Source organism: Phasianus colchicus, chromosome 1, assembly GCF_987193195.1.
Source record: "Phasianus colchicus chromosome 1, bPhaCol1.hap1.1, whole genome shotgun sequence".
In the NCBI taxonomy this organism is placed as follows: Eukaryota; Metazoa; Chordata; class Aves; order Galliformes; family Phasianidae; genus Phasianus; species Phasianus colchicus.
In genome coordinates, this window is record NC_143436.1 from 127915820 (window position 1) to 128059998 (window position 144179).

Genomic DNA, 144179 nt, shown 5'->3' on the forward strand with positions numbered 1-144179 from the left:
TCCTTCACTGGAAAATAGAACAACAAGTTTTTTTTTTTATAAACTGAGCAAAGCTGTATATTCCCTTTGTATCACTTGCATAAGATGCATTATCCTTTAATTAATTGCTAATACCTAAGGACATCCTTTTCTACGTACCACCAAAGTATAAAACTAATCTGTGATCCTGCTTCATCTGACAGCTAAACTGTTCCTGATCCTTAAAACAGCATATATCTAACAAGTTTGAGTTTGTTTGTGTTAAACTAAGTGCCAAATGCAGAAGACATAGCCCTATGTTACAGAGGAGATGTGATCCAGACAAGAGTTTAAAATCAGAAGTGAATGCATTAGCACAAATTTGAGGAAAGGGACAAGGAATGAAATTCTTAGCAGGAGGCTTCAGTGTGTGTTACAACATCAGGCCTCTTGTTCCTATCCAATCATAGAATCACAGAATCATAGAATCATAGAATGGTTTGGGTTGGAAGGGACCTTTAAGATCATCTTGTTCCAACCTTCCTGCTATAGGCAGGGATATCTCCCTCTAGACCAGATTGCTCAAAGCTCCATCCAGCCTGTATTTTTGAGGGTTATGCTTAAGCCTTAATGTTTTAGTCTGGATTCTGTCTGCATTTTTAAGGACTACAGCCTACATTTTCATTTAAGTAAATCCTTGGAATTAAAAAAAAAATCTATCATATACTGGTATTCAGTGATAGGTTCTCTGAAGAAGTGGGCTGGAGAACAACCAGATCAAGAAGCCAATCTGAGAAGCACTGGGAAATCTGAGCACTTCATCAGTATAAAGAAAATTCTATGCACTATACAGGTAACTAGTTTAGAAGTCTCCATCAACATCAGCAGCCAAAGATGACAATGGTAGTGAAATCTAGGAGGCTTACATGGTGATCTATATTTCATTAGACATCTATATGACTATACCTTTGAATTTCATAGACTTACATACTGACTTTTGCATTGGTAACTGTTGTAGATTCATTACTTGTTAATATTCTATGAACATACACGATCTTAGAATCATAATAGATTGAATACTATCTAACAGTCATCTAACACTTGTCATTCCCTCTTTCTGTTATGCCACTAAGAAATATACTATTATTTAAGAAGATAATAGATTTTCTCTGACAAAGAAATATTAGAGTCAAAACAGCCAAAATCTAGACAAAGATCTAGTAGACAAGAGGAGTAATTATATTGATTATGCAGATAGGAAGGAGAAGGGATAGTCAGCAAATTTTCTGCCAATATTTTATGTTTATTTTTCATTATGAAAGGATGAGACAGCTCAAGGAAGAACTAGAATCTTTAATACATAATATACACTCAAACTTAGTTGTCATGATGAAAATTAATGGAGAGACTTTCCTTGTTTTGTTTTGGGAATAAATTAATTTTCCAATCATTTAAATTTGGTAACAGCTATAAATGAGATAGCTCTATGGGGCCAGTAGACATGATGTCAGACCTACGCTGTCATTTTTAGGTAGTAGATGAAGGTCATCAGGTTAGGACACCAGAAATAATATCAGACTGATTGTTTATGTTTCAGTAGTTGAATTCTGCATCAGGTGGCAGTTAGTAATGCTCATACTCTTATGCCTTTATAATGCAGCTATTGATACAAGATTAAGTAACATATAAAAAGAGAAAGAGAAACATCAGTTTTTTGATTTATACAAGTCATTCATGCTCACTGGGGACTGAAGCTATTCAGCTAACAAAAATATCTTTTTTTTTTGTTTTTTTTTTTTTTGTTATTTTTTTATTTTGTTATTTTTGGGATGGCACGTAGACATAACTACATTGTGTATTTGTGGTTCACAATGCATTAATGAACATATTGAAAAGTGTAATGGAGATTAAAATAAGATTAGTGTTAATGTCACTGTGGAGAAATTTTGAAAATTTGAAAGTAACTTGCATTTGAACTATAGAATCATATGATGCTTTTTATTAAGGGATTTAAAGGTCATATTTTTCCAACTGCACAACCATGGGCAAGGATAAATTCTGCTAAATCAGGTTGTAGAAAATTACAATGTAACAATGGAAATACATTTCTGTACACTCAGAAGAGTCATGAGAAGTAAAGAGTCATAGATGGGAAGACTAAGATTTTATAGAAAATTGGCAATTTCTTCACAAAACAATATTAAGGTAACAAAGAATTATAGGGAAGAGGAATAACTGGAAATGCAGTGAAATCAACTGGAGTAAGAGATAGGCTCTGGCTGACATTAAACTCAGAAAATTCCCAGAAAGTAAATAGTAGATGGTGTTATTAAAGACTAAATGAATAAAAATGCTAAATAATGAAGTAAGGATAGGAATTAATAGTTGAATCTATTAGGGCAGAATAAAAAAGAGTTAGACACAAAATGAGGTATCTCATAGATTCTGTTAGTGTATTAGAAGAAGAAAATCAGCAAAACAGTCATCTTGTTACACTGTAAAGAGGCAAAGATATTGGTGGTTATTACACAAAAAGGCTGAAATGTTGAATGAGTTCTTATTTGTCTTGAGAATACTTCTGACTTTGATCAGATAGTTAAAAAGATAGGTGCTCTGAACTATATGTACAAAAAATTAAGGCAGTGCCGTTAGAGAATCTGATTAATTCACTACAAGGTGCCTCATAGATCTACATAAATAAAATAGTTTCAGTTGTCAGTGAGAACTCAATAAAAGAAAAAAAATAACACAGAAAAAAAAAAAGTGTATTTTAGAAAATAAAGGACAGTTAATAATAACTTGAACAATACCAAACAAGTAATGTAATGATTACCTTCTTTCTAAAAAAACAAACAAACAACAACAACAACAACAAAAAGAAAAACCTAACGTATAACAGGATTTGGGGGAAATTAAGAAGAACATACTTTATTTTTTAAGCTTATTGGAATTCTGACAGTGTTTCCCATGCATGATGTAAGATACATGAAATTTACAAATACATATTTTGGATGAAAATGTTCTGGGTAAATACTCAGAGCAGTTATTTCTGAAATCTAATAGTATCCTTTCTAATTGAAAAGTATCAGAGATTACAATAATTTCTAGCATTAGAAGTACCACGCTTTTATGAAGAAGTAAACATGTTGATAACATATGCATGTATAAATACGGTCATCATTGTGAAATATACACTTTCAAGACTGAATGAAATTCTCTGAGAAAGACAGTGACTTTAATTTGAAAATGTCTGCAGGAAGACAGAAGGAATGATTGTTGGAAATTTAGAAAACAAAAGATCAAAATAACACCTAGGAAATTTTAAATACAGGCTGTAAAAGTTGGGGGAATAAATTATTTTCCATGGTCAAAGAAGACAGAAGTTGTTACTAAACTCAATCACTCCGATGGATATCTAGTTTTGATTCTTAAGTAAAGTGTACTAATCTAAAGTATAGTTAATCAGTAAATTAGATTTTCCAGGGATGTTGCAGAATATCTTCCAGGAGATATATACATGCATAATAAACTGAATGGACATATATCTGCAAAGAATAGTTCAGATTTAGTCAGTGTACAATCAGGTGTTCATCTCGTACCTCAGAATCTTTCATGCTTTGTTCTCTATTCGTTGTTTATGCAGAGAAGATATGTGTCTCAGCTTACCTCAAATAATTGAGCAAGCAAGATTTACAGGAGCAATGTTAGAGATGAATTGTATGTTAGCAAACTTGATGCCTCAGATGAAAACTGCTGTGTAAGGGCAAAATATTATATTGTATTACTAATGCCATGTATCATAGCTTTTTGGGATGAAAGCGAACTGTAAACAAGGTCATCAGACCAATAATCGTTACAGACCTTTCTCCTCTCTGTCAACCTTATTTAGAATACGCTGAGTGCATTTGAAACTGCTGAGTTCTAAGAAAATTTTAAGATAATCTTAGTGCTCCACAAGAGGCATTTGTTGCACTGTAATGTTTCTTAGACATGATAGAAGGAAAGGAGAAAGATTTGTCTATTTGAGTGTCAGATTGTCCAAGGAAGATTATCAGCTACCAAAAATAGACTAAAATAGAATCAAAAATAGTGTCATTAGAATAAAAATAAAGTTATCTTTTATAATTTCTAAGCTGATCAGACTCAGAAAACAATATTTATTCACCAGAAGCCTGTTAGATAATTTGATATTTGATAATTAGATATTGAAACAAATTTTACTAGAGGATAGTCTGATGGAAAATATTTACCTATATGTTCTTTCTATGGGATCTTATAGAAAGACTGAATACTATTTGCAATGCTTTTGCTTTCTGGCCATTCATTAGTATGTATTAAATGTAAACAATAGCAGATGGAGGAAAAAGTTGCTATGTCCTCTGAGAAGAAATTAATCTTGTAGTAAAGAAATAAAGAAATAAGATGCTTTTTGTGTAATCTGTCTTCTAACCTTCTGTCCAAAATATACAGATACCATCATTCTTTAGAAACAGCTCTGAAGATAGCATTCTTTATCAGAGGAGAAATGTCGCTAGCTGAGTTCTATACAAAAAGTGAACTTTTCCTTACATTTTCCTTATATAAATATTATAGCTGTCTTATTCAACAAGTTCTTTCATACAATTTGTCAGCTATTCTCACCAAGAATTGTAATTTTCTTCTCTTTATCTGATTCTGTGAGACACATCATCCCATCAGAGTTGCATTATACATGGTGAAAAGTGCTTTTTTTCCTTCAGCTTTTTTTTTTACTGAAGAATGAGAATGACACTTGCTGTTTTTCACTTCTAAATGACAGAAAAAAGTGGTGGTGTATAAGTTGATACAAATATAGAATTGTAACTAAACGTTCCAGTGCTTCCTTTTACTGACTTACTGTCAAAATATTAATAAAAACTGGATTCCTGGAAATGTACCTTAAATTTTTTCATGGAGTCATAGAATCTTTTGCATTAAAAGGTATACTTAAAGGTCACCTAGTGCAAACCACTGCAATGAAAAGGGACATCTATATCTAGATCAGGTTGCTCAGAGCAACCAGGGATGGAGTATCCAATGCTGCATTAACCTTGTCATAAAAAACTTTCTCCTTATACCTAATCTAAATCTCCCTCCTTTTAGTTTGAAATCACTTTGTCTTGTCCTATCACAACAAACCCTGCAAAAGAGTCTGTCTCTTTCTTTCTTATAGCCCCCCTTGAGATACTAAAAGTCCATTATCAGGTCTCCCCGGAGTCATTTCTTCTCCAGGCTGAAAGCCTAATTTCTCTAAGCCTCTCATAGGAGAGATGCTCTATCCCTTGAATAATTTCTCTGGCTTTCCTCTGGATGCACTCCAACAGATCCACGTCTCTCCTGTTCTGAGGTCTCCACATCTGCACATGATCCTCCAGGTGAAATCTCACCAGCATGGAGTAGAGAGGCAGGATCACTTCCCTTGACCTGCTGACCATGTTTCTTTTGATACAGCCCAGTATATGGTTGGCTTTCTGAGCTGTGAGAGAACTATACTAGTTCCTGTCCAGCTTGCCATCCACAAGTTCTATCAGATCCTTTACAGCACAGCTGTATTCCATCCTTGCATCCCCCAGCTTGTATTGGTAGTGGGGGTTGCCACAACTCAGGTGCAAGACGTGGCACTTGGATTGGTTGAACTCATTAGCTTAATATGGGTCCACTACTTAAGCCTATCTAGGCTCCTCTGGACAGCATCCCATCCCTGAGGCATGTCAACCACACAGCACAGCTTGATGTCATCTGCAAATTTGCTGAGGTTGCACTCAATCCCACTTCTGATGCTATTAATCAAAGTATTAAAGAGCATCTGTCCCAGTACTGACTCCTGATAGACACAGCTTGCCACTGATCTGGACATTCAGACACTGACCACCACTCTCTGGGTATGATCTTGCAACAATTCCTTGTCTACAGAACAGTCAAACCCTTATATTTCCGATTTGGAAAGAAGGATGTTATGGGAGACTGTGTTAAAGAAATTTCTGTAGTCCAGATAGGTTACATCAGAGATTCACCAACTGATACATCAGTTTCATCAACAGACTCCACTTGATCAGGCAACCTGTACTGGATATTAACAAGGTTCCCTTTGTTGCCTTAGTCTCTGACTATCACCCATAAATTTTTGACTTGCTCATGGCCATTCTTCAGGGCCAGCTCCTCAAACTCTATTCCTTCCTTGATGTAGAGTGCAATGACTCCTCCTCTCTTACTTCACCTGTCCCGTTTGAACAACTTGTAACCACCAAAAGCTACACTCCAGTTGTGGGAATCATCCTACCAGGTTTCAGTAACAGCAAATTTTGTCATGATTTTCTAGTAGCATGATGTTTTCCAACTTCTCCCGTTCGCCTCCCAACATGCATGTGTTGGCATGAAGACACTTTTTCTGGGCAGATGGCCTTGTTCTTTATACCTTTGAAGTACTTTCCTTGAGTTTCCCTGTTGCCTCCCCTATTGTCTCAGTGGTTCCTGGCTCATTTCGTTGGAGTTTCCTTTGGCTCTTTTTAAAAACCTAATATTTTCAGCTGTACACGAGCCAACAGTTTTCCCTTGTAGCCAAAAAGGCCAGTGGCATCCTGTCTTACATCAGAAATAGGATAGCAAGCAAAGAGCTGATTGTCCTCCTGTATTCAGCTCTAGTGAGACTGTACTTTGAGTAATGTATTCATCTTTAGGAAAGACATTGAGGCCCTGGAGCTTGTTCTGAGAACGACAATGAAGCTGTGAGGGATCTGGAACACAAATCTTATGGGAGTGACTGAGAGAATTGGAATTGTTTAATCTGAAGTGGAAGCTCGGGGTAGATCTTATAGCTCTCTATAACTATCTGAAAGGAGGTTGTTGCAAGGTAGAGGCTGGCCTTTTCTGTCACATAACTAGCAATAGGATAAGAGGTAATTGCCTCAAATTGAGCCATAGGAGGTTCAGGGTGGATATTAAGAAAAGTTTTTTCTTCATGAGAGTGGTCAGCTGCTTGAAGGGATTGCCCAGGGAGGTGGTAAAGTCAACATCCTTGGACATGTTCAAGAAACATTCAGACATTGCACTAAGGGACATGGTTTAGTGGGGAAATACTGGTGGTAGGCAGATGGTTGGAGTAGAAATTATCTCAGAGGTCTTTTCCATCCTTGGTGATTCTATCATTCTATGTGAAGAAAAGAGACAGTTCTTATTCAGTAACTTGTTAACACAATTCTTTGGGCTTTTTTTAGGTCTCTTAGTGCCTGATTTTTTGAAGTTGCTGGAAAACATAAAATAATTGCTGCAAATGTCAGGGTAATGCATTCGGCAGTTTCTGGTATGTAGTCTGTCACGGTTTTATGATTTTTGGTTATTGGTATTCCACATCATGACATCATGTAGTGCACTGGGAGTTTAAGAGTTAATACTCCAGGTCTGGGTACCTGACCCAGAAGAGAAGAACTACTGCATTCCCCAGAGGACTGTTCACTGCTCTGTTTTCATTTCTGCTCAGAGGGAGAAGATAAAAGGCCTTCATAAGTAACCTGACGTCCTTTTTCCCTTTTGATCTTGGCAGCGTGTGAGCTCTCCAGATCATCTCGCCTCAGCATTAAAGTAGGGCCTTTGGCTTTCGGACCCTCTCACTCATTATATTTGATTTATTAGCTTCAATTCAAATTATATTGTATTATATTGTGTTATAGCATATTATCTTACATTCCGATATCTTATTTAGTAAATTAGTTTGTTTCTCCTCAGATTGTTGATGCCATTTTGTTTCTAGTCCCATCTCTCTATCCTTTTCTCCTTTTTTCCCTTTTTTCCCTTTCCTAGGAAATCCTAGTCATGGAACCGGGCCAAGCCAGCCTGTAAACCATTGACACAGTCTCATAAATTTGGTACTGGCTTCTTTATAGGAAAGTGTAGTGGTAATCTCAGGGTAAATGTTTAGTGATTATAACGTACAAATACGTTCCATCCTCAACTCCCATGAGAGTAAATAAATAAATAATTAAATAAATAAACATATTTGACTTTTCACCCTTGAAGATGATTCCATCCCCTATACTTGCCCTCTGAGAAAAGCTCATTTTCTACCAAACAAGAAATATTTTGATCATCACTGAGTCTCTGTCTTGTTTTCACACTTGCCAGAAGCCTTACTATAATACAAATTTATCATACAAAACAGTTTCCATGCAGGACATTTTTTTGAATGATATTTTCTCTTCAAACCCTCAAAAACTGCTTTCAAAGACAAGGAGCAAATTGTGGCATATTTTTGTGTTCAATGAATTTTCTTTTTTGATGTCTTATTGCAATGTTCATGGGTTTTAGAAGTACTTGGGTATAAGCCTGTTTTGTGATTACCTGCTTTGCTCTGGTGAAGTCATCCATAAAAGCCATTTACTGCCTTATAAATTATTTTATAATAAATAGTTCTCAGAATCTGGGGCAACTAAGTGTAGCCTAAAGGCCAAGAGTGCAGGGTCTGAGTCATACTACAGAGACTTTGTACTATTTACAGATTTATAAAATCAGTTTCTTGTTAGAGAAAACTTGAACAGGGAAGTGAGTATTGATATATATATATAGGCTCTGGCATAGCACATTTTATTTGGGGATTTTAGAAACTATTTTGTTCTGACTTCTGACGCGATGCTGAGGTCATCTTTGAGACTAAAATTGTTGCTATTCTGCAATACTGATACTGCAAAATCTTAACATCAAATAATCTCACAATTCCTTTATTTGTCCTATGTATATGTAATCTATATTTAAGAATTTTGCTTGGGGATTTTATGTACGTGTCTTACAATTAACCTTGTGTTACCAGTTGGGAGATGCAAACAATGTTCCTAAGCCCTATATTTTTTAAAGTTATCCAGGGTTATCTTTTCAGCCATAATGTGCTTATTACCTCATACACAGATTGAACGCCATAGAATCAAATTTGCACAATCTCTACTAATAGTATTTTGCAATTTCTCAACTTTATATTCTAGTCTTAATGCTCTTAAAATTGGGATGAAGAAAAGTTACATTACTTCAAATTATAAAACCTCTGAGTACGTTTTTTTGGTTTTACCTCACTGTGAACTTCTGAGACATAAAAATCTACAATAAAATATTTTCCCCCTCTTTAATATATTAAGATTTTGTATTGGAGTTACAAACCCCTGAAGCTTGCAAATAGAGCTCTTAATAGAACTAATTTGCATAACAACAATAATGTAAAATTTGATTTGTTTCAAAAAAGGAATTACTGAAACTTCTATCTAATTTTAGATGTGAAACATTTTATAGTGTTAGATTTAATACATCTCTTTACACCAGCCGTGACTGATAGAGAGCAGAGAGTGTTTTAAATCTCTCAGGCTTGTCTCAAGATCTTGTATTCTGTTTTGGTAAGTACTGTAAATAATGTAATAGTTCTGTTTGCAATCATAATAGTACACTGCAGTGTAAGGTCAACTTGGATTTCAAAAATTTAATACTGAGTGTAAGAAAACTTTTGTTTGCTTAGAGTTCTTTGTACATAGTTTTTAATTTATTTGGAAGAGGTGAGAATACATATATTTTAAAGCTTTGGAAGAATGGGTTTGTTTCAACTTGCATATAAAATAAACACTTTTTTTACCCACCATGTGTGGCTGTTCTGTGATATTCAGCTAAGGTAGATGATGCAAAAGCATTCTTCTTCTAAGTCATACATAAATGAAATGTGAATATATCTTTTCATTTGGAAAATAAAATTATTTTGAATGAAATAGGCTATAGATATTCTTACCAGTATTTTATTCTTCTCAAAACAAAGGTTTTGACTGGAACTACTAGAAATACTGAGATCTTAAACAATAATCTTCAATTTTTTTTTTTGTTTGTTTGTTTGCTTGTTCATTATATCTGAAATCTAAAACAGTGGTGTCACAAGCTGTTCCCTGACATACACAGGCTACATTGTCTAAAAGGCAGAAGAGTAGTCATATATATATTATCAAAGTTTAGACAGAATAGTTTGTTCATTATTAAGGACAAAGACTTCCAGAGGTTTTTCAAAGAAAGTTTTAGACAATCATTCCAATGGAAAAGGCACAATGACACCAAACTGGGAATAAACAATAAAGACATGTGAAAGAGAAGTGAGCAGGAAAACAATAGGCAAGTGAAGGATAATATATAAGAAAGGAAAAAAGACACATGAGCTGCATGTTGAAATTTAAATGTAGCTTGCATTTAATGTATAAGATATAAAAAATTATAAAACTAGTGATGTGTTCAGATTAAGAAGTTTGAAAGAAGTGGAATTTGGATAAGTTTGAGGAGTCAGAATTGAAAAGAGGAATGGTAGTTCATCATAACTTTCATACGTTAGTAACGTAGAGTTCTGCATCTGAAATTGTGTACAGGTGGGATTAAAACTTGATCAATTAACTTTTAGGTAGGAATTCTTATACATTAACAAATAGAATTTTAGTCCCCAGAATTTATAAATCATATAACTAATTAAATTTTTGTGGACTGTTTTCTTCATCTTCCCGTGAAAAAATTGAGTATAACAGCTATGCCAGTTTACAGTAATGAAAGGCATGGGCCTTTCCATTTGAAATTGTAACTTTCTTATAATTATTATCTGTCATCCGTCACTTCTTTCATTTCTACACTATTCTATATCCATAAGCAATTTTCATGTTGTTTAGTAGTTATAAATTTGACTTTTCTCTAACAGTCTCTACTTTTCAAGTTCTAATATTCTTGTCAGCATCAACACTTCTGCAATATTTTCAACTTCTATGCCTTTTATATTTATGCTTTCTGTTATCTTTCTAGCTGCATGTAGATATCAGAGTTATAACAGAGCTTTAGCAATTACATAAGACAAATCTCTACCCCTGGACAGACTTGGGGAAATCAACATGAATTCATGATATTGCTGCATGTTCCAGTAATTTGAGACCATACGCACTCTGGAATGCTCATAACTGTATACTTTCTCACTTTGAGAGGAATTCAAGTCAACACTAATGTATGTAGATTCAGCTTTTACATTTAAATGAAGTACCTATGCTCCTATAACAATCAATGAAAACCTGGGAAAAAGTTCAGTCTTTTCAGAATTTTCACGTGTCCCTCCTCATCAACAGGTGCTTCTCCAAATGGTGCAGAACCTCTGTAAGTCTTGTAGTATACCTGTCAGCCAGCTATTTCAGATTCTTGTACAGATATCTTAGACACCCAAGAGCTTTTCAAGTGGCAACCAATCCCATCCTTTAATAAATGAAGGCAATGGAAATGAGAGAGTAAGTCACCATAGGTTGAAGCAAACATTTTTGGCTCAGTGCTACTGCTCATAAATGTTTCTAGAGCTGTGCTTTACAGTATGTAGGACAGGAGTGCCAGATAGGACACAAAACAGGTGAGAGACATGCTATTTTGAGGAAGCAAGTGGAGAGTTAGAAGAATAACATAGGCAATGCAGATTTGTATGTTTGGACACTTGTTTATTATACGTGGGCAACTGATCTGAGTTTCTAATGATGGAATCATGCTCTGAACATAATAAAGAACATTTCTTAGATCCTTTGGATTTGGTAGGCATTTAAACATACTGATAGGTAAGCATCCAAACTTAGATGTGCTTTATCTTCCACTGAATGTTTAGACTTTCTGCCAATAACTCAGTACTGCCACAGAACATAAAATTTCTGACCTATATCTCAGCAAACAATATATTGTTTGCAGACGGTTGGACTAGATAATCTTACAGGTCATTTCCAACCTTGTGATTCTATGATTCTATGATTTTCATATGCTCTTGTAGTGAAATTCCAAGGTCACAGCCTGAACCAATATATGAGCTATGTGAGCATGTGAGCACCTGGAGCAGGGGGAATGGGGGGTTGGGGGGCTAGAGCCACCCTTTCTGTCTCAATGATGCTTCCAGGAGCGTGTGTGTAATCTGAGTTTGTGCGGGTTCCCCTTCCCCCTCGCCCTTTTCTCCTGGAGAAGGCTGCATTCCTCAGCTCATCCCTTTCTCCAAACTGTTACTGGGAGGGGTGAGTTAATTCCTCTTTGATATCTTTTCCTGCAGCCTATTTCCTCAAATAAAGGCTCTGTCATCGCCTTTGTTTGCTCTACAACTCTTTAAAAGAGTTCTTTAAAAGAAGCACCAAAACTGGCTGCTATAGGAAAAAAAATAACCTGTTTTTCCATTGTTGTTTCCAATTTTATTCACTGATCTTTCAGTGTAGAAGTGAAGAATTAGCCTCTTTACAATTTTGCATCTTGTTTGGAAAGTGTGTGTTATGTAATGAGAACATATCTAAATTTTCAGGATTCTCCCATGGACAAAATAACATTTACCTGTCTAGTTTTTTTTTCAGGGATTAGCTTTTTGCTTATGTACTATAACAATGCAGTGACGTCTTTAGAATGCTGTTTTTCTTTAAGCCAATATCCTCAATGACAAGACTGGCAGCTTCATAATCTCCACAGAGAGAAGAACAGGAGCTTATTGAAAAACAGTTTCTAGAAGGCAGAAGGGAATATTTTCAATCACTGGAGCTGCTCAGAGTTCTAATTTAAATACAAATGCATATTTATTTATATATCTTCACTGAAATAAATGACCAGCAAATGCTAATAATTGTGATTTATTTTTCTCCCTACTTCCCTTTCCTCCTTGCAGAATTGCAGGGCTGTATTGCGCTAAACTAGTTTCCATATTCTTATTCTTCTGGGACCTAATCAAACAGAGTCTATGTCTCCAGGCTCAAAAAATTGAATCTTCGCTGCTTTTGCGGGAGTGTTGTCTTCCTCATCAGTCAGACTCATGTCTTTAAAAGCACAAGATGCTCTGAACACAGCCAGGCTGCAGAGAGCTTTTCTGATGATGAACCTACAGCACTACCAGAAGGGAAAAATGCCATCTGTATGCACCTCAGTGGAACTAGTAGGATGATAGGCTTTGGATTTTAAGAAAGAATAGGGAGTTAACAAGAATGGAACCCTTTTTCCTTCTCAGAAACACAGGTAATTGACTGTTAGAACCAACTCTGTTGCTGGTATTGATCTGTGACAGTTAGAGACGTTCTTTACAATCACTCCTCCTGTGAGGCCTAATTAACAAAGGCTGGCTTGCTGAATTAGATAAAACTCAATGTCCACTGAAATTAGTGTGATGCTGTCTAAGTGTCCTTCAACTATTAAGGGAAAATCAAGTTTAAGAGGAAGAAACGAGGGAAGTCCTGTTAAGACCTAAAACAATTGTGACTCGAAAAGTAGATTAAGACAACACTTTGGCAAGGACAATGCAGAAATATACAGACGGTTTCTTAAAAAAGAAAAGGTTCTTTTTTTTTTTTTCTGATATTTTAACTATGTTTATTCTATCTACTAACAAATATATATATATATATATTGCTTTATTTTTGTCATAATTTCTTTTTTTTTTCTTTTTTCCCCATGGGAATCATTGTACTGTAGAAAAAGCATTGATTGAAAAACTAGAGCTTTAAAAATGAAAATATTTCTTGGCAATTCTTTACTATCCAGCATCACCTTCTGACACGAGTTTGTGCAACAGTTTAGACATTGCCCAGGAAGCCTAATACTCAGCAAGGTATTAGGTCCTGTGCTGTACACAGATTCTTAAATCAGATTCTCAAAGGAGACTAACCAGACCAGCTAATTATGGTCAACATAATTTTCAATTACATAGTTAAGAAATGTACTTAATAACAGTAAAACAATGTTTATGTAGCATTGCAGTACAAGATATAAAAATCATTAAAGAATTTGGATGTGATTCTCTCTGAGCTATTCATTTCTTTAATGTAGTAACCCAATGATTCTGTGGGCTATTCAGCAATGTGTGTTTTTTACAAAATATCCCATTTACTGTGTGGCTCACCACCTTTCAAATAACCAAGTAACCTTGCATATTTTCTAGAATAACCTATTTACCTGTGAATTAGATTATTTCCTCAGATATACATTTACGTTTTTTTTAAAACATGAGTACCATCAAATGGTTTTTCAAATGTTGTTTAAGATAACTTCTATATATATTCAGTCACACATATGTTCTTTTTCATTCCCATATTTCTCAGGGTCCTTGGGAACTGACATCAGATAACAACTTAATGCACATAAAATACCCTTCTAAATACTTCTCTGTAACATCTTAACATCTCTCGACTTGTGTTATCTTTAAAGATTTTTTTTCCACTTAAATTTACTTGATTTTCACCAGGCTATAACACCTAGTCAGATCAGAAACAGTTTCCATGAGCAATGAGACTCCTTAGATGTTGTAAATTGCGCTGTAAAGTTCTACTCTAGAGCCATATGCCTTGAACTTCTGTTGGTAATTTATCCTGTAGTCAAGAGTAAGTCCAAAGGTGCATTGCTTAAGGAGAATAGAAGTACACACTTATATTAATCTACAATATCTATAAGATTATTTAGGAGAAGTAAGATTTAGATTAGTGTAAATACTGAAATATGAAATATAGAGACCTGTAAATTAAGGATGAAGGAAATGGTGATATAAGTATGCTCTGGTTTTGGAGCAGATTTTGAATGTTCAGTGACTGTAGTTGAAGTTTTTATTGTACTTGTCTCCAGGGGAGACTATTTGACAGAATGTCATTTTCAAGGCATACACTGGGTAGTCCGAAAGTCTATCAGTTCCAGACTAGACTCTCCTTTCTCTTTTCCTTTTATTCAGGGGACAGCTAATCAAATCTGAAATGTTTTGAATGGTGCTTCATCTGCCAATTTACAGTAATTGCTTGCCATCAGCAAGAAACTTTGAGAGAGGAAGGAAAGAATATCTCCTCATTTTTAGGATACAAAAAAATTAAAAGTAATGTAACTTGGAAATAGAAATCTGTCAAAATTAACCACTATCAATACCTTTTTATCCTGGCTGTAATCATTGTGCACTCATGTGTAAAAATTCTCAAAGCTTATATTGCTGGAAATTATCTTCCTTTTTGACAGGATACTAGAAATTGCAGAGCTGAGATTTTTGGTTTCTTTACTCTTCCTATCTCTTTTTGAAAGAAGTATCTCAGCAATGGAAAAAAATCAGTTTTGAACTGCAAAAATCACTCCACTAGATTTCTACTGTTCAGAGTTAACAGTAGAAACTGTAAGGTTATATATATTAATTCAAATAAGTTTGGTTAATATCTGTGGACATTCAGAAGCTAGTCTTTTAAACACTTTGAAAAATGATCTACTCTTTTTATTAAGTAGGGGAATAATATAGATACTAGTTATCAAATGACAGCAATTTACACATACTCTCTTTTCATATTGTCATTTGTCAGAATCAAGTTTTTGTTATATAGAAAGAGGTTTAGATCAATAGCTAGAAATCAGTTAACGTTACATTGATTTGTTAAGCAGATTATGGATGAGGAGTACAAAGTGTTATGGCCGATGTAGATCAATCTCTATGTAATGAATGTTACATCTTTCAATCAATTCTGTGAACATAATGAAGTATCAGAAGTTCTTAAGTATTTTTTTTATATTCAGTGATGAAAACAATAGAATCTGTGGAGCTTAAAGTAGAAAAACTGGCATGAGAATATAGCTTTTTATCCTCTAATTATAATTTAGCAAAGGTAAAGCAAAATGGGTACAGAGCAGACTTGTAACTTAGTTTCATATTTGTAAAAGTGACTAAACAACATATAAAGAAATGAAATCAGGAAAGAAATCAGCAAGGAAAGAGTTGATGTCTTCTGGGAAATGTATATTAAATGAATTTGCATTTTAACTAGCGCTTCATTTGTGATGTAGTGTTCATGACCCATTCATTCATATCATTTAATTCATTAAAAAAATCTGTGTCTGTTTTTAGTTAACAACAGTTGAAAAATCGGTATAATCTAAAATAAAGAATGTGTTTGTTTATTATTATTATTATTATTATTATTATTATGCTTGTCTTTTTATTGCCATGAATTTCTTATCCTCCCCTGATCACCTTCCACTTGGTAATATCTGAATTGAATATTTTCCTGAAGTATAGTTTTTTGTCTTTTTAAATACTGGGTTACTTTTATAAAGTTTTGTTAATATCATGATGTATGAGCATACTAGAATATCCCAGATGATTTTGGGTATGGTCTCTATGCAATTCCGCAATGTACAAACTATTCAGAAGAGGGACTGCATCTTTAATCTGGTCAGGAATATGAAGGATACCATAAAAAATGATGATACTTGTGGGAAACAAAGAAATAGGTAAACAAACAAAAGGAATGAGCTCCTCATAATTTTTGAATGTGCATAAAATAAAATGAAATAAAAATAATAATTGGAAAAAAAAACTCTCAAAGGTATCAATGAACAGCAAAATTTTTATGGTAATTCGAGTTTAAGTGGCATTTATATTCCTTATGTTAGAGAATATAATCAAGTAGCCTCTGTTCTCAACCTGTTTTGTCTAACCATAATTAGAAGAAAATTTCTTATACTTCCTTCTTGATACATACTAGATTACAGTACTGGATAACAAGGGAAAAAAAAAAAACAAATAGAATTTCAGAATCATATGGTTAACACTCATGAGTTCTTTTTATGTATGTATACACGTATTTAATCTACAAATAGTCAAATCCATATTTCTTCATATACATCCATTCGCTATAGATGGAGTGAGTTTATTTGCTTTCATTTGCTTCTTCTGTAGATATGTGATGGATTTAATTTCCTTGTAGGCTTGCCTTGATTTGGGAGAAGAAGACTATATGTGTGAAGACTGATCTTGTCCCACTCTTCTGCAAAGGGTGTATTTCACTGATGGGTGGAATGAGCTACGGCACCACTGCCACACACAGAATTTCATCTTGTTTCACCTGATACAAGCAAGGTTTTAGTTCATAAGTATATATCAAACAAGTATTTATTAACTATGGCTAAGATTAGGTCAAATATGGAATAAATAACAAGTTCATATAGACTTATTATTATGCTGTATTCTGAATCTGAAATTTAAGTGCAGTTTTAGAGACAGAGTGCAGAATTGAATAGGTGATATATAAGTTTTGGCATTGCCTCTAGACTTAAATATTCCCCTTGCAGTTCTTTTAAAGTTTCATTTAAGATAGTGAAAGAAAGGTGTGTTTTTAGTTCAAATGAAATACTGGTTAAATTTTGTTAAGAACCAGACTGAAAGCCAGCAGCAGAATATGGTGCTGAGCTGAATGTACATGACTAGATGTAAATATAGTCTGTCCTATTCACTTTTGTTTCACCTTTTTCTAAAGAGCAGTTCAGTTCAGAAAATGCTTCAGTTAAGAAAGCTCAGAAAATATTTCTGGTGTACCTCTTCAACATTTAAGTAGAGCAAAACTGTTTCAAAATTCTTGATAAAGATTCATAGCATCAGATAGTTAAATGGAACATTTAACGAAATTAAAAAGTTAGAAGCCTTTAAATCCCAGTGAGAATTGTTTTATCTTAATATTTATGCAAACAATTTTCACGCAGACAATTTTCTGCAAAGTTTCCAAATGTTTTGTTATTTTGCATTATATTGATGCATTATTCCATAATTGCAAGGTCCTCAGGCATTCACTGCAAGGTCCTCAGTTATTCATTACTGTACCAGTTCTGAAAAACCAAAGGGATATGAGTCCTAATGAATTTAAGTTACAAAATTTTTTTTTGTTAGAGTAGTTCTTCCACTTTTTTATATTTTGATTTACAAGCTCAGTGAGCAGGACGTTATAACACTGCGGCATTTTATGCTTACATATATATATACACACACATCTATTTCATAGATATCTAACAAGAAGTTTACCATTTTTCTACTTAAGAGGAAAAAATGAATGAAATGAATGTCTGATTTTCTTACCATTTATTTTAATGAATTTTAAATAGTATGATCTAGAAGTAAAATACCTTTCTGTACAATAGCAAATAACTTTAAATGTATGACGAATTTTTGTTATTCTCAAGAGCTGTTGTAATATTAAGGCTTCAGAATAGGAGTATCACTTGGACATATCTGTGCCTCAAAGTTACTTTTTTCAACACGCAAAAACAAAAATGCAATCTCTTTGAATTTTCAAATGAAGTTACCATTCTCACCTACATTCCAAGACTGCATCAAAATTTTATATATATACTCATAAAGCAACAAACAACCTTTCAGTTCAAGTAGTTTACTATTTATACTCACTATTAAGAGTTGTACAGAATTACAGTGTAAAGTTATAATTAATTTAGTTACAATGACTGTATGTAGTGAAATAAAGGAAAGAGGGGAGGGAGCAGGATAACAATGACAAATGAAATAGTATAGAATAGGATAGGGTAGAAAGATAATAAAATAGAGAAGAAAAGAAAACCTAAATATGATGAATGGTAAGAAGCATGTCTATTAAAGAGCTTGAACAGACATTTTATTTTCAATAAAGCAATCTCCAGCAAAAACTACAAAACTATAATCTTCTACAAGAGCTTTCCCTAATATAACATGTATTATTTTTGTTTATTTTTAGTTCAATTTATTGAAAGTCAATTGCCTTTGGAAGTCCTTGAAAAGCAAAATATTTCAAAACCTTATATAACAGCCTTGTGTAGCTTTTTTTTCAAAGTACAGATTGGATCTTTGCCACTTTTATGCTTCTCTTTCCATAAATTTGGAATTAATGAGTGATAATATTAGCATCTCTAGTAGGATCCTCTGACACATGCAAAACTGACTTTCATGTAAAGAGCTAAAATAATAAAGAACATGTTCCACAATCACTGTATGGATGAACATAGAGATTGTAGGAAAACTAAAGTAGCAAGGTAACTCAGGAGTTCTCAAGTTCAACATAACCCAAACAAATCTGGGCTAGAAGTTGTTCAGAATTGTTCACTTTCAGTACATCCATGATGACTAAATCATATCTCCATGAATCAAGTCAAGGAGCTGGAGTTTCCCAGGGATGAGTGATGTCTTCATTTCCATGGGTTGATCTTTGGCTCTTTTTGGTGGTTGATGAAGCAAATATTCTTCTCCAGTCTTCAATCACTCACCTCAGTCTCCATCAGCATATGGCAAGTATTTTTGAGAGGCAGGCTAAAAGTGCAACTTAAATTTTAGTGTTCATATTCTTCTTAACATTCTTATTGCATTTGCTAGCTGTTTATGCCCATTCTTATAGGATAAAAGGTAAAAGTAATCTCTCTAGATTATATGCATACTTACAGACACAATGACATTCATTTTTTCAGACATATGTACTTGATAATAGTACTCATTCATGAAAAAAAAAAAAAAAAAAAAAACAGCAACAACAAAAAACAAGGCAACAAAACAACAAAAATTAAGCTTTAGGACTCCTAGCATAACAAAAGATATTAAAGCATATCCAGAAGAGCATCATGGAATGATCAGAGGAACTCTAGCACTTCTCATGAGAGAGTCAGGGGTTATTCATCCAGGAGAAGAGAAGCAAATTTTAAATATAAATTCAAATTTAAAGGCAGGAAATTATCATGTGAAAAGAGCCTTTTATTTTATGAATGTGTATACAAAAATGCATTTAAACTGAATTTGAAATATTTAAAGTATTGCATCTTGAGGAAGTGAAAAATCTTTTGAATATGTTGAGTGAATTATACTTACAAAGTTGAAAATCAGAGAAACTTGTTCTGGTAGCTGATTAGTGAGAACAACAACATATAATTGACTGATCTATGTAGGGTCCAAGGACTAAAGTAATTTATTTGCGCTACGATTTCAGCCTCTTCAAGAATATTGCCATTACTATTACCAATTTCATAAAAAAACAAAAAACAAAACAAAACAAAAAAAAAACCTAATAATTTTATCTAAAAATGATTTAGAAAGTCATTAATATCTTTTTAGTTTATCTAGGAAAATCCACTCACTGCCTCTCCCACAAGAATTTTATTGGTTGTTCTTTTAGATCTTTGAGACCTGTGAGTTTCTAGCCATGGATTAAATCTCCACAGTATATTCAAGACTACGCTGGATGGTGCTTTGAACAATTTGGTGTAGTGAAAGGTGACACTGCCCACAGCAGGGAAATGGGAACTAAATGGAACAGGTTCTTTAAAGTCCCCTCTAACTCAAACCATTCTGTGATTCAATGATTGATATAACACTAACACTTATTTATTCCTATTTCTAGCTCATGTCAATTTCTTCTGCTACACCTATGATTATTATAGCATCCCTCTCTGATTTCTTTTTGTAACTGTCTGAAGAATCAGCCATTTTATTCTTTAAAAAGGTAAAATATACAAAATCCATTATTTCCAAGTTCACTGTCATGTAATTTTCATGTTGATGTACATTTAAGTATTGTTCCCAAAAAGACTACAGAAATGATAAAATTTAACTGCATTTAAGCTCAAGGCTCAATGATGGCACTGCATTTCAATTAAGTGATTAAAAAGGAATGTGTAAAGTACAGATTTGTCTTGTTTGCCCTTTATTTTTTTCTAGCTAAATATGCTAGAGCAAAGAATGATATTGCAATAGAATGAAAGTCAAGAGCCATAAAATTATTCAGCTGTGGAGGGTAATTCAAATACTCCAAAGAGTATTAAGTGACCATTTTACTCACAGAAGCAGTAATATATCTATAAGTTAACTTCATGAATAGAAATAAAATTCAGTGATTAGATACTAACTGAAGGGGTGGGCTCTTGATTTCAATTCCCCCATATCAGATAGACTGTATTCCTTATTCCATGAAAGTAAGTAATGGCAAAGTTCAGTATTCCTAGACGCAGGAGCACTGATCAGTTGTCCAAACATTATGCTACTTGAGACATTTCAGAGATGCCTGAGACATTCACAGGACTCTAGAAGGAAAGATGGGAAATCTTTGTTGTCCTGAGGAGCAGCTGAATGTAAGAGGTTATTAAAATACATTTAAAACAGTGGTATCTGTCTTCATGCCTGGAGAATAAACACCTACTTCAAGCTACATCAAGGGTTGAGTTCAGTTTCTCATATACTGTCAGCCAGTGTCGCATAAGATACTCTGCCTCACTCTACTCACTGCTAATGTGACTGAGAAGTTGGTAGTCAATCTGCTCTGAAGAGCTGAGTCACCATTTACCCATGCTTCTCAGGTTCTCTGAACTTGGATGGAGCCTAAATTACTAAGTGAAAAGTAGTATGGGGATTGCTACTAAAGTAATATCTCCTATTTTATTTTGTTGAATTATGACATCAGAGGTAGAGGTTGATGGTATGGCAGTAGAGATTAAATCTTTCTGCCAATATTCTATTACATTTTGTTGCCTTCTGACAGACAACAGTCTGACAAAATGACGTCTGACAGATTCATAAAAGTTTCTAAGGTCATCATTGCCACATATTGAAAATTCTTTGGGAGTTTATCTTCGTATCATTCTACGGTGCAAAATATTGCATTGAAATACTAGGAAAAAGAAAATACAGTGATACACATCTCACATGCCTTTATTCATATAAAAAGTTAAGTATGTAGGTATTCCAAAAATAATGCCTCCTATTTATTTCCATGGAAATTACAGCAGATGTAAAGAACACAATAACTTCATTTGATAGTTCAAATTCTCAACTACAAAACACTAATTTTCAAAATAGTCACCACAATAGGCTATGCATTTTCACTGCTCAGTGATGAACAAATCCTGCATGCCACATTTGTAAAAATCTGTACGATCAGAGGCAACCCACTGGTTCACAGCTGCTATGATAATGTTGCTGAAGTGCATCACCCATCACCTCACTATGCTCAGCAAATGTTGATGAATTTCAGTGTGTCATTTTTTCCTCACAGAGGAATTCAGTTCCATGCATGTATTTCGTATGCACTTCCATGTCAGACTGCCTCTCTGCTACCATCTGACACATGGCAACAAAATGTAATGGAGTACTGCCAGGAAGCTTCAATCTCTACTGCTTTGTAACCAATATCTGATTTGACATCATAAACCAACATGCTGATGATACAAAGCCGGAAGGAGTGGCTGACACACCAAAAGGCTGAGCTACCATTCAACAAAATGGAAAGGCTGGAGATCTAGGCAGGAAAGAACCTGATGAGGTTTAACAAGAGCAAGTATAAAGTTTTGCAATGGGGAGGAACAAGCACATGCATCAGTACAGGTTAGGGAATGACCTGCTGGAGAGGATCTCTGTGGAGAAGGACATGGCTGTGGACAGCAGGTTGGCCATCAGCCAGTAGTTTGGTCTTGTGTTCAAGAAGGCCAGTGGTATCTTGGGTGCATTAGAAAGTGTGTGGACAGCAGGTTGAAGGAGGTGACTCTCCCCTTCTACTCTGCCTTGGTGACACCACATTTAGGATACTGTGTCCTGCTCTGGGTTCACCAGTACAAAAAAGACAGGAAAGTCCTGGAAGGACTCCAGTAGAGGGACATAAAGATGATTAAGGGCCTGGAGCATCTCTGATACAAGGAAAAACTGAGAAACTGGGTACTGTTCAGGCTGGGGAAAAGAAGACTGAGAGGGGATCTGATTGATGTTTATAAATATCTAAAGGGAAGAGGGACGTAAAAAGGTGAGGCCAGGCTCTTCTTGGTGATATGTACTGAATAGGACAAGGAGTAATGACCTTGAACATAGGAAGTTCCATATAAACACACAGAAGAACTTAGTCTCGGTAAGGGTAATGGAGCACTGGAATAGGTTGCCCAGAAAGGTTATGAAATCTCCTTCAATGGAGATGTTCAAGATTCATCTGAACACCTATCTATGCGACCTGTTATTGTAGGGTACCTGTTTTAGTAGGGAGGTTGGACTCCATGATCTCTTCAGAACCTTTCCAACCCCTACAGTTCTGTGATTCTGTGATTATAAAATAGGAGGCATTAGTTTTATGTATTTTTCATGTAACCTTGCTCAGAATATCACTTAAAGAATAGAAATATGTGAAGCCATTCACACTGCTCAAAGAAACTAGAGTACTTTTATGATGAAGTGGTACTTGGTCACAAGAATTACAAGTGCAAATGACGGGATTTTTGTATTGGCAGTGCATATGTTTTCTCTCTCTTCTCCAAAATGTGATTGATTGCAGCACATCTAATAATTGATCCCTAAAGTATAATTTACTGTTCCAGATATTTTCTGTTTGAAATTATGATTTCCCTTCTCACAATTTGACTGTCTGGAGAATAAAAGCTCTCTAACTTTCAGAATAAAAGCTCTCTAACTTTCAGTTGATGTAAAGACATCTTTATTTTTTAATAGTATTGACTACAGAGAAGTTAGGTACTGATAATATTGAGACAATAATTTAGCCAAAGAAATAAACATACTATTAAAGTTATATGAAAAAAAGTAGGCTTAGAAGAATAAAATGTACAAAAAAAACTGTAGATAGTGAAGACTACCGTATCTGACAGTTTTATTAACTAATGGTGTCGTCCTCTCTGTGATGATCAGAAACAGAAGACTGTTAGATACAAACAGTGCAAACTGAAATCGGCATTCTTTAACAATGGAAATTGTTAGCAAGAGTGCAACACATGTCTAGCTTGAAATTCAGACTTATTTAGCTGCCTAGAAATGTTAGTCCACTCTGCAAATGAGAATGCGAACATCAGATTTATGTGTTTTTTTGGTGGATTTCATCTTTTATAACTTTAAATATTCACATTGTAATTAGCTACATCTGATTTTATGTGCAGTGATTTCATGTAGGCTATTCAACTAAGTAAATCATGTCGCTGTATGGTGGACACTAAAGATAAGCAAAACGAGACACATTTTTAAATATTTTGTTCCAGGTGCTTGAAAACAGGCATCTGACTAGGCACAAGAACAAAGGGAAAAGGATGACGAAAGCAGCTGTCACACACAGGCAAGGTATCAAACAAAAGGCAGTTCTACCCAGTTTTATATGGTGGTGTTTTCATCCTGGGAATCTCTTAGTTATGCTCTTTAATGGCACTTTAGTTTGCACCACAGCATGCTTCCAGGTAATGAGCAAGCAGTCACTTGCAGATGAAGTTAATCCAAGGGTTGTGCTCCAGGAGTGTACCTAGAACTCATCAACTGTTAATGTGCGTTTTCCCCAAAGTACTAGCCTAAAGACAGTGTGAAGTATATCCATAGAAATACATACTGCGTGCATGTCAAGTCTGTGACATTAACCATTTGTTGTAAAGACCTACTCAATATTATACCATAATTGATACACTGTAAACTTAACCTTTAAGTTCTAGATCTAGTATAATGTGTAAGACAGTTGGTGCAAAGTGCTGTAAAACACAGAATTTACTTTATGCTTCTTTTTGTCTTCTCAAGGAAATTTTTCTCTTCAGTTTTTCTTCTGAAATCATTTTTCCATTCTGTTTCCTCATTACAGGAATGTGATCACACAGAGAAACAAACAGGTATGTGTTTATGCATTTATTTGAGTAATTCATGACTAGCTCATTTCTGTCTTTTATAGAGCAAAATAATAGTTTTATTCTCTTTTATAGAATATACATTATTGAAAGAAATTCCTTGACTGGACTGCTTGGAGTTCTACCATGAATTGCTCATCAGTACATTGCTGCACCTTGAAAGTGTGATGAGAGAGGAGATATCTGCAGAGATATATGTATGGTTAAAATAACAGATACATAATTTGTGATACACGATAGAAAAAAGATAAATTTAAGCTTTCTTAACTGTTTAAGTGGATTTTTTTTTTTCTCCTTATTTCCATTAATTCTAATCATGCCCTCTATTTACTCTCTAAATCTCTATTCCCAGTCAAGCATCTCATGTATTACAGACATGGGAAGTAAATAAAAGCAGTGAATGAAAGCAGAAGAGAGGGTAAATTATGAAAAGCTTGTATGCAAATACTCCTAGGTTTTATACAGCAGCTGCTTAAGACAGACTTTTAAAAATGGGATGTAGAAGAGAGGTGTTTGCTGAGATGCAGATCTCATTCTCAGATTCCACATATGTAATAAAATTAAATACATATATAAAATATATATTTCTGATATATATAAAATATATATTTCTTATATATATGAGATTGCTGTTACTAGCATAGAATAGAGTTTAAAAACAACTGTGTAGTAACCACTTAAGGAAATAGTCCTCCTCTGTTATGTCTGTGCCAGATAGAGTATGCTGGTTAGTTTATTCCATTACTACCTATTTGCAGTTTTGGTTGTTGTGTAGGAGATTGGGTTTTTTTTGGTTGGTTGGTTGGTTGTTTTCTCTCCTTGAGAGTTTAAATCCTTTCATGAAGCAATGAAAGCAAACCAGATACGGTGATTTTCCTCAGCCTCTTTTCACAAGTTAGGTGCTCTAGCCCTCCTGGCCCTTCTGTGGACACTGTCCAACAGCTCCACATCCTTCTTTGTGATGGGGGTCCCATGCCTGGACACAATACTTCAGATAGGGCCTTACAAGTGCAGACTACAGGGGGGATGATCAACTCCCTGTTCTTCCTCTTTGCAAGACTAAAAATCCTAGACTAAATGAAAGGCAAGAATCAATAATTTAATATGAAGTGAAGAAAAAAATGACAAAACCCAGTAACTACAAATGTAAACTACTTAATTTTTGTTTTCACACACACACACACACACACACACACACACACACACACAAAAAAAAAAAAAAAAAAAAAAAAAAAAAAACAATAGGAGGAACTTAACTTTCAGTGCCTTTTTTGTTTGCTTGGTTCTATTTTCCAAACAAAATTTGGAAACTTTAAAAGCAGAAGAATTGGTTTGTTAAGCTCCAAAAATGATAGCTTTAGGGTAAAAAAAAAAGTAAGGAATTATCAAAATGATTTTTGAGGTTTATGTATGAGAATGAGCAGTGTCCTCCAAAGGACTTTCTTGGGACCGGTGCTCTTTAACATCTTTATCAGTGACATTGATGACATAATTGAATGTACACTCAGCAAATTTGCTGGTGACACCAAGTTGAGTCGTGTGGTTGACATGAAGGAAGGAAGGGATATATTTCCAGCATCAATCCTGGTCAACCAGAGACTTGCTAATCTGACTTGCATCTACAAGAAAAAATGCAAGAAGGATCTGGGGAACTGCAAGTCTGTCAGCCTGATCAAGGAATCATAGAATCACAGAATGGCCAGGGTTGGAAGAGACCTTAAGGATCATCAAGCTCCAACTGCTCTGTAACACGCAGGGCCACCATCCTCCACATTTAATACTAGACCAGGCTGTCCAGGACCCCATCCAGCTTGGCTTTGAACACCTCCAGGAATGGGGCATCCACAATCTCTCTGGACAGCCTGTTCCAGCACCTCAGCACTCTCATAATAAAGAACTTCACCCTGACATCCAACCTAAATCTTCCCTACCTCAACTTAAAAGCATTTCCCTTTGTCCTGCATTTATCTACCCTTCCAAAGATTTAATTCCCCTCCTGTTTGTAAGCTCCCTTTAGGTACTGAAAGGCTGCAATGAGGTCACCCTTCAGCCTTCTCTTTTTCAGGATGAACAAGCCCAGCTCCCTCAGCCTGTCTTCGTAGGGGAGGTGCTCCAGCCCTCTGATCATCTCTGTGGCCCTCCTCTGGACCCTCTCCAACAGCTCCTTGTCTTTCTTGTACTGGGGGCCCCAGACCTGGACACAATACTCCAGATGGGGCCTCACAAGGCAGAGCAGAGAGGGACAATCACCTCCCTGTCCCTGCTGGCCACCCCTCTTCTGATGGAAGATGATCTTGATGTTAAGAAAGGTTATGGAACAGATCATCTTGAGTGAGATCATATAATCATAGAGTGGTTTGGGTTGGAAAGGACCTTTAAGATCATTTAGTTCCAACCCCAAGGAGGGGGTTCTATATGTCAATATAGCATAATTGAATATGAAACACAATTTTTTAAAAAAGGCATGATAACCATCATGACTTCTGTTCCTGTGGGTTTTAAGACACCTAATCTAATAAAACTAAAGCAATTAAATGACAAATGGTAACATGCTTAACTAAATTTCAAAACATTTAAGAAAGAAAAATCATCACTCTTGAATGAAAAACTAAATATTTAATGGAAAAATAATCCTACTTTTTAATCATTAGCAATGTGTTGCAAACAATGAACATGTTGTGTTTTAAATATTTCAAAAAAAATTGCCTGATTTCTTGAGACTGGGATATGATTTCACAAATAATTTTCTGTAAAAAGATGATTACAATTTTTTTTTTCTTTTGTAATTTGTACACTGTTATAGGGTTATAGCACTACAACAAGACGCTTCACCTTTGAAAAAGTTTTAGCACACATTTTGTACTTAATGGGAAAATGGATTGGATCATTCAAGCAACTCCTGAGTTTATGGTATATATTGATTTAATAATTCTGTAGTACAGGAAAAACATCTAATTAATTGCAGTTTATTGCTTCATTAGTAAATTAAAACTACTAATATTTTTAGACTGTCTTGAGGTAAAAAAAAAAAGCCCTGCATAATAAGTTCCCTTTCCTACAGTTTATTTTCATTCTTGATCATTAATCTTGTCCATATTCCTTTCTAAATCTGAAGGATTGCATTTCTCAAAAAGAATATATGAAAAGATACAGTACAGGAGAGTCAGCAGTCAGCTAACATTTATGTTATAAAATGTTAGCTATATAACATAATATTCAGCAAAAAGTAATCATCCATCAGCAGCAACTCTGAGTAGACTTTTAACATTTCTCTGTATAAGGTGTTTGGGCTATGATGTATTTTCTAATGTGTTTATTTTAATAACATAAATGTCAAAGCATTTTTTTTTTTCTACTTGGGTGTAAAGAACAAATAGAGAAAGTAATATGAATTCAATATGCGTTGAGAACACTGGGCTATTTATTCATTTTCCTTTCTAGGAAAATGCAAATAATTCAGCTAGAATTTGGATTTCTTCTATACATCTAACCTCATGATTTTGTTCCTTAAGTTTATATTTATGATGACTTTATGTATGATATTAATTCTAAAATATACCACTGATTTTGTATTGGTTTCTATTGTCTCTGAGTGCCCTTCCTCCCTTTTAAATGTCTGGCAGTTCATCATGCTTGAAGAATCTCAAGGTCTCAGGGGACCAAGCCCAGAGATTTTAGAATATACAAAGGAAGCTGCTGCCTTCAGCTCTGACCCAAACATATCTTGTTACAGGGCAAACCCTGAACTATCATCAAAATAAATATGGGCTCAAAATAAATGAATGGATTTAGAATGACTTGACTGATTGAGGTATTTTCCTCATTTTTCTTTTTATTTTTTAATTTTTTTAATTTTTTTTTCTTTTTCTTTTAAGCATATAATCATCCCTTTTGAGTTTGCTGGCCTGTGTAGAGCAGGTTATAGCTAATAGTAACAACCTAACATTCCGAGATTACTGCTGTTATTCCTGTGACATAGAGACATCAAAAGCAGTATAAAAACATTCAGAGTGACAGGTGGCATTTGCTTTTTTTCTTTGCTTTTGCACATGCCTGTGACGTCTCTTCATAGACACAGTAAGGCTTTGATTCCTCGTTGTTTTGTATTCATGTACTTTCACAGTGCTGCTATGGATATACAGTATGCTAGGAATTGTAGAAATTCAAAGCATGCATGTAAAAGAATAAATGATAAATTGTTGATAAATTGTTTTTGGGGAAAAAAAATAGCTGTCATCAAATATGGGAAATGATCCATGAGAGATTTGTATTCCAGAAAGACTATAAAATCCCATGGGAACATAAATGATCATATTGTTTGTCCTACAATTTTTAACCATTTCAGAGAAGTATTCTACTAATTCTAGTATTAAAAATAGATGGTAGTTTGCACAGGCCACAAATGCACCCTCTCATAGCTGGGTAATATATTTTAATCCTGTAAATGTCATTGTGCCATTCTGGTTCAATGTTGGTTTCCCAATTTAGTATTCAGAGAGCTAATTCATTTTGTTGCTGGCAGCAGTGCATTAATGATCAAGCTACGACAATGAACACTGTCTGCATAACAAATGCGTCTTTCTCGAGCTGCAGTAAATACAAAATGATTAACATGAAATAACTGCTCTTACAAACTGCTTCTCTGCTTTTAAATAGGTACTGGTGTTTTTATTTAACCCTACATTTGTTAGATATGTCTTGAATGAGCTTGTTTGCATTTATATTTTGGTTGAGTTAAAAACAAGCGGGGACTTGCTACCCTTGGAGCTCTACATTACAGAGTACATTCTCTTGGAGAACTGCCTTTAGCATATTTGTTGTAAATGATTATTAATACTCTGTTCCCTTCCTCTGGCATTTACTAGGGCAGAAGAATCAAAGAGAACTAAATCACACCATACTCCTCAAGCTAGCCTAATCCTGCCGACCTATCTAAGCTAATGAAAATAAGGTCTGAGCAGGTTAAAGTTGCAGTTGTTAATAACTTTTAAATCTAACAGAGTAGTGTTGGTTTGCCTCCTGAGTCAGATGAGAAGGTATGATTTAGGAAGTTGATCAAACAAAGAACAAAGAATCAAACTGAAGTTCAGATGAACTCACAGCTTCATCTCCATTTTTAATTCTTTCATAATGAGGGACCTCATCAGTATTACTGTATTATGAAAAGATGGGGTTACTCCCTGTTCTTGGGAGGAGTAAAATAGTGGCAGGTACCCGGACGTTTGATGTCCCTTACCCTCAATACTCATGCCATTCAATCCTTGTTGGGCGAATCCCTGTCCAAAATGTAACAGACAGAGAGGAAAAGTATAGCATAAAACATTTTGAAATGCTTTTCTTGTCACACAGGCAGGGCTCTAAACCTGTGCTGTTTATGTTTCTACTGTCATCTCACTTCATCTCATTATAAGGTGCCAGCAGCATAGGCTTTCTAATTTGGAATAGTCTTTTAAAGATGCTTTATTGTTTTATTGGAAGATGTCATAAACTGGAGCTAAAATTTTTATTTGGTGGTGGTATTGGTTTTTTTTTGTTTGCTTGTTTGGCTGTTGGTTTTTTTTGTTTCTGCTAAGGCACTGCTGTAAAGAAATGCTGTCAGTATTTAATGTTTGTATGTACTTTTAAGGACTGTTTTTTTTTTTTTTTTTTTAATTTAAATAATATTTGAAACACTTGTCACATATTGAAAATTGAGTTACAGAACTTGAATGTGTATGTCTAGTGAAAAAATATTAGTAAAGACAATTTACAGGTATATATCTCTGAAAAATATACATGATTGTGCCAAGGGAGAACAGTATCACAAGGAAGAGAAAAAGAAGATAGGAAAGATAAATTTGTTTTCCTCACGAAGAATCAAAGAAGCATTAACTATATGTTTTTTTTTGGGGGGGGAACATACTGACCCACTCATCAAGGTATTATCTAAAATTTAAAGGCGGAAGAAGCAAGATTATAGTAATGTCTTTGGGATACAGATGAAATTGTTACTACAATATACCAAAGGCCACATGGAGAAGAGAAGAGAATGGCAAAACAACTTTCCTCAATCAGAGCCTCAAATGCAGTCAAGTTTAAATACAAGATCAATGGAGCTGTGCTGATTCATAGGCAAAGATTCCCATAACAGTATACCTCATCTTTCAGTTTTGTAAATCATGATGGTTTGAAGAAAGTGGCATCCAGATAATATGTATATGAAGTGTACCTGCTGTGCTCAATAGAAAAAAGATCTGCAATACTTAAAAGACTCACTAGCATTATTACTTTTTTTTTTTTTTTTTTGGTAGCACATTAGGTGTGCAGTGTAAGCTGTAAGCACATCCTTCCTGTCACTTCGCTTCCCTTTTTCATTATTTTTGTTAAAGTTAATGGTGTGGTACTCTATGCAAACTCTTGCATGTATCAGAGCCAGATTCAGAAAGTCTGAGAAAACAAATATATCTGGCTCATGAGTCAACTTTGTCCAAACTCTTTTAAAATTATGAATGTTGATGTTTTAAAAGATAATTAGGCTGATGAAATCAAATTCACATTAGGGCCATCCCGATAAGATTACACTGAATATTTCTTTTGTTAAAATGGGATTATATGCCAGGCTTTAAATTGAAGAGTACTGATGGAAATTTTATAACTAATGAACCATAAACTTTTGAAGAAAATAAAATAACTGACTCTATGACAAACTGAATTAATGGACAAAGGAGAATTTAAAAAAACATAAGAGAAATTATGTTTATCAGCTGTCATGCTAATATGAAGATATCAGGACAATATCAATTTTTAGGGAAAGTTGTTTAATTAGCAATAAATATCTGTGGACTTAGCAATCATTGTAACTGCTGATTTATTTTTATATTTTTAATTTTGATATTATTGTTAATTTTATATTTATATTTTGACTTTTTGATTTTTATTTGCTTTATATTTTTATATTTTTTTTATTATACTGCAGTAAGTCCATAAACTCCCATCAAATCAAGGAAAATTTATTGAACACAGTGTACAAAAGCATACATAAAAGAAGATCTCTATTGCTTTATGAAGTCCAATTCAATTTTACATTGATAAAATAATCTACATCCTTTGCCAATATTATTTAGATAGTTCGATATATGATCAGAAAACCAACAGGTCTATGCTATCTCTTGCATTGAGAAGTAATTTCAAGAACATAAGTAAACCTGCATGCTATGGATCTTAGAAGCAGTCCTTTGATCTTAATTTCTGATAATATCTTTAAAACAATTATGATCATGGGATTTTTTAAGAGAAATTTTCTCTAAGTCTCCATTTTGAATCTTCATATCTTTATGCTGACTTCCTACTGGATGAAAGTTAAAACATAAAAGTTTTGCTTTTCACATACTTTATTGCTACTCAAGCAGGAAAAACCTTATCAGAGCCAAGGTAAAAACTTTTATTTGCTTTGAATTTAACCATTTTTAATTATTTTTGTCTTCTCTAATGGTTTCATTCTAGTAGCTATTTATTTATTCCTATTTATTTTCACATGTTCACACAAAATATGCAGTGCAAATAGAAAACATCAAACAGATCAAACTTCAATAAATAGTTTTGGCCTTGCATTAGCAGTAATAGCATACTTTATTCAGCCAATTAATTTTATCCTTCTTAATGCAAATTTCTGTCTAATTCAGGTTCTTTCTTTTGCAGTTACCTTCCTAATTATTTATGCTTTTCAATGCATGGATTTTTTTTTCCCCAATTTCCTTTCAAACATACATGTTCTGAAATTTATTTTGTCATATTTATTGTCTGGATTTTATTAGTTAATGCTTGCATTATTCATCACTAAAAAGTGTTAAAACTTACATGCAATAAATCTTATGCCATATAAAACTACAGTGTTTAACCTGAAGGAATTACGCTGACAGTATGTCAAATTGTGCTTTGCTTATACAACCTCCACTGAAGTTTCATGGTATATGGTAAGCTGAATAACACCGGAGGGTAACAGATTTTTTGAACAGCTTTGACAACCACTCTGAAACACTGATAAGAAGCATTAAGGAAAAAAGAGGAGAGGAACACCACATGGAGTTTGCATTAGTAGAACTGTGATAAATTGACAGTTTACTGGTTGCTCATTTATTCGTGCGCTATCACTAGGGAGCGTCAAGCCACTGAAGTAAACATAATGGATGGAGAAATGCACAGAGCACACTGCGCTGCTACAAGGAAGGAATGATTTGGGAATTTATCAGCATGTTTTTAGTGATTTTTATCTTCCCTAGTGCCAGGAAATTCCTTGCCCAAATAGACAGGTTTTTATTATCTTGTTTGTGTTTCTTACAGGCAAAATATAAAAATAGAGAATTCTACAATAATATTATGTCTTTACTAATGTGAAATTACAATATTACAATAAGTTATCATTTTATACGATGTATCAAAGGAAGAATATGGACCTTCATGGAACATTTTACACTAAAAGTCTAATTTAACCTCTAAGATCAGGGACAGAGGCTCTGCAGATGAGAATGTACTATGAAAATTGTTTTCTAAATGGTCCACATTTTCCAGTATCCTTCTCTATGAAAGATATGTATTTATTTCAGTAGCTAAATAAATATTTATACTGAATCCTGAGCAGAGAACAGCTTATGATATGTAAAAGGGATTTTTAAGCAGCAAAAATACACTGAAATGTTTACATCTTTTAAATCTTCCCAGTGTACATCTAGATTGTCTCTAAACACGATGCATATTATCAACAGTTGGACTAAGAAACAAACAAAAAAACAAAAAAATGCAACTCCTTCCTCTCCTCAGTGAATTCTACAGTCCATGTTTTTGTTTTATTCTGTGGGATTTTTATTGTCTGTATGGATTCACAAGAGTTGGAGGAAATGAGTCTCCTGACAATCTGTTTGATACCGCTTGGCACTGAAGTGAAGAGTAGCTCTTGGATTCCTACTGGTTATCCCTGTGGATTAATGAAGGGTGAGACAGAAACTGCAGAGGTGCCATGGAAAATGACCTTAACTGATAAGACTGTTCTGCCTTCACTGCAGTAGGTGAGAAAGGCAAATTGTATGCAGCAGGCTGATCTTTTCTACATCTTAATGAGAAAAATTGACCTGTTTATCCACCAGATATCTTCTTTGGTTTTGATTCAAGCCATTTTTTAGAAAAGCTTTTCTGTTTTTAAATTTGATCAGAGTCATCCAAAATGATTTATTGTTGGCAAAATCTAGTGACTTTCTACAAACTATAGAAAAGTACTTGCCAATATATTCATTTGTAAGACTATGACAATCATAGATTACTTCAAGACACATAGTATTACTGACTTAATTTATATGAATTAGGAAGTAATATATGAGTGAACATATGCTCCTTTTTCCCACCTACCAAATGGTTTTCAGTAACGATAGATAGATAGATAGATAGATAGATAGATAGATAGATAGATAGATAGATAGATAGATTTTTTATTTTTTATTTTTTTGGTTAAGCTAAGTTCAGCTTTTTATTTCTCTATTGTATCTTTAGGCTATTATTTGTTGAAAAAGTAGATATAAAGAATATAAAGGTCTCCAAATTACAGCTTTCTTCATGCAGGAAATGCTCATTTTGATAAAAATCACTTTCCTTAACTTTAATTTCATAATGAAAGCTAGATCTGTGTATCAGATTGAACGAACCTCTAAAACATCTTTTAAGCTTACTGAATAAAACTTTCAAGAATTAGGAAAAAAAGAAAAAAATGTGGAATGAAAAAATGTTAGAATTAAGGTAGAGTGAGACATTATGTATTCCGCTACTTGTTTTGTGTCTTTCACAGTTCTTGAATTCAGTATCTTTGTGTACTTCAAATTTCCCCCAAATGTTTATCTCAGCACCTTATTCCTCATTCAGCCATTAAATTTCTGCTTGTTTTCACCATAGAAACATAGCAGCTCTCCTCTTACCCAATTTGGTATCTTACTTAAATTTGTACTGTACCTATCATCTAGGTTAACAATAAATACATCATTCCTGTAGCTCAGATTGCTCAAAGCCCCCATCCAACCTGGTCTTGAACACTTCCAGAGATGGGGCATCCACAGGTTCTGAGCCACACGTTCCAGTGCCTTGCCAACTTCCAAGTAAATAATTTATTCTTAATAAATTATCTAAAGCTATCCTTTTTTAGTTTAAAAACTAAACCTTATTACTACATTCCTAGATAAAGACTCCTTCCTCATCTTTCCTGTAGGCTCCTTATAAGCACTGGAAGGTCACTATAAAGTCTCCAGAGTCTTCTTTTATCTACTATACTACCCCAACTCTTGTAATCTGTTTTTCTGAGGTGTTCCAGCCCTCTGATCATACTCATGACTCTCCTTAACCCCACTCAAAAATGTTCATGTCCTTCCTATGCTTTCTTACACCCCAGAGCTGAACACAGTGCTTTAGGTGGGGTCTTAAAGTGTGGAGTAGACAAAGAGAATCACTTTGCACGACCCACTGGCCATTCTTTAGATATAGCCCAGGATGCAATTGCCTTTCGCTGCAAGCTCACATGACTGGCTCATGTTCAGTTTCTTTTCCTCCAGAAGTTCCACATACTTCTCCACAGGGTTGCTCTCTATACCCTCATCATCCAATCTATATTCATGTTTGGGATTATCCCAACCCAAATACAAGACATTATACTTGGCCTTGTTGAATTGAATGACTTTACATGAGCCCATATCTCAAGCTTGTCAAGATCCCCGTGGATGGTAACCATTCCCTCCAATGTGTGAACTGCACCACTCAGCTTGGTCATCAACAAGCTTGCTGAGGATACGCTTAATCTCACTATCTGAAAAATATGTTAAATGCCTTTTCCTCTTTCACATTAGTAGAAATTACAGTTGCACTTAAAGTGTTTTTTCAAGACAGAACTGGAATAAGTATTATAGAATTCTGTATGACAGGCTTTTTATTATCTAAAAGAATTTATACAAATTAAATCTTTTATAAAATATTTGTAGAATATTGATATGTTGTCAAATGGAAGGCAGCAATGTATTCTCTTACTGTAGCTTAACATAGGGAGGATTTAGTACTGTCTATTAAAACAAAAAGTACTATCTTCTATAGATTATTTAATATTGTCCTGTGGCTTCATTAGGAAGAAGGTATGCGTACAAAAATGTATTGCTTTTCCAGCTGGCTCTATATGCAATATTCATAGTGCTGCTAATGAAGTAAATAAAAGAAAAACAAATCCCTGCTGGATCCTAGTTTGTTCACTGATATGAAATGTCTCATTACATGAATGGCTATAGTGCACATGTATTCCACAATAATTTGGATATTAACACTAAAGTAAGAAGTGAAGTTGGGAACATATAACATTTTCTAATGTTATCCTGCTATCAGAATTATCTTAGTCTAAAATAAAATTTGAAACATAATTATTATGCACAAAATTAACATTTCTTGCTTTCCATAGCAATTTTGTAATTAAGGATTTATTTCAAGTAAACAATGCTAACATCGCTATTTAATATTTGATTGGGAATATTGCTGTTGTATTGTTTTGCAAACCATGTCATTTTTTTAAACAGCAATTATGTAATACATAGTTCTTGCATATCATCTGAAAGCTTTTGAGAGCATTATTATATATTGTACAACTGAGAAACACAGATATCAACTTTCCCTACTAAGTGTAAATAGGTCATGTCAATTTCCTTGTTATTACATGGCTAAAGACATTTCTAAAATGGTTTTAATGGATGTATATCAGTGTAGAAGTGAAACACTGTTCCAGACTGCTTTGCTCAAGGGACTGCATAATATTTAGGAAGCTATTATAACACAAAAGTCATTGAATGTATTAACTCTAATTTCATTTTGAGAGACAGAGAGGAAAAGAAAGTTAATATTTTGCTTTTAGATACTTAATCATTATTATCTAAAATATATAGTCTGCAAATAGTCTCAAAAAGAGAATAATTGTTAATTTTTAAAATGGTAAGAAAATTGGATATAGAGAAAAAATACATGTAAGTAATTCTGCCAAAAGTACTCTAACTGTATACAAGTAGTAAGTACTCCTAATGTTAACATTCCCTCTAGCAGTGTCCTCCATAGAAGACCAAACATTTCTGATAAAGCAGGATCTTGGACAAAAAAATATAGGTCAACTCTTATAAATGAAGTAAATGCAGCTTACATGAGAGAGAGTGAATAAAATATAGATCAGTGAAGCATCATTTCGCCTTTACTATCAAACTATATTGTCTACATTGCCACACCTCACCATATGGTCATTCAGTTCCCTTATACAGACTGGGGCTGTTGCCTTCTCAAAAGCAACTTTTAATCCAGTGGCCAATATTCTATTGAGAACTACATCCTGAGAATCAGGATAAAGAACTTCTGACTAAGAGTTAAAAATCACCTTTTCCCTTATATTGATGCCTCAAGTGTCTGACAACACTTGTACTCACGGATTTTTCAGTCTGTTGCTGCACTTCACACTTCACGCTACTGTGTAGGAACCAGATTAACTACAGCATATATAGTGATGTATTTGGCTTATGTATTGACTTTACTCTGATTGTCACCTTGTGATTGTTTACTTTTTTGCCATCATAGATTTATGTAGTATGTGCTTGAAATTACATGAATTAAGTTCCATAGGAATTCCTCAGTTTAAAAAAAAAAATAAAAATGCTTCACACTCATTTTATATCACTTATGATGGTTTGGGTTTTTTTTTAATTTTTTTTTTTTTTTTAAATGAGAGATTTTCTCTCTCTCTCTTTTATTTTTATTTTATTTATTATTATTTTTTTTTTGGCCAAACTTACTGTTTTCAATAATTCCTTTTTTTAAAATGCATCAGAATAAAAGAGATTGTTAGGTCATTTAATTGCAAATCCATTGCATTTAGTTTTTCTGACATTAAAATGAAATTCAAAAGGTCTTTCTGAGTTTCTTAAAAATAGTTATCCTGCCACAGCTTCTTTAATGCAGTAATCCAGTCAATTTGTAACTGAATCTTAAACTAATCCCTCATTTGCTGCGTAGAAAATATAGCTTGTTTGAAATTGTAACTTCTGTTCTGGTCCTAAAGGAAGACTAGAAAATTGCCTGCACAAAAAGAAACAGCATCTTCAGTTTAATATGCATTTTAAAATTTTCAGGGAATTTTGATCAGCCTGGTATATAGAACATACATTCTCACGCAAATTGCTTCTGTTAACAACAAAGTTAAATACTGAGTGTTAAGTGTACAGACACTAGCACTACTGTGGAAAAAACACATAAGAGAACATTAAATGTGCAAGCAACTAAATACTGTGCAAACAATCCTCATTTAAGGAATGAAACTGCTAAATACCTTATGCCTGCTTAGTTATGATTGCACTTTGTATGTACCAGCTGTTTTCTGGTTTTCTTTCTAATGACATTTATGTGTTATGAGGCAAAGAAAGATAAACAGAGGAAAATTTTTACTTTTCAAGTCTGTTTTGCTCATCTGTCATACTTCCATAATCTTTCCAAAGAGATAGAAAGACTTGAATTCAAGATATTTCTTTTTTTGAGATTTAATGGCTTTATGTCATGTTTTCTACTATATATATATATATTAAGTTTTTATTTAACTAAACTATTGATGAGCAGGCTGTTTTCTAAATAAATTCTTAACTACTGGAAGGGTCTGAGTAGTTAATTATAAAAACATGACTAGTGAAAGAATTTTTACTCAATCTTCTACTAAAATTATTTATTTATTGGAAAACTTTTCAGAGGATTTTTTGAAGTGAATTATGTAGAAAGTGAAGAAAAGAGAAGGAAAGAGTGAGATCTTAAAAAGTGAGGGAAAGTACAAAGAGTTTCTTTTAATATTTTCTTTTGGATGAATCAGTCTACCTATGGCAGTGTTTAGAACTAAGAAAGGCTAAAGGATGATTTTCCAAGAAATGCAGAAAAACAAACAAAAAGTACAAATTAGATATTGTACTTGAGGAGCAGGGTATATGCACTCTCAACATGAACTGCAACACGTACTGTAATACTTATAAACCCTTTAATAGTATCCATAAAACAGTGAAATCCTTTAGCAGTCAAGCACTTAAGCTTCTGTCAGCGCATGAATAGCAAACATTTAAGAAAAACTCTCCCATTTCATTTTCCTTCTCTTGCTGTGTGCTTTTTTTTTTTTTTTTTTTTTTCCTATTTCAGTTGATCTCACACTATTATGTCACTCCCCCTATACTTGTCAGGAAGTTGTATGGTAATTTAACAGCATGCCTCTGGTACAAGTTGCTTACTGCAGTGGATTCAAGAGGAACTTCTTCCAGTGCATAGTTCACAACTGCACTATGTTTTATTTTAATTTCAGGATCCTAAGTATTTTCTACGGTGGAGAAAAAAGAGCATTGAAGAAACATGTAGGCGAAGAGGGACTCCGGACAAAAGTGCTAACTGTTCATGACAAAGATTTTAACAACATTTATCTCAAATGAAGGTTACTTGGGAGTTACTTGAAATGTCTCCATGTGGGAAAAAGAAGCAGAAATAAAATAGAAAGAAGGACAAATTACCACTCTGTGGCTGTACAAGAAAACTATACAAGGCAATCCCTTTCCGTGAAGAAAATTAAATTCTGTTTCACCTCCCTCAGGGCCCAAATCTTTTCCTTGGTATCACAATCTGCTGTTGACTTCCAAACATTTTCAGAACATATTTTTGGTGCTGGAATTTCTGATATCTCAGGATCTTTGCTGGAGTAGGTGTTGAAGATGGCCTAAGGAAAACCGGTAATCTTCAGTTTTTCAGATGTGATGATGGTGCATAAATAATTACTTCAGTGAACAGATTTGCAAGGAAAAATGTGTTTGAGTTTGTATTTTCATTTTCAGAAATGCCATTCTGATTTCCTCAGAATGTCCAGACAAGGCTGGCAAGACTTTTATCTGAGTATTTTCTATATATCTCCAACACAGATAAAGTGAAGATGAAGCAGGCAGTGGACACCTGTCTTACTAGCATTATTCTGCCAGAATTTCCATTAGGGAGCCAGCAAAATTTTCCAGCTGGCCCAACACCTGACTTTCATTAATTACTACACAGTAGCAAAAGAGTTATTCTTAGCCTGCAGATAATGCTATATCTGCTCCTGATTTGGCTGTATCCGTGAAAAAGGCACACATTCTAGGAACCACATAGACAATGATAGTACTTTTTCCAGACTTTCTTGGTGGTAGATTCTGTATGTGATCCAGCCTATGTGTCACGGGGTACTGTGAGAGAGGTGGGGGATATGTCATAGCACACAGGCCAGCCTAGACTCATAGTGAATGATTTGAACGATAAGTATCCAAACGAATATCCATAGCACACACATGACATGGATTAACTTTAACTGATAAATTGAGCTAAAACTTAGCCTAGATATGAGAGAGTTCCCTGTGAGTTGCGTTAGTCTGTTCCTAGCTCTTCGGGAAAATATAACAATTTAGATTAAAGGGGATGTCAGAAATTCACTTAGTCCAAGTTTCTAAACAGGGCTAAATCCAAAGTTAAATTATTTTCCTCAGTGCCATAATCATTCAAGTTTTAAATATGTCTGAGGATGGAGGTTCCCCAACTTCCCCATGCTAACTGTTCCAGTCGTTAACAAAGTTCTTGGTGACATCTCCCATGGCCAACTTTATTTTCAGTCACAATTTTATTTTTTTCAGCTTGTCACTAATGCCTTGATACTACAGAAGTTACCCTTCTTTAAATTCAACACATCACCTGCTATGTGAAAAAGTTCATTTTTCTCTTTCATTTCAGCATGCTTCTCAGCATCATTCTTAAAACTACTAAAATTTTTTTGATAGAAGAGTCCTCCGAAATCTCTTTTTCATTCAAAGTCTCCAAGTACCTCATTTTGCAGCAAGAAGTCTGCTTATAATGGAGGAGATTATAATGTTAGAGCCACTTGATTTTATTATCACTGAATAAAGTAACTGAGGAAATACAGTATTAGCTAACTCCTCAACTTCAAAACAGTCTGTAGGGATAAGGGATGAAATACATTCCTAAAAAAAAGCCATTATCATATGCTGAAGTGTTATGTATAATGAAATGATATATAAAATACACCTGAGATGAATAAAATGGTATTGTACACCAAGCTACATCTTCACTTTAAAATACGTAGTGTTTGTAATTAAAGGAGAAACAAAGGTAAATTAAAGTGCAGCTCAGTTGTTATTTTTATTCCTGAGACCCACCAGTTTCTGGAAAGTCCTATAGCTCCTTCCTAGAAGCATGTTGTTAAAGGTTGTTCCTAGCACAGATTAATTGAATTTGAACTCATGTTACTTTACCAAAATAGATGGAAGACTACTTATAAAAAAAAAGTACTTGATACCTCTAGCAGAAAATATTTCATTCCACTGTTCTTATTGCTATGGGTTTGTTGTTGTTGTTTGTATATTCTGTGCATTTTTGGCATGAGAATAAAGATATTTCTTCATATAATGATTAAGGATGAATCTGTAATACACTCACTAGCATTTATATTTTACATATTTCTACATTTTTAGCAGATTACATATTTTTTCCTTATCTTCTTCATAATAATGGGTTAAATAAACAACAACAGCAACACTACCTAAAAATTGTATGCATCATTATTGATTTATATTTTTACGTCAATGAAAACATTAAGAAAATGGAAAGTAATCTACGGGCCAAAACTGATTCACAATTATTTTTGGTATTATAATGGTATGTTACATACAATTTTTTCCTAATTTATATGTTCGAAACATAGGTATCACAAATAAAATTAACCAGAAATTTTGACTTATACTGGTGAGTTGCTGCTTAAAAATGCTAACTTCATATTTACATGTAATTCATGACCTTTAATAAGGTTTAATGGAACTTTATTTAGCTTATTTAGCTAAAATTAGCTATGCTAATTTTATATGCTATGAATATCTTGAAAAGTTCTAGTTATAGAAATTATAATGCAATCTAATTATTAAATATATAGCTAACAGATGATTTGTTCAGAAGAGCTAGTTGGAGCCTAAGAAGTAGAAACGCTTAAATCTAAACCTAAGGGTTTAGGGAAGATCTCCTTGACAGCACTGTGGAGAAGGGCTTGAGGGTCTTGGTGGATGAGAAGCTGGACATGAGCCAGCAATGTGCGCTTGCAGCCTGGAAGGCCAACTGTGTTCTGGGCTGCATTAAAAAAGGGGTGGCCAGAGGGAGAGGGAGGTGATTGTTCCCCTTTACTCAGCTCTTGTGAGGCTGCATCTGGAGTACTGCGTCCAGGCCTGGGGTCCCCAGTACGGGAAGGACGTGGAGCTCTTGGAGTGGGTCCAGAGGAGGACCACTGAGATGATCAGAGAGCTGGAGCACCTCTTCTACGAGGAAAGGTTGAGGGAACTGAGATTGTTTAGCTCGGAAAAGAGAAGGCTGCAGGGAGACCTCATTGTGGCCTTCCAGTACTTGAAGGGAGCATATAAACAGGAGGGGGAACAGCTTGTTTATGAGGGTGGATAGTGATAGGACAAGGGGGAATGGTTTTAAACTGAGACAGGGGAATGGTTTAGGTTAGATATTAGGAGGAAGTTTTTCACACAGAGGGTGATGAAACACTAGAACAGGTTGCCCAAGGAGGCTGTGGATGCCCCATCCCTGGGGGCATTCAAGACCAGGCTGGATGTGGCTCTGGGCAGCCTGGTCTGGTGGTTAGTTGACCCTGCACATAGCAGGGGGGTTGAAACTAGATGATCATTGTGGTCCTTTTCAACCCAGGCCTTTAAAGACTACCTCTAGTGCTCTTCATCATTTTACTTTGAGCTTTTCACTAAGAATAATGCATACTTACTGTATTATTAGACCATGTACATTTTCTATCATAAATGTCTGTATACTCGTCACAATCTTACTCAGTTCTTAAAAAATGGGTTAATCATATTCAGTATAACCAGCTTTTTTGAAAGCAAACAGTGAGCCATATCTTATCTTGACTTTGTGTATTTGTATAAAAAGCAGCTGGAAAAACAAACAAACTTTAATTACATATTAAGTCTTAATTTGTCTTACTTTCTTCCAATTGCAGTCTTTTTTCTATAGTGAATCTAAACACCAGCTCATCACAGTTTCATTTGCTTTCTCTGTGAGAGATGGTTCTGCATGGCTATGGATGATGGTTATTGATATTCCCAATTTGCAATGATTGGCAAATTATAGGTATTCAGTTACTGAAGAATGATTTGAAATACATCTTTTTTGCTATATTTTGCCATATTTTACCAACTATCTCAATACTCACCTCTCCAGAATAGAATCCTAGAAGACTAACACTGTTTCCACACAAGCCTGCACAGACTCATCAGAATACTGCTAAGGCAAATTCCAAATCTATAAGGAAGACTTTAGGATAAACCATTAATTGGAATATTCCAACTTACATAGGGGAAAGAGAGATTAGGAAACTCAGTTTTATGATTACATAGATACACAAAATTTTTGTCATATGAAATAATCATGACAGATTATTTTGAAAATCTACTACAATAAAAATCTTTCTTCCTGAAGTATCTTTTCAAGACTTCTAGAAAAACAGTATTTAATACAGTGTGTTTGACACTGAAGCATGGAAGAAATTCTGGAAAATGTTTTACTTACATTTCTTTTCAGAGAATGCTGTCCTTTGAAGAATTGCTGCTAATCATAATTTTATTAACCATAATGAACTGCATTTTTCCATCCCTAGATCTCCATTCACAATGACAGTTTCTTTTCTTTCTCTATTATTTTAGTAATATTCCTTCAAAGGCTACCAAAGTGGGATACCATATACCAATTATATTTTTGTTTCCATGATTTTCCTTGGTATATTACTCTTTCCTCAAAGAATCATAGAATCATGGAATATCTTGTGTTGGAAGAGACCCCCCAAGGGTCATCAAGTTCCAACCTTCCTGCAACAGGCTGGGCCTCATACTTTCAGATCTGGTAATAGACCATGTTGCCCAGGACCTCATCATCTTGCTTGCTTCTTTTTTGCAAGCTGTTTGTGTATCCAACTGTATGTAGCATTCTTACAAAAGTAACAAAGTTAATATGAGTTTAATATGAATGTGTTTTATTTCACAATCCTTTTTTGATTGTTTTATAATATGTTATCCCAAAACCTAAATTCTTTGTTTTTCTCCCCTGTACAAAAAATATTACTCCTTCAGTCTCTCACCTCCCACATTCAGTGTTCATTTTCAATGTAAATAAAGCTCCTAAAGAGTATTTGAGTTATTATCTTTCTGTAGTTAATTATTATCATGGCAGTCAAAATTTCATCTTATGTTCCTACTGAAAAACTGTAGTTGAGTTTTCTCTCTGTTATTAGGGAAAATAGCAGTGCTAACCCATTCTCAGCACTAACTGGAGATTCTGGCAAAGCAAGTTTACATAAAATCAGAGACTCACAAAACGGCTGAAGTTAGAAGGGAACTCTGGCGGTCATCTGGACCAGCCCTCTGCTCAAGTAGGTACACCAGGATCAAATTGCCCAGACCATGGCAGGTTGTTTTTTTTAAGACCTCCAAGATCTTTCTGTGTAGACTGTTTGCGATTTTCAACTATTTCAGCTTAGAACTTTTCACTTTATTTTTCTCAGTTTTAGTTTTCAAATCTTTCTCAGTGTGGACAAAAACAGTGTCACCCCCATCCCACACCCAAACCCACAGTTTAAATGTATATTGCCTTTAGTCAATCAATGCTTCTTCTAAAATCTGAAAATAAGTACTGCATTTCTCCTATTTTATTCAGATGCACCAAGAATATACTTGTAATAAAAATCTTTTGTACTATAAGTGACAGACTGATAATCTTATCACTTATCACTTATATCACTTATCACTGATTATCTTTCACTTACTAGAAAAGTAACAAAAATGTAAGAAGAAATGCAAATGAAAATGTTAGAAAGATGCAAACTATTCTGATAAGCTGCAAAGCAAACTATGTAATTTCCTCATCTGTCAGTATATTTATTGAATTTAGCTCATGTGATTCTTAATATAAAGCTTTAGCCAGTAAAATACCTGAACATGGAGGAGGAGAGAAGTATTTTAAACACCACTAGAATATTGAATTCTTTATGATCCCCATCAGTTATTTCATTGCATCTCACTAGACAACAGTTACTAAAGGTATTATTGCTTAGTGGTAAAGTTGATGTTTACTACCTTCAGAAGACTTTAATTTCTGGGTAAGCTCAGTTTCACATAATGTCTTTACAGCAGAATTTTTTTTTTGGTGACTGTATTTTGACTAATAAATTTGGAACAAGGTGTTTCAAGGTGAGTTAAAATTAATACCTGTTGCAATTGGAGCTAATACAAAACTTCTTCATAGTGGAGAAGTTGTACATTCATTTATCATCATCATATGATTTTACTTCAGCAGTTATCATTTCAAAATTGTGTACAGTATAGAGGTTATTCACTTTAAAAATTAGTCCTTGTATTTTGGAACTTAAAACAATCCCTCAAAAGCACTGCTTCTATCATGATTCCCATGTTGCACAATGCTTGGAAACTGCTGGGACTTTACAGTTATGTTCCTTCAGTGAGCTTCTGTGTTCTTAAATACTTTAGAGCAATTTTCAGGAGATATGCAGATGCCTTGGCACATAGTCATTACAGAATTCACCCCGTGTTTTTTTCCTACATAATTTTCTCTGTGATTGAGTTCTTTTCAGGCAGATAGGAAAGTGTATTTTCAGTGATCTTCCCAATCATGCTCAGTGTTTCTGTGGTCTCTGGCAAATTTTTCTAAGGAGTAAACCACTGTCACCAGTTACATCCTCGGGGTCAACCAACATAAACCATGATCAGTTAATTTAACTGAGACTATATGGTATAATATTTATTTCCATGGTAGTTGGTATAGAACACCTACTTTTTGTTTCATAAAGTTTCTTTTTCTTCCCCCCCTCCATATTGACATATCCTACACCATTGTAAGTCTCTTCAATTTATCAATGACTATACTCAAAATTGTCTTTAGCAAAGGCTCAGTGCTTTTCTGTTTTGGATTACAGAATTCACACTTAATCCAAATTCCTGTTATCTTTCTAAGCAATCTGTATCTGTAGTGTTGGATATCTTCCTTCTCTCTCATTTCTGTCTTAAAAGCTAGTGTTCTGCACATACAGATTACAGCCCTCTTGATACAGCCTGAAAAGGTGGAAAAATGACTGTGCAGCATTTTCTGGAACAATTGTTGTGGAAAGTAGGTGTAACAACTGTAATGATTTGTGTTAATCAGACTCCTCTGATTATTAATTCTGGGGTTTTGATGAATACTACCAGAATAATGTGAAATACAGATATATACATATATATATATCTTCTTACAAAACAAGTCAGCAACAGTTTTCTCAAATTTCTTCTGTAGATTTACAACATATATACTGGGGCTTAAAAAACAACTCCACTTTTATTGCATTTCCTTTACTAGACATGGAAAGAAAATAATACCATCTGTGTTAAGTTCATGCTGTCCTCACTATCTCCTCTCCCAGGGTGCAGTCCTTCAATAGTGATGCTGAACATACCTCCATAACCACAAATCCTCTTCTCTGTTTCCATGCTCTAAATCTTCTTTCAGCTTTAACAGTCAACTGGCTGCGTAAAAACAGTAGGTTGCATTTATGATGTTGCGTGAAAATAATCATTTTCTAGAGCAGAAGATACTTTGGGTGTCACTGTTTCCAGATGCAAAGAGTACTTCCTTGTAGTTTTACAGCTCTGCTTAATTCTATGGATGACCCTAAAACATCTGACTCACCTGTGTATTACGCCTTTCTCAGGTACTCAGCAAATTTTCTTGAGACAATTATGTATCTACAGCTTTATTATTTTGTTTGTTTTACTTAACCTTAGTTTTTACTGGGCAACACTGGGTCATATGGGATGATATATATTAGCAATGCTGGCAAGAAAATGAGGAGATTTTGTTAACCTTTACACTTAAAATATAGATTCACTCTTGAATCTTAATTTCACACTATTAAAATCTTGTCTGAAAGTGCATTTAAAAATTGTTTTATTCTTTTAATGTTGCTTAATAATATTAAAATAAGCTTTATATACAGATATAGTATATTTAATTTAAATGGAAGTGATAGGAAATTGCCTTCTCATTATCATGACCAGTAAATAAAGTCCTATTTTCTTTTGTATGTCACCTGCCTTTTACTGTTTGTTTCTAGTTTTACTCTTCGTTGTACCATTCTTTCTGTTAATGAGAGTCTGAACAGCAATAAGATGTTTTTACAATAGGGCATTTCTACTTTCCACTCTTTCTTTTCCTACTCAAGATCTTATTCTAAACTCCAGTTCTTTTCTATCAGTCCCACACATTTTTCTAGTCTTTTGTTTTTTTTACAGCTTCTGCTGCCACAGTCTTCTTAACTTACCAAATCAGGAACAACTGTGATTAGACAAAGCTGTCCAGCAGGGAAAAAGAAAGCATAATTGCTGCATATGTAAGTGAGAACATGACTAGAAAGATTAGAAAAAGTGGAAAGACTGAGTTACCTTACATGTTGATTGAACAGGGATAAAAATAAACTAAATAAACTGCTAACTTTGACCTTAAAAACAGAAAAAAAAATTAACAAATTAACAAAATTAACAAAATTAAGCAAATTAATGGTAACTACCTTAGCCCTTCCAATAAACATTTGCCTAGAACATAAATAGTTTATTCTTTAAAAGTTTTGAAACACTTTTCTCTCAATATTCTTCCATAGCACTAAAGGAAAGTCCAGTTATGATGAAAGTAATCAAAGGAGAAAACACATTTGTAATGATTACTGTGATTAATCCAACCCATCGAACTCAAAGTCACAGAATTATTGTGGTACACTGCATTTCCTCCTTTATTAAATCGAGTTATGTAGATGTAGCAGACATACTGTTATCTTCTCATTATTGTAGGTGACAGAAAAGTCATTAATACTAAAATAAATGAGTAATCGTTTCATGATACCTTTATCTTTAGAGACTTCTGAATGCTTAGAAACAGAGATCAGAGATCAGTAAAACCACCCTTTACTAAGAAATGTTGATGTTGACAGAAGGGAAAAATAACCACATCTTATTCAATTTCATAACAGACAAAAGAAAATATGAAATACTATCTTTCTAAAAATCTGTTACGTATCTGGATGAAGCAATTAAAATAATATCTAGCAAGGATAGGAACATGTAATGTAGTCATCTACTAGTAAAGATGTTTCCTAGAGATACAAGCATTCTGAGTACTTGCCCTACTCCCTTACTTTCTTACAAATTTTCTTCAGCACTTTTATATGTGAAATAAATAAGCAACTATATAGATCAGCCAACTAATCTCTATTCCCTTTCCACATAAATACTTAGTAAAAAATACAGCAGAAAAGAAGTGGTTTTTATGTTTTCTATCTCTGAAGGAATCTTATATTCTTCTGTGTGAAATTTCAGATGGAGTAATATTTTTTCCTTCTAGCAGTGAACATTCCCCAAACCCGATAGCCTACTGGTTAGCTTGCCCACCAGGAAATAGGAGAAATCTAAATTTCCTCAGGCAGAACAAGAACTTTGATCTCCCATATTCCCAGTGGATGATTTGACATTATTCTAGACAATAAAAAGATTATATTGGAGAAACTGGATGAAAGTCTGTTTGTGGATCAATTTGAGGGTATTTTGCTCCAGGAACAGAAACCAAGGGCTACTCCACCAACAAGATTTCACTGTAACAGGCATAAAAAGAACTATCATCTGGGGCTTTCAAAATACCATCGATAACACCTTACTGTGTATCAGAAACAAAGCAGCTGTTTAGTACAAAAGCTTTCTCAGATTCTCAGTAACTTCTCTCATAATAAGGAGAATTGCATGAAAAATTGAATCTGAGATCATTTGAAGGCTATTTCTAAGTCTAGTGTCTTGCATCATTTTAACTCTTTCTTCAAAGAGATGTCTAAAATCTCTGTATAGTAGAAAAGATGCAGACACAGACAATCAAGACATATTGCTGATTTGTTCAAGTTCACAGTTCCATCTGTGATTGGATAGAGATACAGGTGCAGCTCGTTTGCTGTGCATACCAGACAAACAATGAGGAGAAGAGCTTCTAGTCAAGGAGTAATCAAGTGTTGACTATAAACTGATTGAACTAAATACCATGGCATTTTTAAATGCCTTGTTGCTGCTCTGTACCTCAGTCCCACTCAGGAAAGCTGACTAAAGGGTAAAGTCATTAACTGTCGTCTTCAGAATGGACGGAATAGTTTTTTTTTTTACTATAATGACTGTATTTGTATTAACTGTGAAAGAACCTTAGAGACCTAGTTCACATAAGACTCTAATAGAAAAGTTAGGATAATTTGAACCTGACTGGATAATAAGAAAAAAATATTTTCAGAGAGAATGCTAATAGATTGGAACAGGATGCCCAAGAATTGCTGTCCCTGGAGGTTTTCAAGAAAAGAGTATATGTGGTATTTAGAAACATGGTTTAGTGGGCATAGTGATGGTTAATGTTTGGACTAGATGATCTTGGAGGTCTTTTCCAACCTTAATGATTCTATGATTCTGATTCAATTATTATAGTCAGAGAAAAGACAAAAGAATGTGAAGGCCTTGAGAAAGAGAATAATAAATATTTTAAAGATATCACATAAATGTATAGAGATAATTGTAACCAAAGGATCTTCCCTGGCACAGAGGTGAGGCTAACAGATTGGTGGATTCCTGGATAGTCCTTTCTACCCTTGTTAAAAATGAGTGCAAATATTCCTTTTTTCCAGTCACCAAGGACTTCACCTGACAAGATTTTTCAAATACCATTGAGAATGTCTTGGCAATTACACCAGTCAACTCCCTTAGGACTCTGGTATGCAATGGAAATGGAACTATATTCTTTCTTAGGAATTACTTCAGTTTGGAACATGTCCTGACTCATTTAGATATGCACTGTCCTTCAGAGAGAGAGCCTTTCTATCCATATCTGTGCAAACAGCCCCTACAAGGTCTCCAGTCATCTTCATGTACCATAGAATACTAGATTCCTAGAGATTGGAATATGTCATCAAGATCATAAAGTCCAACCATACATCTGACATGACTAGTCAAGTGCTAAATCATGCCCCTAACATCTCTTAAATACTTCCAGGAAGGACAAATTCATAATTTCCTTGGGCAGCCTGTCTGAATACTTCATTATCCGCTCCATGAGGAAATTCTCCTAATATCCAATCTAAACCCCCATGGAGCAACTTAAAGTTGTTGCCTTGTGTCCTACCACTTGTTACTTAAAAAAAGAGTCTGATGACATAAAATAACTGTGTAGGTTAGGGACTGACATGCTGGAAAGGAGTTCTGCAGAGAAAGAACTAGATGACACGGTGGACAACAAGCTGACCCTGAGACAGCGGTGTGTACTTGTTGCCAGGAAGGCCAGTGATGTCTTGGGGTGAACTAAAAAGGGCATGATCAACATGTCAGAGGAAGTGATTCTCTACCTCTAATCATATAGGAGAAATGATTCCTGTGACTACGATGTTTATCTGAATCCCCCCCCAAAAAAAATTCAAATAGTTTTAAATGCTTATATTCTTTGATCCTTCAGAGCCAAGACTTACACACACTCCCATGATACCAGTGTACAGTCTTAGTCCATATATAGTCTAAATATTTTACAAAACATTCTGATCTCTTTAGCATACCTGGATATACTTGTGAGCAGTTCAGAGAATCTTAGTGTCTAGAAATAAATCATAGCTCCAAATGTTATGATACAGCTGGGAAATTTCAAAATACTTCTTCTTTACATGGATATGAGAACAGTATTAGGCAGGATTATTCATATTACTAGTCTCTGTAGCATCCTATAGAAGTGTGTGGCAATCATTATTTTATTTCTTGAGTGCTAATATATGGATATCACAAGAAGATCTTTTTTTTATCCATTACGTGAAACAAATAGATGAGTGTCTGAATCACAGACTTAGTGCCTAAGAATTTAAAAACAGTTCACAGGGCCTGATGCTAACACAGCTGTAGGTATTTACTGTGAATCCTTACCATGTAGACATATTCTGAGTACAGCTGTGGAGCACAGATAAATAGAATATTGTAGAATAGAATATTCTATAGACAAATAGAATATTGTGTCTACAACTAAGAACGTGTCAGAGTTTTGTTGTTGTTGTTGTTGTTTGTTTTTACTGTTTTCTGATAAAGATAAGAAGTTTGCTGAACAAGTTTTGATTTCACTAAGGTTTTCTGATTTTCATTTACCTACAACTCACACTGTTTTGTGTCACATTTACAATAAATTTCCTGATGTACTGACCTTTATACTTTTGTCTATTGTTTTAGAGAAACAAGATTTTCAACAATTTATGCAGCATGATCCTAAAGTCAAAGCCTGAAGCCCTTCTCGGTTCAGTTTGAGTCAGCCACTAAAAAGAGTATGCTAATGATGCAACCATAAAACTTGCATAAAACTATGCTTTCCAGGATGAGAGCCTACTACCTGCATCAGTAAATGTTTTCTTTCTTTTTTTAGTAGTCTAAAAAAAATCATGTTAAACTAATTTTTATTTTCTCTCTCAACCATTCTAAAAATCTTTTTACTAACCTCAGATGATGTGTATTGTAGTTTGACCTGACAAGCAAATAGGAGCCACAGAGCCATTTTCTCTCTCCTCCAACAGAAGATCTGGGTAGAGAATTGGAAAAAGGAAAAACAAATGGTTTGAGATAAAAGTTTGATAGGACAGAAAAGGAAGAGAAAACAACAACAGCAATAATAATAGAATACAAAATAAAGTGCTGCACATGTGTCTTGCTCCAAGGAGGGGGAGGAGGTTCTTTGATACATGTATACCCTGCGTGAGATTGAGAAACAACAGTTCAAATGTTTGTCTGACCAGTTTATTACAAATCCTAATCAGGGAGATAGGGAAGAGGAAGATGGACACTATTATGTATTAGGATGATGGGGGAAGGGAAGGAGGGCGATAGAAAAGATAGAAAAGAAGCAAGAATTGCGTAAAGCAGGGATAGTCACCACAGGATCCAGCAGCGGTCCCATTGCATGCTGTTTCAGAAGGTCCGAGGCAAAAGTGCAGGGGGAGAGCAGCAGCAGTGTGGCCAGCCTTGGGCAGCAAGAACGTAGCAGGAAGAAGCTGCAGGATAAGTCTGGGAGGGAGCAGCTGAACTCAGGTAGCAGGACCAGGAGAGTCTGTCAGCATGCAGGCATTCCATATGGGAGATCTGATGGCAGACACCTTTGTTCTTCTTTAGCATGCAGGCATCATGTTGTGAGGAATCTGTTGTCAGAAAACCTTTGGGGGAGAGCAGCAGCAGTGTGGCCAGCCTTATGCAGCAAGAAGGTGCAGCAACAGTGTAGGGGCAGGACGTGAGGCTTCTTATGCCCGAAAAACCCCCTTCTTCTTCATAAGGAATCTGTTGCCAGAAAAACTAATCTCATGGTTGTAGGTCCCCTTTTTATCCTTCTTCTTCTGACAGTGTGGCATTCCTGGCACTTGGGTAAGAATCATGTGCAGCACCCCCTGAGATGGCCATCTTCCTCAAGATAAGCCAACAAAAGACTGCTTCATGACCATTAAGCTGGGGCTTATCTCTTACCTCTCACTAGTTGCCCCTAGCCTTGTAGATCTGTGTCCCTCAGACAAAGGATTTTGCAACCCTTGCCCAAAACCTGTCCATCCAGACAAAGAATTTTTCAACCCTACTCAAGGACTTGCTTGGACTTTTTCATCTGTATCCCCAGCATGCTTAGAGGCAATGGCATAAAAGAATGATCTCTTACAACATGTCGGTTGCTTACCATCAGCTGATCAATGTCCAGTCAGTCTCTGAGCAGTGGCAGGTCTCCCAGAAAACTCTGAGTTTTATTGTTCAATATGATGCCATAAGATATGGGTATACATTTGTCCAATTTAAATCAACTGTCTTGGTTGTTGCCGCCCCCAGTGCACCCTCAGCTCATTTCTGGCAGACCATTTCTCTGTGAGAAGAACTTGAGTTAGAGTAAGCACTCTTCAACAACAACTAAAGCATCAGTGTTTTAACAAAATTGTTTTTTCTCCTAAATCCAGAACACAGCATCATTATAGTCGCTATGAAAATTATCTTGTTTGTGCTAATCTTTTATACATATCTGGACACATCTTTTGTTATACGAAGTTTACGCGCCTGGAAGTGATTAACTTAGAATTGCAGTGTAATTGAAGATGCCTCATTTAGATTACTGCTCACTCTTTTTTTTTTTTTTTTTTTCAGACAAGTGCTTTATGTAGTAGAGTACAAAAGAATAAATGGAAAACTCAGTACTCACGTCTTTGTCTTTCATTTCTATTTCTGACATACTAATCTTTGTATTAAAAAAAGAAACACATCTAGAAATAGATGTCTGTCTTCTGAGACTGTGCCTTCTGACTATCAATTTTCTGTTTAATAAGGCATGTAATGCTTTTTCTCAGGAGGGGCTTATGTCAGTCTAGGCTGACCTCTTTTTTCATTTGTCAATAACTTGCCAATAGTTTAGCATGCACCTGCTAAATGAGTTTCCTTTCACAAAAGTTTGAAGGGGAATGATGTTGCCAGATGGCCATTTAACATGTCTCTAACTGAGGCCAAAAACAACTCAAAAAACAAAGAGAAGATTTTTCCACACTGAATTCACAAGCAGATGCAGGACAAGCACAAGAACTCTTTCCAAAAGGAAAACACACAAGTCAGAAATGAGAAAAAATAGAAATAGAATTATTAATACAATATAAGAATGGGACCTGTAGTGTTGACTCTGTTGGAAGTGACAGTCTCTATTCCCTGTGTTGTATGACTACTGCACTATCTTCTCTTTCTTATTTAAACTTTAAATTATAGGAGATCAAATCTTAATACATACATTTTTTAGCCATCTAATCATACATAATGTTTGGACAAACAAATAGGACTGTAAACCTGGGTTTTTAGAGGTCTTAAAGTTTATAAATGCGCAGAGTACCAGGAAGATGAGACTTTCTGCAACATAATACAGTTATATATGCCTGTTCTTCAAATCAGTTAACATTCCTAGTTTAATAGGAAAGATTCAGTGAACAGTGTTCAAGTAAGTACCCTTGGTGCTAAGGTTCTTGTATGTTCTTTTTTGCTCAAATAAACACAGAAGTTTAACAAATGTGAAAACTTGAAGTATTCTACCTGAGGTTGAGGATCTACTTGAAACAAAGTTCCAGTGTATTCACATATCTTATGAACACTGAGAAAACTATCCTCCTAATTAATAAACGGATATTAATTTTATTTCAAAGAAGTGTATGTTTTCTCCCTCCATTTTCCTACATTTTTGTAACCTGAAGGCCTAATCTCAAAAATCTCAAAACTCCCTCTAGGAGAAGGTTCCAAGATCATAGGCAAGTCCTGTGGTATGGCTGTTTGTACCTGTCTTGAAGATTTCTGAACAAGATTACAAGATTTCCATATAAATAATCTCTGGGACATAGGTGAAAATAATTATCAACAACAGTGTCAGTTATATGCTTATCTGATAGTATAAGGAGATGTTTTATAGGTTGCTCCGGTAACCACACTTCCACATGAGCCACTAGCATACTTCTCACTTTACAAAAAGTAATAAAATCCTCAGAGTTCATTGTATATTACAAAAGATTCACACATTCGCAGAAACCTTTTATCTTCCATAGATCACAGTTTTACAACAATATAGGCCTCCTCCTTCTGCAGAGTAGTTAGTTACTGGGAGGAACAAAATTGTCACCACCACCAATACTCTTAGCTTAGCTTTTGTGTGGGAGAGAAAAATCCATTTAAGCTATTTTCATTAACAGAGAAAATGATAGGAAGATAAAAAAAAAATTCTGAAGGCAGTACTTTTCCTGATTGTTTTTGTCTCAGTTCTGTCAAACATTTTGAATACAAATATAAAAGAATTATGAAGAAAAATGATGAATTATTTCAAAATAAATAGCAAGAATATTTCTTTCTTTCTTTTTTAAAATGTAGAAAGACTACTTAAAATATTAATAATACTTTGATGTACCAGTAATTATCTACAATTTTATATATATTGTGCAATCAGCCATAGATTGGTCAAGAAATAATGAAAACAGAATCATCAATGATATCACAGATTACTCAAGAAAGAGTGAAAATATTATCAGTTATATAAATTAAAATAAAACAAGTCCAACTTTCATTCAAATTAAAATTTTTCAAAACATTTTTCTTAATGTTCTACATCCCTTAAATAAAGTACTACAAAAGGTATCTTTTGAAATACGAACCACTAAATCATTCTCACAGAATTTTGAATTTTGATAAGCTCTGAATTCATTTCTCCATGATGAATCAAGAAGCACAGCAGCAACCCACATAGGCTATTTGGAACTGAAGTAATTCAAATAACATGCAGAACAGCTCATCACTTTGTATAATCACTTGCATCTCACGTGTTTCAAACTATACTGGAGAAAGTAGTGATATAACTGTAGCTGTGAAGAGAGAAAATGAAGGGGATGACTTATCTAGTTCTTCCAAATATGCAGTCCCCATAACTTTCGCAGAATCCTTCCTAAAAAGATTTTTGGTCCTGTTTCATTTCCTCAAAATCTTGGGAATATTAAAACTCATTTAATAATAGGCAAAGAAAGCGTTAGGCTCCAATTCAACTCCTTGCAGAGAAGTCTTTTCACCAGCTAGTGAATCCATGTGTAAAGTTAGTTTTTTAGTTCCTTTTCCTCTGAAGAATCCCAGGGAGTTACCTCACATACGCTTCCACTATATTGTTAGATATAGTTCAAAGAATCTGTGAAACACTGTGGGTGATACCTGCAGCCTATGTTGGTTGCCAAAAGAATTTGAATTTTAATGTCAAGTTGCCCTTTTTTAAAGACAATTATATCACCCTTAGAAAGGGTGATTTTGTCCTTAAAACTGAGCTATTCTGTCACTCAAGTGGAAGGATTGTTTGCCACAAAAACCAAAGGGAGACAAAGTGCACCTTGAACAGTAAAGAGGACATTCAACCAGATTTTCTTAAGCTGCTACAATGATCTCCCATCTCTCCCAGAAGTATAGACGTGTTCTCCTGCTGATAAGTGTAGATCTGCACTTAAAAGAGGAAAAAATAAAGACAAAAAAAGGAGCGAGTTCAAAGATATGTCTACATGGAAAGAAAATCTTAGACTTCCTCTTTGTTTGTCAGCTCCACAACTGGTAACTCAGAGAATGACAACTGTACATTTTAGATCTGCAGGATATCCTTTCTGTGAAGGGTGATTATTACATTTTTGGAGGTGTTTCTGAGTTACTAGTCTTTCTCTGAAGTGAAAGATATAATCATTACACTTCATTGAAAATAATTTATTTGTTCTTTGAGAAATGATTTCTTCACAAAAGCTCAGATTTAAAGACTGAGTTAGAAAGGACATTATTTTCAGCCAGTCAGCTTTTATTTATACATAATTTGCTCCAAAATTAATGCCTCCTATTTATTTCCTTGGAAATTGCAACAGATACAAAAACACAATAACATTGTTTGATAGAGCAGACTCTCATCTATAAAACAAAACAAAACAAAACAAAAAAACACTGTTTTTCAACATAGTCACCACCATTAGTTATGCATTTTCTTCAGCAGTGAACAAGGGTCTGCACGCTGCACTTGCAAAAACCTGCACCAGTGGAGATGACCCCCTGGTTCACAGCTGCTAGGGTGGTATCATTGCTGAAACAATTTTAGTTACCATTTCAGTGTGCTAATATCTGCTGTTTGGTATCCACAAACATTCAGCATATATCAATGAGTGTCAAGGGCTACCGTTTTTTCTGCGTGGAGGAATTCAAGAGCACACCTTTGCTTCACCTGCACTTCTGTGTCAGATGCCATTTTGTCACGCTGCCCCTCTGCTGTCAGCTGTCACACAGCAGCAACATGTGATCAGGTACTGTTTGGAAGGTTCAGTCTCTACTGCCATACCACCAACATCCATATGTGATGTCGTGGTCCTACATTATAAAATAAGAGGCATTACTTTCAGAGCAGCCCTCATATTTGCAAACACTAGGAGGGAGTCCTAACCCTTATGCCCCTCGTGGAAGTGGGCTGAGATCTCTGGAAGGAGGAATAGATATGGACAAGGTTTTGAAGCTCAAACTTTTCCATTAGTTACAAGTGTCAAAAACATTGAATGCTTCTTCAGATCATGAATAGTAATCATTTTTTGAGAAATTTTCAAATACATTGGCCTTTTCTCCATGCCTTAGAGAAATTAGTTTCCATTTCAAATTTGCATATTAATGTTATTTGATTTCTGTGACTGTTATGAAAAGTGGTGTTTTTTTTTTTTAATTAAACACGATTTTTCAGACTTCCTGTGTTTTTGGTTTTTTTGTTTGTTTGTTTTTTGACAACTGACCTTGTAAAAGACAGTGTATAGCCATAATTTAACTTCTTGACACCCACTCAAGTGCACAGTAATTTTGTAAATAACATTACTAAGACGTGTTATGTGCATTGTTAAAAGTGGCGGAATTGTACCATTATATTAAGTTCTGCATGGTATTACTCTGTAGTTCTGAAGTATTACTGGTAGTGAATGCTCTATTAATGTATTAGCATGCTGAGTATCATGTTGTCCCTGGCTCAAAAAAGACTGTACTTGTGTGTTTCTAATTTAAAAATGGATGAAAGCTGTGAAATTCAGAGTAAGCTTTCAAGAATTTAATCCTTCAAAGGGGAATGGTAATGCTATGTATCATGGAGTGCATATACTATTTGCTTTGAGAATTTTACTGTTTATACATGAGATAGAATTGTGTTAACTTTACTGAATTTAGAATCTATTTTCCCCAGCACTCAATTCTAGTATTCACTTTGCCAGTATTAACTGGATTGTATCACATTTCTATCCTTATTTTATGTAGTCATTTACTGTTTTAAACATTTAACAACACTCAGTGCACTTAGAGAGAAAATTATGTTTTCAAGATCTGAAAATTTCATCATGCACCCACATTCATAAAACTGAAAATGCAGGCACCATTTCAATATATTTGTAATCTGAGCCTTCTCAGGTTAGGCTTGGCAATTTGTTCTGATGATATCTGCATACTGCAAACCACCATTTTGTTTCACAAGTTCCATTTGTAATTATTAATAAACTATATCAATATATTAAAGTTATGGTAGAGCTCTCTCTATTCAGCATTTAGAAAGCAGTAAAGAGTACTGAATATATTCATAGCAACTTCACAGCTGCTGAAATGTTTCTGAGATGTCCACTTGTAGCCCTGGTTGGATTGCTTTACCTGTCCAAAAGACAGGCAATAAAGTTAGTTCCAGAGGTACTTAGGGACTTCCTATCTGCACATAATGGTATGTGGTTTTTTCCAACAGTTACTCCAGTGCTTCTGAAATACCCAAGGAAGGTCCTGCCAGTCATCATTCACATTTGCTTTTATCCAAGTAAAGCAACAATTGAGCTCCAAGTAGAAGTCCTTTGAACCTACAGTCTGCAGAATGATTCTATTACAAAGAGAACACTTGAAACCTGAACATCTAGGAGGCAGTTGGACTATCAAAATCCCTTGCTTTATAAGAAAAGTGCAAGTTTAAGACCCCCTGATGAGATAGAATGTGAATAGAATATGTGATAGAATATGGAGCCTGATAACATTCATCCTAGAGTCCTGAATAATGGTGTAGTTGTCAAGTCACTCTCACGAAATCATAGAATCACAGAAAGGCCCAGGTTGGAAGGGACCTCAAGGATCATCAAGCTCCAACTGCCCTGCCACATGCAGGGCCACCAACATCCCCATTTAATAGTAGACTAGGTTGCCCAGGGCCCTATGCAGCCTGGCTTTGAACACCTCCAGGTATGGGGCATCCACAACCTCTCTGGGCAGCCTGTTCCAGCTCCTCACCACTCTCATAGTAAAAAACTTCCCCCTGACATCCAACCTAAATCTTCCCTCCCTCAACTTCAAACCATTTCCCCTTGTCCTGTTGTTATCTAGCCTTTCAAAGAGTTGATTCCTCTCCTCTTTGTAGGCTCCCTTTAGGTACTGAAAGGCTGCAATTAGGTCACCCTACAGCCTTCTCTTTTTCAGGATGAACAAGCCCAGCTCAGCCTGTCTTCGTAGGGGAGGTATTCCAGTCCCTGATCATCTTCATGGCTCTCCGCTGGACCGTCTCGAACAGCTCTCTGTCTTTCTTTTTCTGGGATCTCAGACCTGGACACAGTACTCCAGATGGGGCCTCACAAGAGCAGAGTAGAGGGGGACAATCACCTCCCTGCCCCTGCTGGCCACCCTTCTTCTGATGGAGCCCAGGATACCATTTGCTTTTTGAGCTGCAAGAGCACACTGCTGGCTCATGTTAAGCTTTTCGTCCATCAGGACCCCCAGGTCCTTCTCCACGGGGCTGCTCTCAAGAACCACTCCTTCCAGTCTGTATGAATGCCTGGGATTCCTCCAGCCCAAGTGCAAAACTCTGCACTTTGCTATGTTGAACCTCATCAGGTTCAACCAGGCCCACCTTTCTAGTCCGTTATGGTCCCTCTGAATGGCATCCCTTCCTTCCACCATGTTAACCGAAGCACTCAGCTTGGTGTCATCAGCAAACTTGCTGATGGTGCACTCGGTTCTGTCATCAGTGTCATTGATAAAGATGTTGAAGAGCACCGGTCCCAGGACAGACCCCTGGGGGATGCTGCTTGCTACCAGCCTGCACCTGGACATGGAACTATTAATCACCACCCTCTGTCTGCAGCCTTTCAACCAATTTCTATTCCATTGAATGGTTCACCCATCAAATCCACATCCCTCCAATTTGGAGATAAGGATGTGTTGGGGGACCATGTCAGAGGACCTCACAGATGAATTCCCAGGTGAAAAAGGGAAACAGCTCTCCCATTTTTAAGAAGGGTAGAAAGGAAAACCCACAGAACTAAAGACCAGTAAGTGTTACTTCTGTACTTGGGGAGATCATGGAAAAGATTCTTCTGGAGGCTATGTTAAAGCACATGCAAGATGAGGAGGTGATATAAGACAGCCAGCATGGCTTCACCAAGGGCAGGTCATGCCTGAGTATTCTGAGGCCTTCTACAATGAAGTAACAAATTATATCCTCTATCAGAAATTCTGCAAAGCTTTTCATAGGGTCCCATATTGCATTCTTATCTCTAAATTTGAGAGTTTTGGATTTGAGGAGTTGACTGTTCAGTGGATGAAGAATTGGTTAGATAATCACAAAGGGTTATGGCCAATGTCTCTGTATTACCTGCTTGCCAGATTAAATCACATCACCAAGTCTATTCCAAAACTAAGTTTGCATTTAATTTTCATACTAAAGAGAAATACAGCCTCAAGTGGCTAGTATAATAATGTTGCTATGAAATTGCCCACCATCTAAATTGATTTATTTATTAGTGAAGAAATGACACAATTGTGCATGCATAGTTATCTGAGAGTGTCTAGGCAACATCAAAGTATATAAATCCATGGGCCCTAATAGGATGCAACCATGTGTGCTGAGGGAGCAGCAGAGGTGATTGCTGAACCACTCTCTTTTATCTTTTAGAGGTCTTGGAGAATGGGAGAGGTGCCTGAAGACTGGAGGATAGCCAATGTCACTCTAGTCTTAAAAAAGGGCAGGAAGGAGAATCCAGGAAACTACGGGGCCAGCCAGCCTCATCTCCATCCTTGGAAAGGACATGGAACAATTTGTTCTGGATGGCATCTCCAGGCAATTGGAAGAGAAGAAGGTTATCAGGTGTAGTCATGAACCCAGGTAGCATGGGTTCACCAGGAGGAGGTCATGATTGATCAACATGGTAGCCTTCTATGATGTCATTACTGGCTGGGTGAATGGGGGGAGAGCAATGGATGTAGCCTACCTTGATATAGTCTACCTAGACTTCAGCATAGCCTTTGACATGGTCTCTCACAGTGTTCTCCTGTGGAAACTGGTTACCCGTGGCCTGGACAGGTATACTCTTCTTTGGGTAAGGAATTGGCTAGAGGGCTGTGCCCAGCAGGTAGTGGTTAATGGAGCAAAGTCCAGCTGGCGACCCATTACAAGTGGTGTCCCCCAGGGGTTGGTACTGGGGCTCATCTTGTTTAATATCTTTACTGATGACCTAGATGAAGGGATTGAGCGTACCTTCAGTAAGTTTGCAAATGACACAAGGTTGGGAGGTGGTGTCAATCTGCCTAAGGCTAGGGAGACCCTTCAGAGGGATCTAGATAAGTTGCATCACTGGTCTGAGGTGAATGGGATGAGATTCAACAAGGCCAAGTGTCGGGTCCAGCACTTTGGCCACAATAACCCCATGCAGCACTATAGGTTCGGGAATGAATGGCTGAATGACTTTGAAGAGGAAAGGGACCTGGGGGTGTTGGCTGATGCTTGACTGAACATGAGCCAACAGTGTGCCCAGGTGGCCAAGAGAGCCAGCGGCACCCTGGCCTGCATTAGAAATAGTGTGGCCAGCAGGAGCAGGGAGATAATCATCCCTCTGTACTCAGCACTGGTGAGGCCGCAGCTTGTGTACTGTGTTCAGTTTTGGGTACTCACTACAAGAAAGATATTGAGTCCCTGGAACGTGTCCAGAGAAAGGCAATGAAACTGGTGAGAGGTCTGGAACTCAAATCTTACGAGGAGTGGCTGAGGGAGCTGAGATTGTTTTGCCTGGAGAAGAGAAGGCTCAGGGGAGACCTCATTGCTGAAAGGAGGTTGTTATGAGGAGGGGTTTAGCCTCCTCTCCCAGGCAACAAACAGGACCCAAGGAAATGTCCACAAGTTTTACCCGAGGAGCTTAGTTTAGACGTAAGGAAAAACTTTTTCTCTCGGAGAGTGGTCAGACACTGGAATGGCCTGCCCAATGGAGGTGGTGGAGTCTCCATCCTTGGCAGTGTTCAAGAGGCATCTGGATGAAAAGCTACAAGATAGGGTTTAGAGGCTTGTGGTAGCAATGGTAATGGGAGGATGGTTTGACAAGATGATCTTGCAGGTCATTTCCAACCTTGAGATTCTATGATTCTATGATTTCAGCAAGGCATTTGATACTGTCTCCCACAGCACGAAGCTGAGGAAGTGTGAAATAGATGACTGGATGGTGAGGTGGGTTGAGAACTGGCTGACTGTCAAAGCTCAGAGGGTTGGGATTGGCAGCACAGAGTCCAGTTGGAGGCCTATGTTTAGTGATGTTCCTCAGAGATCGGTGCTGGGTTTGTTCTTGTTCAACATCTTCCTCAATGACCTTGATGAGGGAATAGTTTTCACCCTCATTAAGTTTGCTGATGATATGAAGCCAGGAGGAATGGCTGACACACCAGAAGGCTGTGCTGTTATTCAGCTAGATCTGGACAGGATGCAGAGGTGGGCAGAGAGGAACCAGATGAGGTTTAACAAAAATAAGTGTAGAATCTTGCACATAGGTAGGAATAACCATGTGCACCAGTAAAGGTTGGGGGGTGACCTGCTGGAAAAAAGTTCTTCAGAGAGGAACTTGGGGTTCCTGGTGTACAATAGGTTGGCCATGAACCAGTAGTGTGCCCTGGTGGCCAAGAAGGCCAACGCAATCCTGGGCTGCATTAAAAGGAGCATGGCCAGCAGGTCAAGGGAGCTGATTCTCCCCCTCTACTCTGCCCTGGTCAGGCCTCACCTGCAGTACTGTATCCAGTTCTGGGTTCCCCAGTGCAAGAAAGACAGGGATCTCATGGAGAGAGTCCAGCAGAGGTCCACAAAGAGGCCTGGAGCATCTCCCCTGTGAAGAAAGACTGAGTGACCTGGGTCTGTTCAGCCCTGAGAAAAGTAACTCCATTTCTAGCTTTCATCTTAACACTGCAGCAATCAAGTTACCGTTCATTTCCCTGGTACCTTTCACATAGTCTGCATTTGCATGCTCTTAAATTTCCAGAAACTTCAATCTGGGCAAGTATGATCTACTGCCTTTTCATAAAAGCAATATTAAAGGAGTGGCCTACATTGTAAGTCACAGAGGAATTTTTTTACAGATGTTAAGAACTTAAACTAGGTGAATAAAACCTTAATGAGAAGGTTCACATGGGCAGTTATTGCTTAATTTTGACAGTGAAAGAAACTAACCATTTATTTTAAGAGGCTTCACATCCAGAATGTAGTCATTAACAAAATATTCTCTTATTAAAAGATACATTAAATTAGGGTAAGAGGAAATAGTTTATAAAAATCCTGGAGATTTTGAACCTAGTGACTTTTTAGAAATAATTAATTAAAATTAATATTTTTTGTTAACTTCACATTTGTATTCTTTATATATATATATATAGGTAAGTACTACAAATCATCAACTGAAAAAACATATATTCTGTATGGTCTCTGTATTTTCAAGGGATATAGAAATCTTATTCATTCTAGGTCAGCACTAGGATATGAGACATACACATTCAAATTCCTGGCTACTATTCAAATTTTCCTTAATACATAGAATATGGAAATAAATATTTCTTATTCTCATGAAGAGCTGCAAAGTTTTACAGTGATGTTAAGAAAGCATTGTAACATCTTTGTAACATCAAATAACTAAAACAGACTCAGCTTCTTAAGAAAACTCAAATACACAGTGAAGCTCAAACCTTCTGACACCTACCCACTGTTCTTTAGGAAGTCTGAAAATTTAATTGCTGGAGAAAACAGGGATCATAAACTCCAAAAGTCTTCCCTTGGTTTAAGGAACTTAAATTTCCTCATGCAAATTATGCAGGCTAGATAGCTGTGGTTCAAAGAACTTGAAAGTTTTAACCACTTTTGACCGAATGTAATAAGTCAAGAAGATATATAGTTTAAACAGCTTAAAGCTTTATGGGAAACTACAGAGTTTTCAAGGACCTACAGGTGAAGAAATGTAACCATAGCTTCGTCTTCGGAAATATTCAGTGGCAACATTTTGTCACAGTTCCTTGATGCTTGCCTTCTCACTCCCACACTGTTTTGCAACACCTCCCAGTTGCGCCAAGGCAACTGCTTTTCATTTCACCCTGAGTCAGGCAAGACCTGATACATTATAAACAGAGCTTTTCCTATCCCACCCCTGTTCCTATCAATTGTTTATTACACCAATTACTTATTTCATTCCTTAAATATTGGTGCTGGCATGACTGAGAAGTGGCACTCCTTTACAGTAAGAGAATGAAGAGCCAAGGAATGATGGGAGGTGGAAACCCGTTGCATTACAACTGTCATAAGCACTACTTATATATTCGGAGGCCAAGACCAAAGATTTACTTTTTTAAAACCAAGACCAATCTAGCTGAAGGCAAAACTAACTGCCTTTCAAACCACAAACTAATACATAAAGGCTTCTGAAAGTTGTCACTCCGATTTCCTCAGATCTTGAAAAAATACTTTTTTTTTTTTTTTTTTTTTTTTCCCAGTTCTTAATTATTTTTAATTATTTTTAATGGTGGTGAAATCTAGTCATGAGACATACCTAAGACTAGTCTGCAAACGTTTCTTCTCCACCAGGCACTTGTAAGTGTGAATGAGTTGCTGAGGAGCAAATCAAAGGAAGGTTGTGTCCCTGCTCTTCAATAGCTTCTCCAGGGCTGTGTAAAATCTTACTACCATGGTGTGAGTATTCTGTTTATTCTACTGTCTTTATTTTATAAGGACCCCTACCTTGTCTTAATTAGTGAGGAAGAGTTCTAACTAAATGATACTCATTTGATACACTTGGGCAAAACATACAGTGAAGAACAAGTTATTTTGCTATTAGTCGAACACATTTTAGCATAATTGCCTTCTCAAAGCTACAGATTTCTTTCATGTTAACTACTCTTGTCAAGCACCATTGTTTTCAATTCAAACTGGAGAAGCTGATCAGGAACCTGCTTTAAGAAAATAAATAAATAAAATGAAAATGCATAATGACAACAAAGAAAGGAGGACTACATGGAGAATGGTAAAAGCAGTAATACAAGAAGGATTTGGAAGTCATAGAGTTAGCTCTAATGTTAAGAAAATTTCCAGGCAGCCATTGCTATAACTAACTTCATAGAAGAATAGTCAGGATATAGCTGAAAATAAAATATTTTTGTGTTTAGTAGTTTAGATATACCTTCAGCTACGTATATATCTGACCATCTAGGTTTTGGTTCATTGATTTCAGTCTTTCAAGAAAACAGCAAATACATTACTAAAGAAATAAAAGTCTCTTTTATTAATAAACATTAAACATGTGCTATGCTCAGGCAACAGATTGTTTTTAAAATAAGAGTCATTTTCAAGCCCAAAGCATAGAACAGCTTTTGGTTGCTGTTCTGTTTTTAATAAAGATTTCAAGTAAAAATTGTGCAAGAAACCAATCTTGCATTATCTTTGGAATCATTCTTCCTAAACTTTCATACCTGTGATCCCAGACAATATCATAGAATCATAGAACGCTTAGAGTTGGAAGAGACCTCTGAAGGCCATCTAGTCCAAATCCCCTGCATTGAACAGGGACACTACAGATAGATCAGGTTGCCCAGGGCCTTTCAAGGACCTTGCCTTGAAAGTCTCCAGGGATGAGGTATCAACCACATCACTAGGGAACATGTTCCAGAGCCTCATCAACCTCACTGTAAAATATTTTTTTCTTATATTTAAGGTAAATACACCCTATTTGAGCTTGAATATTAAGTAATTACTGATGTTGAGACCAGTTCTGGCTTTCTAGAACGATTCTCTTATCTTTACTAACATTTCTGGCACACTTACCTGAAAATGTATAGGAATTGGATCACTTGTAGGAACTAATTTTCCTTTAATAGATAGTATGTTGAATTCTAAATGTTGTCACAACAAGAAGCTTCTTTCCATATTCTATTATTATAAAACAAGTTATTAGAAAGAGAAATGTTATCACTTATTATATAAGTAAAATGCAAACTGGTTGTCAGGGCAGTTAAAATATAAATAGAACAGGAAATGAATTTTTAAAAATCAGTGAAAGGAAAATAGGAATTTTAGGAACTTAAAATTTATTTCTGATATTAAACATGCATGATAACAATGTCACGTAACACATTTCCTATAACAGCACATCTGATTCTTTGTCATAGTGTACTAAGAATTATGTTCTTAGTGTAGGATTTCAGGGTGAGACATTCAATTGTTGATGTTTTTGAAATCTGAGGAAGGAGATGAATAATAAATTAAGTGCTGACTTTCAAAAAATGTTTAAATTAATTGATTTTCTGAAACCCTAAATAAAAGAATTTTTAGCAGAAATGTAAGATAGATAGAAATTAGGACACAACTTTAAGATAGCTTGCATATGTTACCTTTATCTCTAATTTACACTTAATTGCATGCATACGTCCTCTATGTAACTTTGCCTAAATTTACTTCCCTATTCTGTAGCTAGTAAGATGTAGAGTGTAAAAAATGATAATGCATTAAACACTGAAGAACAGACCTGATAATTTAGGCCTATGCGCAGAGGGCATTTTCTTCTACTTGCACTTCAAACATACAGTAAGAAAGCTAAAGACCATTTCTACAGATCATGGGTCCACACACAGAAGGCAGATCAAATTCAGGCTGGGGATAAAACTTCCATCTCACAGAGCCAAGTAATAAGTTCACAGCACATTTCCCATCCCCAGCTGTAAAAGATTTAACACACAAACAAATAAAAACAACAACAACAAAACAGTACTCTACCATTCAGTTGCTCTTGACTAGTCAAGAATAAAACCTTGATGCTTGTTCAGCTCCAGGTACAGCCACCAACCAGGAGAGTATGTCACTGCCACCAGAGCTGGGCCATTCTCAAGCAGTTGACAGGCTGAGAATTGCTTATCGAAGTTTATGAATGAATGAATCATGAAGCTAATTAATATAGAATTTGCATGAAATAAAGCAGCAAATGACAGTCATCAGTTGAGGCAGATGAGTAAGAGTAACTGCAGGAAGTAGTCATCATAAAGTGGGATCAAGGAAATTCTGTAAGTATATTAATGTTTCAGGAAAACAATTGAAACTCATTTCCAGCCCCAAGGAGCTCAAATTCTCATAGCAAATGTAGTTCAGCATCACATGCATTTCAGAAAAGAGATCAGTAGTGAAACAATACAGATTCTTTTTCAGTTGAGAAAATTATTCAATTGAATTTGTTGGATGAAACTACGAAATCACTCCCTAGAAACTGTTTACAAGAGTTTACAAGAAAATAGAAGGACTGGATTTCTTTTGGCTAGCATGTATGGTTTTTCAAAGAAATTACTGTTAGAGTCGAGATGGAAGAATAAGTGAATGGCCACTATATTATATTGTTTATATAAATGTTTCCGCAGCCTGTGTGGTAGAAGTGTGTGGGTAGATAACTTGTTCCATAGATAACTCATAAGAAAATAAACTTGTGGCAGTATGTAAGAAATCTCAGGAATCAAAACTCCTTAGTCAGGAAAAGAAATATGCTTTAGTGCTTGGTCTGGATTTATAGCTGTAAAATTCACTCCGTTATCTTTAGACGTATTTAATGTCTTATATGGATAAAAGAAATAAAGATTTGTGAAGGTGATTCCAATTTACTTAGTAAAATTATGCTTTCAGTATATATATATATCCTAAGTTATAAGTTTAGGTATATATTTATGTTGCCCAAGGAAGTGTTTAAGGAAAGGGTAGATGGACCAATTGGACAAGATGATCTCAGAGGTCTTTTCCAGCTTTAATGATTCGGTGATTCTATATCATAGTCATAATATTTTTCTTTGCAGTGTAGTAACAGAATGTGTCGTGTACTTAAAATACACACATACATTACTAAATTACATATTTACCTGCAAACAGCATTATTACACATCTTCACTGCTTTAAAGCATGTCTTCATTTTCAGTCTAATCCACTTCAGGGAAAAAAAAAAAAAAAAAAATTGAACATCTCAGCATTTGAGATTATTATTAAAGAAATAAACCAGTTAGAGTTCTCAGAACTTACAGGTGTTTTACTTGAGTAGCTACACCCTAGCTTCTAAAAAGCTTTCATAACATTTCCATCCCATCATTTTGTGAGAGAAGTCTAGTAATAATAATCACACTTCATAATAGAATTTAGTGGCTGCCTAACTGTGCTTTGACTTCTTAGGATTAGCAGTTATTGCTGTAATTGTTATTTCTTTTGATTGCAAGTGGCACAGCACTTAACCAGTCAATTGGTTCCTATTTCACATGCTGTACCTTTTTTTGAGACTGATTTACAGATAATGAAGTAATCTATATTTAGATATTTTTCTGAAGATGGTTCTTTTGGTAATTTTTGTTGGAATTTAAATATGCAATTTCCAGGTACTAAATGTATAATGCTGCTAATATGCATGAAGTTATGGGATTGCTTTTAAGCTGAGATTTGAAGTACAAGTATTTTTAAACTGTATTAGAGTACAGAAAATAGACTTACATCTCTGTGTTTTATTTAGTTGAAAAATTCAGTCTTTCAACACTTACATTGTTAGAAAGAGTAGATCATCTGTAAGATTCTAAAAATAGAATATTTCAACAGTGAATAGATGCTGAATTCATATTTACCCATGGCAAACAAACCAAATAATTTCATTTCTCGTCTTTTGCAGCAGCTACATTTGACTTTCACTGAAGTATGAACGAGAAGGTAAAGACTGCCATTACTAATGTTTCCAGCTTTAGTCTGAGGTTGTCTTTTCTATAAAACAAGTTCAAGCACTACCCTGCTTCACTTTTATAACAAATAGCACCATCTCTCAGCCTCTCAACAGTTAGAAACAAACTCTCATTCAACTCCTATGAAGATAATATTTTACTAGTAAGATTGAATAGAAAATATAAATTATTAAATTTGATTTCAATTTATGCATTTATCCAATTTATAATAAGATGTATTATTTTAATTCTATTTAATTCTACTATTAATTTGGACCACTTAGCATGGCATTGCCTAATCAAATTTTGAAAGCTTCCAAGGAAGGAAGTTTCATAGCACCTCCAGTTCTGCAGAGCTCACAGTTAATTTTCTTTCCAGACACTTGACCCTCTGAAGCTGCAGTCTGCACCTTTTGATCCTTCTTTATTGTCTTTTGCACTAAACAGAAAGGTTTGAATCCATGCCTTAGCAATTGCCCTCAGATAACCAGTTTGTGTTAGACTGCAGTTTAGCCTCCTCCTTGCTAAACTAAGCAAGCCCAGCTTACTTGGTGTCACACCTAAGATGATGCCAGCTGGATTGTGAACACCCTGGTAATCTTTCCTCTGGGGATCTACATTTTTTGTTTTACTTGAAAAGGAGGACCCCGAACTGGACACAATCTGCAGGTGTAGGCTCACCAGTGCCCAGTAGAGGGAGATAAAAACTTCTCTTGATTTGGTGGACGCAATCTTGACATAGCATATGTGGTTTCCAATTTTATCTACCAAACTCAGAAATTTAGAATGTGAATATCTACATCTGAGCTCATGCCATTTATTTTTCAATAATCAGTAAGGGGAAAAAATGAGCTTAATATTTCATCCTTTTTCCCTGTTATGTTTTTCCTCATAGGGAAGAATGCCTATATCTAATCTTTGACAGTAAATAGACTCTAGGATTATATCTAGTCTTCTGCAAGATATCCTGAGGTTTCTAAGTCATCTTCACAGGCTGGCACAGGGAGATTTGATGGGATACTACTACATTTAGGTACCTGTTTCCATGCTAGATCCAACCTTAATGTAAAAAGTTGAAAGAGAATTATCTCATCCCAGACGTCAGTACATTTTAGAAGCAATGTTAAAATAATGATCCTGGAAGAGATTCTCTCAAAGTGATGATGGAGTTACTGAAGATACACAAGCCATGTGTGTAGTCTTTTCTCAAAGACAGGGAAGCTGAAGTTCCAGTTGGATTTCATTTGGGGTAAATATGTTCTATATGTACAAAATCTCTACAATATTTGCACCAACCATCCCTTTCCTATTAGATAACACTGAAATAAATAGGGCCTGTTATACTCCATTTACATTTCAGTTCTGGGTTAGCTGCTTTTGATTTACTTTATCACGCTTCCAACAATATGAAAAATAGACAGCAACAAAAGCTTTTTGTTATCTGGAATAAATGTCAAAGGATTCCTGTATTAATAAAAAGAAACCTCATACCCTCTGCCTTTTGATTACGTATCCAAGAATAAAAAGTTATGACTTTGAATTTCTTACATATCAAATAATCGTATCCAAAATCTTTTGATTACTTCTTACTTGATGAGTACTTCTTACATTTGTGGAAATCCATGAAATTACAAAGAGAACAAAACATAGGGCTAGAGAATTCCTTTTTCTGAGTTGTTTTTGTATATTTTAAGACATGATGCTTTCTAAGGCTATTATATCTCCTAAGATATAAGCCCTGAGATAAACAATTTCACAGTAACCTATAATGGATCAGTTATAGGAAAGCTCTTCTGCTATGGCTACAAAAACAGCTCACCCCTGTGTAATGATTACAGGAAGGATATTTTTTAATACTAGGGGATTGCCTAATGGGCATCTTTATTTTTTGTTGATTTTGAATGGGATGATAGTGAATGGAATAGGATGACCTTTTCAAAAGGCAAGTATAAAGCCTATGGACATTTAGGTTCCATTTCAGTGCTCAAGGCAGAATCAAATGGGAAGTAAATGGTCTTCTTATGGACTCAAGGTAAATTCTACTGTGATTAAATAGACCATAGCACCTCAGAGAGAGTCACTGGTTAACAGTAGTGAGGATGAAAAAAACTGTTCAAGTGATAATGTCTTCTTTAAAGTATTCTTTTACTTCAGAGATTGTAAAATTAAGCCTGAAGAATTTAGGACTTTGATTATAGCCTCCACAGTGAAGAACTTGCAGAAATGCAAATTGCTTTCAGGTACACTGGTATTTAAGTGCTATCACTTAATTTCACAGAATGCATATGTTTGTCCTAAATCTTTCCAAGCCTCTCAGCTGGCCTGTGTTTTTACATGCTGTTGCTTTCTCTGTCACCTATTAATCCACTTGAGGCTACTTTCTGTTCTGTCTCCCACAGAGCTTGAATATCATACTCCCGAGTATTTGACTAAAAGCTCTAACTCCTTGTATTCTAATGGAAATTTTGAATTAATGAGTAAAATAAATCATTTTAAGAATAAAAAAAGAGAAATAAAATAACCTCCAAAATGAAGAAATTTTTTCTCCTTTGCTGATGTATTCATTTTTCAAAATATTTTTTAAATTTATGCCTTTCTGTTACAAAATAACTAAAATATTATATTGCCACTATATATATAACAGGTTCAGAACACAGTCAGAGTTTATCATGTACTTTTTCTAGATATATTTGACCAAGTGGGGAATGAAATATAGGATTATTTTGTGGATAATCCAATTGTTTCTTCTAAATGATATGTCCAGTTTATTTTAAAAATATATACATTTAATAATTAGTTTAAAAATGATTATGCGAACCGAACGGGAAGATTTTTATAAGTGGCCCTTTTTGACATTTATATAATGAGGTTTTCGCTTAGGCTGGGGCCAAAAAAAAAAAAATCTCTGTATTATCTACACATTAGAAGATCAGTATTTTTTCATCTTTTATTTTTCCATCCTTTATTTAAAGTAAAGTTATGTATCTGGGTTTTTTTACACACTAAGTTAGCAGAGTTCTGTGGTCTATATCTGATTTTTTATTAACTCATGATCTTCCAGCCTTTCCTGTCCTTTCCCAAGACAACAGACACAGATTCTACCTGTTTCTACTTATTAGTGGTGTGGAATTCAAGTCCTTTTACCTTCAAGATCTCAGTGAAGCTCAGGTCATGTTCATTTCTGTCAACACACATCCTCCTCACCTCCAATTGCATCTTTTTTCTTTTGCAAATCTGGGGTTCCCCAAGGGTACATATCCTGCAGATGAAGAGCCCCTCTGCCTCAGCAAGAGTCAGTGGGGACCACACAGCCCTGACCTACAGAAGTTGGTGTTGTTCTAGGCTCTGCCATCTCAGGGGAGTTGCTACAGTGCCAATGATGACAACTGTGTCTTCTGGTGCTTCTGCACAAGCTAATGCCTCTTCTAACTGTGCTCTCAGCTTAGTACCTCCATGCACTGATGGAAATGATATTTGACTCTTACTAATCAGTTGAAATAAAAGTTCAAGGCATGCTTTGATCAGGAACAGCTGATGAGGTTTAAATGTGCATTGTCTATCTCACTAAGCATCCCTTTCAAGAGTACAAGGGGCTGCAAGTTTCCACTCAGCCTGGGAAAGATTGAATGTTTTCATCTCTAATAGTTGGCAGAAAAAGGCATCACTGTTTTCTCCTGGCATACTTGAGGATGTAATCTCCACTTGCAAACATTTTCTTTCACTATCCAATTTTAGCCAAAAATGACATGTAACTACAACTTCAGGGACACAAATTTCAAGAGAATATAAGTGAGCCACTAAAACTCTGTGTAAGACACTGCAACCTGAGAGCTAAGGTGTCTGTTTCAATTGAGATACTGAGGTGCCTCTTTTCCCTCCAAATATCAAACTAGATCTTTCAGAAGTGACAAGCACGATATATTTGGTTCTACAGATCATAATATTGAATACTGTAAATTACTGCACTAGATAGACATGTGAAAACATGCACTGTAAGAATTTTTCGATTATGTGTAGTTGACATCAGCCAACTATAGCTGGCCTATGACTCTTTAGAGAGCTTTATTTTTCAGGGACTAACAACACAGACATTTGAGGTGGTGTTTTTATTTAAAAGAGAATTATTATTGACTTTATTAAGTTTAGATATGAAAAAGAAACATTGCTGAAAGAATATGAAGGATTTATTTTGTAGATTGTTTTGAATAGAACAGAACAGAATAGAGTAGAATAGAATGGAACAAAAGGGAACTGTTTCTTACTAAGGACCTAAGCATCTATTCAACATTTTAAATGTGTGCCATTTCCTATCAAAGCCTTAGTGTATGAAATATCTCCATTTTAGTGAATGTCTGAAACATTTCAGTTTCAGTAAATGTAAACTAATTAAACATATAACTACTGTGGTTCAGAGAGCCAGACCTAAAGAGATGCAAACTTCTACGTAGCATTAAGGTAACAAAAAAAGGTAGCAGCAATATTAAAAGATACATTTTATTTGGTCAGAGATATTTGCTATGTAAGGAAAAAAATAATTGCCTTGCTCAGTTCAGAAGTTGATTGAATTTGTCACTTAATTATGCAGACTATCTATTTATCAGTAGAATAAAAATAGGAAGGTAAACGAAACTCAAGATTTTAATCATGAAAACTTAGGCAGATAAACAATTCTTGTTAGCAGACCAACTTTAACTGTCACATTGAGTTATTTAATATTTTGGTTCACAGATTTTATAATAAAGCTTGCCATTTTCCCTGTGTATAATCCACTACATAAAAACTACATAAAAACGAATGCCAAAAATGCTCCTTTACTTCATAACTGGCAAATATACAGAGATTATATGTTTCTACCAATAATAAACATACCTGTATTTAAAATGAGTAGGGTTAGGATGGGAACTATTTAATCTACTATTTAGAATCTGATGGAGCTTGTATACCGTTTATATACTACAATTTTTTATTGATTAGCAGAAAAATTAAAAAATATATATTTGATGAATATCTTGTTATTCGTTTTATCATTATAAAATATGGGCACAAATGTATCAGAACAGATGCAGAACTATATTGGTTTGATAATATCTCCTGCAGGAAGCTTTCCTGAATCCAAGACAGGTAGGGGAGACAGAATTATGGAATTACATCAGTGTGGGAAATTGCCTGATATTTAAAATATTTACTTGAGATGGTAGAGTTGATTCTAACTTTACTTAGCAAATATAGACTATGATTCTATGGACAGACACAATCTCTTTTCTTCTAGCCTGCCCACTGCAGAAATAAATTAGAAAATCTAATCCCTGGTCAGATAGAAAGGGACTGCATATTGCGTGTCTCTTTTAATCCAGCCACTGCATTTAAAGTATTATGGATTAGATCTTTTATTTCCTTTTCTTTCCTTTTCTTTCTTTCTTTCTTTTTTTTTTTTTCTCTCCTCTCCTCTCCTCTCCTCTCCTCTCCTCTCCTCTCCTCTCCTCTCCTCTCCTCTCCTCTCCTCTCCTCTCCTCTCCTCTCCTCTCCTCTCCTCTCCTCTCCTCTCCTCTCCTCTCCTCTCCTCTCCTCTCCTCTCCTCTCCTCTCCTCTCCTCTCCTCTCCTCTCCTCTCCTCTCCTCTCCTCTCCTCTTCTCTTCTCGTGTGTGTGTATTTTTATTATTATTATTATTTCATAAAAGAAAGAAGCAAAAAGGTCATAATCTCATCCCAGTAAATCCTTTAATACAGGTCAGTATTTCACAGCTTTTATATTTGTGTAAGGTAATGAAATAAATGTAACTCTGGAAAGTCTGAGTTTAATGTAAATGGAAACTGGCACTGCCCAAAGTTTGACCTTCCTGTTTTACAACAATTTTTTTTTTTTTTTAATTAATTGACTTTTATTATACTAATAGACTAACTCACTGCTAATTATTTACTGTGGAGGTACTGTTTTGTCAAATTATATGACTGCAGAGGACCCAGCAGCAATGCATGGAAATTTTCCTTGCCCTTCCTCTTGATGATGCAGGAGGACCTCTCTGGCTGAATGCATCTGAGAGCATAGCCTGAAATGGATAAATAGCAGAAGTAAAGCATAATGGCACTCTCTGAAGAGCATGGGAAAAACACAATATCTCCAAAGAGAACCTGATAAGGAGTCAGGTGGGTAGTGCTGAGATGACTGAAGCTAGGGCAGAGCAAAACAGTGTGGAGAAAGAAATTTAAAAAAATGCAACAAATTTAAAGAGAGAATCCATCTGGGATGGTGGCTAGAATAAAAATCTCATGAAATCTATGAAAAGTAAAGATACTGAGTCCCAGAATGTGTACATAAGGATACGGTTTTTTTGAAGTCCATTAGCATTTTTCATATGTTTTGTTTTCAGATTCCTTAAAGTCTGCCTGAAGCACCACTTATCAAAATCTTTATGCTGGAATTTAGGAGTTTTACTTCACTTTCTTAATTGGTCTCTTTCTTGTGACTTTCATACTACACAGCATTTGAAACTTTTTCTATTTCTTCATGGTTTGTGGAAATATTTTTTATTTGACAAGTGAACACTATTAGTGATAGCACTGTTTTCTTAATCCTACATTATTGTTCTGTTCCTATTTCAAAATCTAAGCCAGGTATGTTCAAACTGCAATCTATGGGCCACATGTGGTCTGGCCCTGCATATCCTGTGTCCATCCCTACTCCACACCATCTTGATGGCAGGTCTTCCCAGCTGAGTTGCATGGCCTGCCTCCGGGCACATACCCATTGCTCACAATAACTAAACAATGGTGTGCAAGGGGCAATTTCTGGACTGAAATCAGGGCACAAGGAGGACACAGTGCAATGCTAAGTTAACTTGTAGCAAATAATTGCATACATTGCCTTAACACAGTAAACAGGAAAAACATGCAGTTGTGTTTTCTGTTTTGATAAAGGAATTTAAGAACTAGTCTGAAAGTTGCCAAACATACCAAAACTTTTATTTTTTATACATATAAATATATCCTTGTTTCCATTTCCAGTAGAAATAAATAACCTGTGAATTTTCAAACAGAATGTAGGGCATCATAATTAGATATTCAATTCAAAATTTCATCATGTCTTCTCTTTACTGGACATTGATAAGACCTGTCTTATCAGTGTGAAAATAACCTTCACTTCACTATCATACCTTGTTCAGGTCATTGCTTTTTAGCAGTACATTTGTGAACAGCTGTTTTCAAGGATGAAGCACTGGAAGAGTAAAATTTCATCAAAAATCTCTGATGAACACCTTGAGAATTCACTAAAAATTGTAGCAATGAACCAATCTGATGCATTAGTTTCACAAAAATAAAGTCAACTATCCCACTAATTTTATGTCTTTATTACTTTTTTTAATATATGTTTTAATAAAAACATTTTTTTTAAGTTTACTTATGCCTGTATACATTATAAGTTATGTACATACATTAACTATTTTATTTATTTGATATGTGGCCCCAAACATTTCTTCTATGCTCAGTGTGGCCTAGGCAAGCCAAACTTTTGGATAACCATGATGTGAGGCATAAGTAATTTCCAAATCTTCTTCCAACAAACTTCAGAAAACCCCACAGATAGAAGTAACAATATACTGGTATGTATGCTATATTATTTTTTTGCAACAGTTAACTATTTTTTCATATTTATGGAAGAATAAATGCTACAGAGAAAACATTACAGGCTGAACAGTTTGGAAACTTTTGTACAAAGCAAAGCTGCAGGAGGTGGGAAATACAGACAATTGCTCCGGGGAGGCTGGATTCCAGGATCGTGCTGTGAGGGAAAAAGGGAAATACTTAAGACAGAGGGAAATGTACATTCTTATAATCTTTTTGTTAGATTTGGTTGTTTTAATGTAAGACAGTTTTCAGCTTGTAACAAGTGGCAGGCTTAGGATACTTTAATGTTTAGAAGAAGTGGAAGGTGAAATTAACAAGAAAATAGTGACATCGTTAAAGATTGGAAAATAAAAATATTGGTGAAATTGCACATATTTAATATGAATATATGAATATTTTTCAATGAATATTTTTTAAAAACTCCTGAAAACTGCTGATTCCGTAAATGTCTGGGTGCTGGTAAGTCAGATGTTTGATATGAGGGCACATTTAGTAGTGGTACAGCCCCTGTTTCATCCATTTATGCTCTTAACTGGATGTCCAGCACAAACTCAGATCTCTCACAGATCACGCTTCCACCACATCCTTTCAAAGAATTATCTAATTATCCAACACATTATATAAATGTGTACATTAAATACTTGCATGTAGGTTGAACAAATGGCTTTCTTTTTGTTACTTTTTCCTCAAATTGACAGGAGTTTGTAAGATTTTATCCTGTTTTGTAAAAGAGGTTGGGTTGTCTGTTTTTGGTGGGTTTTTTTGTTTGTTTGGTTGGTTGGTTGGTTGTTTTTTTTTTTGAAACATTACTCATCAGTGTTCTTGAAAACCTATGGCGTTCTTTACTTTTCAAATTAAAAATCAAAGAACATTTTGTTCTTCCTTGAATTTTCTCTTAGGCTGCTTGAGAGTGAACCAGGTGTTTAAGAGAGGATTGGTAGAAAAATGTTCTGAATCTCCAGTCAGAATACTCCTGTAAACTTTCTTGAAGAACTTATCAGATGTAGCTGTATTACATAAAACAACTAAACCAACAAAAGTTTCCATTACATTTCTAACAGTAATCACGTTTGACTTATGTTGTTCCAGTAAAGCTCTTGATTGCTTGAATATATATTACATATATACTATATGACATTTATAAGGCAGTGTAGCTGTTTTTTAAATTGGTTTTATCTTTGTTGATTTACAGCAGCAAAAGATTTATCACTGATTTTCTTTCTAAAATTTGAGAGTTCTATTGAATTAACTGTAAATTCACAATTGTTGTGATTTGTGTGAAACTATCAGTATACTTAATGCCAACCAAAAAGAAAAGTAATCCCAGATTTTCTCTGTTTATGGAATGTTAGCTAGTTGATTTTCTTTTACATACACTGAAAAAAAAGTTTCTTTTCATAGGTAAAGCAGGATGAATCAGACTGCATATGACTACTCTCCTTTGTGACAAATGGGCTTGTGAAGTATTACTACAGAGCATAATGGTAATTTGTCTACTCAGTGGCTGTAACAAGTGTATTATATTTTTGTTTAACAGTTATAATTCATCACTTTGATACACAAATTATACTTGCACATACATTCAATACACAAAAATACATGCAGATACTTTATATCTCAATGGGAGATAAACTGGATATCAACAATAAAGTTACATTTGTTTTCCAAAAGCAATATCAGAAATTCATTTTTGTTTCTCCACATAAATAGCAGCTAGACTGTAACCATGGGACTGTTTTTAAAAACAGTCAGAAATTATACTGGAGAATGAACCATGCTCCGTGATTGCCCCATGCTCAATTGAGTGCTTGTATAACTATGTAGAACTGTCATTTATTTTTAATTCTATTTGAGAAAGAAGTTGTGACTACTTTATCTAAATTGCTTGAGTATATATTTACTTAGATATCTTAATATCCAAGAAAATTCAAATGATTATATTACACCTCATGTAACTGCATAGAAACTATTGCTTGCTCATGTAAAAAATCTGTAACTTCAGTAGAGCTTTTATAATACAACAGTTTAACTAGAGAGCAAAAAAAATGTATCCATAGTGTGTGTGAAATGTGACAGCAAGTGTCAATAGCAATATTCTTTGAATTGGTAATTAGAGGTTGCAGAATTCTGAAGAGGATTTCTTCGAGATAAGAATTAAGAGTTAGGCGAAGTATTTCTTTAGATAAAGTTCATGCATTTAATTTTAAAAGCAGAAATTTAGATTTTCCTCATTCATATACCAATAGCAAACTGTATAAAAATGATCTATTAAATAATAAATGAACAAAATCCCAAATTCCTTTTTTTTTCTTTTTTATATTTTCACACATAAATGTAAAATTATTATTTCTCCATAGATTACTTTTTACATTAATAAAATTCAGCTCTATTTATAAAGAAATGGAGGCTTTTTAAGATGGGTAAGTATTTTAGCCTGAAGATCTGTTCCTAATATGCTGATCCATCCTAATATTGACTAGTTCATACAAAGCAAAAGGGACTTTATTACCTTATTATTAGCCACGTTTTAAAGTTATATAAATATAAAAATAATACATAAAACAGTATGATTGTGAGAATAAATATGAATTTAGCTTCATAGCAAGAATGTCATTGTTCAATTTTGTAAGAATTATTTTCTAGACCTTCCAGTACTGAATTAAAGATGTTATAAGAGCATAATGCAAAATGTTTGTCTAATATAAATGTATTCTTCTGATTCATTATACTGTCATGCTTTACGAAAATGCAAATATTATTTTTTCATGACTTTTTAACTTTATACCAAATCAGGGAACTGAATTAAAAACAACAACAAGAGACACAATACAAAACAAAAGATTTTATTTTGGGAAAAAAAAAAAAAAAAAAAAAAAAGGAATAAAAATTCAAAACAAAAAGTACTGGAAATAAATGTGTACAGTGAAATAGATGTTATCTGTTGATCAGCAAAACTTTTTGCCAGATTTAATGCAATGCAATGCAATGCAGAATGCAATCAATATTCGAAATTTCTTACTCATCAACTATATATCATTAACTAAAACATGACTAGAAAAAATATATGATATCTTATCTTGAATCCATGATCAACCATGGATTTGGGGACAACAGTTTAGAAATCTCTAATTTATATTTAAGCACTTCTAGGAATTAAACAGAGGAATAGATTTTTATGCTGTAAATGAGGTTCACTTACGATAACAAAACAGATTTTATATGTCATTTGCTATATTTTTAATTTATTTTTGAAGAGAATTGGAATAAGGTTTTAGGAAACAAAGATATTTTTCTTGTTTCTTGCCTAGGTGTCTGAGTTCTCTAGCTCCTTAATTAACAATATTCACAAATATATTTTTCTCTCAAACCCATGCGCAGAATTATATTGCAAAGTAGCCCCAGCAGGCAAGGTCTTATAAGCAGTAGTGCTGCAGCTTCTTAAGGGTGTCACAATATATAATTAAAAATGAAAAATATAAATCAGGATGTGGAGACCAGTTTTTAAAGTTGTATCTTACAGTATTTCATGGGAAAAAATAATTTTCTTGTCTCTGCAAAGTGAGAGAGTGCATAATGTTGTTATCAATATAGTAAGATAACATCACTGATACTTGAATTTATGATCAGACAGAAAACAATGAGTAGACATGGGTGCACAGAAGGAACGTGCTTGGGTTTGTTTGTTTTTTTTCCTTTTTGTATAAGGAATAGTATAGTCTTTAGATGCACAATAGCATTATTCCTAAGACACAAAAAAAAGCCATCTATGAGATATATAGGTCAATCCACATGAATACATGCAATTCACTATACCATGGGTGACTTTTGCATGGGTCTGTTGCCAATTATTCTTTGTGTATGTAATGTCGCCTCTGGAAGCACTTAAGGGTTGTTTTACTTGTGCATATTGCCTAGAACTTTAATTATAAAAAGATCAAGTGCAGATTATTAAAAAAATTTACATGAAGATCCAGAAATTAAATGGCTTCTACAAATTTTCTTTTTAGTAAAAAAAAAAAGGAAAAAAAAAAGTCATATACCTCAGGATTGAGGTCTATGAATCTCCTCAGTCACGTATTGAAGATTTGAAAGGTCATGGAATCATATGCCTGAAAAGTTACATTTCTAAACATAGGAAAGTTGTCTGGCACAGAACAGTACTTTTGTTACCTAAAGCAACACAGTATGATGTTTAGCATAAACTGTCACTGAAAGGCAGAGAAAAGCTACCTAGCAGAATCACAAAAAGCCAAAAGACTTTTCTGTAAACATTCTGAGTCTTGAATCAGCTAATAAAATATGAGTGGGAATCTGATAAATATGATTATCCAAAACTCTGTTATTCCTACATTTTATATTAATTGAACATTTTACAGGTCATTGAATTTCTATACAACTAGTGAAGTCATTAGAAGATAATCTTTGTTCACCTCCTTCTTTCTGCTTGTCCTGGGATTTGCCAGCCTATATGGAGAGTAGTACATTTGCTAGTTTCCTATCCTCTCTGTTCAGTGTCAATGAATACAATACTATCAAATGTGATCCAAAAGAGCCAGCATGCTAAAAACAATAGTTTATAAGTAGCCAGTGGGCTAGATAACTGACATAGAATCCTAGTATGGTTTGGATTGGAAGGGACCTTTTGATCAGCTAGTTCCAACCCACCTGCTATAGGCAAGGACACCTCCCTCTAGACCAGTTTCTCAAAGTGCCTTCCAGCCTGGCCTTGAATGATTCTAGGGAGGGTCATTCACAACCGTGACAACATTCACAGCGTTCAAGGAGAGGTGGGATGGGGCCCTGGGCAACCTGGTTTAGTGGAAGTTGTCCCTACCCATGGCACAAGACTTGAAACTAATCGATCTTTTAAGGTTCCTTCAAATCCAAGCCATTGTATGATTCTTTGATTCAAAGAAAGTAACTTCCTTTCTATGTTTATTCTAATGAATTATAAATTCCTCTTTTTGAGACTGCATAATTATGTCATCTTCTATCTTCTCTCTAATGTTTTATACTTTGTAATACCAATACCTGCTACATATATAGAGACATACATATATATATATACTACAGGCACATACATATAACCTGTATATAAACATGATTAATGAGAACAAAGAAAAATATATAAATAAAAATATGTTCTTCAAGAATCAGTTGCTTTATGTTCTCCCTGATATTTGAAAACACATTTATATTTAATAACTCAGCATTTAAAGATGTGCCATGGAACTAAAGACTTTCTTCTGAATATAAGGAAGCTAATGAATAATTCTGATAGTGGAAATATAAAACACTGAAATATTGCTTGGGGAAACTAAGGAACCTTAATAAACAAATTTAGAGAAATGATACACTTGGTAGCTTGAGAATGTGAAAATGCTTCAAGGAGACCCATTTTGAAAGGAAAGTTAGGATTTGGGGTTTGTTTCTTTCTTTCTTCAGACAGTAGTGGCAATACAAAATTATTCTTCTTTTAATTAAATATGTATATACATATGATTTGGGTTGTGTCTAATTTTAATGGCTATATTTCCATGTGTATTTGTGGATATATTTATATTAGACTGTCATCTTTACAATGGATGTTTGTTCATGACTTGCTCAAAACACCTTTTAATCCTACACCGAATTAATTTATGAAAGCATTAAAGAGAATTAAAATGGAGCCCTGGGGAACCCCACTTATGACTGACTACCAGATAGATATAACCCCTTTTACTAAAAACTTTTGGGAAAAAAACCTCTTAGATTACCTAATACCTTATATGTGACTTTTCAACAATGTTGGGGAACAGAATACTTATTTTCCTAAGCATATTTCAACAAGATTAAAGAAATTCAGTATTTTTTCTTCCCTTACTTTATGTTATATGTATATATGTACTCTACTACTTCAAACTCAGAAAACTCTATCAGACAGTATATGCAGATAGTTTTTAAATAGCTTTTGTAAAATACAAATAAAATAAATACAAAACAAAATAAGTATGGAAAAAATACAATGAAAAGTGCATTATTTTTGAGGAAACCTTCTTTCACATAAATGTTATATAGTATTTTGATAAATACTTGGAATAATATTTGTACGAATTCACAGTCACACGAAGTTAATATTTTTGGAAGGATCATTTTCTTTATTATATAAATTTCTGTGTTAATAGACATTACAGTTATGTACAGTCAATTCTAGTTTAAAAGGGAAAGGTTTAAATCCCTCTGGCAGAGAAGGATCTTCAGTTTCAAGTATTAGATGAATACACTAAGCACAAGATTATTGTTAAAGGATCTGGATTAAGAAAGTTGTGGCTGACAAACTGTAAAGCTTTTTTATCTTCACATATGTGATTTTTCCGCTATTATGAAATAGCTTCAGTATATTTCTCAAGAAAGCCAATATCCTATTTTGTATAAGTGAAAATGCAAGTAAGAAGATTTCAACAAAAACTGAAATTATATATATATGTATATATATACACACATATATAGTCTGAATATAGAGTGCATTCTCATCATTTGTTTGGAAAAATAAATAATGTCACAACTTTTTTTCATTTTTTAAAGTAGATAAATCTGAATACTGGTTTGGAGTATTTTTTATTCCTGAGTTTTTCTCCAGCAGACTTAGTCTCCTTGAATTAATAAGAATAAAATATGATTTTAAAAACTTGACAGGATAAACTAGATTTGATTAAGAGATAAAGAATCTTTATAATAGATGTTTTTTCCATTGTTGTTTGTCAGAACTATAAATTATGTATCACTGCTTTAGAAGTCTGTATAGCAATTCAACTTAAAATCATTTTCTTCAGGGGACAAGACAGCCTGTAAGCTATTTTTAAATGGGCTATAGAGAAAAGAAGATAGAGAAGGAAATACCTGAAGGGAATTTAAGTTTATTTCCCATAAAACTTGAAGTGGTTAGTATTCACAAGGTTTCTTCTTTTCTTAGAATTGAGAAATCCTTCTTTTCAATAACCCTGTTTTCTCTTTTTTCATTTATATATCGAATTTAAAATCTGAAGGTACATCAATTCAAAACAGAATTTTTCATGTTTGGAAAGTAAGATACTAAAACTAAACCAAAATGAAGTGCTCTGACAGCTGCCGTTGTGTATAAGGGTGGTGATCCTCTATTCCCTTCCTACCCTACTCTGGAAAGCAGTAATTTTAATGGCAAGTGCCCACCAGCTTGAGTACACCAGTGAAGAGAGGAGGAGAAGACTAAATTTTCATTTCTTCTGAGGCTGACTTATTGGAATGAAAGCAGAAATATATTAATTTTTCAATGAAAAAATATAATTCCTACTTAAATATATCATGAGACAAATGGTACTTAAAATATATTTATGGAGCAGAAAAGGAGGTAAAGAAACAAATAGTTACCTGAGGTATAAATATGTTTTTGAAAAACACATAGATAGAACAAGGGAATGCAGGATGTCTCTGTATGAGAATGTCTGTCTACAAGCAGTTTTATTATTTCAGATTTCTATTTAAAAGACATTTAAATTATCTATTACAAGACCTCCATATCCTAAAAACATATCCTGCGATAACTATTTGTTAAACAGCAAATGTTAAATTCTAAGCATTTTTGATACATTGACTTTTGTTTTCATGAATTCAACCACGCACAATTAAATTCTACTTCTTGGCAGATCAGTGATGGTTATAATTCTGTTTACTTAGTGTTATATCTGTATGTTTTTAATTATGCCATAGTTAGTTCCAAGTCCAAATGCTAAAAAATAATACTCTTCATTTATATTTGAATGATTAATTTGTATTAGTCAAATCTTTAGGTACTGATGGCTTGACATTAGCAGTGTCATGGTTTTCCATAGATTATTCCATACCATTACATCATGCAATGAATAGACAGAACTGTGAAGGGTGCTAAGGGACTCCAGTTCCCAGAGTATTCCTGCCCTTCTCATCTGATTTCCAGGAAGGAAGTGATGTAGTGACCTGAGGTCATTCCTTTTGTTCTTCTCCACCCCTAGCTTGCAGCACAGTTAGAATATATTCTCTTTTTTTTTTTTTTCTCATTTATTTGATTTATTACTTTTGATTCCTTTTATACTGCATTATATCACATGTCTTTACCATTTTTAATAAAAGAGTTTCCTTTTATCTAAGTCAAGTAGCTCCTCCTTCTTACTTTTCCGTCACTTTCCATAGGGGTGGGATGCAATGGATCTAGGTTTCCCTGTCTCAGACAAAGAACCTCTACCCACAACAAGTCACACCACATTTGTACTTGTTAAAGTACATTAAAGTGAATTCTTGATTTTGAATAGTTTTTTGTTGTTTTCTAGTTACTTTAGTATTTCTGTAATTTGGAATTACAGCATTTGTTTCAAGTGTTACTTATTACATTTTTGGAATGACATTACTAAAATTTATGGTCAAAATTCATATCAGACTTTGTAACCCTAGTCATATTATCATTGGTGTGCAGACCCTTCCCAGGTGAAAATTAACAGGAACTCTTGCAATTGCATTAATTTAAAACAGAGTAAGTCATCGGAGGTCAGCTGGGGAAGTATTATTAGCAGAGTAATCAAAGCAATTCTTGAGCAGCCAGCAAAGAACTTTTCTGTACAGAGGCTCAAACTATTGCAAATGTTTTCTACCCAGAACTGTTTTCATACTTGTATAAGAATAATTATGCTATACCCTATGAAAAAAACAAAAACAAAAAACAAAAACAAAAACAAAAAAAAAACACATTAGTTGTAAAAATAACATTTTTTTACTTAAATAAATTTGTTTTTGTTCTATACCTGTTTACTGTATACTTTTTGTTTGTGTTTCTTTTCTTCTCTGGACGTGATTAAGAAATAGAGGAAAACTACCAAGGATACTGAGAATGCCAAAACAAATAACAATGAAAAAATGGACAGATAAGAAGATAATAATAAATGTTTCTTGGACTGTAATGAACACAGTATTGCAATCAGGTCCAGGTCCAGCTAGTAGAACTTCCATGGAGCTTTTGAAGACTGTGTCAATCACTACCGCCTATTGTAAACATTCTTGCTTCAATCTACAAAGGAGGAAAAAATATTTTTTGGCAGACCACACTATTTCAAACTCCATTAAAATATATTCAGCTTTTAGCAGAGTTCTTGACTTCACTTCTTCAGTCTTAATAAGTGCAACATGGAAAATGTTTACACTGTAGACATAAGGGAACTAGTTAGAATCATAGAATCATAGAATGGTTTGGGTTGAAAGGGACATCTAAGATCATATAGTTCCAGTCTCCCTGCTATAGGCAGGGACACCTCCCTCTAGACCAGGTTGCTCAAAGTCCCATCCAGTCTGGCCTTGAATGCTTCTAGGGAGGACGCATCCACAGTCATGCTGGACCACACGTTCCAATGTCTCACCACCCTCAGAGTAAAGAATTTCTTCCTAATATCTAGTCTAAATCTACCCTCTTCCAGTATAAGGCCATTTCCTCTCATCCTGCCACTACCTGCCCTTGTAAAAAGTAGAGGAAGTCTACTATGAAGTCTCCCTGGAGCCTTCTCATCTCAAAGCTGATGAGCCCCAGGCCTCTCAACCTGTCCTCATAGAGGAGATGTTCCAGCCTTGTGGTCATCTCTGTGGCCCTTGTCTGGACCTGTTCCAAGATCTAAGTGTCATTCTTGTGTTGGGAGCTCCAGAACTGGATGCAGTACTCCAGGTGGGATGTCACAAGAGCAGAGTAGAGGAGAAACGCCACTTTGGTTTTGATTTGGACACTGAGCCATTGACCGCAAAACTCTGAGTGTGAAAGTACAGTCAATTCCTTATCCAGCAAGTTTTTCATCCATCAAATCCATTTTTCTCCAGTTTGGCAACCAGGATGTCTTGTGAGGCAGTCTCAAATTCCCAGAGGTGAGACTGGCTGGCCTGTAGTTCCCTAGTGTTCTTGTTTTAAATGCATAGTGCATGCTAACATAAAATGCTTCTCAGCTTTTTTGTATTGCAGCTATATTCATGTATAAATGAGTAACTCCACATCATTCTGCAATTCAAAGTATAGATAAAACAGATTTATATTTTCTAGAAAATGAATGCTGTCCATAATATTCAGTTTACTTTCCTGCTATTGAGTCTAACTAAAGAAACTGACCATAACACATTATAGCAAATGGCCTGAGACAGTTGTACACAGGCTGCATTCCCAATATTCTTCCTTTTTCAGAATTCTGTTCTTTATAGACAGATAAAGTAGAACCTACTTCAGAGTTATATACGATCTCAGCCAACTGCCGAATCTGATTTCATGGTGGTTATAAAAGGAGCATAATATAAACAGGTTACAGTGATATACTGACCAACTGAAATGTATTGTGTGCGTGGAACTTTCTATTCCGAAATATTGGAGTTGACCACACATTGTACTGTACCATTTGTACCAGTTATATCCTACTCAGTGCTTCTTCAGGTACAGCCAGTTACACAAAGTCACTCAGAGAAAATGTTTTTTTTAGAATGACTTAAAAAAGAACTTCAGTTTTAGTCATGATCTTTTTTCATAGTCTTCATATTTTTCAAACTTTTAAAAAATAATCCAATAGGTGAAAAAGACAGAATTGAAGTAACTCAAGCTGTGAATTGTTCCATTTTCTACTAACTTTTTCCCTGTTACCCTAGAATATTCAGGCATTTTCTTCTTGTTGTTCTAACATCCTATAACAGCCTATAACAAAATGTAAGTCTTCACTATCTGTCCTCTTTTGGGAATGGTTTAAATGAATCATACTGAAGGTCCACCTAGGCCATTATGATTTTTTATTTTTATATGCACACAAAGATGCAGGAAGAGTGGTATCATGTATCAGCAAATACTGTGTTATACATTTACTATATAATGATACATATGAGATATGATGTTACTTTACATCTGATATATCACAGAATCACAGTTGAGGCTGAAAGAACCCTTAGGAAGTCATCTGGTCCAACTCCCATGCTCAAGCAGGGCCACCTGGAGAGGTTGCTCAGAGAAGTGTTCAGACTGTTTCAGAATTAGCTAGTGAATGTAGACCTCTCAAGCGATTGTTGTATTAGTAGACTCTATTTTGGAGACACTGTCTTCTAAATAAGATTGATATATTGATGATAGGCAAGTAGATGCAGTTCTCTTTTCTTCCATTCATCCATGCAATTCAAACTTTATTTGCTTTCCTAGAAATCTGGTCATGTCCGTGATGAGACATCCACGGGTTGTTCTCTTCTGCATTAAGAAAACAAAGTTAAACAAAAATGTCATCATTTGGAATATTCCTCTGTAAAGAAGAATCAATATTCTTTTTTTCATATGGTCTCTGCTGATACCTTGTTGAACTGGCTCACCTAAGCATTTGTCACAAAGCACTGATGCAACATTTCAAACACTTTGCAGGAGATAACTGGTTTTGGTTATCTGATGTTCTCAGTGGTAGCTGAAGAATTATATTTTGTTCAGTTTCCTTGCATGGTTATCAGAACCTACATCAATTCAAAAATAGAGTGCCTGGCCATGCTCTGGATACACTTAGTCCTCTTATGTCAGGACATCCAGAGCCTCACTGTCTTCTATAGTGTCACCAGCCCTTTTGTTGGCGTACCAAAAGTAATTGTTTTGTTTTTGTTTTTGTTTTGTTTTTCATTAAATGTGAATATAAATGTTATAATATGAAGAATATTAAGAAATGTTATATGAAGACTACTGTTTGCTAGATTGTAGAGAAGCACAATTCTCTAGATATCTTCTTTCTGTGAACACTTGAAGAAGAACAGATATGAAACTACTAATATATGGGCAGCCTGTTCAGTAGTGGTTCCATAATAATAATAAAGAGCCCTAATCCTCCAGCAGCAACAACAAAGCAACAACAAAGCAACAACAACAACAGCTGAAGAAATCTATGTTTGATTTGCATGATCACTGATGTTCTGATTTGATAGTTAAAGAAAAAGATGGGTAGTGGAACTTATTTCCACAGGAAATATGAAGAAAGAAATGAAACTGAGAAAAAGTAAGTATAACCTTTTTTATCAGCTACCTTGCATTTTTTGCATCTGACAGTCACTAATGGGAATTTTGGTTAAACTCCATTCAGCTTTACAAGTGGTTTTTAAGGTCAAGCTGAGAAAAAAATATGAAGATGAGTATTTTGAGAAATGAGTTTTAAAAAGGTCTTTGTTAAAAAAGTTGTTATTCCCAGGTTCTAGTGAAATTCCTTTCACTGGACATTTCATTAAACAGATTAGTTTGGGAAAGAAAGTGCTATTCACTTAATGAAGGAAGTACAAATAGTATCCAATACAACAAATACACAATGATGCTTAAGAAGTTTCCAATTTTTGAATGTTTATATAAATATTTGAGAAAACTCCTTGCAATTAAAACAAAGAATTACTACTGCCAAAAGCAGTATCTTCTGGAATGAAATAAATATTGTTTATATAAAATATATACTTTTGAACTATTCCTCGATAATCTGTTAGTCTATTTAAATTTCCCCTTACTGAAATGTTGCTTCAATGGCTACAGTCAAACAGCAACGGTTACATAGTAGCACAAAAAGATAATAATAAAATAACATTTCAGTCAAACTGTAGAAAATAGGTTTTTTTTTTATCCTAAAATGTGTTAATTAATGTAATTCCGAATGAAGCCATAAAATAATCAGTATTTTACAAGTGGAAGTCACAGTAACAATGAGGTGTTTAAAATCTCTCTCTCCTTCATTTATGAAACCATCAACTTTACATTAGATTTAAAATGTCTGCTGGTGGTAATTTGCAAGAAGAAAAGTACTCTTAAAATAAGAACAGTTTAAAAGCATAAAACAATGCTTTGCAGTGCACTTCAAAAGGACACTTATTTCACTGTCCTTCTCCAAAGCAAGATTAACTTCTTTTTTCAGTCTTGACAAACATTTATTTAACTTGTGGCTAAAGAAACATAATGACAATTGCTAGGTAACTTCCCTTAGATTCTGGCAATTCTGTATTACGAATAACTGCATTTATCTAACATGCATGTTGTGGCAATCAGAAGCAGAGTAATATTTTCCTTGCTGAAAAATATGCAAGCTATTTATTGCATGACTGAATTTTTATAATATTTTCATGCTTCTGATCAACACTGTCCTTTCTTGTCATCTCTATCCATGTCCTTAAGTTCATGTCTGGTAAGCCTTCAGTCTGTTTGTTCCCATCACAGTATGATAATAGATGAGGTTTTAGGATTTAATACATGGCTACAGCTCTCCGATTTGTAGAAATCAGCACTAACATGAACGGAATCATTTCACTGATTCAGTTTAAAATTAATGTTATTTTAAGTTCATCCGTGTGTTCATTTTTAAATGTCTTTATCTATACTGTCTTTATGTCCAACTACTTTCCCAAAACCAGAAAAAAAAAAAAATAATAATTCTCTACATTTTCAGTAGAGAAAAAAAAAAAAAAAAAAAGTAGGTCTACCTCTCTACATTTGAGAGATCAGAACAGATACGGGTTAACTAAAATTATGCATAAACTTCTGCCTTGTTCTTTCTGTTTCTGTTAATATCTGTGATTTGCTAATTATTGAGTTTCCATTAAGCATATGATTGTAAAGAAAATACCAGTGAAGAATAAAAAATATTTCCTTATATGTAACTGTCATTATAGTTTTGCCTCTTCAGAACAGTCTTGATCTTTGCACATGAAAAATGGAATTATCATCATTTTTCAAGTGTAATTTTTTACATACATGTTCTCTTTTTTGTGTTTTCTGGTGGAAAATATATCTAGTCAAGAAATATTTGTAATTATTCTATTTCTGTTTTTTTTTTTTTTTTTTTTTCTCTATTTTATTTCATTTCGATTTCACAAAGGCCTTCAATATATTATATAAACCTTGTGGGCTGTTTTACTACAGCTTTCTCTAGGACAGAATGTGTACTTCTGTACATGTACTTGGTGTGTTAATTCCATTTCTGTCAGAAATAAGAGTGCAAGTGTCCCACTGAGCAAATGAGAATATCACAAACACTGGATATGTGCTGTGTCAGGAAGACTTGCTCAGAGGTTTGTCAAACAAACATGAATTTCTACAAAATACATTTTTTCTGGTTAATCAATGCTTGAAAATCTGTCATCAACAATTGAAACTGACATTAACCAAATGCAAATATATTTTCCAGACAATAAATTTACTTCCTAATTCCTCTTAAAGCTTTTCTGCATTTCTGGCTTTCTGGTTGTTTTTTTGTTTGTTTTGTTTTGGTTTGTTTTGGTTTGGTTTGTTTTTTTCTGGCTTGTTTGTTTTTTTATTTTTCTTTGTGTCTTCCTTCCCTCTCCCCTTTGCTTGAATTATCCCAAATCTCTCAAAACAATGTAAATGATGCTTTAATGATGCACAAAAAAGATAATATTTCAGTGGCAATACTGGAATGTCACTGTAGAATTTGATCAGAAATGAACATAAATTAGACACCACCACTGCAGGTTGTAAGTAAGATTTTCCTCTTATTGATGTCTGATTAGTGCTTAAATTGTTTCACACCATTAGTTGCATGGGATTTACTATTCCTTAGTGGGTCTGGAAATGAACAAGATGAAAAGAAGGTTTGTTTTCAGTTCAGGAGAAGGTTTACTTTTTCCATGCAGGGTCTTTTACCACTAAAGAGGAGTGTGGTGTTGATTAAAGTTTATTTTTATGCATTGTTATATGCTGTTATGAATATTTATGGCAGCTTCAAATTAGTTTGGTTATTCTTTATTCTCTGAATGTTATCCATTTAGTGTTGCTGTGCACATGCTTTAATTGGATGTAACTTATAGCAATACTATCCACATTCATGTCAACTGGCAGTTACATTTCAGAATGCTGTTGAGGATGTATATTCATGCAGAACATGTATCAACATGAATTTGTGCAAAATGGATGATACATGTTCACACTGGCACGAATAACTGGTACTATTGCCTCTCATTTAAGGTGTGATATACCCTATATGTGGCTGGATCATTGTGAAAGAATTGCAAGAAAGAATTGGTGATTTTTGTCACAGGAGTATGGAAGACAGTGACAAAAACATTTAAATCTTGTTCTAAGTAACAGTTCTTCTGAGCTAAAATTTGTATATATATACACTTAAGAACTGACTGTTTACTGACCATTAATTGGAAGGAATTAAAGAATCTGCTGACAAGTAAAGGCTACAGTAGAGTAGTAGAGTGATTACCTCACGATATTTTAGTTCACTGCTTCTAGTACACCATGGAGTTTATGATGTTGCTGGGTGCTGTGAAAGGCAAGCAGTAGCACATAGGAACAGTTTACATGCATTAAGACAGTTGTAACTTTGCTGATGGAAAAAAAGGTCTTCTTCACTATCATTATGCAAAACAAACAAACAAACAAACAAACAAAAAGAAAGGTGAACTTCAGCTGAGATAAGATGCTTGGATGCTTAGTAGTCCTTAGTGAACGAATCCTGGACGGCACAGGAATCTTCTTTTATTGTTCCAGAGTACAAAAGAAAGTAAAGAATAATTCAGACATTGTTAAAATATCTCATTGATGTGTGATTTGCTAACAGTCTTTATAAGGTCTGAAGATTGTACAGTAGCCAAAAAGTAAAGCTGAGAGATTTCACTAAAGAATCCTGGATATTTTTAAAGAAAGGAGATGAAACAGAAGGGTTAGTTGAAATTCTATATGTGATTATGCAGATACAGGTAGCTGATTTTTTTTTGAATTACACTGAAACTTTCAGTGTTCAATACATGGGGAAAAAAAGTACAAGGCATTCATTTTCAACTCAAGGTCACTTGAGCTACTTATATTTAAAAAAAAAAAATAATAAAGAAATTGAACCTCTATTCTACTATTACATATATATACATGTATATACATATATATACAAATAAAATTTACTCACAAAGAAGTAAAACATTGGAATGCCTGAAATATTTTTATGTAATCAAATAAGTTCTTTGGAAAACAATTTTTAATTTCTGAATGGGAAATAATTTTTGGGCTAGGAAGTAAATAGCAGGAGTGAATGCAGATCCATTATAACAAGACAAACAAAATTATTGCAGAAAAAAAAAAAGAAGTTGAAGATTTATGATTTTGCTTTGTTAAGTTGGAAATGTTAGATTTCCTCAAAGTAAGTTTTACAAGAGCACCTGAGAACAAGACCTGGAGTAGATGCAGATCAGAAATCACAGCAGTGACTATCAACTTCAGAACACTTCACACAAGACCTGAAAGAGAGAATATGCAAAAAGTATTACTCCTAATATAAATCCTATCAGGCAGAGTTTATTTTGTCCTACAGCAATAAGTGATTTCTGTATATTCTAAAGTAGTGACTTCCAGACATTTTCCCAAGACTTCCCTTTCACTTAGGTTTTACTATAATAAATCCTGTTCTTTTTCAAGCTCTTCTGAATTCTCCAAATTTTTCACAATGTTATATATGAGTTTTATCATGTTAAAGGTGTGAGATACAGGAGCTTGGAAGTGAATCAGTCCTCTTAGTCCTCTTACTAAGTTCTAAGTGATTTAATGTACCGTAACATCTGTGATATGTAGGGAAGTATAGTAAGGAGTTCTTGAAGGTCTGCTTTGACCTTCACTGGATGTTGTTTGTAACTGTGATTTATATTGTTTTCATATTTGTTAGTTTTATTTCTAGTCTTAAAATATTTAACTCCAAGCTTCAGATTTCAAGGCCATTGCCTATGTATTAATAGTTCCAGGATAAGTTATAGTGGTTCTTATTGGAAGAGTGATGATATTAGAATAATATTCTCAAATTGAGACAGAGAGAAGACATTGACACCACAGTGGTGATAAAATAAAACACCTCTCTTCTTGAAACAGAATTTAGAAGAATTGTCTTCCTACTAATAAATATAGTGTGCATATAAAAAAATTTCTTTCCAACAATGAGAGGATGTGTAAATTTGCCACTACATATTTCCTTTTGTTGTCTAGGCTGATCATGAAATTATTCCAGAGCCATTAAATCTGCCTGTTGGTGGCAGTTGTCTGTGCTAAAGGTTAGGCACTTTTATTTATAGACAATTTTCACTTCCAACTATTGCTTTGATCAGCATCATTTTAAGAAAGAATTAGGAGCAAAAATTCTATTGTCAAATACGTTTAATTGTGACACATGCCACAGTATCTATTTTGCAATTCCTTTTTAATTGCAGAACAAGTTGAAAAATTAAGACTTGAACTAAAGCCCTTCATTTGGATTGTACTGTTTGATAAAAAGGGAAGAAGTTATAACATTATAGTGAGTGTAAGATTTTATTTAGTCATGGTAGTTGTTGTGATTTTAATGACAATTTTGTAGAAGCACTAAATTTTTTGTTTATTTTTCTGAATACATGAAGAATTACTTTTACTATATCCTTCTCAGAGTAACCTTGATTTATGTGAGCTAAATGATAGCAGAATATTCTGAATGTCACACAGCTGAGCAGGTCACAGTTTCTTCCACTCAACTATAGTCACCAAATGTGACAGCTACACATAGTAGTCTTATTCTGTAAGGATGGAGACAGGTACATTCTGAGGTGTTTGAGACCTGTCACCTGAATTATATTCTGTAGAAGCCTGTTTCTCTTTAATTCACACTGAAGGAGTAACAAATTTCCATCTAAGTTTTTTTCAACATATTGCGTTTACAACAGAGCTGTGCCAATTTATCAACAAATAATTACCAAATGAGATGTCTGTTTCTCTGCAATTCTGGACATTCTTTCTTAGCACTTTTCATGCATTTGCAGTGCCAATTATCTGATTCTGAAGAGGGACTAAACATACAAGAAACTAGTGATTCTATTATAATGTTAGCAGTTAGTACCTTTTGTCTTTGAACTCTTTTTGGGACAGGTGAGCATCAGTGGTACTATCTCATAAGAAGCACAGTACTCATAAGATCTGATGAAATCTTATGCTTAGCTAAAGTGAAAAGAGAATGGGCTAGGAACAAAATGTTAATTTACAGGAGAGTCTGAGGTTTAAAACATTTACATTTGAATGTGCAGAAACTAAGAAAAATTAATATTACATATGAAAGAATTACTGAGGTATGGGAAGAGATAACACTTTAATAACTGGGATTTAGTGTTTCAAGTAAAAAACGCTTCATATCATTCTCTGGTTATTCACAGAATCATAGATTTGCAGAGGTTGGAAGGAACCTCAAGAGATCGAGTCCAACCCTTCTGCTAAAAAATGTTCTCTACAATAATAGGTCTCACAGGTAGTTGTTCAGATGGGTCTTGAATATTTCCATAGAAGAATCTACAGCCTTTCTGGGCAACCTGTTCCAGTGCTCCATCACCCTTAAAATAAAGAAGTTCTTCCACATATTTTTATGGAATTTCTACGTCCAAGTTTTAGGCCATTACTCCTTGTTCTATCACTACACATCATCAAGACAAGTGTGGCTTCATCTTTTTGCCTCCCTCTTCCTTTTAAATATTTATAAACATTAATCAAATCCCCTCTTAATCTTCAGTATCTTCGCATTGGAGATACTCCAGATCCTTTATCATCTCTATGGCCCTCTGCTGGACTCCTTCTAGGAGACCCCTGTCTTTTTTGAAGTTGGGAGCCCAGAATTGCACACAGTATTCTAAATGTGACCTCACCGTGGTAGAGTAGAGAAGGGGATCATCTCCCTTGAACTGCTGGCCACAATCTTCTTAATACACTACAGGATACCATTCGCCTTTTTTGCTACAAGGGCACATTGCTGGCTCATGGCCAACATGTTGTCCACCAGGACCCCCAGGTCCTTCTCCACAAAGCTCCTCTCCAGCAGGTCACCCTCTAACTTGTACCGATGTATGCCATTATTCTTGATTACTACTTTTTCAAAATGTCATTTGTGACTATATAGACCTGACAATGGCTTTTTTACTTTTAAATTTTTAAATGAAGATAGAACTGTGAACTACAATCTGTCATTTTCACAAAGTGTTTTGTTTATTGACAAATTATTATGACACACAATTAAAAAAAACATTTTCTTGTAGGTCATGCAATTTGCAACATATTCTGCCATATTACTAAGAGAATTAGTAACGTATATTTGTGAATTTGCTTTTGCCTACCATAGTCTTAAATAGCAGTGTTAAGAGTTATGTATTTGGCAAATAATATACTGAAAATGGCTTGCTCTTGCAGATGACCATTAACTGCAGAAATGAGGGACATATAGAAAACTGTTAGTGTGATATACAATAGTGACGTTTCTATCTACTATTTTCACTGTGATTCTACTTTCAAGAAAAGCTTCAAAAATAATTTGAATTAGAATGAATATAATATATACATATTTCTTAAATACAAAATTAAATTTAAAATTAAAGGAACCCTCTGTAATATTCAGGTAGGTTAGGAAAGTGCTGACGTTTGATAGAACATACCACAGAACAAACATAGGTGTCTCTTTGAGTTTATGAAAAGTTTGAAAATACTAACTTTATCACTAAGAACTGTTTTGTTTACAATATTTTTAGGCTAGATTTTCAAGCTCATCAAATTTGGAGTAATGTGTTTGTATTGTGAAACTGAAACATAGAATCATAGAATATCCCAAGCTGAGAGGGACCCATAAGGATCATCGTATCCTACTACTGTCTGCACACAGGACCACCCAAAAATCAGAACACATATCTGATAGCATTGTCTAGATATTTACTGAATTCTGGCAAGGTCAGTGCCATGATCATTTCCCTGGGGAACCTGTTCCACTGTGTGAGATACCTTTCAGTGAAGAAGCTTCTCTTGATATTCAACATGAACCTTTCCTCCTTGGAGAGAATACTATAAAAATAGATTAAAAGAGAAGGGGTTAGGGGAAGGGGGGGAGGGGGGGGGAAGAAGGATGACACTGTAGACAACTGGGGACTCTCCCTTTTTCATGTGACATCCATGGGGAAATCTTCCATATTGATTCATGAGAATATTGATAGCATGGCACCTGAGATGCTGTTATACTATACTCACCAGATAAGGTACTTGTGAGGATTGAAAGCTGACCAGTTTTGATTTTGAAAATGGGAAATCAGAGGTCTGCTAACAAATGTAAAGTCTAAAATAACTACAATCTCTCACATAAAAAAAGGTATCAGAACAGACTACCCTTAAGAAGCAACATGTGTGAACGTTATTGTTTCCACTACTATAAGCCCAATGGAATGCAAGAGGTTTGTTCATTTCTTTAATTTCTCAAGTATTACACTTGGAAAATTTATCCTAAGTGCATTTTGGCTGGGGAAGAATTGGGTTTATTTTGAAATTAAGAATGTGAAAAAAAGTCAAGAAGGTAACTGAATTTCAGACATGAGCCCTGTTCTTCTTAGCTGAGCTACATATAAACCCTGAAGTGGAGGAGAAACAACCCATTATTTTCATTGTTTTTTTTTTTTTTCAAATGAGTTTTTGTTTTAAGAACTGAGTCCCATTCTAAGTACCTGTAGTTTCATGAAGTTCATAGTCATTTTCATCTGACATTATTATACGTTTAATGAGAAACTGCCTTAACAATTGCTCCTCCCCAGCAATTCACTTTGCATCTCATGTCTGCCTCCTGTTCCACCTCTGACCTCTGTAAGATTTTTCTTTTATCTCTAATTCCACGTCATCCAAATAAAATAGTGATGATTATTTTTAAAAAACATGAACTATGTTGTCATGAATGGAAGAACACCTAGGGAAAAAAAAAAGATTTTATTTACTACATGCAGAAATTAATCCTTACATCTAAGAAACATCTAAGAATAAAAAATTGACCTCCAAGCTGCAAGACTTAAAATAATTTATATACATCTAAAGTTCCTTATTCTTCCATCCTAATTGTGAGAAACTGGCTTGTGTAAAAACTCCAGACACCAGCAGTAGAAAACAGATTACTTGTGTGTGGTGATTTTTGTCTTTGTTGTTGTTTCTTTGTTTTTAAAATAATAAATGGTATACAAATGTAATTATTTTATGTGTACATTTATTGCCTATACAGAGTACACTAGCAGAAGTGATTGCCTTTGGTAAAATCAGAAGATTTCTTGGCAGAATCATTGAATTCTGTTTTGCTAATAGGGTCCAAGACAAGTGTATATAGGTCACATGTAGGTCAATAGTTTCATGGCTTAGTTAACAAAAGGGTGTGAAACAGATGTCACAGATGTCAAAAGCATTAACAGCACTCTAGAGACTTCATTTCCATAGCACTTGTAGAATGAGATCTTCCTAAGATTTTTTTTTTTTTTCTGCAAGACTACAGAATAGGTTGCATTTGTTGAAAAGCAAGTGTGAGAAAATGGTCCAAAGAGCAATGATGAAGAAATCAGCAAATTCTTTGCTATATAGTGCTAATTTTCTATCCTGCTTTGCTAGCTAAACAACAGAATTAATGTCACTAACTTAATATCCCTCTTTCATACTTATTAGATTAAAAGCTCTAAGGGTGATTATTATTTTCCTTTAGCATGAACTCATATTTATTAGTAGCCTGTTGTGACACTCATGACTTCTCATGAATTGAAAACAGATTATTATTTTTTTAAAATATACTCTACCTTGATTCAGGTATTCAAAAAAACTGATGTGAGATATTCAGGGCAATTATAACGATTTATTACTACACTACTCTAAATCAGGAACACTATAGATTCCTGAAATTTCCCATTTCTGTGTCTGGCTGTTGGTTAAGCAAATAGTGAATTGCCTACACACAGAGCTAAGCTTTTGATACAGCTGCTTTTAGTGCCCTGTCTTCATTGTCTCAGTACTCTGAATCACTTTGCTACGGCACAAGTATTCTAGTCAGTTCAAAATCTAATTACAGACTAAATTAGATTGCTTTACTATGGTCCCAGCCTACTCATCTCACTTAGCGAAATCACCATGTCTTTCCAGCTGATTTCTAAAATGCACCTTATATAAGTGAAACCTATATTTTTAGTTTATTTTCATTTAACTGTATTAAAACACGTGCATGAGTGTGCCAGAGGCAAAGAATATACCTGCATTTTTTAGTTACCACTCCTGCAATGCTTAAAGACTGCATGTATTTTGCCAGTGTTCCTACCTATTTTCAGACTGTTGATAAGGTTTTCAGAAGCACAGTCAAAAGCAGCTTATTATAGGATGGAAAGAAATATGTCTACAGAAAGCATTTCTTCAAATACATAACACAGCTGTAAATTATGTTGTTGAAGTTCAATTCTGAAATACACATTGGTAATTGTTTTAATAAAAAAAATCAATGTTGTGATATACGCACTGGTAATTGTTTTAATAAAAAGATCAGCGCTGTGCCTTCAACACCTTGTATGTGTTTACTGGTATCTGAATAGTGAAGCAAATTTTCTGAAAATGTCCAATTCTAACTCTGCGATGTTGCAGTGTTATGTAAATTGAAGAAGAGATTTGAACAGAAAGTGCCATCACAAAAAATTCAAGAAAGTTAGGCACAAAAATAATAAAAAAAAATGTTTCTTGTAGTCTTAGTGAAGTATGTTCATTCACCTGGCAAAATTCCAATGTTTTGTAACAGAGGTTTTTGTAATAAACAAAAAATTGTCACTGTGACAAATTAAAATTCTTTAAGAAATCACATGCCTGGTACGGATTTCTAAAATTAATCACTTTCAAAAATTAAAATGGGTTAAACAGTACCTTTCAATAATCAATCCATGTGCTTCTGTGGAAAAAGTTTATTTTGGGAAAATAGTTAAAATATTTCTCCAAATGAGTTATACATGCTATAACGCTTGATTCACACAAATATTCTTAGAGTTATCTTAGCGGACTTCTTTTAGTGCAGCTATCATAAAACTATTTAAAAATCATTTTATGTATCTGACTTTCTTACTAAGGACAGTTCCTAAATCTAATAATTTCTTCACATTTTCCATGAGTTTTTACAACCACATTGCCTATATTTGCAGCTAGCGACTGTGATTTTTGCTTGAAAGCAAATGGGGATTAATTTATTTAGAAGATTAATTTTAAAAAAATCTCATAACAAAATTTCTACTGTAATTCCCAATGTAATCTCACAGTGCCTGTAGAAGTTATCCTTACACAAAGGCACTCTATGTAAAAAATTGCATTCTGCTGAACTTCTGCAGATTCCAATAGAGTATGTGAAAGTAATGAAAATTCAAAATCCAAACTTTTAGAAAAATGTATCTAACTTGATTGCAAACCTCCAATAAAGGTGGTAACAACTGAACTTGGTTTTGCATGTCTTTTCTGGTTGTTATGCTTATCATTATTAATAAAACTTGCTTAAGCTAATATATAATACTGTTACTGTATCATAATGCGTTATACATATTAACTTACACGTTAAGCAAATACCATTAAACTACACGTTCTCACATGATGGAGAAAGTTAACAGAAATTTTTGTAAAGTCTCACAGTTATTTGAAGGATTATCTAGAATGGGGAGTCTTTTGTTTGCTCTATTGGTTTTGCCCATATAAGTATTTACCAATAGGAGTTTCCTGCAGCTGCAGGCATAAGCTTACTGCTGTGTGAGAAACAGAAAAGCTTAGTTAGTCAATTAAGTGATTCAGTGTGGTGATTGTTCAAAGTTGGAAAAATGTCAACATCAATTTCAGGTTCCTCACATTGAACTAATCAGGGATAGACTTTGCTTCAGCTTTTGTCTCTTGCAAGTTTCTGGTTAAATTAAATTTTATAAACAGACAAGTTGAATGGAACTCTTCACTGTTTTGAAAAATGATTTTTTTTATTTTTTTTTTAATTTTACTGCTGTTTCTTATAAGTGAAGGTTGATAGGAAAAGCAAACATCAGATGCATAACAATTTTCCTTTTAAAATATTTGACCTTCTGCACAGCCCTTCCTGTCACTTTCTTTTCAGATGGAAGTCCTTAATACTGTCTCTAAGGAATTGCCATTTGAAAATATTTAAACATTATGAATTCAGATTTTATAAAATCCTCCTGTTTTAAAAAATGATAAGCAAGATGGTTTATGCAATTTCAAATAGCTGTGCTGATTTGACAATTTCTGTAATATAATCTTTCAGAATAGCTTCCTATACCTTTAGCTATATATATCTTCATAAGATATATATAGCTAAAGGTATAGGATTTAAAGACACTTTTTTTTTTTTTTTGGTCTTCTTTACAGATGAATATATTGACTACCAAACACAGCTTTCAGATGTTTTTTTTTTTTACTACTAAACAGAAAACATTTCAGATTGATCTAATGAATAGGTCATTTCTGAATGTGGTGTGCATAAATACTGACAATATCTTCCTCTTCTCTCAGTCCATAAAACCTATCCAATCTTCATGATGATGCTGGAGATGCCACAGACATATTAAGATTTTCTTTGAAAACGAATGCTTTATACAACTCATTCTCACAGACATTTAAAAGCAATTAATTTCTACTTCAATAATCATCTACAACTTTTTTGCAGACCTTCTGGGAGGGCAGGTGGGTAAATATTTCCTCCACAAGCAAATGATTATATGATCCTTTCAAAATCATGAGTTTTAAAGATTTATTTAGACTCTTCCCTGAGATATGAGCAAACATGACATTTGATCTCAAGACAGAGTCCTAGAAGAGACACTGGAATATAGACGCCTGTGTTCTTTAGCTCTTTCATGTGCATTTGCTTGAGACAGTTTGAAAGTTACATCAGCAAAGTATTCTCAAGTGAATAGTTACCTAATTTCTGAGTGAATGCAGGTCACTTTCTCAGTTTGCTACTGTTGTTCCTGAGATTTCTGATGGTATGGTAGTCTGTAATAGCTCAGCGCAAGCTGTTAGAAGCATCATGCTTCATTTCTGCCAACTAATATGATATATTTGATTGAAAGAAGATAGCTCATTGTGCTTTTGTTTTCATGCTTATAATTGTAAAAGTAAATGAAACAAAAACTCCGAAAATTACAACTATGATCAGTTGTTTTTACAGCAAATAATGCATCTTCTGGCTTACTGGGTAGTTATCTGATCATTTGAATACTTATAACATAAAATCTGTCTCCTTCTCCATTCATATTTTAATATCTCAGTGTGAACACAATGCAAATTTTGCTCTTCATTGTTTATCATCATATTATCTGCAATCCAAAGTCTGTGGACTGCACCACGTACAGTGTTAGCTGACAGCATTGCTTATTAAAATCACCTTACATATTTCTACCAGAATGATATATAAAGATTTATTAATGCTTACTGGAAAAAGTTACCTACTTCTGAACTTAGAAAATATATCCCGTTAGATAATACAGACGACCCTGCTTCAAGAGGAAATATGTATTTTGTTTGTTGGCTTTGTTTGTTTTCTGAGTCATATATTTTAATAATTTCTTAAAGAAAACAAATCAAAACACTTAAGTCTTCAAAATAATCTTCAAGATATTTTGGGGTTTCTTCTGTATGGAAAGGAGTTGATTGCAATCCAACAAATCTGAATTGCCTCAGTTCTTTGAAATAAGTAGAAATTCAGGCCAAATTCATGATGCATTATATCAAGAGTTTCTTCACAACTCTGACTACGGGATTACCAAGATTTCTTCCATTAATATTTCTAAGATCTTTTATTGTCTTTTGTATGTCACATCAATATGCTGCACAAGCAGTCATTCTCTTTCCCTCAAAAGAAAGAAAGAAACAGATTTTCTTTCATCTTGTCTTGAAACTTTCTGACTTTTAAGATGACCTCCTTGTCGTACCATTCTGAGAATAAGTATTTAATTTTCTGCCTACCATGAAGACTTTGTATTTTGAGTTTTCCAGTTAGTCTAATTCTAGAATGTTTGGTCAATCTACTTAGAATTACTCATTCACATGGACGATTTCTTGTTATAGTTGTTGATTTTTAATGAAGGTATAGGTTTTTTCAGGAAGAGTGGCCAGAGTACAGTGTATTATTCAAAATATGAACTCATCAATTATTATTAATATCAAAGAGTTATTTTCCGATCTACTTCCTGATGTTGTTTTTTTTTTACACTATATTGTCTCTTTGACTCCAGGGAAAACCTGAAAATTGGGTTAGTATATTGAGAGACAAGCAACTGTACTTCTGTATTCTTTTTATAGGAAATATCAACTAACTTAGAGCCCATTACACTCTATAGATATAGTGGTAACTAACCTGAACCAGATTTTTAAGGCAAACTTCTTTTAGTGAAATATAAGGAACAATTATTTTTAAAATAGTACTCTCCACATCAAATGATATCTTACATTACACACACACAAACACACACACACACACACACACACAAAAAAAAAAAAAAAAAAAAAAAAAAAACGGTAACATGTTTGAAGTACAACTCTGTGATGTTGGAGATAATTAACTTATCCAATAGGATTTCAAACAGAACAATTGCAAAGATACCCATAGCTATGTTTTAAAGAAAACAATGCTCCTTTCCTGATTTGGAAGAAACAGAAACATATCAGCCAGGAAAAGAACACTCCTGCACACAGAAGCAAAGGTCAGAATTTGGCAGGTGAATTAATATACTGGTGAAACAGAGTAGCTGCATAAATATTGCTTCCATGGCAGAGTTTGTAGAAGAATTTGGGAACTTATTGAGGAAACTGATAGTATGCAAAATCTCTTGACTCTTCTCAGAAATACTGATAAAAGGTAAAAAAGCAGAGCCTTTAGTTAAGTTGTAGAAGGGTAAAAGTATGAATTTATAAAAAAATGAACATCTGTTATAAAATATTGGTTCTAATGACTTTGTCATTTTTATAGAAACAATTTCCCAGGTTATACATTAGCAAAGAGATTGGAAATCTTTAATTAATCAGAAAGAGGACTGGGGCCAAAGTGGTCCTGGTTTGATAAATTTCAGTTCAAAAGATCTGAATGTTGTTATACTTGTAAAAAAAAAAAAAAAAAAAAAAAAAAAAAAAGCCCCATATCAAAAAATTACTGCCCCAAATTCTTGCAAAAAGTCAATAACATTTCTAAACATATTTTTACATCTCTGAAACAAAACATTTTAAAAACATCTCTAAACATCTCTGTTTTTCACTTCTGCTTATCTACTTTCATTCTCTTTAATCATTCTTCTATTTCTCCTATTTGTTCATGTTTTGTACCAGCGTACTAAGTTAGTTTGCCATGTCATATGTGAATTTCTTTATTTTGTATTTGCTCATGGTGCTATGTGATGAAGTTGTTTAACAATACTTTCTGTCTGTATGAAAGTATTTCCCTTTGGAAAAAATTGCAAGCTCATGGACAAAAGAAATGATCAACAGGAACAGAACCCTGCAAGATCTGCCACTGAAACACAAGATGAGGTCAGAAGTCACCCCACGGGAGGTTTATTTTGGTTACTAGAAAAAAATTTATTTATGGAGAGGGTATTTAGGAAAAAGGAGTTCAGGAAGTGTGTGGATTTCCTGTCTCTGAAATTATTTAAGAGAAATATGGATGTTGCTTTAAGGGGCATAGTATAATGATAGAATATACGAAGTATAATAAGAAATCAGGTTGATTGTTTGACTTGGTGATATTGAAGGTCTTTTCCATTCCACAATTCTGTAAGTTTATGAAATTTCAGTATTGTATGTGTTTGTGAACATATTCATAGATGCATATATATATAAACATGTGCAGTCTCTCTAATGGATATATGCTTGAAGAGATAACCATTACTGACATAACTAACTGCAGTTCCAAAGAATAAGTAACGAAGGATGATCCTGGGAATTACAGATCAGTTGGAACTTCAGCAGTAATCCTTAAAATGTTCTAACCACCACTTTTAGTGCTTTTCGGACTTTAACTAACCACTGGAACAAGTAGCCAAGAAAAGCTTTTCTGTACAGCTTCAGATAAATAGTGGGTTTTTGTGAATATGAACTTCAGAATCTCTTTCTCAGATACTGCACAACAGTCAATCAGATTAGATGATTTCCTCTTATCACCTCTAACTGTTAGAAACTTATTTTGTGCTGATATCGTTTTGTGTGCCTGTCTTCAGAGGTTTAGAAATATAGCTTTCTGTTTTCCTATTTGGATTTCTTATACAATTTGGCCTCTTATTTGCATGTGAAATTTATATACTAATATCTCTTTATGCCTTTTTATCATTACTGGATTGCTTTGGTTTGGAGAATGGAAAATGGAATCAGTGCTCAGATTTAAGCCAGTGACTTGGTAAAAGGCATTGTCTAAACACTCATTAAGAAAAATAAGTGAACACCAGAAGGGAATGTAAATGTTCAAGGCAGCTAGATAAATCATCCACTTTTCGTCAGTAAGAAAAATATATTTGCTACAGTTAACTCAAAGCAGAGATGATACAGGCTTATCAATACACACTGGGAATTTATGCAGGTGACACAGTTGTTGGTTTTTTCACAGTGAAAAATGTTTTCTTTTTTTTTTTCAGTAGCACTTGCTGTGATTAGAGGTCTAGATTTATTAACAGACATCTATGAATCTTATGTATTATTATGTTGCTATTATCATAAAGTCTGGTTTGGCATGAATGCCTACTCAGTTAAAATATCTTATTTTCATACCAAAGTAGAGCAATGTAAATTAATTGCATTCATATTGTCTTTGGTACAGATCAATAGTGGTCTTAATTTACTTAATGAAAAGGTTATGTTTTTCCATGAATATTAAATAACACCAATCAATATGAATTTGTAGTTTATTACTTGAAATGTTTTCTAAGTTCCTAAAGATAGAATTGTTCTGTTGTATTTACTACATGTGTATATTATAATACTCCCAGAAATCCAGTATTTTATTGTGTTTGCAACAATGAGAAATATTTTTTTTTACCCTCGTTTATCTCCAGCAGCAATAAGTAATTCTTTAAAACAACTGAAAATTAGAGAGAACTAACACAGAATAAGAATTTTGTTTGTTAAAAATTAATTTTCTGAGGAAATTGTCGTATTATTCATGCAAATGTGAGAAATAGGTAGCATTTATAGCATTTATCATATTTTCTCCATTTCAATCTCAGTAAGTATCAAATCTTGCCTGAAACGGGCATCTTTTCAAGAAAAGAGTCACTAGGCAAACTCCAACCAGTCATCCCATTGTAAATCTAGATTGCCTCTGTTGAACTCACTGGAGTAAATCTAGAATTACTACAGTGTAATTTGGCACACGCAGTGTGAATTAAAAAGCCCAGTGGCTTGATTTATATATATATATATACACACATAAAAATCATAATTCTTTCTGTAATGCATTCAGTTATTACGTGTAAAGTTCTTTGCAAAGGAGTATGCCAGAGAAGCAGGTTAAATAACATGCAAAATGTTCCCAGGTACAACTACAGAAACCGGTACTTCTGCAGTTGGTCTTGATATCTGTTCACTGCACAGTGGCACAGTTGACACATGGAGAATCACCTCAGGAACTGAAGTGTGATGTAAAATATCATTCTGTCCAAATGCTGGTAAATTGTTTAAAATAGCTTAACTAGGTAATGAAAGGTGTTCTCTTATTTTTTTCCAAATGTCTTTTCCACCTTATTTTTAAAGATTGCTACCATTTAAGCTGAAGAATATGCAGAAGAAAAAAAGATTAAGTTATATTTGTCTTTCAGTAATGTTATTTTTTCATTGTTTCTTGGTATATATATTCAGAATATATACACCTGTGTGACAGAATATGAAATATTATTTACATGAACTAGAATGGCTGCAATTCCCTGGAGAAGCAAAATAACAAAGGTTACATCTGCAATATGTTTCTCTAAACTTTGTCATCACATCACATCTGATTCTATTTCAGAATATGAATATCATGAAAAAAAAAAAAAAAGAAAGAAAAAGAAAAAGAAAAAGAAAACCAAACCCATATTGTTATAATAGCTTTAAAAAAGTTTTAATCCATGATCTGAACTTGCTGTTGATCATTCATGTAAACACAGTAAAACTAAATGACAATAAAGCTCTATTCAGAACCTACTATAGATCTTCCGCATATAAAAGTGGGACACATAAAATATGTGAATATTTGTAAAAACAGTTCATTCAAATTAACTGTTATAATCTCTTACTGTTGGGGAGAAATCACTCTGCAGACATTGATTCTATCTAGATTGATTCAGATATTTTTTACTACCTCTACTAATTATAAAAATACACAAATCCCACTGGCTAAATTAAAAACACTCCACCATAACAAAAATATTCTAGAGCATTTACAAAGCATAAAATACTAAAAACCATACTTACTGTTTTGAAATCTGGCATTGGCTCCTGTCTCCTGTGCCAAATATGGATACACACAATGTTTAGTGGCTAATTGTTAGCAACCCAAACAAATACCAACTTGTTAAATTACATGTGGCATTTTGAAATTGTCAGCCTTGTCTCTCCAAATTGCTTCTAGGAACCTGTTCAGTAAAATATATATTAAATAAGAAAATATACTATGTTCTAAGTGCAATGTCCTCCATAACAGATGAGATAATACAGAAGTGAAAAAATAAGACACTATGTTGATTGTTTGTGAAGCAAGTGGTACCTTCTAAGTTAAAGAGAAGCAGAAACTTATTTAATGAGCTTTATTTAAAATAAATATGTCTATTCACACAATTTGTGGTGTGATTTTCCTCTTTTTCTATATCTCCTTTCCTAGTGAAAAATGTATTTCAACCAATCAAGTATAATTGGTTTACTCAAGCATTTAGGTTCTGATCATAATGATGGCATTACAAAAAAAAAAAAAAAAAAAAAAAAGAAAAAGAAACAATACTTACACTCCAATCACTGTCTGCATCTGAACATTGTGAATCTTTTCACTTTTTTCATAATGTGTCCACACTTTGTTACTACATATCTGTATATCTGTAGTAAAATAGAAGGATCTTTAAAAACACTACATGCTTACAAAAGCAGTGGAAAAGCTTTTCACCTCCTGAAGTTAAATGCAATATTATTGATGTATCATTAGAGACATTAAGTTGGAAGTTAAATTAGTTATTGAACTACCTGCAGGCAGATATCATCTATTTAACTGTGACTGGACAGTAAGACTGACAATCACATAAATCTTCATATCACACCAGAACTAGTTCAATACCTCAAACCATATGGAGACTGTTGTCCTTGAAAACTTTTAAAACGTTGTCAAGACAAAAGAGTGGTTTTAGTACGGGGGGTTTTCATTTTTCTGAATGACAAATAATCTCACCTGCAGAAAGATGGAGAATAAAGAGTGGATGTGTCTTACCATCACAAGAAAATCTTTGTCACATAACCAAGAATGTCTAAGTTTTACATGTAAACACACTACTCAGAAGTTTAGTGACTCCATACAGTCCTACAGACAGCCAAAAAACTGTAAGTGAAGCATCTTGCTGGCTTTGCTTCTTTGTTTTCTGTGACTGCATTATTGATGTACTCTCCTACATTTATTTCTTTTTTGTTGTTATATGTTGTAGTTTAACCTAGTGGGCCACAAAATACCACACAACTAGTGGGACAGGGGAGAGAATAAGAAAATAAAAAAGGAAAAAAGTTGTAAAAGTTGTGGGAGGAGAAAAAGATATTTTAATAGGACAGAAAAGAAAGGATAATAATAATAATAATAAATGTAATAGTAGTAGTAGTAAAATATACTGAAAGAGTGATGTACAAAGGAGTTGCTCACCACTCCCTGTTGTTCTCAACCCCAGTCGCTGGTTAGCTTCCCTCAGTTTTATTGTTCACCATGAAAGCATATGGTGACTTTCGTTCATTTTATAACAGCTGCCTTGTCCCCTCCCAGTTTTTGTGTACCCTGCCTCCTTACTGGTGAGACAGTATGGGAAGCTGAAAAGTCTTTGACTTACAGAATCACAGAATCACAGAATCACTAAGGTTGGAAAAGACCTATAAGATCATCCAGTCCAACCATCCACCTATCACCAATGGTTCTCGCTAAACCATATCCCTCAACACAACATCCAAACGTTCCTTGAACACCTCCAGGGAAGGGGACTCCACCACCTCCCTGGGCAGCCCATTCCAGTGCCTGACCACCCTTTCAGAGAAGTAGTATTTCCTAATATCCAGCCTGAATCTTCCCTGGCGCAGCCTGGCGCAGCTTGAAACCATTCCCTCTAGTCCTATCACCAGTTATACGGGAGAAGAGGCTGACCCCCAGCTCGCTACAACCTCCCTTCAGGTAGTTATAGAGAGCAATAAGGTCTCCCCTGAGCCTCCTCTTCTCCAGACTGAACAATCCCAGCTCCCTCAGCCGCACCTCATAAGGCCTGTGCTCCAGACCCCTCACCAGCTTTGTTGCCCTTCTTTGAACATGCTCCAGGGCCTCAATGTCTTTCTTGCAGTGAGGGGCCCAGAACTGGACACAGTACTCAAGGTGCGGCCTCATCAGAGCTGAGTACAGGGGAACAATTACTTCCCTACTCCTGCTGGTCACACTACTTCTGATACAAGCCAGGATGCCATTGGCCTTCTTGGCCACCCAGGCGCACTGCTGGCTCACGTTTAGTTGAGTGTCAACCAAAACCCCCAGGTCCATTTCCTCTACACAGTCTTCTAGCCACTCCGCCCCAAGCCTGTAGCGTTGCTTGGGGTTGCTGTGGCCAAAGTGAAGGACCCGGCATTTGGTCTTATTAAACCTCATCCCATTGGCTTCAGCCCAGCTGTCCAGCCTGTCCAGATCCCTCTGTAGGGCCTCGCTACCCCCAGGCAGATCGACACTTCCAGCCAACTTGGTGTCATCTGCAAACTTACTGAGGGTGCACTCAATGCCCTCATCCAGGTCATCAATAAAGATATTGAAAAGGACAGGCCCCAGCACCGACCCCTGGGGAACACCACTCGTGACCGGTCGCCAGCTGGATTTAGCTCCATTGACCACCACTCTCTGGGCCCGGCGCTCCAGCCAGTTCCTTACCCAGTCAAGAGTGTACCTGTCCAAGCCACAGGCTGCCAGCTTCTGCAGGAGAATACTGTGGGAGACAGTGTCAGAGGCCTTGCTGAAGTCTAGGTAGACCACATCAACAGCCTTTCCCTCATACACCAGGCGGGTCACCAGGTCATAGAAGGAGATCAGGTTGGTCAAGCAGGACCTACACTTCGTAAACCCATGCTGGCTAGGCCTGATCCCCCGGTTGTCCCGCACTTGCCACGTGATCTCCCTCAAGACAATCTGTTCCATAACCTTCCCTGGCACCGAGGTCAGGCTAACAGGCCTGTAGTTCCCCGGGTCCTCCTTACAGCCCTTCTTGTAGATGGGAGTCACATTGGCAAGCCTCCAGTCTTCTGGTACTTCACCAGTCAACAAGGAGCGCTGATAGATGATGGAAAGCGGCTCGGCTATCACCTCCGCCAGTTCCCTCAGCACTCTCAGGTGAATCTCATCCGGCCCCATGGACTTGTGACAGTCCAGTTGGAGTAGCAGGTCTCTGACTGTTTCCTTCTGAATCGTGGGTGGTTTAGTCTACTCCCCAGCCGAGACTACCAGGTCAAAAAGTGGAGTATCCTGAGGATAACTGGTCTGACCTTTAAAGACAGACGTAAAGAAGGCATTCAGGACCTCTGCCTTTTCCTTATCATCAGTAATCTCATTCCCAGCCTCATCCAGTAAAGAATGGAGATTCTCCTTAGTCCTCCTCTTACAGTTGATATATTTGTAAAAGGATTTCTTGTTTCCTTTTATTCCAGCAGCCAGGTTGAGTTCGAGCTGGGCTTTTGCCTTTCTGATTTTCTCCCTGCACATCTTAACAACTTCTCTGTACTCTTTCTGAGTTGCCCGTCCCTTCTTCCACAGGAGGTGGATTCTCTTTTTCTCCCGGAGCCTCAAGAATAGTTCCCTATTCATTCACGCCGGTCTCCTTCCCTGCCGGCTCATCTTGCAGCTCAGGGGGACAGCTCGCTCCTGCACCTGTAAGACTACCTTCTTGAAGAGCAACCAGTTGTCTTGGACCCCTTTACCTTCTAAGACTGAATCCCAGGGGACTCCCCCTACTACTTATAAACACTGCTCAGCAACAACTGAAACACTGGAGTATTATCAAAATTATTCTCATCCTAAATCCAGAACACAACACCATACCAGTCACTAGCAAAAAACTTAACAATATCTTAGCTGAAACCAGCACACTATACAAGGAAAATAGATAATAAACTAAAGCTGACATGATACTTGTCCCAGTCCAAACCTATTATTCTAAAACATAAACAGTGTGGCTTATCCATTCTACTTTAATTCTGGGAACAAGATCCTGCATATGGGTAATAAGATATTAAATAGTAAACGATGCAAAACCACTTTCCAGCTTGCCATTTCCAACTCACTTATGTAGATTGTCAATAAACATGGCATAATATTGAAACTGGTAAGAAAATATGGTTTAATAATGCATTCCAAATTAGTTGCTGGCCATATTTCCTATGACAGACTCAATGGCTCAGTTATAGTCAGACATTCTTAATAATGAACTCCAACATAGTTATCTGCCATGTTTTCTGTCAAAGATACAGTGACTTAATTACAGTCACTTAGTAAGGCAACATTTTATCAACATATTGTAATCTGTGTACAGTAAGAGAGAGAGAGCTCTCGGAGAGCTTCGTTAGGGAACTTTATCAGTAGTTCAGGTTTCTGTGCTGAGAAACTTGACCTTGAAAGCCCAGACGTATTGCCAGTATTCTGTGATATTTGTAAACTTTGATCACTGCTTAGTCTGCTGGGCAGTGCTTTTTTTCTTTTTTTTTTTTTTTTTCCCTCCCCTCGTCAGCTTCCATTCATTAACCCCTTTTTAGCAGCTACCAGTGATGAACCCAGTCTTTATCATGGGGGCACTGTGTAAGGGATTAAAAAACATAATGTGACTTATTGGTCAATTATCAATGATTTCTTGTGGAACTGTGTTCATATATAACCAAATAAGGTTACTGATGGAGACACTTGCATGGGGACCCGCAATATCATGGGATTTCACTCTTAAACACCTGTGGGATCCCAAGAAACTAAGCCAGTATTTGAGTTAGGGACAGTGCAGCTTACATAGATCTAAGAAGGTACAACTTATTTGGGCTTTGGCTTGTGCTTACCACGCCCTATATAATACTATTCTGGAGAGAGTTTCCGAGCTGACGTTCAAGCCAAAGGGGAAAATCTCCAAGTCAAATTTGATCAATCACAGGAGAAACCAGCAACAATGTCAGTTGCCCCTGTGGAAGGCAAGAAATGGAAATGAGTGTCCTCGTGCCTAGAACGGAAAAAAAGAAGAAGCAGAGGAAGAGGTAGAGGAAGATCTAGGTGAGGGGCCCTCCTCAGAACCACCATCATCAGGGAAAGTAAAAAGGAACTAAGAGACTTGCAGAAAAACGGGGATGTTCAATGTGTACTACAAGGAAATTTGATGTTGGGGGAGTGCAGTCAGTAATTCTACATATATATATGCATATAGGCATGTGTATTATGCATTTTAATCACTGTATATATGTATATATATTGAGCATGATGTAGTGATGTAGAATAAGGGGTGGAATGTCATGGTTTTGCGTTTTTTGGTTTTCAGTATTCTACATCAGAACATCATGTAGCGCACTGGGAATTAAAGTGTTAATGCTTCAATTCCTGTTACCTATCCCTATACATCACGGAAGTCATGGAATCTGGCCCTTCTGGGTGGGGTGATCTCTTACTGCCTTGCAGTGGGTGGTGGAGGGTGCTTTCATAGCCATTCCAAGCTTTTCAGGTTTGACTTGGTCTCAGGAACTCTCTCTCTCTCACACCTATTTTATTTGATTTATTAGTCTCAATTTCAAATAGATTGTATTATATTGTGTTATCTTGCATTCTGATATCATAGTTAGTAAATAAGTTTTCCTCCATAGATCGCTGTTTGTTTTTTTTTGTTTTGTTTTGTTTTGTTTTCTTCCTTCCTTGAGCCTAGCTCCCATCTCCCTGTCCCTTTTCCCTTTCCCTTCCCATTTTGTGGACCCACGGACTACTGACACCCCTGTCATGGGCATAGATTGATCTAGTTAACTCCGTGACAATGTTGCACTCCTAATTTTTAGGGAAAAAAAAGCCCACAGCATAATTATGTGGATAATATTTGAGTTACTACCATGTCTTTTTCAAGCACCTGTATTTTCATACTGCATTATATCAGTGACTTATCAGACAGACTTCTCCTACCAATCTAAAAGGTATAGAAATACATAGTGTAGACTGACTACAGACAGTGAACCTTATTTCTCTGCCTGGAAAGATTATGGAATGGATCATCCTGGAAGCGATGTTAAGGCACATGTGAGATGAGGTGATCTGAGACAGCCAGCATAGCTTCACCGAGATCAAATTCTGCCGGATCAAACTGGCATCTTCCTATTTGGAGTGATGGTGTGGTGGTTTCATTAGACAAAAGAAGATCAACTAATGTAATCTGGACTTCTGCAAAGCCTTTGGTATGCTCTGACATGACAATTTTATCTTTAAATTGGAAATACATGAAAGGGGGGAATATTTTTAATGAATAAGAAATTGGTTGAATGATCACAATCAAAGAGTTGTGGTCAATGAATCAACGTCCAGGTGGATGCTGGTCAAAGGTGAAGTCTCCCAGGGGTTCATCTTGGGACCAGCGTTCTTCAAAATCAGTGGATCTTTACCAATGACCTAGGGAGTATGACTAAGTGCACCCTCAGCAAGTTTGCAGATCACACTAAGCTGACTGGTACAGTTGTTAGAATAGAAGGAACCCAATGAAATTCAAAAAGGACAAGAGCAAGGTGTTGCACTTGTGTCGTGGCAATCCCAAATATTTATACCGACTGTGAGCAGAACTCATTGAGAGCAGCCTTGTGGAGAAGGACTTGGAGGTTCTGGTGAATGAAAAGCTTGACATAAGGCAGCAGTTTGTACCTTGCAGCCCAGAAGGCCAACAGTATCACTGACTGCATTGAAAGAGGGGCGGCCAGCAGGGAGAAGGAGGTGATTGTCCCCCTCTATTTTCATGAGACCCCATTTGGAGTATGGTGTACAGGACTGGGTTTACCAGCACAAGGAAGATGTAGAGCTGCTAGAGCAGGTCCAAAGAAAGGCCATGAGATGATTAGAGGGCTGGAGCACTTGTCCTGTGCAGAAAGGTTGAAGGAGCTGGGTTTGTTCAGCTTGAAGAAAAGGCTCCAGGTAGAAATCATTGTGGCCTTCCAGTACTTGAGTGAATCTTGCAAGCAAGAAAGGAAAGGATATTTTATATGTTGTGATAGTGATGGAACAAGAGGGAACAATTTTAATCTAAAAGTAGGGAGATGTAGATTAGATGCTAAGGCAAATTTTTTACTTAGAAGATGGTGAGGCACGGGAACAGGATGTCCAAAGAAGCTGTGGATGCTGCATCCATGGAGGTGTTCAAGGCCAAGTTGGATGAAGCCCTGGACAGCTTAATCTATCAGGCCAGCCATATAACAAATTCCGTACTCTGATTTTTTTTGTTTGATTTTAGTGGGGGTTGAATATAAGAAGTTGAATACTCATACTGTCCAGGCTACCATTAATTTCATCCAAAATTCAAACAACTCAATGTAGAAGATTATGAAAAGAACCACACCAGGAAAAAGAACTTGAACAAGAAACTGATCAACTTAGTCAAACAGAAGTAGAGATATGAATGTGGAGTGTGAAAGTATCTTTTGAAAGGTAAATAAGAATATAAATGCATGGATTTTTTTTTTATTTCAAAATAATATTCTATGAACTTCTTTTAATTGTTCACATTTCTCTCTGTACTTTAATGAATAAGCAAGATTAAGTATATATATAAGTAGTATTTTAGCAGATTCTTTGGAAGACACAGATTGTGCTTGACAAAATATGTCTATATGTACATAAGTGTGCATTGCATGGGCAAGCTTATGTCAACATTTCAATAGTGACTCATATATTCTTTCCTTTATTAAGGAATTTGCCCTTATTAAGTTTATAAATACAAATTGTTCAGTTTCAGTTACTGTAGAGATTTTTTTTCAATAATAACTGAACTGGTTTATAAAAAATATATAAAAGGGAATTTCATATTTTATAAACTGTTTCTTGTTAGTCATCTTTTTTTCTGAAATGTTGATGAAATTATTATTCTGTGACAAACTTTGCAAATCACAACCCACAGAATTGAATAAATTGCATTAGCTTATTTTCTTTCTAGAGGCAGTATAAATTATGATTAAAAAGAAAATTAAAACACACAAAACAATAAAACTTCCTAGTGAACATAGTAATAAATCTTCTTCTTCCTGATCCAATTCAATGATTGCTTGGTATCTCTCAGTTAAAAATCTACATTTGGGAGCATGATACAAAAAGTGATATCAGTGAAAATCTTTCCATTTTTTTTAGAGGAATTTGCATCAAGCATCTAGTTCAGCAGCTGTTTGGTACTTCTAAGCAGTCCATGTTGCTCTTTTGAATGACATGCATTTTTCCATAATGTACCGATACTGTGTGTAACTTTTAAATCTAATAATATGTCTCTTTCCAGGTGATATTCTTCATGTATCCCTGACCAACTTCCTATTATCTTGTAACAGAAATAATAGTTAAATGAGATAACTAATTTGATGGAAGTAAAAATCAAAGCTGTTAAACTAATGAAATGCCAAATAACGCTATTTCCAGGAAGCAACTAACACTGGTAACGTTGTCATTTATTCCTGTAAAAAGCTACAATGAAAATGGAATTTCTTAAACACAAATTCAATTGATTCATCTCAAATGCAGCCTTTAAAATAATGTCAGGATAAATGAAAAAAAAAAAAAAAATGCACTGCCATTTGCAGCCAGATCTACATAGTTATGCCATTAGAAACACTGCTGAATTTCTAAATAGCTATTTTTATACAATGTCAATATTATACATGAAACAGATAACTTTTCTCCTGACAAAAATAGTCTTTAAATACAGTAAATCAGGCAGAAAATTTTAAATGCAACAGAAATACATATGGAAGGGTCACAATATCTGAATTCTTGGAAAGATATCATAGCAGGAGATCATTATGTTATCATGCTGCTAATAATGCTGTTGTTCTCAAAATGATGTAGTATCCTGAATGATCCTAGATGAGACCAACTGTTGGTCTAATGCTCTATGTTGTAGTAATATACAGTACTACAATAGCTAGCACAAAATTTCTGTCTAATTAGCATAATGCTACTGTCCAGAAATAAGGAAATGGTTCAGCCACATAAGACCTCATTTTGATGTTCTTTTCTAAAAAAAGATCTGTTCTGTTCTTCAATGTGGGTTGCTTTTCACTTCCCATGCCCCTTTTCTTTACTATGCTCTCCAAGCTTTTGGAATGGAATCAAAAAATTGCTCTCAGAAAATGCAGAAATGATGTTGAAAGTGTTGGTCTTTTTTTATTTTTCCCCTGATGAAAATTCTTCAAAAGTTATGTGCTATTCTGTGCATTAATTTCTTGAACTCACTGAAATAAAATACTGTGATATTTTTAACCAGCGTTTAAAATTAAGAGGGCATACAGAACACTGATGTGTTTAATACATTATGCTCTGTCAATTAAACTTCTAAAATTGCTTAATAATAACTTAATATTTATTTTCTTTTAAAAATCAAGAATCAATGTAATCTTAACCTCTAAGGGTGCTTCTGAAATTCTGAAAGATTTTGCAGAAGCTCCAAGCTTATTTTCAATCTTTTCATTGGTAAATATGACACTTTTAATTCAGCTGATAAACAGTGATTTTCAGTTACTGGATGGTAGTAAAGTGCTTGTTTCAGCCTGTCTTGCTGAATAGGGTTGAAATGACTATTTTTAGCTTATAGATGAGTTTCCCTTCTTTGTCTCATACTATGAACCCAGAATCACACAGAGGATCACAGTCTGGCTGAGGCAGTAAGGCAACTTATGAGATCTTCTAGGCCAACCCTATGTTCAGAGCAGAGTCAGCTAGAGCAGGATGCTCAGACCCATGTACACTCAGGTTTTGGGTTTCCGTGAGGAGGGAGGTGCCACAACATCTCTGGACAGCCTGTTCTAGATTTTGACAATATAAATAAAATATTTTCTCAGACATATGCTCAGATATAATTTCCTGCATTTTAGTATGTGCCCATTATCTCTGGTCTTGTAATCAGGCACCTCTGGGAAGAATATGTCTCTGCCTTTACTCCGATGGTGAGGTAGTTATAACCATGGACAAAATCCTCCTGAGCTTTTTCTTCTCCATGCTGAACAGTCCTGGCTCTCAATTCCTATCCTCACATGGCAGAAGCTCCAGTCCCTTAGTCATCAACACTCTGCCAGATGGGTTGTTTCTTATGATATTTCTACCCAGTATCGCAATAAATGCTCAGGCACAAATAAGAAAGGAGTAGTCAGCAAAACAATATTTTAGTAATGCCAGAACCAGTCCTGACATGGCTGAAATTCCACTTTATTACTTTTGTTCAAAAATAACAAATTTCTAGGCATATGTGAATTCCTGTATGACCTACTTTCAGCAGATGCTTTTATTTCAACACAAAAAGATTTAGATATGAGTAGCTCATACTGCATGTTAGTTAAGTGCCAGCTTCCAATAAATACACAGAAGGCAAGTAGTGAAATTAAATGTGATTGTTGTGTTACTCTAGAGTATTCAAATAGACAAGCACTTTTCTTTCTTGTACATAGCTAAAGCTTTGAATTTTCTGAGTCTCTAGGAAAGCTAAACTAGATAGGCATAATTATTGAAAAACCTCCTAGTAAAAAAGGAAATTGTGAAACTGAAATTTGTGGCTATGCAATAGTTGACAATAACTGTAACCTCAAGAACTGTACTCTGTGTAGCACAGATTGGGAAATGCTCAAATAACAAATTCCCTTTTTGTTAGATGAATAGAAATGACTGACTCATTTTGGTGACAGCTTTCAAACTCAGCTATGTGAGGGCTTTTTGGTTTTGATTTTCTGTTCTGCCCTCTGCTTGTTAAAACAAGGTGAAAGAACTTAAGGCATATGGAACCCACTAGAAATTAGGTGTATCATTCCTGAGAACCTTCTTCCATCTATTTTGATTTTCCTCTACATAGTTAGTGGCTTTGTACAATCTTTGTAAAGAGTACCCAAAGAAATTTTTGTATTTCTTCCTTAAACATTACTTTCTTTTTTTTTTTTTCAAATTTTCATATCTCTTTCTTGAACAGCTGCGAAAGATGACATAATTGGGCATCAGTATTTTACTTTCTAGAGCAAATAAACAAAAAATAAGTTTATGAAAACTTTTCCATTACTTCTTCTCTACACCACTGAACTACACTTTGAGAAAAAGATTGATCATGTTGCTGGTACATACAGAAGAGACTTGGAGCATACTGTATGAAATATTTCTTGACCTTTTGCTTTCATGCTGTGTACGGGTATGGTCACTGAATATGTTCCTAATACCAGGTGACATTCATTAAATGGCTTGAGAACTCATGACTTCTATTTAGATTATATAAAAGAATAACAGGATATTTTAGCTTCCACACACAGTCTGTCCTGGAAACAATTTCCTAGAACTGGTAAAGACAGTAAATGATTAAAACTTTTATAACAACAATCCTCTTGTCTTTGGTAAAAATTTTCAAATAACTTTTTGATTTCTTATTGTTATGATTTCATGGTATATATATAATACCACATATATCTACAAATTCTTTTTAGAATGAACATGTTCTATTCTGTACTCATGACTTGGTCACTACATACTTGATATGACCCCACAAGTGAACTTTTTCTGGACTGGAATGTGGTATAGAGACCTTCTGAGAATCCTTACAGCATCAGTTGTCCTTCATGATAATATGAAACAAAAGCATGTACTTAGTCTGGTCATACCAGATGGGTCCCCCTAAGAAAAGGGGGAATGGTTTCAAACTAAGACAGAGGAGATTTAGGTTAGATAGTAGGAGGAAATTTTTACTCAGAGGGTGGTGACGCACTAGAATAGGTTGCCCAGAAAGGTTGTGGATGCCCCATCCCTGGATACATTCAAGGTCAGGCTGGATGTGGCTATAAGCAGCCTGCTCTAGTGGCCGTGACCCTGCCCATGGAAGAGGGGTGGAAATCAGATGATTTTTGAGGTCATTTTCAGCCCAGGCCATTCTATGATTCTATTTTTCTATGACCTATGGAATATGTCACTGATAATGAGCTTTAATTTTGATGACCGCAGTTTGCTTACTATCTGAGTTACAAGCAAGCTTGAAGGTAACAAGTGGGGATAAGAAAACAGGTGTATCACAGGTGCTAGAGTTCTCTCTGAAAGCTGCATATACTGATACAAACATATTTTTGGCTATGCAGTGTCAAGAAATGTCTGGAGTAATTGCCATTCACAGGCAAAATTTTACTCTGGTAGTGCTACATAGAGTGCAATAATTAGTCTTTGTGCCCTTCTTGTGAAGCTTATTCCTATCCTACTGAAGTAAATTCATATGCAGCATTATAGCTATACTACTTTAGATGATTTGTAAGAAATCATAATAAAAGTTGAGTGGAATTTCAGCACATTCTGAAATCTGTGCAATTCCTGATCTGCATGTATAATTTTACTTTCTGAATTCTGTCTGTCCTTTTTGTCAGAAGGTCCCTTTTGTAATGAAGCCTTTGCATTCTGTGTGCAGTGACAATGTGAGTATGATTACAGTACAGAATATTGCTAGTAATTGACTTGTATACATAATATATACGTGTAGCTAATGTATTATCTATTATGAACTGGTTCACAAATTTGACACCTGTCCAGCATACCATTCCAACAGTCCCTAGCAACACACCAACTCTTTGCAGTAACAATCCATCTGTCTGTATTACAAATCCAACTGTTCACAAGAAAACCCAAAGTCTTTCCAGTATCAATCAATCTCAGAATCATGCCAAGATATTCTCCCCCTCCATGTTAAAATGACACAGAATCTTAAGCAATAAACTACTGTGCTTTTTTAAAGGGCCAAATCTCTTGTAGCCCCTTTGTTTTCAGTCAGTCCTGTAGCTCAAATTTCAGTTAAAATAATTAGATTTGTAAAAAGGACAGAAGAAAACCAATTAAAGTTCTGTATCTGTGCCAGATCAGAAGGAATAATACTGTTTTAGAAATCATATATACTCTTACAGTGTCTTCAATACTGGGCATGTTTCCATGTGGGAGTACAATACATAATTCTGAACTGAAATTGAAAGGAGGATAATTTTCTGCAATCAGTGAGCATGCTTTACACTAGAAAATATTCAGTATTCCTTTGGGTGTGTACTGAGTACTTCATATATATTGCGAAATTCTAAATGCAATTATATCCATTAATATCTCTCAAGTGCTATGAAAATAACCATTTATGCATGTCATTTACCCTATTTGCAGTCTTATTTATTCTGTCTTAAAGCTTCAGTGACTCTGTGCTTCCTAGTGTCATTTTTTCTTTATCTCACAACAGAAGATCACAAAATAATTCCAGTACATGATTTTGTTTCATATTGTCATGAAGGACAACTGATGCTCTAAGTTATCTCAGAAAGTCTCTAGACAACATCCCAGCCCACAAAAAATTCACTTGTGGGGTCATACCAAGCTCTTCACAGCTGTGTCCATTTTATGAATATCTAAAGTGAAGTGGAAGGTAAATAAATGAGGCCAGGTTATTCTTGTACAGTGGTAGAGGACAAGAAGAAATAGCCTAGAATTGAATATAGGAAATTCCAAGCATATGGAAGAACTTCTTTATGGTTAGAGTGATGGAGCACTGCAACAGATAGCCCAGAGATGTTGTGGAATCTCCTTCTATGGAGATCTTCAAGACCTATCTGGATGCCTGCCTGTGCAACCTATTATAGGGTACCTTCTTTAGCAGAGGGGTTGGACTTAATGATCTCTTGAGGTTCCTTCCAACCCCTGTGATTCTGTGATTCTGTGTAACCCCCCAAGAATGGAGATAGCACAGTATTTCATTGCAACCTGCTTCACTGCCTCACTGTCCTCAAGAGAAACCTCTTCTTTCAGATTACACTTTTTCTTTCTTGTCCTCCTTCTCTGAACTTCTGAGAATGGCCTGCCTTTATCTCCTCAGAGAATTTTGTGGGTGCTGTGGAGACTGTTATGTGTCCTGGAGATGTTCTGTTTTCTAAAATGAATCAGACCATGTTCCCTAGCCATTTTTTGCCATGCTCCAATGCCTCAACCTTGGAGGTCCCACCCTGAACTGCCTCCAATTTGTCCATATCTTTCTCAGTTTAGTAAAAAAAAAATGAATGCAGCTATTAGATGTGGCCTGACAAGTGCGACACAAAAAGGGAAAGCCATTCCTTTGATCTATCATCTGTGCCATTGTTCACACAGTCCATGAGGTTGATTGACACCTTTGATGCCCAATGGGCACAATGAGGGCTCATGTTCCACTCTCAATGGTTTACAGGCTGGTTCGTCCCAGTTCCGTGACTAGCAGGGCAGAGGGACTTTGCAAAATCCACACCTCCAGAAAAAGGAAACAGGGGACCCCAAAATAATTAAAATCAGTGACAACAATCTGAGGAGAAACAAACTAATTTACTAAATATAGTATTGGAATGTAAGATAACACATTATAATACAATATAATTAGAATTGAATATAATAAATCAAATATAATGAGAGTGTCCAAAAGGTGGATAGGCCTCACCATAATGCTGAGGTGAGATGCGCAGTCTGGTTGAGCAGCAGGGAGGAGAGCCTGACGAAGAAGAAGCGCATCAGGTGACCTTGCCAGGGGTTAAATGTCCTCTCTGACTGCAAAGCTCCTGGAGTATGTAGTTCTTCTCTTCTGGACAGGTTTCTGGAACTTGAGCATTAACACTCTAACTCCCAGTGCACTACATGATGTTATGATGTGGAATACCGATAACCAAAAATCATAAAACCATGACATTCCATCCCTTATTCTATATCACTACATCATGCTTAATATATACAAACAAAACATAATTACCAAACATTAAACACATATACACACAAATCTATATATATACACATGGAATTACCGACTGCACTCCCCCAGCATCAAATTCCCTTGTGGTACACATTGAACATCCTCATTTTTCTGCATCACCCACCAAGTGGACCGAGGTCCCTTGGCAAAAACAGTTCCACAAAGAGGTTTGCTCTTTCTAGAAGCTGGAAAGACCCAAACTGCTTTTCCCAACATGTTCTTTACATGTACTACAGGGATCTTGTCTCCCTTGACAGTATGTAGAGAGATGACAGGATCAGGTTCTACCATTGGTAGAACCTCTAGTATTAACCAATCAGATGGCTTCTGCCAAACAGTTCTTCCAATTCTTAAATGTTCCACCACCCATTGCTTTCAACATGGTTTTTAACAACCCATTGTATTGTTCAAATTTACCAGAAGCTGGTGCATGATAGGGGATATGATAAATCCACTCAATGCCGTGATCTTTGGCCCAAGCATTTACAAGAGAATTTTTGAAATGAGTCCTATTATCTGACTCAATTCTTTCCATGTCGCCACAGGACTTGTTTCCCGAGACCTAATGTGGTGTTTCGGGTGGTAGTATGAGGTACTGCATATGTTTCAAGCCACCCAGTGGTTGCCTCTACCATACTAAGCACGTAACACTTCTCATTGCGAGATCGTGGCAAGGTGACATAATCAGCCTGCCATGACTCCCCATATTTATACTTTTTCCATTGCCCTTTCCCCCAGAGAAGTTTCATCCTCTTGGCTTGTTTAATTGTGGCGCGTGTCTCACAGTTATTAAAAACCTATGCACTGGCCATATGGGACTATTAAAAGGACTATTAAAATCGCTCCCTGACTCTCTAGTTGACGAATCAACTTCTGAATGGGGAGCAAGGAATCCCTGTTGGTGCAGTACTGTCACCTGTGCACCATTTTTGTAGCAATCAGTACCTGTTGCATTTTTATTCATAGCAGTCCCACAGCAGATGGATCTTCTGATAGGCCAGGCAAAACAGGCAACTGCTTAAAACCTTCTGTCTCTACAGCAGCTATTCCAAAGGCCCATCAATACCCTTTGGGATCCTTGAAATATCCATTTCTGAGGTAATCAATGTCAAGTATACATGGAGCCCCTGGGCCAGTCGCAATAGGGCGCTTTTGCCAGTCTTTACCAGTGAGGCTGATTTCGTCCTCCAACATGGTCAGCTCTTGGGAACCCCCAGTCACCCCATGAATATAAATTGATTTTGTCCCTTGCTGACTCGAGGGCATTATAGTGCACTGTGCACCATGTCCACCAGGGCCTTATATTTCTGTGGTTCTGATGTGCCAGGCCATCTAATCCACACAGTCTCTTCCACTTTCTGCTCACCACCACTCCAAGGCCTTTCCTACAAGAATACTCTTTGGTCTGTCTGTCTCCTGACAGTGTTCTAAGTATCGTTTTTTTGCCCCTGTAATGGGAAAAGATCTTTTGCATTTGGACACTGACTTTCGTCTCTGCTGAATTTCATAACGATCCTGTTGGCTCATTTCTTTATCACATCTGGAGCCCTGCCCTGAATTGTTTTGACTGGTATCCTTAATTTGGTGTCATCCTCAAATACGAAGAGAGTGTGTTCTGTCACCTAGTCATGTAAGTAATAGAGCTGTTCGACAGAAAATGTCCTGGTGCACATTCCTATGCTATTCCACCTGTAATAGGCAGTGTATGACCCATTAATCACCCTCTGAACACCATCTTCCAAATGTTTTTTATCCATGTTTTTAGAAAAACATTCACTACTTACAGTGTATCCACAGATCTCGTTATTTTATTATAGAGGGTAACTAGATTTGTTAGGCACAATTTAGTCTTGGTTAATCCTTGCTGGTGGCTTGCAAACATTTTTTTTTTTTAACTCTTTTTATGTCTAGAAATTTGTTCTAGGAGGACTTAGCCCATTATTTTCATTACAGACTATCCTTCAGTTCCTGAAGTTGACATTTAGGCCTTTTTTTAAAGAAGATTGTCACATTTATATTTCTACAGCCATCATAGACATCCCCCAATCCCCACATTTTTTCCAAGATGATATAATGTCTCCTTGTAATACCAGCTCTTTCAAGCCACTTTGATGCAGCCAATTTGATGCAGCAATGGATTTATACGCGCTGAGTTCTAATGCATAATCCTTGACACACACCTCACCCACTGCTGAGAGTATTTCCGCTCTTGGCCTCTTTCACTAAGTTCAGAGGCCTGGGAGACAATGTTGGGAAGACTAAAACAAAGAAAGCTCTGTATACCTTAACTGCAACTGTGCTACCATCAGTAAATCACCTACCACAAACAGCACACACTTTCCCTGTTCTCCTTTTCTGCATTGGCAGCTTTTCTTGCTAAATTTGTCATCCCCTGCTTGTCTCAGTTGATCTCTGTCTTTCTTCTCCCCCATCTATTGTGCTTGGAAGCAACATTTCTGAATTCTTTCCACCTAGCCTTTTTCAGCTTCCATACTGTCTACTGCCTTTTTGTATTGGAGCTCTGGAATAAAATAAAAAAAAATCCAGATCAGCCAAATTGGTCTGTTTTCCTTAGAATGTGGATGGACTAATCTCACACTTAGGAGAATGATCATGTCATAACACTTATCATCATACATGAATATATCTGCATGCAAATTTCCAGGTAGGTTCATGATAGACAGAGACGCACATAATAGATAATGATTTGAATTGCATTCTTATCCCTAAAGTTCTATGGCCATTGCATTTAATTTGAGATTGTTGTCAACAAATAAATAATTAACATGCAGCTTTTGTTAGGTGCCTAAATGGAAGTTATTACTACTCTCTCCTGGCATTTAGGCCATCACTTACTATGATTCCCAACTGAAAATGAAAAAAAAAAGCTGAAATTTTACAGCTGTCTCCTTTATGTATAACAACTCAGACTTGCCTCCAGAGGCAGAGCTGCAGAACGTTATACAGTCTCCCACCAAATTTGTTTTGTACCATAGAAGAAAACAGACATCTCTGTATATCTCAAATTAAAAGGCTTTAATTAAAGATACTGGTTTTCAGTTTGCTTTTAGATGTCATATGAAAAAATAAAAAGCAAAAGAAAAACCAAACCAAAGCAAAAGTCTGAAGCGCTTGGGCAAATTCATCTCAGAGGATCACTGTTACCCATGTTTGGAATATTCAAAATATTCCATAACAGAAACAACAAAATTGCTGCTCTAAATTGGTTTTGTTTATCTTAAGGGAACTGACAAACCAAATTTTCAGTATCTTGGATGTTTAGGTAGTAATTCATGCCCTTAGAACTCAGGATTCTTCTTCTATCATAAGGTGATCTATACACTAATGAATCCTATCTTTTGAGAACATTTAAGTATAAGAATAAAGCAGATTTTCTTTGTAACTGGAAAATATTCGGATTACATGCAGGAATATGTGATGCATTTCTCAGGAAATGTTTTTACTCCATCTAGCTATTGTCAAAAAGGCAACAGTATGTGGTTTCATGATCAGTTACACATGGCAAAATATTGAAATTCACAGATTGGATAGTTGTGACAAGCTTTTCATGCATGGTTTATGGGAGGCTGTTACTCAGAAACAAAAGAAGTAAAACAGAAGTCAACTGAAATAATACATTAAATATGGGACAAACTCTATGAATTAAAACTGGAAAAAGCTTAATTTTGTTGTACCTAGTGCAATAGGCTTTAGCCTCAGTCTAATCAAGTCACTGGTGCTTACTACAGAGATTCTCAAGTGTTTTGAGAATCTCATTATATGCTCTAACTTTATTTACCTTTTACTTGTTTGTTTGTTTGTTTGTGTTTGTGTGTATGTGTGTGTGCATTAATCAACAGTGGTTTTAAGAGCCCTATTCAGCATTGTAAGAGATTATTCTTTTACATCAGTGTCTCAAAGCTTGCTGGGGACACAGATGAACAAGTCCAAGCAAGTCCTGGGCAAGGGTTGAGAAGTCCTTTGTCTGAGGGACACAGATGGACCAAGGGCAAGGAGAGAGAGATAAGCTACAGCTTAATGGCCGTGAAGCGGTCTTTTGTGTGGACTTATCTCGAGGAAGATGGCCATCTCAGGAGGTGCTGCACATGACTCTTACCCAAGCACCCAGAGATGTCATGTAGGCAGGAGAAAAAGAAGGATAAAATGGAAACCCGCAACCATGAGGTTTAGGTTTTCTGGCAACAGATTCCTCATGAAGAAGAACAGAGGTTTTCTGGCAACAGATTCCTCATGAAGAAGGAGAGTTTTCTAACATTAGAAGCTTCACGACCTGCCTCTTTCCCTCCTGGACTTGCTCTGTGCTCTCTCCCTCATGGACTTGCTCTTCGCTCTATCACAATGCTGAAGAAGAACAAAGCTGTCTGCCATCAGATTCCTCACTACGGAATTCCTGCATGTTGAAGGACTCTCCTGGGCCTGCTACCTGAGCCCTGCTGCTTCCCCCCGGATTGGCTCTGCGACTGCCTCCTGCTGCCTGCTTGCTGCCCAAGGCCAGCCACGCTGCTGCTGTTCCCCCTGCTGCTTCTGCCTCGGACCTTCAAAGCGGTGTGCAACGGGACCGCTGCTGGATCCTGGTAGTGACTATCCCCGCTTTACACAATTCTTGTTTCTTTCTTATCTTTTCTATCACCCTCCTTCCCTTCCTCGTCTCCCTGATTAGGATTTATAACAAACTGGTTGGACTAACATTTGAACCATTGTTTCTTAATCTCACACTGGGTATACAGATATTAAAAGAACCTCATCTCCCTCCTATACATTGGAGCAAGACAAACATGTGTTCTCAAAAGAGGACTATTACATTGGCTCACTCTTGTAGCTTTTAAAATGTCTATGGAAATTAGAGATGTGTGGACTTAAAATGTGAACAAATAATTCTTTCAGCTGAAGAATTCCTGAGTGATTTTAAATGAACCTGCTCTTCACACAGAGGAAATTCAGTCAGGGTTTCAAGTGTACAGTCTAAAGATTATTCATATGAATTAACATTGTAGGTCTGAGTACACAAATTTGCCAATTCCAATTAGAAAACAGTAGCAATTAACTATGTTTCCTGAGAGTTAGCAACCATTTTTAAACAGCTCATATTACTCTCATTACTGCAATTTGTCTAAGCCTCATTTAATTCATATTCTTCAGACTGTAGGTCTTTTAAATAAAGCAGACATCTAATTTACTTAAAATAATGTAAATTACAAACAGGAAAAGAAAAAACAAACAACAAAAAAAAAACAACAGAAAGAATCCTTATATCAGCAGAACAAAATATATACAATTAATTTTCTGCACAAGTTGTATATAACTTATCTTTTAGACCTAGTTTTCAAAGATGTATCTGGACAAATTTTAAATTCACCTTTACAAAAAGACAACTGTGTACTCATTTGTAATTAGAAAACTTTGTTTATTCTCTCTTCTACCAGTAATATCACCATCCAGTGGTAAGAGTTCTTATGTTATTATGCCAGAAAACTCAGTAGTGGGAAAACTAGAGTGGAGTTGTGTACATTTCACAAGCAAGAATTTTTAAGGAGCTTCTGGAGAACACTGGGAATGAAGAAAAGCTGTAGTACAAAACTGTTCGCTCCTGCTGTTGAACCATGTTAATAGATATGTTACACATTTTATTTTGCTTTACTGATGAGAGAAAAGCAGTTTTTTTTATACTTAAATCACAGATGCTACATTTTATTGGTCCAACTGGCTTTTAGAAATAGCTACATCCTTGTAAAATCTTTGGTGAAAATTAGGACAACTTTTTTGCTGATGATCAATTCAGCACTAGGACGTTGGGTATAATATCCTTCTTGCTCTTTATACAAGCTATTCCATACATACATATGTACATATTTATATTTCCACATTTTTTTCAGTGTTTCAGTTTGCTTAGAAAGATTTTGATATTGAAAACCAGATCAAACAAATAAAATATAATTTGAATGCAAAGAAGAACTGTTCAAAAAGTGACTAAAATAATCAAAAGATTACTGATATTGTAAGCAAGGCCCTAGATATTCTTGGCATTTTATTTAAAATATTTCAGTTCGGAGAGATAATCTAAATGTTCTGGTCAGTAAAATCCACCTCTGAACAGATGCTGTTATTTAGATGAGTTGTGCTGTACATCCTGAATAATTAGATTGTACATAGGTTGTTTGAACTTCACCACTTGGTACAAACAGTTGACACACATCTCTTCAGGTCATGCAGACTTAATTTGGTATCTGCAATATAATGGACTGAAGGCTTTGTGGTAGTTGACATTCTAAGCTAACAACAGGGAATTTGTGGAGGTAAGAACAATGAATTAATGAAAGCACTGCTGTATTGTAAACTCACACTTAAAACCTAATTTAGAGAGATAGAATTTCACCTTTTCAACTCTTCTCTAATTCAACTGCAAAGCACAATGCTCAGGTCTGATATGTGCTGTGACTTTGGCCCTGAAGCTATAAGCATTTAGTTGATCTGAAATGAGTATCAGTGCTAGAGATCACTTAGGAAAATGTTTTAAAACAAGTAAAACTAAGTGCTACATATTCAGATGCTGGATGGTGTGTTAAATTGATGAAACAAAAGATATTGTAGAGTCTCACGAGAAGCAAAAGGAGGAAGTAGTTGCAGTTTTCATACTGTAGAGCTATTTTTCTCCTCATATTACTAGTGAAAGAAATTAAAAGCAGGAATGTTTAATTTTCTGTGATGAGCCTTAAAATTTATATTTATTACATTGTTTATTTTTAATAAAAGAATAAAAGAAATACTTTAATTATGCTTCTCTTTACTTTCTTCTACAGAGGATGTTGGTAGTGCTTGTCATATTCTTATCAGTTAATGAAGGCTAAAGGATCACATAGTTCTAAATGCTAAATGCTGGCAGAAAAGCTGAAGAAACAATAAAAATAAATGTAGGCTGAGAAAAAAGAATAGAGATAGTTATTCAGGTATATAGCCAGATACATACTGAAGAAGATACAGGCAAACTAGATTTTTTATCACAGGGAAAATCAGTGTGGGAAATTATTAACGTAAACAAATAAGCAAAAACAAACAAACAAAAAATGCTACTTCTCTGTGCAATTTTATTATTTTCTTCTTTTCTGATCTCTCCTATGAGAAAAGGCTGGGTGACCTGGGTCTGTTCAGCCTTGAGAAAAGAAGACTCAGAGGTGATCTTATTGTAAATATCTTATGTGTGGGAGACAAAGGGACATGGCCATCCTCTTTGCAGCAGTCTGTGGGGGTCTATAAACTGGAGCATAGAAAGTTCCACACCAATATGAGAAAGAACTCCTTCACAGTGAGGGTGACAGAGCACTGGAATGGGCTGCCCAGGGAGGTTGGATTCTCCTTCTCTGGAAGTATTCGAGATCGCCCTTACCATAAATAAAGTTGCCAGTCACCAGATCAGGCTACCCAGGGCCCAATTCAACCCTGAAAGCCTCCAGAGATGGCGCCATTCACAGCTTCTCTGGGCAATCTGTTCTACACTCTGAGTAAAGATGTTCTTGCTAAGATCTAAATCTCCTTTTTTTTAGTTTTAAACCCTTCTTTGTTGTCTTATCACTATCAGATCATGTAAAAAGTTATTCTCCATCTTGTTTATAAGCTCCCTCTAAGCACTGACGGGCTACAGTGAGTTCTTCCTGAAGTCCTCTCTTTTTCAGACTGAACAAGCCCAACTCCATCATGCTTTTCTTCACACGAGAGGTGCTCCAGCTCCCTGATCATCTTAGTGGTCCTCTTCTGGATCCACTCCAAGATCTCTCTCTGGGCTGGGGGTTCCAGACAAATCAGGAAGACTATGCCATTCTTTTTTTATACAAAGCTATTGACATTTTTGTTAAACTCTCAGAATGAATGAGAACTGATAGTTAAAATTTTCCATGGAAACAGGCCTTGCCTAAAAAGTATCTATTTTTAGTTCATTTTTGAAAGCAGAAGATGAAGAAAAAGAAGAGAAAGAAGATGAGAAAGAGGAAGAAGAAAAAGAAGAGGAATAAAACATGAACTTGAACAGGAGCAAAGAACGAGGTTTACTTCAGTATTTCTTCTAAAGTATGACCAGAAAAGGTCTCTGTCCTTCAAACCATGTAAAAGATGGCATTCAGGTAAAAACACTTCTTGGTTCTAGAATCATCTTGTTGCAAGCCTGAAATAGTTTTTATATTTCTATTGATTTAGAACTCTCTCTCCATCCCACACAGCCTTTATCACAAACAGACTCTTTCTTTCTCCTTGCTTCTCAAATATGAAAGAGAAAAAATCTTTAATGAAAACTAACAAATACAGCAACAACAACAAAAAAGCTGTAAGCCAAATGTTTAAAAGTCAGTGTAGGACTAAAGCATTTTTGTAATAAAATCTGTAATATGCTCTTCACTTACATAACCAGTCATTATTTGTTGAGTAATTTATTCTTTCTTAATACCTTTTAAGATCTTGAGTTTCAGTTTTTCCCATGAGGGGGGCTGAACTCAATGATCTCTAAAGGTTGCTTCCAACCTCTACAATTCAGTGATTCTGTGATTTGAAAATACAGTCCTTCAGTATTCATTTTAGCAGAATTCCCTGTAATGTCAGCAACCTTGTCTACTAAGAGGTGCCCCTGCATATAGCTGGGGGGTTTGAACTAGATGGTCTTAAAGTTCTGTTCCAATCCAAACCATTCTATGACTCTATTATTCCAACCCTGACGACCCTGTCAGATTACACTATAAATAGCATGCATTCTTAAAAGGAAATCTCACTCTGAAAAGGAAATTTCATTTCTTGTTCCTTGTTCAGAATAGTATTTTTCTCTTCTTTCTTCTCTGGAATAGTATATGATAGTGTGCTGGAGATAATACAAGTCATGATTAAGTGTGTTTTGTATGTTTCCCTCAGCATTCCTGAAAGCAAATGAATAGTGCCATGCGGAAGAGGAAGTGTATTTTAATTCCTCATTCTAAATCTATGAAATAACTGTGAAGCCTTGTAACAACTATAGTTCATATTTTATTGGTGCCATATTTAAAAAAAAAACAACCACAAACGTATATGTTTAAGTCCTGGAAGTTAACTAACACTATTTCAAGGTAAAAGTTCTCTTAAATAGGGGCAGATCTAGTAAAATGCAAATTCATGAATGGACACAGAGTTTGCATTTAATATCTAAGAATAATTGTCCAACATAATACAGAGAAAATTTCTGTGTAATTTAAATAAACAGTAGTAAGTATTTTTGTTTCAGTTTTTTGAGTATTTGAAAAATCATTTTATTAATGAATTCTGAAAAATATTATCTTAATTTTATTTCATAAAGGATATGCATTTAATAAGAGTTGATAAGCCTTACAAGTTCCCTAAGAATTACACATGAACGCTATGAGTGCGCAAATGCTGTATCTGGTTCTAGCTCACAGCTAGATCTTGCAACAGCTGAGATAAGCACTGCCCTTCAGATTACATCTTGACATTCATTTCTCCATCAAGTATCATATGAAAATTACTTCTCTGGTGAGTGGAGATGTGCAATCAAGGCAGAATGCTGAAAGTGTTCAATCTCCCTTAGAGGTGCCTGCCTCTCTTTCTTTCCAATAGGGGGAATCTGGCTGCCACATTTTAAAAATCTGTAATTAGAGATGAATACTCATCCTCCACATGAAAATATGAAGTGTGACTAGTGATATATTCCAAAGGGTTAAACAGGCAAATTCCAAACTCTTCATCCTCACAGAATAGAATGTGATATAGAAGATGGAAATCTGGAGCTTTCCTAAGAAACACAGTGGTTTAGGAAAATAATAACACAAAAAAGTACTATATTGATTGTTATAAGATAGTGCTTAATGGTCTGTAAGCTGAGCAGAGATTTTATTCATGCATTACTTTGCCTTTGTCATTAGTATTGATAAATGTAAAATAATAACTATAGAATAACATGATTTGGGGAGACCTTCTATAGCCTAGTAGGCTAGAATGTTCGGACAAGGCTTTTATTTGTACAGTTGAAAAAAAATATACCTTTGGCATATAGCAGTAACAAACAGTTCAATAATATCAACACAGTTTCTCAAGAAAGAAGTCCTGTCAAATTAATATAATTTCCTTTAATGAAAGGGCAACAAAGATTTTAATCTGAGAAGAAATATATTCTGAGTTGTCATGTATTTTGAATTTTAGCTCTATTGTGTTTTAAGCTTTGTAAACAAGTGAGGAAAACAGAGTTGTTAATCATTCACTGTGAAACTGTAAGGATGAACTGGGTGATGCTACTCGGGATTCTGTTTGGATCTCATTTTGCTATTTTTATCCTCATGCTTTCTGTTGTACTAAATTTCCAGGTAGAGGCAAACTGGGAAGGTCTGTAACTGCTCTGAAAACATTACAGAATTACAGTGCAAGTAGTAAGAGATGCAAATAGTAACAGATGCAAGAAGAAATTTGGAAATAAAGATTATGAAGAAATTCAGTTAAAATATACAAAAAATTGCACACTTTTATTCTTTGCAGCTGAATGAGCAAAAGGCTAGATGACAACAGCCGAACAGCTGAGCAGATGAGAAACTTTTGATGGCAACAGAATTAGTTAGCATAAAGAGGAAAAGCATGAATGGGAAATATAACTGTTTTCAGATATGTACAAAGTAAATACATATTCTGCAATTCTACTATTGAGACAAAAATAACGGGATTCATTTACTATGAAATAAATAAAAATTTCAGGTTAAGAAATATAATAATATTTAAAAATAATAAGAAGAAATAACTTTCCAAAACACAGCACAATGATGTCTGGAGACTTTGTGGGATCCTGTGATGACTTATTGCACATTTTTAATATTGATCTGAAAGAAAAAGATATAAGTTTTGCTGTAAATTTTTAAAAGGGAAAAACAAGAAGGATTTTCCATTTTTTTAAACTTAATCCTGCCTATAATTTTATTGCTAATGTTTTAATAAATATGACAGTAATAAACCCAGCCCTATTATTTATTTTATTTAAGACGAGTTAATAGGGGCAGTGTGCCATTGACAATCAAAGATGCCATGGCAGTATCACCAGAAAAATTAACAGATTCAAAATCGAATCTCAAGTCAAAAAGCTGGGATTAAGTTGAATCTTACAAGCGTAACTTCCATGGATTTCTAAGAAATCATACAAACATATCTGTCAACAGTTTGACAGGATGGTTCAGACCAGTTCTGTGACTACCGGGGCGAGGGGACCCATGGACCCATGCGATACAGCACATGCAGCAGAGATGATCCAGATCATAAGGGGTGTCTCATGATCTACAGTTTTTATCTTTCCCTCTGAGCAGAAAACAGTAACAGAACAACAAACAATCCTCTGGGAGATGTAGTTCTTCTTTTCTGCAACAGGTACCTGGAACAGGAGCATTAACTCTTTAACTCTCAATGCACTACATGATGTTATGATGTGGAATAACAGAAATCATAAAACTTTTTGTTTTGATTTTGTTTTGAACTACAAGGAAATTTCCACTCTTTTAGGAAATGAAGTCTTTATACTAAATATATACATATATTCTTTTTATTTTCGTGTATGCTCTGTGTATCAGGACTATAAAATTATATGGAAATATTGCTTGTTTCAGAAAGAGCTTCATAATGATTGCTACTAAATGTCTTAAGCCATATCTTAAGATCCTGTCACTTTGTTTTGTAATTAAAATATGAGACTGCAGATTTATTTTTAAAACTTAACTATATCAAATGTCAAAATCTCTTCTTGAGTTATAGCCCTGTGTTTTAATAAATATAATTTATTATATTTAATATATGTTTTTGGAAATTAATGAACAACGGAAAGAGTGTAGAACGGTCTATTTTACTTGTTCAAGTACACTTTTCTGATTTCACAGAATCAGCATTGTGCTGCTTTTCAAGTGACTAATGTGATTGACTAAAGTGAAGAAATGTTAGACAAATATTTCATGTGACTAAGCTGACTGAAGAAGGAAAGGTGGTTAGTATTTCTTAAGCATCTAGAAAGCACATTTCAAGGCACAGCAAGTAACTTGTCAAGCATTAAAAAAACTAGATATAGGCATTTACTATGTTCATATTGTTCTGAGACTTCTTGTCATTTTTTCAGAATCTACATCTGTAGATAAATGGTTCAGATTTGTTGACACAAAAGAATGTTCAGAAGATGTTAGAAAGCTTAATCTTGTTTTCCCAAATGAAATGATTGGGTCTTCTGTATTTTTCTTTCTTTCTTTCTCTATACATGTCTTTAATTAATTACAACACAAATAACCATATTTGTTATTATATTATGTTACTGAGTGTTTAGAACGTTGGCATGTAAGTTGAAGGCTTTCTTTATACAAGGCAGAATAAATTGCATTTTTTCTGTCTTACATCAAATGTTCATGACATTGAGATCAAAGACTATCTTGTGGGATGTATTTGTGCAGTTGCTGAGTTAGACTTTGTATTCTCTTTATCTGCATCACTAAAAATAAGAAAGTCTCCAAGAAGGAAAAAAAAATAAATAAATAGAAGAAATATATAAAAATGTAAAATCAGCCTACTTACTTGGGAGTTATCAGTAAAAAATCTCCATGAGAAAAAGCAATAGAAATATTGAGTTGACAATAGTAAAGCAAATCTTGAGAAAAGCAAAACTTGCAAAAGATCCAAGACTTAGATATAAAAACAGTTCAGAAGATACTGATGTTTAAAGTTGATTTAAATAATGCTAAGTACTATCCTGAAAGTTGATCTTGTGCTTAATTGTATGCATTCTATGTACGCTCAGCAAATTGAACGAGACTAGGTGGAATTCTCAAATCATGTGCATAAATCTTTTCAATAGCAGGCCTCGAAAATGAAATATAGTATGTATCTAATATGTTTATATTAAGAGAATGCTAACATAAAATATAAAGCACATCATCTGTCAGAATCTGAGACACCTATTTCCTTGACTAGAAATGTTTTCTCTTTAGGACATGATTTTCCAATAAAAGAAAGCCATCTTATTGATTACTAACTAACTGATGAATATATTTTAGTGTTTTTTGATGTTTTTGTTTTATTTAGCTTCTTCTGATAATTTGGAAATCATGACAAATCAACATGCCTTTCTTTTGTCTGAATATCCTGACAACTTCAACATCTCTAAAAAACTGAGGAGATAGAGCAATGCCTTATTTTAGATATGACAAGCTAACAAGCCTCTCATTTTTTGAGCAAACTAAGTATAAAGTGGTGTCAGGAAATGTCAGATAATCACTGCCTACTACTTGTCTGTTTTTATTTTTATTTTATTTTATTTTATTTTATTTTAACTGTGAACATTATTTTAAAAAATCATGGTTTATTTTTAATTTTATGTACTTCTATTTTTGTATTTCAAATCAGTAAGATTATATATGAATTTTAAAATAGTATAATGTATATTTTATATATGTGCGTGTATATATGTATATACATACATATGATAACTATCTAATCCTACTGTAGTTGTTACAATTGTTTAGATATATAAAATTCGGAATATTTTGAATGGTAAATCATTTTTAGAGGTACATATGTGGGGTTATATATCTTCAGAGATTGAACACTTCCAGTTATTGATTTCAGGCTCTAATATTCCCTATATTTCAATAAGAAAATTAAAATATCAACATTGCTATAGTTGAGGAAGAAATTACCTTTCTGTATCAATGTCAAGTCCTCTATCTAACCAGATTTTAACATATTCATTCAGATTGTCTTGAAAACCATTGTCCCTCAGGGACTCCAGAATGGATTTAGTGACCCTTAATTATGGTCACAGAGCAAGAAAGTCATTAATGAGATAATGCCCTTTGGCTTACATACATAGAGCAAAATCAGAAGGGGGCAAGAAAGAAAGAAAAACAGAATAAAACAAACAAACAAGCAAAAACTGCCTCCAAGCCCTTCCAAACAGAAATAATTTGAATTAAACTCTTACAAACTGGGAGTGTAAATATCAGTCCAAGACAGTTTTCCCTTTTTTGGTTTTGATTTTTTTGTTTGTTTGTTTGTTTTTTAAGATCAAAGAAATGTTATGTTTTAAAGGAGTAGAGGAAAGGCACATTTTGGGGGAAAAATGGGAAAAGAAGTTCACTCTTCTCTTCTTAATCTCTGCTGCATTTTAACAGATACTGGGTGAGCATTCAGTAGCCTGTGAACCTAATGATGAATAAAATAATTTCTGGTATTGAAATATTACCTTCATTATAAGGGAGAAGGGAATGAAAAGTAAAATAGATATGGTACTATCACTGTAAAAATAGACAGTTTCACACTTACAGTGATTGTTTAAAATTGCTCACAAGTTTTGCCTTAGCAGACAGAAGACTCCTCAGTAAGCCCACAAGTGTCTGCTTGCCATACCTACAAAGGGTCCTACATTGACAGATCATTTGTCAGAAAGTACAGAATTCAGTTCAGACTGACATGTGCATACTAACTCTGTTGTTATCTAATCCCAAGTGGTAGGAGTTTTGTTAAATCTAGTATGCTGAAGAGTCAATTATGACTTTGTTAGAAAAGGCACAGAATTTTGTAATCTATGTATATTTATAAATATATTTATGTATATATGTATTTGTGTATGTCTGTATATATATTATGTAAAACAAACAAACAAAAAACATGGTCTTATTTAGAAACATAAATAATGAATTAAGATGACTGTGCAGCTCAACATGGCAGGAAGCTGCAGAAAGTCATTATTAATAACAGGAAGCAAAGGTGGGAACTCAGCTCAGGGGAGACCTTATTGCTCTCTATAACTACCTGAAGGGAAATTGTAGCGAGCTGGGGGTCGGCCTCTTCTCTCGTATAACTGGTGATAGGACTAGAGGGAATGGTTTCAAGCTGCGCCAGGGAAGATTCAGGCTGGATATTAGGAAATACTACTTCTCTGAAAGGGTGGTCAGGCACTGGAATGGGCTGCCCAGGGAGGTGGTGGAGTCCCCTTCCCTGGAGGTGTTCAAGGAAGGTTTGATGTTGTGTTGAGGGATATGGTTTAGCGAGAACCACTGGCGATAGGTGGATGGTTGGACTGGATGATCTTATAGGTCTTTTCCAACCTTAGTGATTCTGTGATTCTGTAACTATGCATCTTTCTTGAATGTTTGCATGCACTGAATCTGGTAAAGAATTCCATTGAAAGACTAATGATACGCTGAGATACTAACACTTTTAGGAATCTAGACTGTCAGGAGTGAATCTGAGCACATATTTTACTGGGATTGAAGCAATGCATACTTGTGAATGATAATTTTGCCTCTTTCATCCTAATGAAGTTTTTATAAACTATAATAGGAACAATTCTTACCTAACCAGGAGAAGGATTTACCTCTGCACTTAAAATAATCATTCTATCACCTTATAAATATTTGAAGAAATCAATTCTGAGAGGAATAAGAAAAGTAGATGTAAGGCAATTGAACTTTCTTCTTCTAGGATTTATATTTTTGTGCTCATGTTCTGAGGCTTTAATATTGATGCACAACACACCAAAATCCTCTTACATAAAATTGAAAGTGCTATTTCATTAGAAACTACAGAAGAATAGCAAGTATTTTAAACCTTACAGGCTTTGCTCATGAGTCTTGAATATAAACAATTCAGATTTTGTAAAACAATCCAGAGTGTCTTCTTCTAATTTTCAGCACAAGTTCATACAGTAATGCTTCAGTAGTTTATCTGGTCTTTCTAATTAAACAAACAATCAAAAACACTCCCAAGATTAAAATGCCTATTGAGCTCAAGACAAATTTAATTTAAAACAACTTTAATGGAAGAACATAAAAGTAGTTCAGTGTCTCAGCTTAAATAAAATTGTTTACAGTGCAGAATATTATCAAGTGTAGGAGAAAAAAGAATTATATTTACAAGAAATAAATGCGTGCCATGCTGTGTTTCTCTTGAGAAACTAGAGAAGTGAGAATGGATGGAGAATGTGAGGAGGACTACAAAATCCCCTTCTAATTTCAGAAATCTTTACAATGACGTCAGAAAATTTCCCAGCAAACAGATCGTTATCCTGTTTTTGTACAAACAGTCGGAAAATCTCATGTCAGATGAATGTTAGACTGAAGCATAGATATACTATTCAGGGCTAAATTAAGTAATGAGATGAGCTGGGCTAACATGCACATCAGAGTGTATATGTGTATGTGTATTCAGGTGACCCTATTTTGTTGCAAAAAATTAATCAACTTGTAATAGCAATATGACAAATACCAAAAAATTTTCCCTATGGTTTTTAACTTTTAATGGAGCTGCTACTGGAAGAATCTAAAAGAAACAACTGATTTTGGATAGGAACTTTGAAACTGCATCTTTCATATTCAGGGTAAGTGCTATTACCAGAAAATTATAGTTAGCTTCTTTCTCTAATGCAGTGAATATTTATTTATATATAGACAAATGAGAAGAGCCTCAGAAATACTGATTAGAATATTTTTGTTATTCATATTTATTTTATGGATTACAGAGGTAAAAAAATTAAAATGAATGCTGATATTCATGCATTCTGTCAAAAGGGAATCATAAAAAGTATACGGAAAGTAAGTAGGCAAATAAAAATGGCAATTAGTGATAAAACTACATGTTTTAAGGACTGTAGAAACCTGTAAGAATGGCTTGTTTCATTATCAGTTGAGTAGATACATTTCGTGATTTCTAGTAAATGGATTCGTCTTCTGTGTCTCCTTCCACGTCCTTCCTATTAATTTAAACATTGCTTATGTAGCTGCTGTCAGTTCACAACAGCTGCAAGATCAGCCGTTAAGGGAGCCAGATTGACTGGATGTAAATTTTTCAGCTTGTAAACTACATCCAGATACTTTTTTTACATCATGTATGTACAAAACAAAATTGCAGTCATTGTAATTTTCAAAAATTCACCATCATGTACTAGCCTTATGCTTTTAAAGTTAGCCTTGTATATTTTCATTTGTATTTTGTATATCTGAAGCTAAAGGACTTCTGTTAGTGTTCAAATTGATTCAACCTGTCTTCAAAAGATGCAATATCCATTTTTAAGAGGAAAAACTGATCCATATGTACCATACGTACCAGAGTTATGATGAACTGCTGAAATGAAGAATTAATATCATAAGGGAAAGTCTCAAAGTCTGTCATTATTAAAAATTATGAGCTTTAAATATATATATATGCATAGAATTAGGAGATTGAGTTTTGTTAGTATAAAATATTTCCATTTTAATAGATACATGAAGGTAATGAGGAAAGAAAATTAGATTCATGGGAGAACTTTTTAAATTAAATTTTTTAAATTATTATATTGTAGCAACATGGAAAGAAAGAAATATTCTTAATATTTATCAGTAGAAATTATATAATTCACATAGTTATAGACATTGAACATTAATACTTCACTTTAAAATTCCCATATTCTGCTACTTCATGTCTTGATTAAAGGCCTGCTCCTTTTGTGTGTTAGTTTACCATATTTTCAACATTTAAAGTGCAATCACATTCTTATTGTCCCCAGCTGCAAAAAATCATTGGCATTACTACACTGTCACATACTTAATCACTTGGCTATACTACCCCTAGTCTTTCATCTTAATGGAGCTTATATTTTAAGCTTGCATTTATATTGTCAGATGTTATAAAAAGTACCCATTAATACTGCTCTGCTTTAATAAACAAGTGGCAAAAGTACACAAGCTAAAAAGAGAGGTACAGCACTAGAAACTGTTCAGTGTTAATCGTCAGTTTTCAAGTGAGAAATACTTTAGACACCTTTGTCCTCTTTGCATCAAGGTAAATGAGTTTTAAGTAGGTCAGATGGCTTCTCAATATGAGACTGTCTCTGTGTAATGTGGTTCATATGGCTGTAGGGAGTCATGTTTCATGGTACATTCCACAGCCCTTCTAAATATGAACCCGTATTTTCGTGTGAATAAATAATTATTTTAATAATAGTGATCCCATATATATACATTTTTTGTTTCTCTAATATAAATTTACCCATATTTAAGAATAATAATTATCATAATGCAGGATTTTTAATCAGTTGAACTAGTTATTCATGTTTTTAAACACATGAATGAAATGAATTTATGGAAAATATTATAACTAGAATTTTTATTGATATTTAGTAAACTAGAATGTATCTATACATATAAATACTATATTGGGGGGAGGGTGAAGGACGGGACGGGACACACATAAACAGAGATACCATACCAAGCATGTGGGAAGTCAGCTATTGTGTTTATATGTGCCTGAACAGCAACAGATTTTCTATGATAATTGGTAAAGTATGATGCATTTCAAGGCCAGGAATGAACGCTGTTAATAAGCTGTTAAGAGACATATATATTTCAAAAGAATAAGTTTACTGAATTAAGTGGATGTTCGTTATTTAAATTATCAACAATACACATGTAATAATATAATAGGTAATGTGGAAATTTTTATTTCAAAGTAACCTTTTTCAGGAATGCTAAACATTTAAATTTATAGTATTACTTTTAGTTAATGTAATTGGGAATGAAACTAGGTGCTCTCCTAGATATGTTTCTTGCAAATAGAAATAGACTTTTAGATGAAGTGGCGATTGGTGATCATCTTAACCATAGTGACCATTGTGACCATAAAATTTTTGGTAATACGAGGACAGAAATGCAGTCCTAACTCTAATTAAGGATATGGGGAAAACAAACTTCAAGCTGTTCAGGTGTCATGGTTTTGTGATTTTGGGTTTCTGGTATTCCAAGGCTGTCCAATTGGCCTTAAATGTTGCTGAACGGGACAGGTTTTACACTGACTCATGGATGGTAGCAAATGCCTTATGGGGGTGGATACAGCAGTGGGAACAAAATACCTCACAAAGAAGGGGTAAACCTACTTGGGCTGCTGAACTGTGGAAAGACATTGCTGCCCGAATAAAGAGTATGGTTGTAAAAGTGCGCCATGTAGATGCTCATGTGCCCAAGAGTCGGGCTATGGAAGAACAGCAAAATAATCATCAGGTAGATCGAGCTGCCAAAAGTGAGGTGGCTCAAATAGACCTGGACTGGCAGAACAAGGGTGAATTATTTCTAGCTCAATGGGCCCATGCGACCTCAGGCCACCAAGGAAGAGATGCAACATACGAATGGGCTAGAGACCGAGGGGTGGACTTAACTATGGATGCTATTTCACAGGTTATTCATGACTGAGAGATGCGGCACAATTAAACAAGCCAAGAGGATGAAACTTCTTTGGAGGAAAGGGCAGTGGAAAAAGTATAAATATGGGGAGTCATGGCAGGCTGATTATGTCACCTTGCCACGATCTCACAGTGAGAAGTGTTATGTGCTTACTACGGTAGAGGCCACCACTGGGTGGCTTGAAACATATGCAGTACCCATGCTACCGCCCGAAACACCATACTGGGTCTTGGGAAACAAGTCCTGTGGCGACATGGAACGAATTGACTCATTTCAGAAATTCTCTTGTAAATGTTTGGGCCAAAGATCATGGCATTGAGTGAATTTATATTCATATATATTCATATCCGCTATCATGCACCAGCTTCTGGGAAAATTGAACGCTACAGTGGGTAGTTAAAAGCCATATTGAAAGCAATGGGTGGTGGAACATTTAAGTACTGGGAGAAGCATTTGGCAGAAGGCACCTGGTTAGTCAATACTAGAGGATCAATCAATCGTGATGGTCCTACTAGCTCCCTACATACTGTCAAGGGAGATAAGGTCCCTCTACTATATGTAAAGAACATGTTGGGAAAAGCAGTTTGGGTCTTTCCAGCTTCTGGGAAGAGCAAACCTCTTCACGGAACTGTTTTTGCCCAGGGACCTGGGTCTACTTGGTGGGTGATGCAGAGAAACAGGGATATTCAATGTGTACCACAAGGGAATTTGATGTTGGGGGAATGCAATCACTAATTCCATGTTTATATATAGGTTTGTGTGTGTATGTGTTTAATGTTTGGTAATTATATTTTGTTCGTATATATTAAGTATGATGTAGTGATGTAGAATAAGGGGTGAAATGTCATGGTTTTATGATTTTGTGTTTCCAGTATTCAACATCGTAACATCATCTGGGACAGTGGGAGTTTAACTGTTAATGCTCAAGTTCTGGGTACCTGCCCGGAAGAGAAAAAGAACTACATTCCTCAGGGGACTTTGCAGTCATAGAGAGGAGATATAACTCCTGGCAAGGTCACTTGATGCTTTCTTCTTCGTCAGCTCTTCTCCCATTTCCCTGCTGCTCAACTGGACTGCGCATCTCACCTCAGCATGATGATGAGGCCTATCCACCTTTCAGACATTCTCTCTCTCATTGTATTTGATTTATTATATTCAATTCTAATTATATTGTATTATAATGTGTTATCTTACATTCCAATACTATATTAATAAATTAGTTTGTTTCTCCTCAGATCGTTGCTGCTGTTTTTAAATATTTTGTGTCCCCTGTTCCCCTTTTTCGGAGGTGTGGATTTTGCAAAATCCCTCCGCCCTGCTAGTCACAGAACTGGGCCAAACCAGCCTGTAAACTGTTGACATCAGTTAAGTAGCTAGCAAGATCCCCTGGGAATCAGTTTTTGAAGGTGTTTTTTGGTCCGTCTATGATGGTAATTTTTTAAGTAATAATCTTAAGAGCACAAGAGGAGGCAATTCCCACATGTCTGAAGTCACAGTCACGGAAGAAGGTCAGCTTGACTGAGCAGGGATTTTTTTCTAGAGCTTAGCTGGAACAAAAAGTATGTGAATACAGGAAGTGGTGTTAGGCAGCATGGGAGAACCACAGAGATGTTTTTCACCATTGCAGGGTGAAAACATGTGCAAAGGCACAGAGTTGGAGCTGTCCAGTGCTGTGGAAGACAACAACAACAAAAAAGGCATTTAAAAATACATTATTACTAAATGGAGGACCGGAGATAATATTAGTCCGTGTGATTAGAATGATCACCTCACAAACAAGGATCAATTTTCAAGAATCACAGAATCACAGAATGGCCAGGGTTGGAAGGGACCTCAAGGATCATGAATCTCCAACCCCCCTGCCACATGCAGGGCCACCAACCTCTCCATTTAATACTAGACCAGGCTACCCAGGGTCCCATCCAATCTGGCCTTGAACACTTCCAGGGACAGGGCATCCACAACCTCTCTGGGCAGCCTGTTCCAGTACCTCACCACTCTCTCTGTAAAGAACTTCCCCCTGACATCCAACCTAAATCTTACCTCCCTCAACTTCAAACCATTTCCCCTCATCCTGCCGTTATCTACCCTTTCAAAGAGTTGATTCCCCTCCCCTCTGTAGGCTCCCTTTAGGTATTGAAAAGCTGCAATGAGGTCACCCCGCAGTCTAATTTTCTCCTTGCTGAACAAGCCCATCTCCCTCAGCCTGTCCTCATAGGGGAGGTGCTCCAGTCCCCTGATCATCTTCATGGCCCTCCTCTGGACCCTCTCCAACAGTTCCCTGTCTTTCTTGTACTGGGGGCTCCACATTTGGATGCAGCACTTCAGATGGGGCCTCACAAGAGCAGAGTAGAGGGGAACAATCACCTCCCTGTCCCTGCTGGCCACCCCTCTTCTGCTGGAGCCCAGGATCCCATTTGCCTTCCGAGCCGCAAGGGCACACTGCTGGCTCATATTAAGTTTTTCATCACTTTTTTTCAGGACCCCAGGTCCTTCTCCACAGGGCTGCTCTCAAGGACCTCTCCTTCCAGTCTGTAGGGATGCTTGGGATTCCTCCGGCCCAAGTGCAAAACTCTGCACTTTGCCGTGTTGAACATCATCAGGTTCACCCGGGCCCACCTTTCTAGCCTCTCGAGGTCCCTCTGAATGGCATCCCTTCCTTCAACCGTGTCAACCACACCACCCAGCTTTGTGTCGTCAGCAAACTTGCTGAGGGTGCACTTGATTCTGTCATCGATGTCATTGATAAAGATGTTAAAGAGCATGACAGACCCCTGGGGGACGCCACTCGTTACCGGCCTCCACCTGGACATAGAGCCATTAATGACCACCCTCTGTCTGCAGCCTTTCAACCAGTTTCTTATCCATCGAGTGGTCCACCCATCAAATCCACATCCTTCCAATTTGGAGATAAGGATGTGGTGGGGACTTGCTCAAGTTCAGCTAAATGACATTGGCTGCCTTTCCCTTGTCCATCGATGCCGTCACTCCATCATAGAAGGTTACCAGATTGGTCAAGCATGACCTTCCTCTGGTGAAGCCGTGCAGGCTGTCACGGATCACATGCCCATTCCTCATGTTATCAAGCATGTCATCCAAGATGATCTGTTCCATGATCTTCCCAGGCACAGAAGTGAGACTCACCAGCCTGTAGTTCCTGGGGTACTCCTTGCTCCCTTTCTTGTAAATGGGAGTGACGTAACCCTTCCTCCAGTTATCTGGGACAAGAAAAAACACTTTGGTAAATACAAGCCTTACTGTTATGCCTGGGAAAATTATGAAGAATACTGGTGGGGAAAATTAAGCTGTTGGTGATTTATTTAGGAAGAGACTGAGGCAGAGAGAGAGAACAGCTGAATGGAGTCGAACAGGGTTAAAAAGTTACTCAAGTAATTGATGACCACTTTCCAGTATACAGTCCTGCTGTGGAAACAATGGCAGTGAATATAATTTCTTGCTTTGACCAGATACTTCCAGTGTGCAGGAGATTCAACTGGAAAGGATACTTTTTGGCTGGAAAAAGACCACCCAGGTGGACAAATCAAGCGCCTTGATATCATTCATGTTGGTGACTGCATCCAGGCTGGTGACAGTGACTTTTCCCAATCTCTTCCAAGATAATGACTTACATGACTTTTCTACAAATGCAGTCTAATTTGGGTTTGAGTCTCAGTTTGCTACTGAGGCTATTTGTCCAAAAAAAATTGATCTTAAAAAAAAGATTAAAAAAGGAGTGTATGATTTTCAAAGTATACCAACAGTAAACTTACTGTTGCTTCTTTTAAAATCATATTAAGATTCCCTCCAGTGCTTTTGATAATCATACAGTTTTCAAATATTTTGTTTATTTGTTTGTTTTATAATTAGAAAAAATACTGTAAGATCTGAGAAGTCTGAGCACTTTCCCTTGGCTTCCTACTCTTTGTATCATCATTTACAAATAGTCACTGTGGATTTGAGTTGATGAATTGCTAATTCACATTACATAGCTGACATTGCAAATCTGTAGGACAATGGCCAATTAGTCCCCTTAAGTATGAAGCTAATGACTAAGTGAACATTTTCATATAGGAAAAAAGAAAGAAAGAAAAAAAAAAAAAAGCGGATCCAAAATATAAAATACAGGTTAATTTAGCTAACACTTTCTGGAGATTCATCATCAGTTTTCAATATTAACACTTGTCATAGGTTCTTGGGTATTTTTCATGGATAAAAATCTACTTTTTGGTTTAATTCTTATTTTATTCTCCCATTCCCAGTGTCAAGTATAATCTGCTAAAAAGGG